We start from the raw sequence: 134,657 nt of genomic DNA on the forward strand, positions 1-134,657 counted from the left end.
GTTGTTATTGTTAACAAACTATAGAGTCAAAATTCCGATAAATAAGAACTGAAAGTGTTAATGATTCTTCAGATTTTTTAGGGGCTGCACCAGTTGTGCGATGTGCTTAAGCATGATGATGGATTTCCACGTGTCAAGATACCTGGTTGGCCAAAAAAGACCCCACAAATATTTGAGAGGCTGGATTCACCATCCTTATGTTGCACCTTGTCACTAAATCTCTCCCACCCATGTCAATCTCATGGGCATTTTACTCTCCTAATAATAATTCAATAAATATTTGGCTGGAATTTCTCTCCTATGTATGTGCAAAACAATTTCACTAAGGCAACTCTGCTAGTTTTGTAACACTTAAGACAAAAGTATGATTTCTTAGAAATAAAATATTACTAAGGACTGACTTTGTGAATATAATGCTTTCAGATTTTTTTAAAAAAAATTCAAGGAAGACATGTCCATACATGTTCTATTGTATAAATACAAATTTACAAAAGTTTAATGTTGCAAATACCCAAGACATCTAATTATCAGGCTAAAATCATTGGTTTAACTTTTAAAAAATAGTAAATTCAAATTTTATTCACAGCAACTATTTGTGTTCACAGAAATGAGAACAGGCCAAAATACAGAAATACCAGTTGTACCTACATTTTCAACAGTTATCATAAAAATGTTTATATTGTAACACAACAATTGAAGGTTGTATTTATATTCAGGTAAATTACACAGTATATATATATTCTACCATTCACAATTTAAACTCTGCAAGTAATGATTTAGATTGGAAGAATCATTTTCGGGATCTATAAACCAGTTCCGAATTACACACAAAAACTCAAATGTAAAAAAGAGTTTACTGAAACATATACACAGGTTATATGTTACCATCTACTCCTAACATTGAAGCATTTGGCATTTTAACCTGCATGTTTAAAATTCACCGGACTTTTCTCTCCCCAATATTCCTAGGAAAAATCAAGGAGTCAAAAATCTTGGGTCAACTGAACCATCTAAGATTACTCCTTGCATTTCAAAGATTGATGGCTTTTCCTTCAGACGTACTGGATTTTAATGTTAACTCTGCCCTTCTGCATGTTATCATCATATCCTACTTGTGCATCATACAAGAAACTAATGTTTTAATTAAACTCATCAAAGTACAATAGGTGATTTTTGATCAAATGTACTGTCATTTGTCAGCAAAATCATGACTTCTTTCTTTCTTCAGCAAAGCACATTGCGTGGAAATATAAAAATACAATATACTTGTTTTCCTGCAGCTTGTGGACAGATACGGAAATGAATGACGGAGAAGCTATTAAGTGTGGAGTGTGTAAAATAGTCATGTTTTACCACAGTTTAACACCAATCATCTACACTTAAATCTGTCCATAACTTCAGAAGTTGACGAAACATGTTGATATTACAATTGTATAAAAAGGCATGTAGTTGAATCTTGCTAAATGAATGTACTGGCTTGTGAGGTTCTGCTTACATTAAGTTCTCTGAATGACACAAGATGGGCTTGGTACATTGGAACTTTATTCCTCACACAATCCTTTGGCCAGAGTTCACTGAATATCTATATCGCTGTACAAATTAGCATTCTGTTTTTTAAAATTAACTGCACTCACATTTAAATTTCATACCGAGCTGCAGTAAATTTCTCTGGCATTACATCATCTTTTGGCAATGAGGTTAGACAGGCTGCTTCAAATGTGTTTGTTAACACTGGGATCTGGCCTGACAGCTATGAAATGAAACTTTTAAATGTCACATCTTTTATTGGTACATATTAAAAATATGATTTAAGTCCTAGTTTGTGGCTCGAGGTGGACAAAATTTTAAAAATTGCTGTAAACCGGTGACTTCTGAACATAAGTGAGCTCAAATCTCCAGCCCATTTCTTGCAAGGTTTGAGCAGCATCAGCTGAAGAGTTAAGTGTCAACTGCATTACCTCAAATATATAGAACCTTTTCCTCCCTTTAAGTTACAGCATTACTCTAAATGACTGCGAACTTATGGCTGTGAATCCACCTTTGACCATGAATAATATGAACCTGGGACACATCTTCCACAATAAGCATTATCCACAAGTTCTTTGCATTTCCCTCCAAAAGAGGTAAATTAACACATCTAGACGAACAGTCATTTCTGGTTCCAACGCAGCCTCAGAATACACAGCTTGGCTCTCCACAGTTCTCAGCTGATAGTGTGGCAGTTTGAGAACCAGCTTTACAAAGGCCATGTTTGCGGTTTCACGATGCTGCACATTTCCTTAGTCTGATTTGTCCTTCCTCTTCCCACGAAAAGGTACTTTACTTGTTACGGTAGAGCCGATAGCAGACACCCCGCCTGCTACTGCAGACACTCCGCCCTTGACCAGCCCCACGCCCAGTGATGGCACAGCAGTCACAGCCGTTTTGGTGACCTCGTAACTTTTGCCTCCAAGCCAGGCCACACCACCCACGGTAGCCCCGACAGCTCCTTTGGTCACACTGTAGACTCCACCAGTGACTCGCGAAAACATACTAGGTTGTGGCATTGGATGATCTTTTGCAGAATCTAAAAAATAGTTAGGAAAAGCAAAATCATTAATGGTTGGGGTGTTTTTTTTACCATTTTCCAAGCTTCATCTAAAATGCAAGAGGTATGTGATGGTAAATTTGAGATTCCAAAGTAAACTTTTACTTAGAACTAGAATAGAGAGCAATAGTTTTGATTATTAGTTGGAATGTCTCTTAGTATGTTTATTTAAAGGATTATAAGATTTTTCTTAAAACACCCAAGCGAAGTATAGTTAGATCGTGGACATCTCAAATGGGGTGCCCTCTGGTAGTAGCCTTTGCTCAACATGGTAAAATATTATATTAAAATAGTGTATTCTGTAACTTATCCTGCCTTCTAAATGTTGTAAATGCTTTTGCAAAGTGGCTGTAGTTACAAACCTATAAATTTCTACAAATCAGAGTGGCTGGAGTGGGGGAAAAAAATCTCAACAAAGCATTAGCAGAAAATATCAAATTGTACAGCTATGCCAAGGAAGTCATGATTTGTGTGCACGAGCTATCATGATTCATTTTCTCAGGGTGCAGAATTAAATGCAGGTTGCAATATGCTGCTATCATTGCAAGTTGACATTTTCAATGTTATGGGAAAATGAAATGCGCAAGAAACTAAACTTAGATTCCACTTTAGATTTAATCATATTTAATACAAACATTATTACAAAATCTTGGGCTTCTGTGAAAGCATGGATATGATTAAGAATATGGTGCTGGCTGTAAGATGCAAAGCAATTATAGGACTCGCTGAAGTCAAAATCACTGCTCCTAATTGGGTTTCTTTGCATACCAAATGCAATATGTAGCGACAGTGTATTTTAGCAAAACAACATGAGGCAATGACAGCTAACTGCAGCTGAATTTGACTATTCTTAGGTTTATATGAAATCCCAATTAAAATTGAATGAAAGCAAAACTGTGCGCTACAAAACATCTAATATAATTACAGCACAATTGTTCATCAAAACAGCCATTTGTTCAGCTTCACCATTCCTACAAACACCTTTAGATAAATGTAAACTGCCTGGCTGATCACAATGAATCCACACATATTGTTTGGGTGAGATGTTAAACTGAGATCCAGTCTGCCGGTTTAGGTATGCTTTCAGATTCTGTGGCACTACCATAAAACTTATACAAGTCGTATCAGTGTGGAACACAACTTTTAATACGTCTCAAACAAAGTCTGATTTGCAGGGAAACTGTATAAATTGTAGAAAATCTGATTTAATCAATAATCTACACTGCGCATGGGTAATTTAACGCAGTGCACATGCAATAATTCAGCACTGAAGACAGTAAGTGCCATGTGGTGAATGGGACTCGGGTGAATGTACAACTTAGGTGATGATACGATTTAAAAAGAGAAGACTTATGCAAGTTTTACTCCATTTTGAACAGCCCAGAGTTCTCCTAGTACAGTCACTCTAATACTCGTATTATGGGTAATATTTGTTCTCATTTTCTGATATTTAAGTTCATTTGCGTGAGAGACAAAAAATTAAATCCAGAGTGCCATTTTTATTCCACTCTTGGCTTTTGTATTTCCAGCCTCTCCATCCATTCTGCAGTTACATTTGTTTCATTCTCTCAATGTCTTTCAAATGTTAATCTTCTCAAACCATGAAAAGGATACTTAGGAACTTTAAAAAGGTGTCTGTCCAGTAGCTTAATAATACTTTCATTTGATACGGTGCCTCGTACATTAGGAGGACATCAGAAAGCACTACACAAGATATATTGCAAGCTCCATTGACTGTGTCTTGCAAGTAAACTAAAGGCCTCCTTCTATGCAAAGAATTTCCACATACCATTTTCTATCTTTTGTCTTCATTGTTTATCTACATATTCAGCTTTTTTTTTTAATCTTTATGAGCTGTGGACTCCAAGGCATTGAACACATTAATTGTAGTTAAAAAGAAATGTTGTTTAATGTTAAGTGCTTGTCAACCTTTAATTTTGCAAATACAATTATAATGGGATAATAGTGAAAGGAATATTGTAAGAAACTGCCTAAATAAATTTATCAACTAAAAAAGCTAGAAATTATTTTAGACTATTTTAATAGAATTTTCCCTAACTGATGTTGAAGTAATAATACAGATATTAATAGGGGAAAATACTTTTTTTTTAAAAAAACTGTTTAATCCCAAAATACAGGAAATGTAAACTAAAAACAAATGTATTAATAATATAGTTCATGGATTTTTTTCCCCTTCCAAAGCAAAGCTGAGCCCTTTTTTATTTGAGCACAATCCTATTATGTGGGTGGCTGGTCAAGTCTAGAGGGAAACCAATTCATAATTTAAAATCACAGTAAAAGAAGTGTTCTGTAGAGATTTAAATTCGCAAATGGAATGTCATGCAGCTACCTTTGTGCGTCACATGAAATATTTATCAAGAAAGTCCGATCTACATCGCTTGTATGGGGGATTATGTCTAGTCATGTGCAATTTCTAGAATATAAATTGTAGGAATGAATATTGTACATCATGTTCATTGCATAGTTTTTGCGCATTCAGGCATTTGTTCCAAATTGCGTACTAGTTGTGTGATTTGCAGGCCGATCGCTCAAAAGAGCAGAAGTTTCTGCTGAATCAGCCACCTTCAAACAGTAATTCTGATCACTGATCGGCACAAGCACTCAGGGCTGGGAGATTTTATATAGGATTATTCCACGTCAAATCAAGCATCAATTAATTATTTCTACATTCCTATCTCAGATAAAATAGCTTCCTCAGACAAAATTAAGCAAATTCTGATGGGTGGAAAGATCAAATCTTGGCAAGTCCATTTATTCCAAAAAATTTTAAACACTTGTTAATCTCCAGTTTAAAAATAGATTACGATATCTCCAATACATGGTTGTCTGTTATCAAACAGTTTCATTATCAGAAGAGGAGGTTTAAAAATGTAATAACTCACTTTAGAAACTGAACTACCTCCAACATTTAGGTTCTAGTGTTGGCGATAGATTTAAATACACAATCCTGAATGAACAACAAACCACCCCACTCACTCTTGGTGGCAGAATTATACACTGTCAGGTTATGGCAAAGAGCTGCTGAGATAAATAATAGTGAGCTTATGTATTCACAGTTTCAGTGAATTCATAAGCCACTAAAGTGAAAACAGAGTTAGCCATACTTTCAGACCCTCACTTTTCATCATTGACAATTTTGTGTATACCAGATAGTGATCATCGTTACTGATATTGCTCGCTGCTTTCCAATTATTCTTGATATAACCAATTTTGAGCCAACCCTTTTCAATCTAATAAAGCAATCTCAACTACAATTATGTAGCGCTGGTTGGCAAAGGCATTCCTAAAGTCCAAACATTCACTGACTTATCCTTATCCACCAGATCTGTTTCTCCTCGTAAAATAAAATTAGTACAGAATAGCTGAAGGCAGCAGCAACATGACCAGAATGTATTTAGAGTGTGTCGTCTTAACTGCTGTTCCACCATCATTCATCCATCAAGACTGGCTTTAATGTTCAGAGTTTTATGGGTATAGCACATTTACTGGAAAATTCTTAACATGCTCTCTCAGCCTTCATGCCTCACTCCACTTTTCTCACCAATAGCTGACCCAAGGAGTCCTTCTTGCCCAATATCTCATATCCCCAAAACTGTTTCTCTTCTGAATTTAAAATATCAAGCACACAGTTTTGTGAAATTCAATATGTGTGGCACGTTTCAACAGAACAATTTTACCAAGATAAATACCAATTATTTTCATTTTCAATGCCAAACATGCAAGCCCATACTCCATGAATTTAGACAATTTAAAATAAAAGCTTCCTTCTTCTTCGTCTTCTTCTTCTACCCATACTGAAACAATTCCAGCATTCAGTAACTAGGTTAAGGTTGCCAACTGCAGAATAATCACAACATCCATTAAGCGGTTTTATTTGCTGTACGCCCAAAATTCAACATGTTCAGAATTGAATGGCAAAATTTAGTCCAACAGTGTCACCATGTGGACAAACTTATATTTACTAAACATTCGTGAAAGAATGCTCACCTGTTTCTATAGCACTTGGAATGAAATTAAGCTCCAAGGAATCATTCATTTTAGGAATGGGCTCCACAATATTAAAGCAATGTGTGTCTGGTTTCTTAACCTGCATTCAAGGTAGGAGAATCTGCATCATTCTTACCCCATTATCGAATACATCAGTTAGCAACTTGATTACTTTCTTCTTGAAAAATGTCCACACATTCTGTATTGCTATATCCAGTGGCACTTAATTCCAAAAGTTGAACAATTTATTTTTGTGTCATTTACAGTTTCTGAGCTTAGAAAATACAATCTTTTACTCTCTTGTTTTTGTCCAAACTACATGTCTAAACTAAAGCCTTTTACATTTTTAAAGGATATGAATTACACAGTTCCCCCAAATCTGTAGGGGCAATATTTCATTGGCTCTAAACTAGCTCCTCTATTAATGGGTTGCCAAGATATAGAAGATCGAGGTTTGTTTCATAGATGCAACCAGTTCAACCTCTCGTATTTAAAAAAAGGAAAGGCTTTTGATGAACAAGTATTTTTTCAGCACCTCCCAGTGCAATATCAAATGCAAGGATTATTATTATTATTATTAATATTATTATTATTATGTGCCTGGACAAGGACAATGCACTGTGACTCTCTAAGGATTAAATTATATCCTTCTTGTTGGAACATCCAAAGATCAGTTCCAATGATCAAAAAAACTTGCACACCTCAGTTAAAAGGAAGTTAGTGTAATGAACAGCAACAATCCCAGGAATCCAGTAATGTCCACTAAATTGTGTCTGAAAATAAAGTTACATTTCCATTTACAACTACCTTTTTGAATACTTGCTTTGGGAGCATAGTCGAGAAAGCATCTGGAAACAAGTCTTTTGATATCCTCAGTCAGATGTTATTAGAAATTACTACAATTCGGGGTCTGTGCTATTAGAAAATCAATCCCCATTTCATCAATTATACTGTTACTGTTTGCAACAGTGAGTTTATTGATTGTCCACAGTTCTTCCAAAATTAGATTGTGTGAAACAAATTGGGGTTGATTTATTTCAGATCTGTGTGCTGTTAAGTCTAAAACAAACCTAAATGGATTTTGCTTTAGAACTTATAGCGGCTAAAATATCTTTGTATTGATTGTTGATACTTTGCTTTTGTTGGAACAATAAATATCATGGAAGCGGATTTCAAGTATAAAATCTGGAACACTATATTAGGTCTACAATGGAATCTCTGGGTCTCACAATTTCAACTGATCGTTTTAGATGTGTTACCTTTGGGGCAGTCCTCCTCATCCATCAATTATCAATTAAACAGGACACCATTCAAATAAAGGATATATTTTTGAATTATTTAACATAGATGTTATAGGGCAGACAAGAGGGTAATTCTACACACACACAAATCAGACTTCAAAATAGTAAGCTCTCTCACTCCAGCATGTCAATTGCACTGGACCAGCTTCTTTCCCCATACCTTATAGGAGGTACAGAACCCTCTGCACTTTTCCCAGCAAGTCGATTCACTGAGCAGTTTTGGCAGGATTAAGATCCTGTAAGTGACATCACTTTGGATGACAGACTCTTCCCACACCCATGTAAATTATCATAGATAAATACAATTTGTCCTTCTACTTCACAGAGTCCCAGATACAAATACTGTTTAAACACCTATTAGAAACTGTCATTTTTCCCAGGAAAGGATAAAGTAAATTGCATTATAGCTGCCAATTCTATGCTGAATCCTGTAATCCTCAATATGTTTCCTAGTTGATATTTATCCAGCTTCTTTTTGACACCATTTTTAATGGCAAATCTTGGGAAAGAGTCCAAAGTTCACAGTGAAGAGCACCACCATGGTCAAATACAGTAAGAAAGAAGATAAGTTAATGTAGCGCTTAGGTACATTCCCCAAGGAGCCTGTTCTCCATATTCACATAATGGGAAACTATTCTTCTGCTCTGTGGTTTCAAATGAGTGCTGTTCAATTTTGAATTTAATAATAAAATAATAATCCTTGCATTTGATCCTTGCCTTATCACATCTTCGAGACATCTCAAAGCGCTTCACAAAATATACTGTAAAGTGAATTGACTGTATATTTTGTGGGCAAAACACGGCAGCTAATAGGGCACATCAGCGTCCTACAAACTGTCATGGATTGAGTGACCAAATCATTATTTTTTTTAAGGATTATTATCCCTGGAAAAGCGATCCGCCAATCGACTAATAATTGGGTTCCTATTTACTGCTAGGTAAACAGAGGTGTGTGGAGTAAGGAATACTGGCCAACATTTCACCCTGCCGGGAATAGGAACCCAGGTCTCTCGCTTGCGAGGCTGGTGCTCTAACCACTGAGCTGCAGGACTATATAACTGGAATGTTAACAGCGTCAGGTCTTTCAGTTGGATAAGAGAGGTACGGAGGGCACTCATTTTTGATATTAATTCTTTGTACCGTGACAGGTCCATATGATGACGGATAATTGGAAACATTGAGATTAAACTTATCTCCTGTGCTCAAATTATAAATCAAAAGAACTGCCTAGAAGGTAGTCTTAAAGCATAATTACAAAATTATCGAAATGATATCTGAAGTCTCATTAAAAATAGAGGTATGTGGCAAATATGACACAGTGAGGGAAGCCTACATTCACAATTGATATACACCAAATGTTGAAGGCTGAAATAAATGCTACAGATACTGCTGTACACATGTTCCTCTCATTGTTGAGCACCAGTGTTTTAATGGCTTCATTTCCATACTTAGTGTGTGACACCCACTTTAACCCAACATGTTAATTGACTGTAATTAATCAATAGAAACCTTGTAAGTATAACACTCTCTGGGCGTTTCACAAAGTAAATGTTTAATACTTTAAAAAAACACTAAAGAATTAGTGTAATGTTGTTTGCATGGCATATTTTCTTGATGAATTTGCTTATTGCACCTATCAAAATGTGTGTACGTTTGCTGCATAGGCTCTTTGTAAACAGTACTTACCTTCTGGTGGTTCTTCCCTGAGGTACGAAGGCACTTTAGTTTGATCGTTGTTCGTTTGATCCATCCTTTTCTATTAGAAAAGGTAAAATTAGAAAACCTAGAAATGCCGTCTTCAATTTGTACAACCTGAACTCTTGCATGATCAATGATTATCCACAACATTTTTAAACATCATAAAGTAAGTGAAATAGATCTGTTGCACAATGATGTTCTGAATTGCTTCTTGCATGGCAAGATAAGCACTCGCCTTATCTTGGCCTGCACAGAGAATTCACAAGCCTGTAACAAACCATTAGGATTTTCTTTGCTACCCTTTCCACCGCCTACTCAGGGTTTTTAAGTAGGAATCATAATTAGATCATGTCTGTCCTGTCAAAATTTTTACTAGTATACTGTATCTAGAACAACCACTAAACTACACAGCATTAAACCTTTTCCATAACAAAAATGCCTGTGTTAAAATCCAATAAGTTGTGCATTTTTAATTAAAAGAACATTTTGTAACAGATTTATATGGTTGTAGAAGTATCATGCATTCAAACTCATTCCAACATACACCTACAATAAAATAATTTTGAACATACACTATATCATCTGCTGAAACGTAAATCTGCTTACTGCCCTGGTTATAATGCTAGAAGGTGGAGGGAGATTTTTGTACAATGTACAATACATTTTTTTCATGTATTTCACAGAAGGGAACCAATGCTTCTCAGAACAGACATGAATGTCACAAGACCTGATAGGTAACGTGAAAATGATTACTTTCTGTCACCAGTAAGTGTCCTGAGTAATGGGACTGGACAATCTTAATCCACAGCTGAGTAAATATGAAAGAATCTGCACAAAATAGTCCCTAATACAACACTACACTGGGAATCTTACTCAAGTGAGGCAGAAAAGATGACAAATATGGGAATATTCTGAGAATACTTCTTTGAATGTTAAGTTAATGGAGGATTTCAGGGAAACTCATCAAATTGTATTCAAATGTCGTTGTAATTCTAACATTACATTTATTTAATCTATTATTTAAACGTACATATTTTCAAATGAAATAAAGAATTATGAACTTGCTGGGAAAGCTTTATTTCATCTTTACCAGAATGTTTTATACTATTCACAACAGAATTAAACATGAATCACAACAACAGCAACAACTTGGACTTATAGCGCCCTCCATGCCGGACGGCATCTCAGAGTGCTTCACAGTAACGGATCCCGGGGCCAAGCCAGGGGGAGAGGGAGGAAGGTGACCAAAGGCGCGGTTGAAAAGAAAGGTCTTTAGGCGAGACCTGAAAATAGGAAGAGAGAGGGCGAGGCGAAGAGAGAGAGGAAGGGAGTTCTAGAGCTCAGGACTTAGTGGCTTATTTTGGCTTATTTTCACCCACAAAATATACAGTCAATTCACTTTACAGTATATTCTGTGAAGCGCTTTGAGGCATCTCGAAGACGTGATAAGGCGCTATATCAAATGCAATGATTATTAGTTATTATTCTTCCAGCCTTATGTTCCCACCTTATGTTCCTCCCATTTCAGCAAAAACCTGTTTTGTTGCCTGTATAAGTCAGGTGTCCTGGCATCTCTCTTCCTGCACATCAAGTCAAGCTGTCGATAACCCTTTGTGTAACGAAATACTTTGATGTCTTTGCTTAAATTGCCCTCAACAACTCAAAATCAATGCCCCTCTTTTCCTGCTGCCTTGGTGCATGTGAAAGTATTAGGCATGTGTGAAAGTATACTCTCTAAGATAACCTGAGGCATTATTTTCAAGGCCAGTTTACCGTGTTATTTCTCATAGTTCAGCTCTTTAAATCTAGGGCTCAGCTTAAGATCCCCTCTCAACAGTCTCATGTACACAGAGAAAAGATCCCACCTGTCCAATCTTGACAGCTGGATCTCTTCATCCCTAGTAAAAATTATTTTAAATCAGCCAAGATCTTCTTGGACGCTACAACATTCTTCCCGTGAGCAGAAATGCGCTCAATACTCCAAATGTAGTCCAACCAAGGTTTTATATAAACGTAAAATCATTCCCAACTTTTGTACTCTTGCAAATCACTCATGGCCAGTACATGGTCTCCGTTCGTCAACTTTAGAAGTCTATGCACATGTGCTACATTCCTTTCAATCCAACAAACAGATCTAGTGAATACGATTTTCTGATGAGATTGCTACATCATTTCAGTAAAACATTTTTCACTGCAGCTAGCCAGCCACAAACAGCTATACTTACTGAGTCCATGAAACACTGAAGAATAACATCAAGCTTTCAGCAATGCAAATATTGTAGATCCTCACATACAAAACACATTCACTGCACTTTACAGTATATTCTGTGAAACACTTTGGGATGTTTCTCCCAGTGTGAAAGGCACGACACCAAATGTAAGGATTATCATAATTTTATGAGTGCATGTACCTTTCATTTTTTTAAGTAATTGAATCTACAAATTAATTCCTGAACTCTGCAGCCCGTGTCCTCTCCCGCACCAAACTCCTCGACCCCATCTCCTCCATTCTCGCCCGACTCCATTGGCTCCCTATCCTTCAGAGGATCCAGTTCAAGATCCTGGCCCTCACCTACAAAGCCCTCCGTGGCCTCACCCCACCCTACCTCTGCAACCTCCTAACCCCCTACCGACCCGCCTGCTCCCTCCTCTCAGCCGGCTCCAGACTGCTCCACATCCCCCGACTCACCCACCCCACCATTGGCAGGAGAGCCTTCAGCCACTCTGCCCCCAACCTCTGGAATTCCATCCCCCAATCACTCCACCTCGCCTCCTCCTTAGCCTCCTTCAAGTTCCGCCTCAAAACCCTCCCCTTCGACCATACCATCGTTCACCCCCTTCCCCTCCCCCCCTTCTCCCGCCTTGACGCCAGCTCGGGTCTGAAATGCTGCACACTGTCCAGCGTTTTGGGACATCCTCCCGACGTGAAAGGCATTAAAACGAACGTAATCTTGTTGTTGTTGGTGTTGTTGTTCTTCACAATTATACGGTACATAAGACCATAAGACATAGGAGCAGGAGTAGGTCATTCGACCCCTCGAGCCTGCCCCGCCATTTAATAAGATCATGGCTGATCTTCTAACCTAACTCCATTTACCCGCCCTATGCCTATATCCCTTAATCCCTCTATCCTTTAGAAATCTATCAACCTCAGTCTTGAATATGTTCAAGGACTGAGCATCCACAGCCTTCTGGGGTAGAGAATTCCTCAAGTTCACTATCCTCTGAGCGAAGAAATGTTTCCTCAACTCAGTTTGAAAAGGCTGATCCTTAATTTTGAGACTATGACCCCTAATTTTATATTCTCCAACCAGGGGAAACAGTCTCACGGCATCTACCCTGTCAAGACCCTTATAGATTTCTATAAGATCACCTCTAATCCTTCTATATTCTGGAGAATATAGGCCTAGTTTACTCAACCTATCCTCATAGGTCAACCCCTTCATCCCAGAAACCAATTTAGTGAATCTACTCTGCACCCCCTCTAAGCCGAGTATGTCCTTTCTTAAATAAGGAGACGAAAACTGCACAATATTCTAGGTGTCCTCTCACCAAAGCCTCATACAACTGCAGCAAGAATTCCCTACTCTTGTACTCTAACCCTTTTGCAATGAACGCCAACATGGCATTAGCCTTTCTAGTTGCTTGCTATACCTGTATACTAACTTTCTGTGACTGGTGTACAAGGATACCCAAATCCCTCTGAACACTAACACAACCTAATCTCTCCCCCTCTAGAAAATAATCCGCTTTACATAGTAATTTGAGGAATGGTACTTTTCATGGATTAAACAGGCTTCTGAGACACTTCAACTGAATTTTTTTTTAGCTCTTTTAGCATTACTGTATTCCAGATATGCAAAATCTATTGAAGCTTTTTTTGAAAACACAAATAAAATGTTTATTTTCGTGAATGCTTTCAACTAGCAAAAGTGGTATCTGAATAAAGAAAAATTACTAACATTTTGAGTCGGGATTATCCTACATGACATATACATATATATATATATATATATATATATTTAATGTTATGCTCATGCAAATTTTAAATAGCAAACAATACATGTTTACTTTTTTTTGTTACTCTTCTTGTTATTGTAAATGAGCCATTTGGATGGAAGGGAAAAGTGAAATGGGGCCAAAAACAGTGGCACAGCACTGAAATAATTTTTTCCAGAATATTATTCCTCGAGGGCACAGTATGACAGATTGAATACGTCAATGTGCAACTAAGAAACTTGACATTAGATATTAAGTAATCTTGCCCAATCCGTAGCTTCATGGGAACTCCTTGTCTGTCTCAATGCATTGTAAACAAAATTAAACTACTGTACTCTATTTGAACAGTAAATGTGTATGAATACCTATCACCCACAACCCCTTTCATTCTTAGAAAATGCTAATTATCAACAGGCCCTGAATGTCATGTGACGGTAGGATATGGATTTAAAACAGTACAGAAAAACAATTTTAAAGATTGCACTAAGAAGAATTTTTGCTCAGAGAGTAATAAAGTTTGTAGCAGACCACCAGTTGAGATATAGTACTAACAAAGGAACATTACAAATCTTCAAATGAAGCTGATTGGTATACTGGGTAAGATGGAGGGTAATAAAGGAATGAGCTCTGGTGAGCCAAATGTGGTAATCTGGACTTTACTTACGACTTAAGCTGTACACCTTTAAGGTGGCAAAACAATCACATTCTCCATCACGATTGCTACACACCTCAATGAGCACAATTTTCTCACAACAACAATTTGCATTTATATAGTGCCCCTCATGCAGGGTAACGTCCCTGAGCGCTTGACAGTGGCAGAGCATAAGGCCGAGCCGGGGGGAGGAGGAGATGACCGTGGGCATGGTCGAATAGGAAGGTCTTTAGGCCGACCTGAAAATGGGGAAAGAAGGGGCAAGGCGGAGGGCTAGAGTAAGAGTGTTCCAGAGTTTCAGGGCATAGTGGCTGAAAGTGAGTCCAGCAACGGTAAAACGAAGGGCACAGAGGACATGCAGAAGGCCAGAGCCAGTCAAGCAGAGGCCATGGGTTGGGGGCTAAGCAGGTCGGAGAGGTAGGGAGGTGCCACAAAATGACATGGTCCTGTTCAGCACTGTTATCATTTACCATTGAGCACAATGTTCTCACAAAATGTTATATTCTGTGCAGTTCAGATATCACTTAAGAAAATCCCTGGTGAAATGATCATGTATTTGCATATGTACAGCTAATGAGCTAACTTCAGCACCACAAAACACACACGTACAGTAATTATTCTGCCTTCTAGTCTCGTACACTTCAACACTTAACAAACTGTAGTAACTTTCCAGTCAGCAGAAGTCAGAAGCAGAAGTCAAGAGCAGAATTTAGATGGGTTTTTGTTCATACATTTTTTAAAATGTTGGTGCCAATAATGGGACAATGAACTCTATTTAAGAGAATCAGTCCCTGCAATACACATTCCAGGTACCATTAAGTGGAAGTAGTAACATAATGAACATATCTCTTCTACAGCACAGGTCTCCTGAGATTAATGTATAAAGCTCATTTTGCAGAGGAAAAGAAACCAATGTGTGATCTCATCTCTGAGAGTCTCAGCCTGACAATTCGTAAATCTCATCACAGGAAAAAAACACTATTCATATTCTGCGTGCCACAGGACAGGTAATTGAATACAGCTCACCTCAAGGTTTAATTAGATACTGAAAAGCAAAAAATAAGCGCTAAATCAATTTTCTACCATTTTGTTCATTGGGGAAACACCCATATTTTGTGCTACTATGTTAGGACTCATAAATGTCCACAAAGTAATGGAGCAATGGGAGTTACTAAGTGATGGCTGGGAGTAAAGGAAATAAGTCATATCAAATCACTCTCACACTAAGAGTGAGCCTGATCAAGAATAGCAGTGGCAGCAACCAAGGACAATGTCTCTTATCCATACTATAAGCTGGAAAATTGCCCAAACACAAAATATTCTTTCATATAAAACTTTACCATTCCATCTATCTTCCAAAAACTGACAAGATCTCCTTTCGCTATCTTTCATTAATAGGGCAAAATATTAGATGCAATAAACTGCTCCTGTCCTGTTCTGTTCGACCCTGAGCTGTCCTTTCTTCCTCATATCCGCGCCACAACTGGCACCGCCTTCCATCACCTCCGAAACATCGCCGGACTACGGCACTACCTCACCCCTCACACTGCTGAAACCCTGGTCCACGCCTTTATCACCTCGCCGGCCGTCCCGGCACCTCCCTCCACACTGCAGGTCATTCACAACTCTGCAGCTCGTGTACTGTCCCGCACCAGACACCGCGACCACATCACTCCCACCCTCGCCCTCGCTCGCCTCCACTGGCTTCCCATCCCCCAGAGGATCGAATTCAAGATCCTCATCCTCGCCTACAAGGCCATTCACGGCCTTGCTCCCTCCTATCTCTCCGACCTACTATCCCCCTACCTACCTGCCCGTACCCTCCGTTCCTCTGGCTCCGGTCTGCTCCACATCCCCGCCCCCGCCCCAACCGCCCTACCATCGGTGGCCGGGCCTTCAGCCTCACAGCCCCGAGGCTCTGGAACTCCATCCCCAGTGCCTTCGCCGCTTCCTCCCTTTCCTCCTTCAAGGCCGGTCTCAAGACCTTTCTCTTTGACCTTCAGCCTTCAGCTCCCCTCTCGACTCTCTACCCCCTCCTCGCTCCCTCCCTTCCCTCCCCTGACCATTTCCCTCCTGCTCGGGTCCGGACCCAACTGTCCAGCGCCTTGGGATGTCCTCCCGACGTGGAAGGCGCTCTATAAATGAAATCTTGTTGTTGTTGTTGCTCAATACTATTATTCAAATAACCCACTTTCATCTGTATTTGAATGTTTTTCTCTAATCCAACTAAAATATTTAGTTTTGATCAATTTAATCTTTTTTCACCCACAAGACTTATTTTTAAATGTGAGAGGAAAACAAGGCCACAATGAGGGGCTTACCCAGATTGATGCCATGTGCAAATCAGTACAATAATCTATTTTAAAGGAACTCTTGTTTTAAGAGGAGTTTCATAGAACATTTGCCACCCACACATGCAGTGTACAAACATCTGAATTGGTTGAAACTACTCACACAGCAGAGGAAAAGGGGCTTCGAGCAGAGCAGTTGGATACCATCATCTTACTCTCCAATAGGTAATTTCACGATTAGATTATTGGCATATTCAGACTTGGAATCTTATTTTAGACAAGGAGGGAATGGGGGTGGGCAGAGTTATTTGAGAACTACTGAGTGTGCCCCTGACAATGTTCCTCCTAAGGAGTTCCTGAACCATAGTGGATGGCATCCAACAGAAACTAGGCTCTCCTTCCTGCAAGAGGAATATCAGCAAATAACCAAGAGGTGCAATTCTCTGTTTACCTAGTAGGTTGTTAGTCAATTGGCAGATCATTTTTTCGGGGGTAATAATCCCTCAAAATAAATAAATAAAATGTGGTCACTCAATCCACGACTCCACCAATGTTTGTGAGACACTGCTGCGAGCAATTAATTGGCTGCTGGTTTCGCCCACAAAATACACAAGTCAATCCACTTTACAATATATTCTATGAAGCGTTTTGGGACGTCTCAACGAGGTGATGAGGGGCTATATCAAAGGCAAGGCTTGTTATTATACCATTCAGCCCAAATAGTTTCATCTGTAAAATCCACCCCTCAAACATTTGTAATTGCAAATTGTGATTTTTTTAAAAAAAAGAAGTAAATTATACAGCAAATACTGAGTTTATTCATTATGCTTATTGATTTAACCAGATCTGGAAGACTGGTACGAATAATAAAGAATACTGTTATTCAGAATACTGCATAACTAAATAATGTAATTGGTAAATACTCTTAACAGTCACAAACAATTGCAAGTAGTGACTCAGAACTTTGCTGAATTATGGTCTGTAAACTATGTAAGCTCGGATCGTTGTGTCGCAAGTCTGGCAATGAAACCCAATGCAGGACGAAAAGTGTGGGGTTGAGCCTGAAAACACCCAACTAAGAGCTGAGCTGATGGTTTTCCACACGAATAAGCAGGTTAGCCTTCTCCTGGGGGGGACGAGTAGGCAAAGGGGGGGGGGGGAATCGTGAGCACTGAGATAAAACGTTGCTGGTCTCCATGCACGAACTGCACAGCGGTTGGATTCGGGGAGCACTAAAAGAGTGGAGAGAGGTTATCACTTGGCGTTGCCACGACGTGGCAGACTTTGCTGCTCACTCTGACTTCCACGTTGTAAGGAGAATCGCTCAACTATTACACAAAGGGGAGTCTGAAGCCTCCAGAGAGCAGCAGATCTGCAGGTCCCCTCCAGCCCAGCCACTGACCTCCAGTCCAGATGCTGCTCCCCCACCCCCCCCACCCCACACCCCACACCCCAACAAAGTCCACCCAACACCTTCAACCTTGAAAAAAAAATTAAAAAAAACCTCTCCAAACTGCATATAAATAACCTCGTGGTATTTTTTTTAAAAAGAAGGGCTTTAAAATAATCTCTCTCTCTCTCTCACTCTCACACACACACACACACACACAAAGGGTTGAAATGTGGCTGAAATCTGTTGCATTTTGTTTTAAAACCAACACCCCCTCCCTAACCCACCCCCCCCCAATTGAAATGCTGTAAAACCAGAAATAAGTTATTGGAAGCACAGACGGGACAGAAAGTTCCCTGCTCACCTCTTGCTCAGTTTGTCTTGGGTGACTTGTCTGTCTGTCTGCAGAGGCTCTGAGGCTGGGTTGGCTGCTGTGACTGTTCCCTGGGCTGGAGTGTGGGTGTGTAAAAAAAAAAGGAGATGCTTTAGTTCTTACTACTGCAGCCAGTTTCTTACCCTCCTCTCCTCTTGCTGTATACGTGGCATCCCACGACTCCAGCTTCCAGCTCTGCACATAACACACACACACACACACACATAGGACCAAGCAAGGAAGTGACGCCCAGTCAGCTCTTTGCTAATCAGATTGCCAGACCCAACATTTTACTCTCAAAGACAAGTTCTGCCAACTGTACAGCCAGGCCAGATGTCCAAACCGTTGCAAGGAATCCAAGTGTGTCGTCCCCCCCCCCCGAAAAAAAACCACACACACACACAACACAAAAAAAATTGCCTTTCACGTTTTTTTCTAGTGATACGTCTCGCATCACTTTTACACTTTTTTTTTCGTGAGCGACTGTGAAGGTGCAGCACCGCGAAAGAGCTTTCACTTCAATGTCCAAAGAATCATAGAATCGTGGATTTATATATAGCGCGCGGAAGGAGACCGCTTCGACCATCGTGTCTTTGAAAAGAGCTATCCAAATCAATCCCACTCCCCCACTCGCTCCCCATAGTTTTGCAAACTTGTCCTCCCCAGAAGATTTACCTTCTTACCCAACCCCATCTCCATTATTTCAGATTTCTATGACAAATGTTGGCATCCCAACAGGGGACATTATATATAAGATATATATATATATATAATGTATAGTTTTATGGGTTTCAAGAATTGAAAAGTATTTTTGTCCATTCGAATATATAAAGATGTGTTTATTTTCAGAGTGAGCAAACAATGACAACTTTACATTAAGCTGTTGCTTTAATGTGCATTGTCCCACAGAACTAAACAAATATAAATCAGGATTAATATGCCCCAAATCACTGAGAAATCACTAAGGTAGCCAAAATAATAATAATAATTCTTACATTTCATGTCTTCGAGGCGTCTCAAAGCGCTTGACAGAATGTACTGTAAAGTGAATTGACTGTATATTTGTGGGCAAAATGCGGCAGCCAATTCCGCACAGCAGTGTCCCACAAACAGTCGTGGATTGAATGACCACATTATTGTTTTTTTTGAAGGATTATTATCCCCAGAAAAACGATCTACCAATCAACTAACAACCGAGTTCCTACTTACTGCTAGGTAAACAGAGCTGCGGAGTAAGGAAACTTGCCCAACATATTACCCTGCCGGCAATCGAACCCAGGTCTCTCGCTGCAAGGCGAGTGCTCTAACCACTGAGCTACAGGACTCCAAAATGAGCAATGGAAAAGCATATACTGGTGAAGAAGGGAGTAACAATGACTCCCTTGATTTTAGTTATTTTCATCTATATTCTCATGGTTTCCCCATCACATATAAAGCAGCTAATGGAAAGGGTGCATTTATATATCATTTAAAACCACTCCAATAATCTTATGGATATTAAGTGCATCTAGTTTATATACTGTAACAGTGGCCTCAACTGTAACATGGCAAAACAAGGCCCCCAAGGTACTGGTTAAGAAACCGGCAGTAGTTAAAAAGTGAATGGCCCTAAAAACTCACTGTTACATCATTGCATTAATATTCCAACAGTCAGTCATCTGTGGCTAATCAGGTGGATGCTTATAGGGCTATAAGGGAACTCCAGATTTAACAAGAGTTGTGATGTCTTAATCAGTTGGTCAAGAAAACCTTGGAAAAAATACACCAATAGTTTGTGATATTCACTCACATGACTGACTGGAGAATCTGACAAAGAAAATGAACACTCAATTCCATTGCAGCACTGTATGTGTGTGCCTGGGACTTGTAGTCCTGGTTCCTCTGGGTGAACTATGTGGGGCCTGCCTTTGGCCAACACTGAAGGCAAGGATATCCTGGAAGGAGTGATGAATTATTTTATTTTTTTATATGTAGCTTTATTATTGTAAATCAAGTATTGTTTCAGTGTCATAGTAGGTTAGATGAACATAAACATAAATTGTTAGCTGTCAGGTACAGAAGAAGTCTCACTATAATTCCAGACAGTCGAATGATTAAAGGTTTTCTGAGTGCAATCGCTTTTGACAGAGGATTATTGAATAATGACTTATGTTTGCATGGTGTTCATCTCCTTATGCACTTGACTAAGTGTGTATATATGAGGCGTCAGCCTGGGGATTTGTAGAGTAGGACTTTTACTAAAATCGATGCGCATCTGAACTTGTAATTATTAAAATAAAGGTGCAATGTATTTGGTAAGGTTTATAGTATACGCCTGACTCCTCCTCTGGAGTAGAACCTTGCGGATTTGAATATTTAAGAGAAAATGCCTGTTAACCCATAAACGGTTTAATCACTCTCTTTGTAGAGGTATTGTGTTTCAACGTATTTAGCGGTTAAATTATGAGATGGGTCCCTCAAGGGAATAGTTTACAATTAAAAAACATAGGTACATCTTCAAATCCTACCTCTTTGTACATGCCCATGACCCCTTCTGATCCCCACTCTCCCTGGCTTGGCCCTGTAAAGCTCTCGGAGATATTTCCCTACATAATGGGGCTGTATAAATGCTAGTTGTTGTCGTTTTGCTAACCTATAATTCTAGCAGGTTCCACTTTAATGTTTCAGACTGATTTCTACAAGTTTGCCATTGACAAGACTTTGTTAAGACTGCATTGTTTAAAAAGTTGCACAATTTTGATTACTGAACAGAATTACCTTGGGACTGAAGATAAAGCAGACGAGTTGTTAACTTTACAGTTGAGGCCGCAGCAGCATGCTTAACTTTGTTTTATTCTAGTCGTCAGATTATCCACGCACCGATGATATCATCGCTTCCCGTTTGAGAATTTTAGCAAAGGCCATAATTTGCTCAGCTGTCATGTCCCCCAAAAAGAATTGGATGAATATCTTCAGCAGCTAGGGCTTCATCAATTTGAACTGTCTGCCAAAGACAAATTGATGTTAAAATAACTTTGCAGAAATGTATTGAGAAAATCTTGACTCATCAGTGGGTAAAGCCCAGATGGATTCTCAGTATATATTAAAGTAGAATGTTCAAAGCAAAGATAAAATTCCAAGTAATCTTCAGACACTAAAATGCAGGCTGATTCATTTCAAAAGTAACATTTTTTTCTGCCTGCGGCAAAGGATGCTGGTTGGCCAGTCAAATCATGTTTTAAAATCATGTTGTAAAAAAATATTTAAATGTTGTCAAACATACAAGGGATGGGTCATAAAAAGTCTGGCTTGGTTGCTGTGTATGAATACAAATTAGGATCTAGGGAGATTTGTGTGAACAAAAGATGTTTACTCTTTCCTATGTTATTAAGAACAAAGTCCTAAATTGAACAATTGGTGCTAATTTCTGAGTTCTGCACCTCAAAAGAGTTAATAAGCTATTGTGATTTTATTTACCTATCTTATCTTTTGAAATTTACATTTTTAAAACTTGCAGACATAAACTTAGCAGCTCCTTTGTTTTCTCTTAGAGCTACAATGCCTTGATTGACCGATTTTAATCCTTTAATAGATTTTTAACCTGTCTTAAGGCCTAAAACCCATGACAAGGACTCTGAGATCAAATCATTTGGCCTAGGCCAAGAGTACCTGCAAAAATTAACCCACTGAGATTTTACAGAATGTTTTAGCTAACCTCTACACATAGTATTATAGATTACCATATCAAATTGACCAGATCTAATATTTGCCAATTTTCTTTCGGATTGAAGATTGTTCCAAAGAATTGATATAACACACCGAGTTAAGTGTTTGATTTTAACTTTTCTTTCAGGACCTATCTGCCATTTCAAGGAGTCAGTCTGGTGCAGTTGGTAGCATGCTCGTCCGAGTCAGAAGATGTGACTCAAACTCACATCATCTAAACTGACTGTGCAGTGCTGGAGAGTGTGCTTCGTAGTTGGAAGTCCATCCATCAAATGAGACATTAAACTTAGGTCCGTCTGCCTGTTAAGATGGACGCTAAAGATCCCATGGCACTATTCTAAAAGCAAATGGAGGTTCTCTCAGTGCCCTGGCCAACAACAACAACAAAATTACATTTGTACAGTGCCTTTCACGTTCCAAGACATCCCCCAAATAAAATTGTTTTTTCACTCCGTGGTTGTTTGTGGTCCATTGCTGTGCGCAAATTGGCTGCCGCATCCATCCAGTCACTACACTTACAGTAAACCCTGTGAAGCTCTTTGAGATTCCTCGACGACATGATAAGGGCTATACCAAATGGAAGGATTACTATTATAATTATTATTATAATAAACTCCGTTAAGTTCCACCACTGTCAAACGCTGTGAGACATTGCATGGTGTGAAGGGCGTTAGATAAATACAAGTTTATATCCAACAAGTTGGGGAGGACAAATTTGAGGGCTGTGGGGAGAAAGCGGAGGAGTGGGATTGATTTGGGGCAGCTCTTTCAAAAAGCCGCCACCGGCACGATGGGTCGGAATGGCCTCCTTCGGCGCTGTATAATCCTATGATCCTGAGTTGCTATTTGTGAGGTGGGGGAGTGAGGGGGGGGGGGAGTGAGGGGGAGTGAGATGGGGGGGAGTGAGGTGGGGGGAGTGGGGGGAGGAGTGAGAGTGGGGGGAGAGTGAGGGGGGGAGTGAGGAGAGGGGAGAGTGAGGGGGGAGTGAGAAGGGGGGAGTGGGGGGGAGTGAGAGGGGGGGGAAGGGGGGGGAGGGGGGGGGGGGGGGGTGGGGGGGGGAGTGAGGGGGGGAGGGAGGGGGGGAGTGAGGGGGGGAGTGAGAGGGGGAGAGTGAGGAGGGAGTGAGGGGGGAGTGAGGGGGGGAGTGAGGGGGGGAGTGAGGGGGAGTGAGGGGGAGAGGGGGAGTGAGAGGGGGAGTGAGAGGGGGGGAGTGAGGGGGGGGAGTGAGGGGGGAGTGAAGGGGGGAGTGAGGGGGGGGGGAGTGAGGGGGGGGAGTGAGAGAGGGGGAGTGAGGGGGGGAGTGAGGACGGGGAGTGAGGGGGGGGGAGTGAGAGGGGGGAGTGAGGGGGGGGAGTGGGGGGGGGAGTGAGAAGGGGGAGTGAGAAGGGGGGGAGTGAGAGGGGGGGAGTGAGAAGGGGGGGAGTGAGGGGGGGGAGTGAGGTGGGGGGAGTGAGGGGGGGAGTGAGGGGGGGAGTGAGAAGGGGGGGAGTGAGGGGGGGGGAGTGAGTGGGGGGAGTGAGAGGGGGGAGTGAGGGGTGGGGGGGAGTGAGTGGGGGGAGTGAGAGGGGGGGAGTGAGGGGGGGATGAGGGGGGGAGTGAGGGGAGGGGGAGTGGAGGGGGGAGTGAGAAGGAGGGGGGAGTGTGGGGGGGGAGTGAGAAGGGGGGGAGTGAGAGGGGGGGGGAGTGAGAAGGGGGGGAGTGAGAAGGGGGGGAGTGAGAGGGGGGGGGAGTGAGAAGGGGGGGAGTGAGAGGGGGAGTGAGGAGGGGGGAGTGAGAGGGGGGGGGTGAGAAGGGGGGAGTGAGGGGGGGGAGTGAGGTGGGGGGAGTGAGGGGGGGAGTGAGGGGGGGGGAGTGAGAGGGGGAGTGAGGGGGGGGGGGAGTGAGTGGGGGGAGTGAGAAGGGGGGGAGTGAGGGGGGGGGGAGTGAGGGGGGAGTGAGGGGGAGTGAGGGGGGAGTGAGGGGGGGAGTGGGGGAGGGGGGAGTGGAGGGGGGAGTGAGAAGGGGGGAGTGGGGGGGGGAGTGAGAGGGGGGGAGTGAGAGGGGGGGGAGTGAGAAGGGGGGGAGTGAGAAGGGGGGGGAGTGAGAGGGGGGGGAGTGAGAAGGGGGGGAGTGAGAGGGGGGGGAGTGAGAAGGGGGGAGTGAGAAGGGGGGGAGTGAGGGGGGAGTGAGAGGGGGGAGTGAGAAGGGGGGAGTGAGGGGGGGGGTAGAAGGGGGGGGAGTGAGGGGGGAGTGAGAAGGGGGGGAGTGAGGGGGGGAGTGAGAGGGGGGAGTGAGAAGGGGGGGAGTGAGAAGGGGGGGAGTGAGAAGGGGGGGAGTGAGAGGGGGGGGAGTGAGGTGGGGGGGAGTGAGGGGGGGAAACGTTTAAGCCGATGCACCGGGCGGAGCATCGCATGAAGCGCTTGGAGACGTCTCAACGACGGTCAACTGTGAGGAGGAGGAAGAGGAAGAGGAGGATGAAGATGAGGAGGAGGAGGAGGAGGATGATGATGATGTGACGTTACCTCAGTGCGGGCCCCATTTCAACCCCCCCCCACGTGGCTGTTGTTGTCACGTGCCGAACAAGCGGCTGACGAGGGGCAGCAGCAGCCGCCCGCCGCCGCTTGGGCCGTTTCCATGGAGACCCCCTCTCTCCCTCTCCTCTCCCCCCCCCTCTTGTGGTCTCGCGTCACTTCCTGCGTAGCTCCCGCCCCGCCCCGCGCCGCCCCGGCCCCGGCCCGGCGCGCGGCCAGTGGGCGGGGCGTCTCCGAGCGGCACCTGTCCATCAACCCGCCACTGCCCGCACCGGCTGCAAAAGGGAGAGGGGGCGGAGTCACTGCAATTGTTTCCATTTGCTCTGCGGATACATCACACACAGTGAGTGACACACACACAGACAGTGACACACACACACAGTGACACACAGAGACACAGACAGTGACACACACACACACACAGTGACACACACACATGGACACACATAGAGACACACAGTGAGTGACACACACACAGTGACACACAGAGAGACACACAGTGAGTGACACACACACAGACAGTGACACACACACACAGTGACACACAGTGACACATACACACAGTGACACACAGAGACACAGACAGTGACACACACACACAGTGACACACACACATGGACACACATAGAGACACACAGTGAGTGACACACACACAGTGACACACAGAGACACAGACAGTGACACACACACACACACACAGTGACACACAGAGACACAGACAGTGACACACAGAGACACAGACAGTGACACACAGTGACACACACACATGGACACACATAGAGACACAGACACACACACACACACACAGTGACACACATAGAGACACAGACAGTGACACAGACAGTGAGTGACACACAGAGACACAGTGACACACATAGAGACACACAGACACACACACACAGACACACACACAGTGACACACACAGACAGTGACACACATAGAGACACACACAGTGACACACAGACACACACACACAGTGACACAGACACACACAGACCAGGCAAAAGGGGTGAGCAGTCAACTATCTCTCTCTCTCTCTCTCTCTCTGGTCCATCACCAGAACTTGTTGCACAACTCGCACACGACTGTTTTTTTCTCTCAAATCGAGTGAGTTTCTTATTTTTTATTTATTCCTCACTCTTTTTTTTTTAAAAAATTAATGTCATTTAATTTTTTATTTAAAATGTCTATGTTTATCACCACTCCCCTCCCCACCCCCCAAAAAAATGGGTTGTTGTGATGATAATAATAATTAATAATAATTGTTATTAATAATAATAATAATAAGGGATAATGCTGCAAAATCTGGAGAGAGAGAGAGAGAGAGAGAGAGAGAAAAAACCCACACATTTCAACTTAAATCTGGCAAAATGTTGGATTTATTTATATAATGTTGTTACTGCCAGAGTTTTGGGGTTTAATTGCTATGTCTGCAAGTTTCCCCACACACCCATTTAACTTTTTTTCTTAACTTAAAAGTTCTTTTAGACGTTTCTTTCAATTGTAACTTTAATTTGCAAAAGTTTCTCCCTCCCCCACGCCCAACATTTGGTCATGAGAAATATTTATTTCAATTCATATAATCTATTTCATTGTGATATGAAGTTCCAGTAGAAATTGTGTGGGAATTGCAATGTATGAGTGAACTGCAACTGATAGATTGTACTTAATAGAGTGAATTCTTAAAACAGATGATACATTTCAATTCCTTTGGTAAGTGACTGTGTGTGTGTGTATTTATATGGGTCTGTATAACCTTTCTGCATTGATGACCAGACTTGTGTGTATGTATGTGTGAGTGAGGGAGATCTCTGATTGCACTCACTGACTGTGCAAGTTGAGTTGTATTTGGCTGAGATATTTTGAACAGTCCCCTAATAGGAACTTCTGATATAACCATCACAGAGGAGTAGGACTATTGACTGAGAATCAGCTGATTTATTGTACACCTTAGACTAGAGAGGGAAACTGCATTCTCTTAACTATAACTTAGACTGGAACATAATGCTGTTCCCCACTCCCTTCCCTACTTAATTCTCTTTAACCCCTGTATTCAGAACAGAAGTTTGAGAAGATATTGAGACCTTAAATCATTCTCTTTCTCCCCCTCCACTCTAATTCATTGAGATAGAATTACATCCAACCATGTGAGTGTGGTTCATGATAGTGTTTGTCTCTTTTTTTCAGAGCAACTTGCAGCCATTCATGCATTTCACAGATGAGTAAAGATGCCCATATCTGGGAAAGATTAAGAGTTACATTTCTGGTTTGTCAGAGCAAGGTTCTTTGTGGTTATTAACACACCTGTGAACGTATGGATTGGCACTTGTTAGACTAAACACGTTCTCTGAAGAATGGTAGCAAATGCACATTGTGGAGATTGAGAGATTAACAGGTTTGTTAAAGACAGCTGGTTTGCAGTTTGCACAAACTAGACCAATTGACTCTTAGATAAGTGTGGCAGATGCAATATGACCATTGAATATGTTTGATATTTAAAGACATAGCCTGAATGCATTCATTATATGTTATTGCAAATTTGGCACAAAAATCTGTTTACTGCCGTGGTAAAAGGAGGCTGTAGTGATCACCAGTCTGAAGAGGTTTATAATAATAATAATAATTTATGATGTTAACTTGGCATAATGGCATAAATGTTTGCTTTTGATCAATGCAAACTCAATAAAAATGCAGGCCCAAGACCTTTTGATGGGTTTTGGTATGAGTATATAATCAAAGGGTCAAATGTTAGAATTGTGCGTAAACTTGTGCATAAAGTTGAAACTAAAGTGGTGTATTTTTTAAACGAACTAAATCTCCGTGCTCAATTTAAGATGAGTAAATTCCTTATCGTTCGGTTCCATTATCAAAACAATTTTTGCCTATTGCAGGAGACAGATGGAACATGTTTTTGGCCCTGTATTAGGTGCACATTGAGTTCTCACAGTGGCACAAGTGCCTTGCGGGAGAAATAATAATATAATAATCCTTGCATTTGATTTAGCGCCTTATCACCTCTTCGAGACGTGTTAAAGATTGATTCTGCTGTGTAAGGAGGGAGGAGAGTTGCTCATTGGAAATTCAGAATAGAATTTCCAAGCTTTTCCTTCTCTATAAAGACTTTAATATCTCACCTACATTGTCAAGACTAGGATGTTGCAAATACAGACTTATGTCCTAGTATTACATGTATGGCTATGTTTCACTCACCATATATACAGTCAATTCACTTTACAGTATATTCTGTGAAGCCGTTTGAGAGTCTAGAAGATATAATAAGGCGCTATATCAAAGGCAAGGGTTATTATTTGTTGGAGTACAGACACAGTGCTTTTTCCTCAACACAGCTGACTGAGGATCCATTCTAATTAGATCATATCAACAGAAGTTTCCAATCTTCCTTTATTATATCTTGTTCCTCAAATAATTGTTTCTCTTGTTGATTCTAAACTGTCTACTAACCCTCAAGTTATTAATGAGCTTTGATAATAATAATAATCCTTGCATTTGAATAGCACTTGTCACGCCTTCTCGACGTCTCAAAGCGCTTCACAGAATATATTGTAAAGTGAATTGACTATTAATGCAAATTTCAATCAATTGCATAGCTGTTCTCTTAACTTTTTTTTTAAAAGTCAACATTGTATCCCTTTACAACCAGTTATTTAACAATACATGAACCTGATTATTATGGTTCTTTGAACAATATGACCTATATCCTATGTGTAGTGAGGGTGTGGTTAGTTCCTGGACCAGTACTTTCCTGATAAACCAAACTTTTTACATTGTTGTATACAATAAATAGAATTTATGTCCCTAACTTGAAGGCAAGACATGCTGACCTGCAAGAAGAATTTGAATAAATTCAGTGTTCTTTGACTAACACATGTTTTTGAAAGTCATTGAACCAAATTGATCAAATACAATGCATGTGCCCACATTTAGATATACTGAAGCAAACAGTGCTGCCTCTTTGCTTGTATGGTGCTTAGAAGCGAGTAACCTTTTTAAAAACAAATGGAAACAGTATTCAAGAATACAGAGATAGGTAGCGATTGAAATGTAATGAATATCTCAAGGACGCAATGTCCGTTGATGGATGTGTGGCTTTTTAACAACATAGAAATCTAAAGTTGCAATTCCTTACCGTGTACCATAAATGATAAGCTTGAGGCATATTTTCTTATGCTACAGGGAGCTGAGAAGTGATTGCCAGGACTAGAAGAAATTGGAAGAATGCGTGTGTTGTACCGTTTTCTTGAGTTCAGCAATTCATGTTGGGCTATCAATCCATAGGTACTGGAAACGCTTGATGGAAGTGGCCATTCGTTAAAACTAAAGTGTTCTTGACGGTGAACTCAACCACCATACCTTGTAAGCTGTTCCAGCAGTTAATTGCCCTCCGGGTAAAGAAACTTTTCCTGTTGTGCTGAACTTGCGCTTTGCAACCCTAAACTGGTGTCCTCTTCTGCGGTTTAAAGTCAATTGCAGAATCACAGCCTTCCTAATCTGTATATCTCAATCTACAGTAGAGCACCTGTACTCATGGCAATTATTGGAGATTTGGAGATACAGAACTGTGCCTTGAATAGCTATTTATCTTGGTTCTTGAGCAATTTTCAAAGAATAAGACAGTATTGGCATAGCCTGATTGTTATGCCACTGTATTTTCCTCTCATGTATTGTATTTAAGCGACACATTGTGTAAAATTGATGCTTGATTATTACTCCCTGAGCATTGTTTGGGATAGTTGTAGTTCAATTGAATCAATTGTCATTTACTGCACATTTTTATTTTCTTATGTAGTGCTTGAATTCAACACTAGAGGATGCTCTTAGCAAGTACTGTAATATTTGACCCTTATCTGTTTTATTGTTCAGACTGAACTAAGCTTATTTACATAAGTAAGGAACTACTGAAGTTAGAAACTGGGAAACAAACTAAATGCCTTCAAATACTATAATCTATTTTTAAATTACTGTCTCCTTTACTATTGGAGCTATCCCCTTTGTGTTTTAAATTTGCTTCACCACAAAACATAAACTGCGAAACTACAGCAACAATGAAATATTATACCATTTATTCAAATAATTTGCAAAACTACCATAGACACGTGGGGTAAAATAAACCGACTTGACCCAGTGAACCAAATATCCGCTTGTATTGATTGATTCCATTTGCTCAGAGATTAACCAGTAGAGAATGCTTGTTTAGATTTGCCTTTCTACACAAATCTTTTCCCAGTACAGAACGACCAAACTAGATTTTTCAGTTTGAAAAAGCCGATACAATAATGATTTATTTGTGAGTAAAACTGAACGCCCTCTACAAGCGATTAATGTCTTATTCGGCGAAAAAAAAATGTGCAATCTTTTGTAAAAGTTCAAAGGCTGAGAATAACTAGAAGCTCATTGAAGCAGATCATTTTGTTTGAAATTACAGATGAATCCTGGTCAATACAAAGCGATGTCCTGTTTGGATCAGGACCTCTATGTAATAGGAGTGAGTGACAAAGGAGGCACTGGAATCCAAAGCCTTGATCAGAATGTTGTTGGTCACAGATACAGTATACACATTTAGCTCGATTCCTCCGAGTATTCATCCTTGTGTTAAACTGCTGGCTCAATGGTATGGCTGAACAAATGGCAGGCCACTTTGGACTCTGCAAGTACTTGAGTTAAAAGGATTAAAGTCTGTCGTCTGAGTTGAGGGTAGAGGTCTCACCAAAGCCTAGTCACTGAAGGCAGGCTGTGAATTGAAGACTTGGTGTAATTAGATTACTGTAACGAGAATGAGAGGCTCTGTCTTGGTGGTCCGAAATGTCATAGGCCACTGGGGAATTGTGTTTGTTGGATTTCAGACCGTTTGAATGAATGCAGAGCGAAAATCTGAAAATCCTTTTAATCCAGTTCAATTCCTTGGGGATTTATTTGTCATTAAACAACAATCAAGGGATTGTGGGGGCATCAAACAGTATAATTGCACACAACATATTTTTTTCACATATATCCGTCACGAACCAGATATCTTTAAACCTAACGGAGCAAATGTTGCTTTAAGTTCAGCTGTCCTGAATCACCGCGGTCAAAATAACATTGCTGCAACTTATCGTCTCTCCGACCACCTCCTTTCTCGTTTTGTGGGTTTTTATATCCTGGAAAGGTCATGTGTTCTGTGCTGTTGCTATGCTGCAGAACTGTGAAAGCTTAAACTGTGCGTGGCCCATGCTAAACTAATTTGAGTCAATTTGTCTACATCATTTTAACAATTGTTCAGTGCATTTTGAACCACATATACAAAGTTGCATTGTAAAAACCTACAGAGCAGATGCTGACTGCTCATTCCACTGTGGCCGAGCTGTTGCTAGTCATTCACCATGGTTTCTGTCCTCCCTCGTGGCAATGTTAGCTTTTCTACTGCGGAGTTATATCTGTACCTAGGTGGTGGCAGTCGTCTTGTAGGAAAAAAAGACACAATTTTGCAGAAAACTTTGCAGCAGTCTTAAATCAGCATGACTTTTTATGTAACTCGAGTGAAAGCTAACCGTCGCATTTCAAGATAACTGGAAGTGCAATACGAATTATCTAATATTGTAGCCTCACGGCTGTAAGTAGAAAGTGTAGAATCAGGAACGCCCCCTTATACTCCTCTTTCTGATGCCATGCACATTATTTTAGACCCCAACCAAATGTATGTAAAGTTCGTGTAATGGTTCATTTTTAGACGAATGAACCAACTTTTTACTTTCCAACTACTCCTCTTCCTTTCGTAGCGGTTCTTTTTAACTCGACTATGGTTTCCCAGGTGCCATCCAAAACCTAGTCCAAGTAACTATTATTGGTGTATGAGCTTCGAAACAGTGTCAGTTGGCAGTTTTGACCAGGCTGAGCTGGCTCCAATGGAGCTAACGTACCTGGCAAAGCAATACTGGAATCCACTCAGTGCTCCGAGGCAGACTCGGTCATCCAGTTCCAGAGCCAGGCAGGTTCTCAAGACACTGTTGCCATACCAGTTAGCTTTGCAAATTGGCACGACTTGAAGGGGCAGATCACTCACTGTAAGCCAAGCCACCAATAGTTAGGGTTTCTGCATACGTCGGACACGAGATACGAGTTTACAAAGATAATTTAGCCAACGATTTTAATGAATATTAATCTGCGTCTTACATTATTGCATATAATGCAATGTTGAACCGGCATGAAATTGTGCAGAAGAATGGTTAGTAGTGTTTAACTTTCTAATTGTTTTTTTTAAAAAAAACTTGGTTGTTGATGTTAGGGGGAAGAAAAATCTACCGGTATTCTGCAAAGTTTAAAAGAAAGTTCAGTTCTTATCCTTCCACAGAGTTAACAGCTCTGTATTTTCCTTGTAACTGCTTTACAAAGACTATCACAATTTGCATTTGGAAGGATTTGTTCTGGTAGTGTTTATTGCTCTCTTTTTGGCTCTTTGTTGTTCAAACATTATTCACCCCAGATGGGCCTTTTTTTTCTTGTTTAATTGGATGGGATTGCTTTCCAGTCTTTATTGTTGGGTTCAGTGAGGGTATTAGGGATGGACATGAAACCAGGATCCTGCGGGTTTAACCCCTGGATTCCAATTTTAAATGTTTAACAGGAGAAATTCTGCATGAGTCTAGAATTACTTTTCTGTAGCATTTTTGAGTGCTCAGAATTTGACAAATTCTTTAAATACAACCTTCATTTGAATTTTTTTAGAAAAGTGCTTTAGAAATCCAACTTCAAAGTGAAGATGGCATTCAACAATTTGTCGAATTCTGGACAATCTAATTAAATTTCTCCCATACATGTGTTTTGGGGATATCTGATTCAAACAATTCATCTGCATTTTCCGTTACTTTAACCCAGGAAAGAAGTGCCTGGATAATTGAGATGATCTCGGTCTGGCCTCTATGTCGTCTGGGTAGTGTAAGTCTTAGCAATGCACCCAAGATATAATTAAGATGTTATACCAGAATGTCTGATAAGATGAAGATTTGTGGCCTTGCATAGGTCATCATAATTTGGAATTGAACAACGTTTTCAGATGCTTGCTTTGCCTCTTCCTGCAATGTACTTTTTTTCAATATGGCCACACTTTCTAACTAGGAATGCTAATCTATTGATCGTCTGAAAGGCACAGCAAGGGAATCCGCAAATGAAGCAGAGGTTAGTTGTGACCTGACCTAACCTACTGATATTGAACTGCACAGCACTTGTATTTGGAAATGTAGGTGGCCCGAAGACCAGCTCCTCCTCGGCTTTCTACCAGTGGAGGGCTCTCTTTGCAAAATGTTCCTGTGCGTTAAAATATTCTACAGCATTAAAGCAGGCAAGCACTGTGATTGTGTCACAATGTTAACAAAAATGCTGCTTCAAATGGGTGGGTGGTAGGAGGAAACTAGTTTTCACAGCCATTCATGACTTGTGGTTTAGATTAAGAACTGATGTGGACTTACAGTGGAGGAGGCATGCAGACCAAATTTTAAGATGGCCTTATTTCAGCTGAGACATTTTGACATGAAGGATACAGAAAAGGGCACAAAATTAATAGTGCACAAAGAATTGGGTCCTGAAGTTACCCAAGGAGAGGCTTCAAAAGCTTGAATTGTTCACAGTGTAGAACAGGAGGCTTGTGAAGATCATATTTAAGTAGTCGAGATCCTGAAGGGTTTAGTTAAACTGAATTCTAAATTGGCCACAAACTCTACAAGGGAGACCGATGCTCGCGGGAAAGGAGTGTGAACAGTTCAGATGTAATTGCTACATGATAGGGGTGACTGGATGGAATGGACTACTTTGAGGCAGATTGTCGACGAATTCGACAAAGACGGAATTGGATAGCCACTCCTCCTAGCTGCATGTTCTCTAAACCAGCATTTATTGCAATAAAATAGCCTGACTCTCAAACTACTATTGATAGAGGTAATGTTAGTCAATGTTTTGTTGATACAAATTAGAATTCAGAGCCTAGTGGACCTCACTGGCCCATAAACCTTGACCAATAAACCCTTCAGGCTGGTTCTGCTAAGTAATCCTGCCAACTGAGGAACTAACCTATAAAACAGTGTAAAAAGGAGTTGCATAGGTAGCAATAACTGCTGTTTTCCTAAATTATAGGCTATCCTTGCATATGTATGCAACCATTTCAATGCCCACCGATATCTAAATATAGATAGTGATTTAACAAACGAGCCAAAAGTGAACGCCAACAGTTTGTTTTCATAATCCGAAGAAGTACTATTACTATTTCTGATGGCTGATTACTTGTAATGCTCAATTATTAAACTAAGCACTAATTCGTGTGGTACTTCAACACATCCTGAAGAGAGGGAAATGATCATGCTGCTGGCTTGTATAGTTTTTATGCAGTTAGATTTTTATTCCGTCTCTTCATAATGTATGGTTGACACGAACAAAATACTTTGGACATCAGAAGCACCCATTTTACCAGATTTAAGATGCATAAAACGAGATTAAAACGCCGGTTAATTATTTTGGTTACTGATGCTAGAGTTAATGCAGTTCAGGCTTTGTGGCAATTTCCAAACATTTTCTGGAGGTTCTTTGTTGCCGTTCTTGGCTGCTGTATCTTTTATTCTGTGGCTAATTTTGCTCATTTCTCTTGTAAGCTGTCTAGAAGCAGAGAAAGGCTTTGGGTCTGGTAATGCCCCTCAGTCTGCCTTTATTGAATTCCACCTCCACTTTTCAAATGGAAGCATAATTTATCTTAGTTTTTTAGAACGGCAATGGATGCCTTCAAGGGACCGCTCCTTTCTTTCCCAGCTGCATTTGTTGACATGCAGTCAATCTGTATTTTTTTCCTCCCACTCTCTCTCCTCTTCCCTCCCTCCCCCCACCTCCTCTTCTCTCCCGCAAGAGGCAATAAAGCATCTACAGCTGTGGTCTTTTATTAGCATAGCCATTCTGAATAAAAATAGTCGGGAGACTAAATATATTACCCCCATTACCTTTGTCAAAAGGTGACAGTTTTAAAACAATTTAGCTTTTCACACGGAAAGCAAATTGAACAGCGAAAAGCACTATAATTTAATTATAAATACTTTTAAATAGGAGTCAGTTGTTTTTTTCAAAGAAAATCTGAAATGCAGTAGAAAAGTTTTGAGCCGTGGAAAACGCCCTTTTTGGTAAAGAAAAAGAAAGTAACGTTTTAAATTTAATGTGGTTAAAACTTTTGAGAAAAGTCCAGGAATCTCTCATGAGTTACTGTATTTATGTCTCACTGGGTTTGCTTTGTCTTAACTGGAAGGTTTTATGGATTAAGGCAGACACATGGGGTGATGTGATGTGACTGGACAATTGTACTGAACTCTTCAGTAAATTTTGGTTAACATACCACGTGATACTTGATTTGTACAGAAGTGTTTTTATTAAAGACATTGGCACTACCAGTTTCATTTTGAATGTGGATTTTTGTTCAGATTAGGTTTATCCATAAATAGTTTCTTTCCCCCGCCCCCCCCTCCCCTCAATACAGTACCACCAAAAATAATCTTTTTTTCTTGAATGTTTTTTTTCTTCAAATACTGTGGACAAAATGTTTATCTGGTACAAAGGTCAATCCACTTTCCAGGATATCCTGTTAAGCGTTTTGAGACGTCTCGATGACATGATCAGGCGCTATATCAAATGCATCAATTATTAAACTCAATCCAAATTCACTTCTGGCTGCCTGAACGTCACTATATGTCCCAAAGAATATTTGGTCAACTCTTTCTCGTCTTTCTAATCTTCAGCATAGTTCCCAACGAAATATTGCAGTCATCTTGCAGTTATTTTTGAAGGAGTTGGTGAACATGTTCTTTTAGCTTTGTGCTCTACCATGTAATTAGAATTTCAGCTATATATCTTAGTCTCTCATCATTTTACAATAATCTCAATAAATTTTTCAGTGAAACCATGGTTCTCTTCATAAGTTAGAATTCTGTTCTGTTTTTCTGAAACTTCTCCAATCATTATTTTCAAATGGCATCCTGTAAGCTGGAAACGGATGAAAAATAATTATACCCAAATGCTTTAAATAGATCTGTTACAAATAGCATTTGAGATGTATTTTTGCATGCATCTCCATTAACATTTTCATTGGATTGGCACAGACCTTCTTGAATGCTAACAACAAATCGTATATTACAAGAGATACTCTGAAATAGGCAGCTTTCTGTTTCCAAGCAATTTGTAGTTAAGTACATGTTAAGTCACCTCCTTCAACTTTTTCCTTGTGGAATTTTTGTCAAGGTCTGAAAATACAAATGAAAGAGTTTTTGCCCACTAGTTCAGTTACCTCCTCAATTTCGGTCAATCTATGTGTTGTATTTGTTTGCCACACTGAAAGTGAATCTTCTAGATTTACATTTAATGATTCACAGAAACAAGAATAATTAGAAAATGCGAAATTAATATTGCTATCTAGTAGATTATCATTGTTTAAGCTTCCTACATATATAATAATCCTTGCATTTGATATAGCGCCTTATGAAGTCTCAAAGCACTTCACAGAATATACTGTAAAGTGAATTGACTGTGTTTTGTGGGCGAAAGGTGGCAGCCAAATATATTATGTAAAATGACAATAAACATTTTCTCCCTTTTTAGGATTAAGATTACAATCATCAGAACAGATTTAAAGATATTCTGAAACAGTTTCTATATGAGTTCAACAGGCATCTCCTCTTTATCGGCCAAGCGAAAGGGAGAAGGCGTCGGAATGGGAGCTGATCTTGGGAAGAGCCAGAGTAGCAGCCAAGGCACTAGCATTGGCAAAGAAGAGTATAGGCGAATACCAACAGATCGGGCTGACCTGATCTTAGCAAAGAACATCAGTCAGCTAGCAGTCAATGAAAAACCAACTGCAATTAGGTACTGTATTCTAATTAACCTTTTAAGTTTTGATCATTGGAGCCTCACCCCTATTTTAGTCTGAAAATTCAGCTCATTGCAGGGGGTAATAATTCCTTCAAAATAAATGTTAAAAAATTTTTTTTGGTAACTCAATCCATGACTGTTTGTGGGACGCTGCTGTGTGCAAATGGCTGCAGCGTTTTGCCCACAAAATATAGTCAATTCCCTTTACAACACATCCTGTGAAGCACTTTGAGACGTCTCGAAGACCTGATAAGGCACTAAAGCAAATGCAAGGATTATTATTATTATTATTATTTCTTTATCACATTTTTTGTAGCAAAGGAAACTCTAGGAAGACCACCCTAGTTCCTCCAAAGTGTCTCCAGGATGCTAAAGCATCGAATGCTCGAGGCAAGCTAACAAAACTCCAGGATGTTGCTGCGCTAATCAGGAATCGTCATTGCAGAAACATTGTTGTGATGGCGGGAGCAGGTATAAGCACTGCCAGTGGAATCCCAGATTTCAGGTGAATAAGGAATAAAGTACACAATATTTTATCTATAGAAAGTATAGGTTTACAGACCAGTTTCAATGGTCCTGATAGTCCTTTAAAGCAAATAATAATTAAAACCTTTGTTTTAAATTTGTGGCACAAGCTAATAAAATTTATAAAAGAAAACTGAGTTGTATTGCTGTGTCTAGTCTTGATTATTTATTCCCCATGTTACAGCTACTTTCGTACAGTAGATGCTGGAATTTTTAATTACCGCAAATCACTCTTAGTGCAGTTATTTTTAATAGTGTTTCATTCAGTCATTCCTATCACTTTTGAGGCTCAGTCCAAATCAGTATTTCAATCAGGAGGAGAAGGTTCACTTGGGTAGTCAAACTGATTAATGATTTACTTGTTAAAGATATGTGAAGTCTGGCCTGTGAATGTTTGAACTGTTAAACACGCTTGTTAAAATGCAGATTTTATTGTGAGCTCTATGTCAAGTACCACAGTAGGGGCCCCAAATTCTCCAGGCAAAGCGATGAAACTTTTTACCATGTTTTTTTTCCTCTCTCACCCAAAACAGGACGCCAGGCACAGGCTTGTATGATAACTTAGAGGAGTACAATGTTCCCTATCCTGAGGCGATATTTGATGAGAGCTACTTTGTTCATAATCCACTCCCATTCTTCTCTCTGGCTAAGAAACTGTACACTGAAAATTACAAACCTAACTACATCCACTACTTTCTGCGAATGCTACATGAAAAGGGACTCTTGCTGAGATTATACACACAGAATATTGATGGATTGGAAAGAAGTAAGAAGCCTTTTATTTGTTAAGAAATTATTTTTAATTGTATACACAAATTGTTGGTAAGTAATTTTCTCCAAATTCAATTGTTTGCTTGCGTACTTGGGCATAAATAAATGATCGTTATTTATTTTTCCAAAGTATGAAAATTATTTTTTTTAAAAATATAACAAATTTCAAAAGGGAACTTTGTTTATAGAGAAAAAAAATTCTGTACTAATCAACCAGTGAAACCAAAATGGGGGCAATTTTTACTTCCTCAGAAAATCCCTCAGATGCATTTATTTATATAGCGTTCCTTGCGCATAGTAGCATCCCAGAGAGCTTGACAGTGGGAGGGGGGGGCACAACGCCAAGCAGGGGGGAGGTGACCGTAGGCACAGTTGAAGATAAAGGTCTTCGGGCACGACCTGCAGATGAGGGAGGAAGGGGGCAAGGTGGAGGGATAGAGGAAGAGTGTTCCAGAGTTTCGGGGTGTAATGGCTCAAAACGTAGCCACCGCTGGAGAAGTAACTTTGCAGAGGTAATCTTTCAGGCTCAGTCAATGAACCAACGAACCCTTACTTATTCGAGGCCACTTTGGTTCAAGTCCCCTGAATGGTTGCTGAAGACAGGTTTGACTGGACTCTTGGTTGAGAAAACTGGAACATTAAACATCAGCAAGACCTGAACGTTATCGAATCATTTTAGTCTTACCCAAAGCGAATCCCTAGGGTAGTTTAACTGCAGGGACTTCAGCCATTGACCCTTTATGAAAAGAATTTATTTAAACTTCAGGGTTGTTTTATTTTAGCATCCTAAGTGATTCAGAACTGAAAGGCAGTGGAAGTAACTATAATCAACCTGGACATTTTCTTACAGTGGCTGGGATCCCTTCAATAAAAATGGTCGAAGCTCATGGCACATTTTTAACTGCATCTTGTTCTTCCTGTCGTTCCCCCTATCCAGCAAGTAAAGCAAAGGTAAAAGCAGAGACATTGAAGCTAATGTATTGTATCGTGGGCTGTGGTGGAAATTGCATTTTTATCAATTCAGTTACAAAAAAGGTAGCAGCCAGGAGCACAAATACATGCAGAGAGTTTCTACTTTCCAGCCTGGGACTGTGCGAGATAGGATGAAGAGTGTGCAGATTATTTGTGGTGCATTAATTTAAATTGCTGCAATTATTTTAAGTCCCCTGTTAAATTTAATTTGCAATGAGATGTCACTCCCCAACTATAGCTGTTGAAAGTTAATTGTGCATCATTTGTAGGACATGTATAAGCAAATTGTGGGGTTCAAGGATGTGGATTCAAACCCTAAATCAGGCCTTTAGTTCCGAGCTCAGGATGACATTCCAGTGCAAAACTGGGGAAAATACTGCATTGTCAGAAGTCAAAACTGGGAAAAAATTGCATTTGTCCGTTGGATTAAAATGTTAAACCAAGGTCCTGCCTGTTTAGTTAGATGGTAAAGATCCCATGACAGTACTTGAAAGAGGATGACTGTTATTAGTTGGCAAAACCATTATTTTCCCCCTTCAGTGTGGGTGGAAGAGACTAAATCTTACCCCTTTAATATGGAGCAAATTTGTCAGTCTTCTAGATTCATTAGAAACTAGAAAAATTCTCTCGCGGGTGTGAAAATTAGCCACTGGGACAGAATGCAAGACTAACTGTCAATCACTGAGTAGTATGGTTCTGTTGACTCCCTAGTATAGGGGAAAGAAAAGTTGTATTGTCTTGTCATGAGTTGTGGGTGGGGAGGAGACTATTAATCTTTCTGCATTATATTCTACCCCCTCCTCGCTCCCTCCCTTCCCTCCCCCTGACCATTTCCCCCCTGCTCGGGTCCTGACCCAACTGTCCAGCGCCTTGGGACGTCCTCCCGACGTGAAAGGCGCTCTATAAATGAAATCTTGTTGTTGTTGTTGTATTTTGTATTAAAAATGTAAATGAAAACGTAACTGGTTATCTGTAGTAATTAACATGACTGAATTGAATAGCTCTAGCTCAAATACCCATATGTGCATGTATCAAACCAAATGACATGCTTGGTTGACCCATCAGCTGTAATATTCTCTGTTCTAGGCTGAAATTTTAAGTGACAAAATACCAAAATGCAAACGCTGCACTGGGATTGTGAAACCAGATATTGTATTTTTTGGTGAAGATCTTCCTAAAAGATTCCACTCATTGTACAGAAAGGATTTTTACAAGAGTGACCTACTTATTGTAATGGGAACATCTCTGGAGGTAAACGTTCTCGTCACCATAATGTTTATTCTAACGTTATAATTAAACTTTGTCGAAAGTACTCCAGAAAGTGGAAGTGCAATACTAATGCAATTAGAACTGGAAAGGATTATGATTGTTGAGTGGATATCTAATAATCTAATTTTAGCTGTTTTTTTCTGGGGGCTGCAGATTGAACCCTTTGCTGGGATTGTGAATTCAGTTCAACCTAATGTTCCTCGACTTCTCCTCAACCGGGATCCCGTTGGCCCATTTCAGGGAAAGTGTTTGAAGAAAACTGATGTCCGAGCACTTGGTGATCTGACTAAGAGTATCCAGTTGTTTGTGGACATGGTCGGGTGGAAGAATGACCTGGATGAACTAATCCAGGTATGGGTCAGCTATTGAGAATTGCTCAGTATATTGCCCTTGTAACCTTACTCTGTTATTGATCACTTTCCTTCCCACTCCAGGTTTCCCTCCCAAATATCCCTGAAAAAGGTTTGTGGGGTTTATATTTTTTTAACGTATCTGGATTTGCTAAGTTTTTCAGATGGTCATCATGGAAAGAATAACTCCTTTTTTTTGTGTGGGGATTAAGTACAGATTGAGTACAACACTAAGATCTGCAATTGGTCTTGTACTTAGAATAAGGATTTTTTTTAGGATGGCAAATTAATGAGGTCAGTTGCCGGAGTGCAGAAAATATTAGCCACCATTGCAAGATATACCTGATAGATTTGCTACCATTGAGAGGTTTGGGTACAACCACTATGATTTAATCAATCTAAATACTTTACAATTTCACTTGTGTTTTATACAGCAGGAAAGAGCACTTTCTTTAAAGGACCAAGTAAGCCTGGAATCCAACACTGAAATAGACTCTGACACTTTGAAGATGTCGCCTTCTGGCAATGAGGTACCAGTCTGTAGCTGAGTTTGCTCTATCAGCAGAAAACAGTACCCAGTAAAACAGCAACAAACATGAGAGCAGCAAGGACGAGAGCTCATCTGCATCATTAATCCAAACTAAGGAATTAGCTGAATTGTGTGTAAAGGTTTTAGAATGACGTGCAATATTTCAATAAAAGCAGTTAATTCTTAAATGACAATCGTTCAACTGCATATTCTGAATAAAAGCAAAGAACAATTCTTCAATAGATTGTGTGTCTGGAGATTAATGTACATCATAACCATATTGGTTCAGTGTAATTTATAAATTATATGTTGAATGTATGTCCAATAGTTTTAGGCTGGTTTTATTTCTGAATGGTAAAATCTTTGCACATTTTAAGATATGTATTTTTATTACTTAAGTATGGAAACTGGATACTAATTAATCTGTATGGACAGATTAAAATCTGTCCCAGTCTGTTCAGCATTAATGCCTAAAATCTGAGGTTTGAATCTAATATGTCAATTAGTTGAGACTGTAGTATTTTATCATTTGTCATGATTTATGTATTAACTTAATAAACTTGTTAATTCAATGTTCCTAAATGAATACTTTTTGTATAATGTTCTGAACAGTCATTGCTGAGTGATTAACTACCTCATTATAAAAAGGTTCATGATGTGCTGATCAGCTTGGGTTTGGCCTTAACAGTGACTTCCTCTAGTTAAGTGCTGGTGATCAATAACCAAAGTACCCACTGAGCCTACGCAAGCTACATTTATGTACAGTGGTCACTTCAAAAATAGGTAGTGACTTATGATAATTGCCCCATACCTTAAGTTCTTTTCAAAACTATAGAATGGGTGGGAATCATCTGCAGTCAATAGAATGCACTAGCCTGGAAAAAGCCAGTCCAGCCGATCGAGCCTAATTCAGTTTCTAAAATACTCCTGTCCCCCAAACAGCTACACATTTATCAAATTGTATTAACTTGGCACCATTCCTCCTTGGCTAACTTCATATTGGAACTCAGTGAGCAGAGCAAGATCTTTAATTGATGAACTGTGGAACCAAGAACATTTTGCAGCTGCTGTTACCCAATAGTTAAGATTTTATGTTCACCAAAACAATATTTTCTTCATGCAACAGAAAAAAAAATCCAATTAAACATCAATGAACAGCAGCTAGCAACTTTCATTCATTATTACATTTTACAAACATCGATTTTCTTTGTTTTACAATTAGAATATACACTTGCTGGATAGGATTTGAATAGCACCGATTATGAGTTTGGTGCTATTCACTGAAAAAAAATCCATGTTTAGGTGGGATTCATGGAACTCTGGTTTGGAATATTCAAGCATGGTGAACATAATATAATAATCCTTGCATTTGATATAGCGCTTTTCGACATCTCAAAGCGCTTCACAGAAGACTGTAAAGCGAATTGACCATATATTGTGGGCAAAACGCAGCAGCCAATTGCGCACAGCATTGTCCCACAAACAGTCGTGTATTGAAAATGACCAATTTATTATTGTTTTTGTTTTTTTGGAGGGATTATTATTAGAGTGTGGAGTACGGAAACTAAGTGAAAACGTCGAAATGAACTCAATCCAACCAGGATCAAGTGGTTAATTTTTGATTTTTATAGATATTTTTTAGTTGTCAATATTCAACATACCATCATAACTCTTCAAAGGATAAACAGTGGATCCAAAAAAATCAGTACCTACTAGGATTTGTTTCAACCTATCTGGATATCTTTTCTTTTATAAAAAAAATCAATTTCCTAGAATCTAGATGCAACAGTTGCAAATGACTTGGAATAAAACAAGTCACCGCGCTCATCGATTAAAATTGTGGCCATTGAGTAAGTGCTATTCCCTTTCTATAACTACTTAACCATTCAATTTAGCCAGGAATGTATGGCAAAATCTCTTATTTTAAACAATACACTGGATCTGAAAATGCAGGAATAGCTTGCCATTTGACTTACTGACAATCAAAATATTCATCTGAAATATAAAAACTAAAGTGCTTATTAAATTGAACAGCAACAGTAATTTGATCATTTCAAATCAAAAATGATAAATTTACAAAAAACAAGGCTTTAAGTTACCTTTGTATTCTAGTTACAGATTACTACAATCAATTTGAACTTTAATAATCTAGATCAAGGCTTTTTGGTATCTGAACATGCAATCTGTGATAAAGATTTAAATACAAAACTGGCAATGATTCTTTACACAGAGAGGCACCTTCTGAGGAGTTGTTAAATTCTCTTAGGAATCTCATGGTTATTGTAGTTCTAAGCACATTCACTGAACTAGAGCAAAAAAAGCTTCAATACAACTTTAATTATATCAGTCACCTGGGACAAATTGACCAATTGCCCAGTCAGCACATTGCTCCTAATGACAAAGCACCACTGACAATTTGCTGTAAACTGTAAATTGCAAGAAGCAGTGCCAGTTCCTGGACACAATGCACAGGAAGTGATGTTCAAGGTATTTTCCTGACAGTAGCTTGGCCAGTTTTCCAGTACAATATAGGAAACCAGTTAGTTGGTGCCAGAAACTGGATGTACTGCACATTAGGGTCTGGTTCACAGGGACACCGCACTATGGGTGAAACTGAACTATATTGGGGTAAGTTATAACTGGGTCACTGTGTATGGGGCAAGGGGATATGTCAAAAGAAACTTCTAGAATGACTCTAGAAACTTCTAGATTGTCGAGTTTTTTTTTAAAAAAGGAAAAAATTATGTCAATACCAAATTGAATTTGGGGGGATTGAAACAAATTACTAAGAGAAAGTTTTACGAACCATGAAGTTGTGCCCATCTGTGTGATAAAAGCACCAAAGCTGCCTACACTCTGGCTAAAAACACAATCTTGTTCACCACATTCCCTTGCTAACACTTGTGTTTACCAACTCAAAGCTGAGACCTTAGCTCCTTTGTATAATCTACAATTTTAACTCCCATTTACTATTCCTCAGTGTGCTTCAACCACAAATACAGAATTGAACCTCTACTTCAGCACTGACGTTTTCTCCCTTTGGGTAAGAAATACATTAACAGTAAATTTAGAATTGAATGCATAATGGCTTGGAACCAGATTGAGACGTGCTAATATTCGTTTCACATAGAACCTATACAGACAGATGCACAAGAGATGTGCTTTTTCTCCATTTGTCTCGTTGTGATTCAAAGCTAAGTTACAAAGGTGAAAGCCCAGTCCATCACCCAACTGGTCCCTTACCTTAGCTTTCAATATGTAATTCAATTCAAATTATTTAATTTCCCCAGACAGATAGTACCTAGCCTTTGTTCGGTGCTTTCTCCACTTTGTACAGATCAAGCTCACAAACCAATTGATAATATGCATTAATATGCTGCTCTCTGTACAGATTTTGAAATTAAATTTCATCAAATTCTAACCCTGTTGTTCACCTTCCTTTTCATAAAGCAGTTTGCTTCAGAAAAGGTTGCTTTTGTACAAGGTAAATGCTGTGGTAAACTTGTGAAAGCAAAACTACATTAATGGCAATGTATACCAATACTCTCACAATTAATAAGGTCATTATGTGAAACATTACTTTGCCAGCTGAAGAATTGGATTCTGTATTAATCTTGGGATTGGTTTCATCATGCTGATAAAATTAAATGTACTAGGGGAAGCAGCTGAAGTTTCTATAATATCACAACAAAAAGGCTGCAGTATAAATTCTGAAACACAGCACAGTTTCCCAGGGGTCTAAACATAGTTTGCAAATCCTAGAGAACTTTCTGTTCTGCACTTAAAGGGAAACATCCCATAATGTATTATCTGCCTATCCTCCTACCCCACCAAGCTCTGGTTTCAGTTGCTTCAGGATAATTTGAGAATACCTAAACCATTAATTTCAGATTTTCAGCAATTTTTTCAAGTGACAGCATAAAGTACCACAAAGTGGGATTGTGAGGAGGTCAATACAAAAATTAGAAAATGCAAGCCCTCATTTTTTTTGCATAGCTAACAAACTAGTGTACTAATATCTTCATTTCAAGCTGGAAATGTTTTGGTGAATACACCTTGTAGTGGTACAACAGAAAAGAAGGGTATGGTTGCTATAGGTTCCTGAAGATGTTCAGTTGGAAGACGAGGCATTTTAGTCTGAATCTGAAGAGGAATTGTGATCGCTGGTGTAGTCATTAACTGCTTCTTCCAGGGGACCCATTGTGCCATCTGGCTTTACTCTCATTGGCTTAATTATCTGCTCCCTGAAAAATAAGACAAAGAATTTTCCATTAAAGTAAGACTAAAACAGCAGCTCTCAGTTTACTACTTAGTAAAAGCTTCAGACTGAATCATGGTTTGCTCTTTCCTTGGCTTCTTTTCAAAGAATCCCACTAAATGCACTAAGCCAATTAAAGGCTAATAGCAAAGTCAAATCCTAACGAACCCAGAACCGGATGCAGGGACATTGTTTCATACAATACCTTTCTCTTTCCTCTATACCTTTGCTTTTACAGAATTGCAGCCATAGTGTTTCCTACCCTTGTACATGCAAGCAATCCTATTAAATCTGTTATGGCAAGTATGTTTATTTCATTTGAGTAAATAAAGCTATCATCCTCCAAAATGCACTCTGTCAACCCTAGTGCTTTTCAAGCACTTGTTTGCTCAGTCTTCTGGTTAGCTCTGTCTCCCGCTGTCATTGTTTGGAAGAGTTTAATTATAAAATTGTCAGTCAATCTAATCTCTTCAAAGAGTTTTTTCTGCTTCTTCAAAACTAATCCAATTACATCTACCTTGTGATCTGCTGTGATGTAAAAATGATTGCCCAATCAAAAGAATTAGGTACGTTTTACACATCAATCAACTTCAACTTATATTATTTCAGTGATAAATCTTAAAACAAGATAACAGGACTATTTACAGGCTAAGTAAATAATCATCAATTTGCTGAAACTCATATTCACACTCGTATTGCATTTCATACACTCTACACTTAAAAAGCACTAATCATTCATTCTCTTCCCTAAACACTTCCACAAATAATACACCAAACATAATAGATCCAGGAGGTTCTGAATTCAATGGATAATATAATTCAATAACTTAGATTGGACTGCAGCATGAACCCTTACAATTGTTTCTGGATTTACAGACATATTAGAAGAAACTATCTTTAAGACAGATGCTGCAGTCAATCATATGCTGGCTAATGTTAAGGAGGGATCGCAGGCAGGAAGGAAGGAAATTTAATACAGAAAAGTGAGGATTATTTGAGAGAGGATGGTGGTGGGGCATAGCATGGTTAGGAGATTTTTTTAAAAAAATTGTCAAAGTTCTGTTATTTTACTCAAGAGAAACAGATCCGTTTAAGAGTGCCCGTTTTTGTAATATAAGAGACATTTACTTCTTTAAGGCCGGCTCATAAAATGTTGCTGCTCTTGGCATCTGAATAGGAGAACGAGTTATTTGTGGATTACATAGAACTCATTTTCCTTTTTTATTTTTAATGTATTTTCTTAACATTTCACTTGTAGTGTGTTCTTCATGTAGTAATAATAATAATAATCCTTGCATTCGATATAGCGCTTTTCACGTCGGGAGGACGTCCCAAAGCGCTTCACAAAACACACTGTAAAGTGAATTGACTGTATATTTGTGGGCGAACGCGGCAGCCAATTGCGCACAGCAATGTCCCACAAACAGTCGTAGATTGAAAACCATGTGCCAATATACAGAATATAATGTCAGCCTGAAGCCTAACATGTACAGACTTAAGAAACCATGACAAAACTGCACAAAATGAAGATCTATATTTTGTTGCTTCAGAGCTGCCAGCCATCTCTTTCCAATTTGATTTGTGCTTGGAATTATGCATGTTAAATAAAATCTCATCTCGAAGTGCTCCTTCGATGAAAAAGGCCTGAATTAAGGAGTTGGCAGCTTGCATTCCTGACTGCAGCTGCAGGTCTCCCAAGAGCTCTTCATAATTCACCAACACAGGTTTCAGCTTCATGCGGTCATTTAGCCTAATGGTGACTGAGTCACTCCATTCAAAAGGACTTGCTTTTCTGACCTGCTGTGTGTGTATGTGGGTATTGACACCTGGAATTAATTACTCTCTGCCCCCACCAACTTGAATTAGGAGCCTCACCCTTGGGTAAAATGATTCAGCTTCGGAAAATTGTATTCATCTTTTTCGAATGGAGTAGCACATCATATTTCAGATCTTTTCATGAGGCATCGTTTTGAAGAAAGAAAAAACTCAAAGCAGCACTTTAACGATCGGTTAATTAATTCAGTGGATTCTAATGAGAGCAGTCAGCATTAGGGCAGGGTCTGCTGCATTCATAATGCTTTAACTTTTGTTCAGTTTCCTGCCTACACTAGGCTTAAATAATTGGCTCACATTAATTTGCAGAGATTCTTGGCTGGTGGAAATGGTTGGTAAGGTAAATGTTTGTTAGCTTAACGTGTCAAGAGGTACTACATTACCTGATCTTTTTAAACACTAAACAATTAAAAGCAGAAGAATAAGCAGTTTATATTGAGTAGTAAATATTTAAATAGAGAAGAATAAGCAGTTTACATTTGAGTAGTTTTTCTTTTTATATTTACAGCTTGACTTTCACACATTTAACAGATTCTTAATTCAGTGATCCCTCTACCCTACTATACAACCGCAAAAACATTTTACTTTAGAGAATCTTTCCAATCAACGCTCTTGAGAAAGATAGCAGCCAACTTATAAACACCGATTAAGATAATTTCAATGTAAATTTACATGGTGTTATTTTACATAAATGGCGAGTTTGATTTTTTTACTGATTATCTGCAGTCTTGTTACATAATTAAGATATTTTAGCAGTTTGGTATTATTTTAAATTAACATAAGCCTACAAACAAGAACTTGCAATTTATATAGCGCCCTTCATACAGGCTAGCAATAATTGAATTGACATTCACTAAAGCAAAATCACTGAGTGCACCCACTTGGATTTAAATGAATTCATTATTTACTAAGGGGATTCAAAAGACATACACAACATAAGTCGAAATAACAAACAAGAAGAAAAGTCTGGGATGATATTAGCAAGTCATATTCTTGAGACAGTAATAATGAAATCTGGTGATTTCAGGACAGGTCAATAATCACAACATTAATGTATTTGTTACCTGGAAAGCTTGTCAAACATATTGACAAGTTTCATTGCTTCGTATTCTTTCTGTTCCTCTGTCATTCCATCCATTGGATTGGGCATTGGCTCTTCAACACGTCCCGTGATTGGGTTAATACTGAAAATGAAAAAAAAGCCATCTATCCACAAACTGCACACTCCACTCAGAAATACACAAACTTAGATTACATGAAAATGGCTCCAAATAAACATGAAATGCCAAAATGTTTAACCTGAAACAATTATAACTAAAGGAATGACCACAGTTGTCATAGCTCTCATAACTCTTACCTTTCCTAACACTCAAATAGGTTAGGATTTCAATTTTATTTAAAACTTAAAAAAATTTTTTGTAATTCTATAACAAAAAAAATTGACTATTACCATCTCACAACTTCTATGAATTGACTAACAGAGACATGGGGCTTAACAATGTAAACAACAAACTAGCTATTCTTTGAAAGTTGATCTCTGCAATAAAACATATACATAACACAGCTCCCTTCGCCTTCAGAAAAATATTTTAATAATTAATCTATTTGGAAACTAGATACAGCACTTACAAAGATTTTACACTTTTGTACTCTTCAGTATCAGTGTCTTCATCATCAGAGTATTGACCTTCTCCTCTCCCTCCTGCCAGCAAGCCATGGGCAGCAAGCAGCCCTGCAGCATTGCCATAACCTGTGTACTTTAACAAGCTGTCAACTAAAACAGGGAAGCATCTGTCAGCAGGTTACAAGTCTTACTGGAAAGCATTTTCAGGTACTTCTTGGAAAATGGATGCACACAAGAGATATGAGTAAGCAACGTTTAAATCGTGTTTATCTATTGGCAGTGAAGTCACTGGTTACAAAACAATGACATTAATGAGTGTGCATTATTAACAATCTAAAGTTTATTTGTAGTCCCCCACAGTTACACTATAGTTAAATTATTGATATCCAAAATATCTGGTGTTTTCCGCCAACACTTGCCAGCTAGCGACACCGAACCGGTGGGTACGGTCGAAGAGGAAGGTCTTCAGGCGCGACCTGAAGATGTGGAAGAAAGGAGCAAGGCGGAGGAATAGAGGAAGAGTGTTCCAGATTCCAAACTATGGAATAAGCACTGCATTAGTCTGGTGAAAGTGCAGGGAGAACCATGCTAGGTTTCAACTGCTACACCGATACTCACCATTCTCTTTGCATAACACAAAAAGGAACTCTGCTGCTGTATGCTTCACTCCAGTATCAATGTTGGTCATAAGACGTACTAACTTATTTCGAACTGTAGTGCCAACTTCAGGTCTATTTGTTACATCTTTTAAAGGAGGCAGCACCTGTTAATAAAAAAAACCACCAACTCAAACATACGACTCTTTCACCAACAAATATGAGATGAGTACCCAATTCATCTGAATTTGGGGAGGAATTTGACCATAAGAGGGATATAAGCTAAACTAACCTGAAGAAAAACTGCACTTTTCTTTGAACTAGTGTCTACCTGAATCATTAAGCTGATGGAACCTAAGTTAATTTTCACCTCCCACTAGTCATCTGGCTTTCCAAAGCCCTGCCAGAACCAGTTAACTGTTTGCAAATTGGTTCACAGGCACAGTGGACGGTGGGTGTGGGGGTATAAAATTAAAAAAATAGGTTAAAGAAACACTGCTTTCATTTTGATGTTGACTGAAGTCCTTACCCTTGAACGGATGTACTTCCTCATATCTGCGTGACATCTGGAACATTCTGTCATCAGGCTTAAAACTGGAGTCACCCCTTCTCTTAAATTGGAACTCTAAAAAATTCAAAAAGATGTGAATGAGCACATAGAGATCACAAGTTGAAGATGAACTTATTCATTTCACTGTATCTCGTCACTTTTAGTACAACATTCAGGACAGCCACTAGCCAATTTCTTCTCCTTATGCCACTTGCTGAAAATGATGTAGTCACTCAAATAGAAAACAACCGTTTATTTCACAAAACTAAAGCTGTAGCTGAGGGAATAGAATGCAAAAGCGGCATTAACAAATTCAGCAAAGTTTGCTTACGTAACCCTCCAACCAACTATGAAAAACAACCTGAATCTCTTCAATAATTATACAACATTTGGGACGTCCTCCCGACGTGAAAAGCGCTATATCAAATGCAAGGATTATTATTATTATTATTAACATAATTGTGAAATTCGGGTACAGTACAAAGTACTTGTGAATACTTGTGATGCTAATCTCCGTCTACAATGAAGCAACATTAAGTGGAGTAACACATTACATCAAACTCGTCCCAGTATGTAAAAATAAGACAATAGCAAGCTTCCAATTTGTCTCTCTCTGCAGCAATGAGATATTAATTAGAAATCACAGTAGACAAACTCCATAACCAGCAACAAACCACCAGTTCTCAGAAGAAAACTCTCAGATGCAATATTGTATTTTAACAAGACAACAACAACAAAGTACATTTGTATAGCGCCTTTCACGTTGGGAGGATTCCCCAAATGCTGAATAACATATGTGAAAACGCCAGACTCTGCCTACTGGAAGTAGAAATTAACCCCACAAATTACTACTGTGATTCAAAAGATTGGCTGTTAAACATTTTGTAAATTTGTAGAGTGAAAGTTTGGTTAGCCCTAGATTACTTGTTAAGGATCACTTCATCCATTGGGCCTGAACTCAAACTCAATTGCCCTTCCTCCCACTGTACAAGTTTGACATTGAGCTGCACTGAATGTATAAATAAATAAGCTTATTTTTTCTCCTTTCAAAAAAATTAAATGAATGCAGCAGGTAAAGAGCTTACCCGGTCTATTCTCTTTTCCATGAAACCTAACAAAACTTCAACGGCATCCATTTTCTTCCCATTGTAACTGACTATTCCATTTTGTATGTTGGGGCTGAAGAGGACATCCTGGCATGTCACTGGAATGTTGTTCAAAAGATTGATTGTGTGGCTAAAGAAAGAGAGATGAAATAAGTGTATGCGGCTCATTGAAACATCGATCCAAGAAGACTTAAAACAGACATTTATAGTTCATGTATTATCCAAACAAGTTTGCATATTCATGCAGCTCATCATAGGAAAATGTGAGGAAAAGAACATCAACAAACTACTGTAGCTTTGTACACTTCAAAGTTTTTTGCTGTGACTTCATCACACAAACTTATATTAAAAGAATTACCCACAAAAAATCTTCAGTACAAACTTAGCTCCTCCCACCTATATATAACATTTTACCAGACGATTTTGAAATCGGGTTTTACTAATATTTCCTGAATATTAATTTACCCCATGATACTGCTACAATTCTCTTTCATAGCAATCATCTCAACTCCAAAGAGCAAATTAAATTTACAGTAGTGTCTAGTTTAAACTCAACAGAAGAGATAAACATCTTCTTGGGCTTAAACTAAGGATCTCCTGTAATATTCCTATATTGAATAGCTATTTGGGAAAGAAAATCAAGTGACCTGTAGATAGAGCAATGTATAAACTGGTGTGGCAAACTTGAATCCCACACTGACAACGGAGTCGATTTCCGAGATTAGGAATTACGATTACCCAGTTGCTTAGGGAATAATCTGTAGAAACTAATAAACTATCTACAATTGGGAACACTTGTTGCACAATTCATATGCAGTATATGTGTATATATATGTGTGTATATATATATTATATATACATACAAAATATATATAGGGAATGGTAAAATTATTACAAAATAAAATCCAGACAACATTGGGGACATGTCACACATGCCTAACTTATGTTTGGCATTAAAATAAAAAAATACAAACCACAATATTTGCTGGACATTTGCTGATATTGAGATATTAAGAGTATGTTCAGCTCTGGGTTGCAGAAATGTGAAAAGATATTCTCAATATTAATTTAGAAATTGTTCTTAACAGACAGCTGTACTACATGGCAGCCGTTGTATAGAATTTTTGCATAATTCCACTAGAGCCATGCCTTCCAGCACCTGCTGTGGAAAGGCCATAACCTCTTAATACTTCATACATTTTCAGATCTTTTAAATTACTGGTGTCAGTTCCTGAGGCTGGCTCCTTACATAAGGCAAGCTCGGTGCGTTTCAGTTTTCTAATATGTGAGGTCCCTTCTCATACACCAGCATGTAAAAGATTTTCTAACACCTTTAAACTTAATTTTATGGATCACTGTGTTTCCGTGATGCTATTCAGAATAGGATGCCCGACTTTCTGATCTCTTGTCACTCCACTGACAATTTTATTTGGAGCAGAAGAGGGTATGAAATTCCTCAGCTTCCAGCAAGTCTGCCACCATACACAGGTCTACACAAAGCCATTAGCATTCTTTCCTTGGGGGGTAGAAATACACAGTGGTGCAGAGCATATATTAGACCCGATTACATCCCGCAGAGCTCATTAATCATCCAGGGATGACACTCACCCCCTCAGCTCTCAGCCCCCTCCTGATTGATGCACTGAATGAAGTGCTGAACTCTTCCCAGTCACTTCTCATAACCCATCCACAGAGTGCACACACAGACACAAATCAGTTGGCACATTCAACTCAGTGGCAACTCACAACCTTTCAGCATTACAAGACAGAAGATGGATGAAGTGCAGATCTCTTTAGCCCTCTACAGATTACACCTTTATAAGCCAATTAAATGTGGTCTTAAATGCATTTCTAATTAGAGCAGAAATAGTACCCATGCTAATCAATTGGATATCAGTGAGGTTGACGTGGAATGGGTTTGATATTAAAATGCAGATACTAGAAGGCTGGTGTCTAGTAACCAAGTGATTTCAGATTTGTTTTACTCTAACCTGTGAAATTCTTCTGTTCTGTCTTCAGCTTGTGTCTTTGCCAATAAACAATGGCATAGAATGGCAGTAAGATGGCGGTGTTGGTGAGCTGCATCCTGTACAAGAGAAAATACATCTTTATTTCATAGAAATTTCCATTACAGTAACTTCTCATTATAATGCTCCTATTTACCACCTGGCGTCACCCATGGCTAGCTCATTAACAGCAAAGTCATATACTTCATCCTGGCATGCATCTCACCTTCATGATAATATGAAATAATTATATTTTCTCCCACATTCACTTGCAGTCATAAAAAGAGATGAACAGACTAGAAGAGGTGTGCAGTGTTAACTCTCCTCTTCCCTCCACCTATCTGGCTCGACCACACAACAATAGTGAATCAGATCACAGCTCAGAGTAAGGAGAGGGTAAAACAAACCAGGTTCTACTTCACTACCATAAACACACAACTTTTATATCACTTGTGAAGAACTATGTGACTAATTGGCTCCGCTCCATCAGTTGGACAGAGTGTCCAAATCAAAGAATCACACATTAAAAAAAATCTGAAATATTTAAAAATGCATGTACAAGATAAATCCTGTTTTGTTAACCTAATTGTTCCATTACAGGTCAAGTAACTATTTGTGCTGCACACGCTACTTTGGCATTCGCTTGAAAGTTTTTACATAGAACAACAACAAAGAGCCTTTCGTATCAGAAGGATGGCCCAAGGCACTGGGCAGTGAAAGGTTTGCGCCCGAGCTGGGGGTTTGAGTCAAGAGGAGTGGAATGTGGCCATTTAGTCCAACTCGTCTGTGGCAATGTTTAGACTCCTCGTGAGCCTCGATCCTTCCCAATCCCCTCATCCCATTCCCCTCTACTCTCTTCTCTGACATGCACATCATAATCTGGCTTTGATTATGTTCTTGCAACTTGTACAATCATTTTATTCCAACACCTCATTAAAGTGCAATATTTGCAGCTTGTTTATCATCATGTGAATGAAAATGGCCACTAAGTAACATTCAAGACATGCAACCTCTATACAAGACAGTGAGTAGAAAGACCTAAAGACCCCAGCTTTATGTAATTACAGCATGGAATGGGAATATTTTGCATTCTCCAGCACAAACAACCATAATTATAGATAATAAAATAAAACAAGCTCCATACATTTTTCCCATTAGAGCTTTACCTCTAATACAGCATATAATAATCCTCATATTTGATACAGCGAATTATCACGTCATTAAGAAATCTCACTAACTGGCACTTTGTAGGATTTTACTGGGAAGTGCAGTGACTATGTAATTGGAGGCCAATGTAAGATGTTGCTCTTTCCCTGTACCTTTTAATTCTTCTTCAAATGTTTATCCAGTTACATTTTAATTATTTTGTGGTGTGAGACACAAACAGAACTGAAAGTATTCTGAGTATAATCAAATATATTTTTTGAAGTTCCTGCTCCCTTTGTCTGTTCCAGAGAGATTGACATCAGGAGGAATCACGATTTGCTTCGTACTCCGTTAATGAATAGGTATGGCAGTTACGTAATAATTACACTGAATTATGAAGGGATGGAAAGAGTGGACTATGATTTACTCCAATTACTCCATAAACCACAAGCACAATCAGCAGGTGGTTTGCAATAGTCATTTGAACCTTTAGTCTACTCCCTGGTGTAATTTTTGCTCTTAAAAGTTCAAGAAAACAATTACCCAAATGGCACTGAGTTGTGCCAGCATCTACTATTGACATTAGTACAGAATACAGAAAGTCATCTGGCACTTTTCTTTACACGAAAACTGGTTACAGTATCTTCTTACTGTGCACCAAATCACTGGGAGCAGGGATTCTTCCCACTCAGCTCCTATTAACTCTGCAAGCCAAAGCCCGCTCACTGGAACTCCATTCCCAAATCCCTCCCCCCACCCATCTTTGGTAGGTAAGCCTCAAAACACTTCGTTGGCCTCAGTTTCGGTCATTCTTATCCTCGTCACCTCTGGCCTATTAAGTGCATTGGGATATCCACCTGATATGAAAGGCACTATGTATGTGTAAATTTTATTGTATTGTAATTAGAAAGGAAATTAGAGTACACTACATTATGAGAAATAAGTAGGGGTATTTTGTTATGCAGGGCTGGACCACTATTTTACCTGTAGCTCTACTTAGCAAAACGCAGATCTAATATTTTGAATAACATTCCTTTAATCCAAGCCACCTGTACCCAACCCATCAAGCGCTAAAATAAATACGAGTCACTCACTTCATCGACTTCTTGTCGGTTGCAGTCATAGGTGACGTTAAAAAGCGTTTTCAGTGACTCCATAGCAAAATCCATCTGCTCTTGAGTCAACGGAGTATCACTTTGATCAGTGGCCACCACATACTTATCCGACCATCTGATATTCAGTGTGTTCTCAAGGACATCTATCAACAGCGGCAGTCCTCGCAATTCTTCCATTAGCTTAGCTCTGAGATCCATCCGCAGGGCAGACAGCAGGAAAAGGAGACGTACGTCAAAGAACTTAATCTCTTGAGCCATGTTTTTGTCTCTGTGCATCTTTAAACGCTCACAAGCTCCAGCGGCAACCTTAAATTCCACACAAAGTTGCTGCGCCGTCTCACTGTTGAACACGATGTTACACAGACATTTTAAAGCCTCAATAATGACAGCAAAGTCTGACATCTCCTGCACGGGGGTTTGGGTGTATTCTAATCCAGCCAATTTTAGTAGAGTAAGCATGGCTGGCTTGGTAGTTACAGGAGCCAAAATCTTCTTATCCCTCGACAGGATACGGATGGTTTCCAAACAAGTGGCTTGACAAGAAGGCCCCAAATTCGTCTGCAGCATTTTCAGTGTTTCGTCACATAGTTTCTGTGAAATGCAAAACGGCAGGTGGACATTTAATAATCATCATCAAAGGTGTAAATTTGGCAATTCTTCAGCAATACACATTAGGAAAACAATTAATGTGTAAAGTGAATTTTCTTCCATGTCAGTTGGTCACCATACCCTAACCACTCCCTCTGCTCCGCAAACTAGGGCCTGCTGAACATTTCCCATCCCTTCCACCTCACTATTGGTTGCTAAACTTCAAGGTACTATAACTCTGCTCTGGATTCTCCCCCAAAACTCCTAAATTACATAGCCTCAAATATCTTCTAAAATCTACAGGGTTAAGATTTTGATTCAGTTGAAACATTTTGCACATTCAACTGCAAATAAGTAGGTCAAATAGCCCCATTTATTCTTTCTTTCAAACTCACATGCAGAAAACATTATTCTATTTGTAAACTTTCCTAGCAATTCAGTCGAGAGCTTTGAAATCAGTGGCACTAATGACACAAATGATAAGAGATGGGAGCACGGTCGGTCACTTGCACAGCTAAGTCAGCAAGATACATTCCTCTGGGAGTATGCAGGTATTCCTTTCCAGACACAGAGAAATTTCCATGCACAAGTGGCATACACATGTGGAACACTCAGTCAGGTTTGGGTACCTCGAAGCTTAGTAATAGGTTTCTGCATATGTCAGACACCTCGCTGACCAAAAACTCACTTGACGTAACGCAATATAAACCACACCAAAGCAACAGGGGATTTGGAGGTCACAGTAAACTAAGGAGACAGGGTTCTGCCCTGCTGGCCACCAAGAGGCCCAGTTGAGCTACCACTATCCTGTCAGCTTGTCTTTTCGCTCAAGCGCAACTCTGCCTAGCTAAACATCCTCTAAGCCACTGGTGTGCAACAAGGGAACAAAAGAAGGTACAAAGAAGAGCTAAAGTAAGATAAAAGAACCTTGGAAATGCATTGAATGAAGCCTACATTTGTACAAGACTTGCATGTTCACAACCACTAGCTGACAATTTTTTTCCCCCAAAAAATCTATAAATGACACGAATGGCTAAAAGTATCAACTTAGGTATCCCAGCAACAAGTCAGAGGCCTTTCTCGAGGCTGCTGCCTGCACTTGTGTTCCTGACCCACAGCAGTCCTCACCACCTGGAGAGTTTATGCTCGACTAACTTAACCCTCATTGTCAACATTTCATTGAGAAGATAGGATTTTAGTGTTATTTGAAGCAAGAGGGGAAAACATACCCCGAGGACAAGTGCTAACAACAACAAAATGACATTTGTATAGCGCCTTTCACGTGGGGAGGACGTCCCAACTTCACACGCTAAAGCACGACACATAAAGTAAATGTAATACGCCGAGCGCGCAGATTTTCAAAGTGAATTCAAATATTGTACTGAATGAAGGATTTCCTCCCATCAAAAGAAATATCGGAAAAATATCACATACAAGTGTAGAACAGTTATCCGTATGAACAGAACAGTTTAAGTTGTGAGCACACTTCAAAATTTAAAGTTGACTAACTAATTTAAAGTTAAATTTGACACAAATCTGTACACGACAGAGAAAATGTCTCTCACAAGACAGAACACGTCTTGAAGGGTGGGAGACAGTGATTATTATTATAATTACAGTAAATTATAATAATAAGCCTTGCATTTGATTTAGCAGCTTTTTGCGTCGTTAAAATGCCTCAAAGCACTTCACAGAACTGTATTTTGTAGGCGAACAGGGAAGTCAGTTTGTACTCAACAGTGTATCGCAAACAGTCATGAAGTAAATAACATACTTCATGGGGAACTCTTGGCATGGCATAGGGAGAAACTCCCTTCTCTTTTTGTACTGTCATAGGATCTTTAATGTACTTTAAAACAGGCACATGAGACCTTTGGTTTAATATCTCTTTAAAGCACAGCACCTCCAACAAAGCAACCCTTCTCCAGATCTGCAGTGGAGTGTCTGCCTAGACTATAAGCATAGGGCCTTGAACCCATAACCATCTGACTCAGAGGCAAGAGAACTACCAACTGGTTTTGTGATACCTTATGTCCATTCAGACTTAACTAACCCTTTACAGGAAATGTTTACAATGCCAATGTAAGTATAGAACATGTCAAACTCAATGTTTTTAAATCTGCTGATCATATAGCAGACTGCAAGATCTGCAAATAGCTTGATACTTATACGTCATGTGCCTTGGATTTTTTTTAAAAAATTTGCCAAACTTAGATCATGACCATTTTCTTACCTTTCTCTTTTCTTCCTCCATTAGATCAAATGTGAACGTTCGACTATTCTGTTAAGTAACAAACACAATACGCGTTTCAATATTAGATTAAAGATTGTATACATTGAAGAATGTTAGAACAGTATTACTTTGACCATTTTCCTTATTTGTCCATTTGTATTTCACACCAAGTCATCCTAACAGAGAAAAATGACGTGACACTAATGTTCCTTGCAGTTGATACCCTTCACATTGGGAGGACATCTCAAAGGGATTCACAGGATTTGCAATAGTCACTGTGTATTTTGTAGGCAAACACAGTAGCAAATTTGCACACAGCAATGTCCCACAAGCAGCACAAAAGTGAAAAAATTATTTTATTTGGGAGACATTCGGCCAGAACAACAGGAGGAACAGCTTTTCGAATAGAATCCAACTCCCAGCTCAGTTGCAAAACCCTCAACTGTCCAGCACCTTGGCATAATTCCAATGTGAAGAGTGCTTTATAAATACAATTTGTTGATGTTCTCAAAGACGTGATAAGGCACTACATCAAATGCAAGGATTATTATTATTGTTACAACTTGGACTTGCATAGTGATTTTCACGGAGGTAAATATCTTGATGTGCTTTACTTACTTTACCTTACAGGGTGGGATAGTAAGCAAACTGCTCCAAACTTCCTCAAATTCAACAATATAAACTGACTGATTCCGGCATCCTTTTATTATAGGGGACTATTTATTTAATATAAATTCTTCATTGTCTGAACTAGTACATATAACAAAATATATAATATATAAATAATACTAAACCATACTAGACTTAGAAAACATAGTTAAAAGAAAATATTAAAGCACATCTTATGTAAGAGTGTTTGGTTATGGAACAGTTAATATCAGTAATTTTTTTAAAAAAATAAAGCACTTTGGAGGTACAGACATACCAACCTTTGTTTAAGACAGAACTAATCTGGACCAAGTTTGTCATATCAATACTTTCAAGAGAGGATGCATGTTAATGTTATATATAACATTTTACTGTTATCAAACTGATTTATAACTAAAATGCTTGCTGAAGTCTTTAATATGACTGTACAGACTCAAACTAGAATTGACACTAATTTTAAATGAAACCAATTTTTGATCAGATCACAATCCTATGACTAATTCACCCCATAGAATACGACTGAAAAGATAAGGCCTGTTGAGATGTTCAGTTTATATTTTCCACCACTAACCGTCTCCTCTGTCCACCTTCCCATACCTCGCCCATCCTCTCCTCAAATGCCAACTGTGAGGAGATCTGGACTTCCTCGAATCTAAAATCGAGGGGATACGTTCAGCCTCCTCAGCCCCATCTACAGCCACCCCCACATCACCTCTCCCTCATGACCCAGCCCACACCTATTCCCCCTTTCTCCTTAGACCCTATCTCTCCCTCCTCCTTCACCACGACTGTCTGCAAACTCAAACTCACCAACTGCTCCCTCGATTCCATCCCCACCTCTCTCCTCATCTCCCATCTCCACCTTCTGCCACCCCCCCTCCTGTCTGATGTCATCAACCTCTCCCTGTCCACCGGTTCAGTTCTCACCCCACTAAAAACGGCCGTCATTACTCCCATCCTGAAAAAACCTTCCCTGGATCCATCCCTCCTCTCCAGCTACCGCTCCATCTCTAACCTCCCATTCCTCTCCAAGGTCCTGGGACGAGACGTCGCGTCCCAGCTCCGCTCCTTTCTCTCTCGCCATTCCCTCTTTGAACCCCTCCAATCCGGCTTCCACGCTTCCCACAGCACGGAAACAGCCCTGGTTAAAGTCACTAATGACATTCTGAACATCTGTGATATCAGGGCTCCCTCTGCTTCCTTGTCCTCCTCGACCTCTCTGTCGCCACTGTCAACCACTCCATCCTCATACACCGCCTCTCCGCTTTACTCAATCTTCACGGATCTGCCCTTGCCTGGTTCGATTCCTAACTCTCTCACCTTCTCCACTTTGTTGCCTCTAACAGTTTCTCCTCCAGCCCCACACTGTCACATCTGGCGTCCCCCAGGGCTCTGTCCTTGGCTCTCTCCTCTTTAATATCTACATGCTCCCCCCTTGGTGACATCATCCACAGACATGGGGTCAACTTCCACATGTATGCGGATGACACCCAATTCTTATCTTTCTGCCTCCACCCTCAACTCCAGGCCCACTGCTGTCCTGACAGACTGTCTGTCGGACATCAAGTCCTGGATGAGGGCAAATTTCCTACAGTTGAATGTGAACAAGACTGAGGCCCTCCTGATTGGCTCACGTCAGCGCCTCTGCACCTCAGGCTCTGGCAGCATCAACCTCCATGGTTGCACACTACAACTCACCAAACCAGTCAGGAACCGAGGTGTCTTGTTCGACCCTCAACTGTCTTTTCTCCCCCACATTCAAGCCATTCCCTCACTTCCGTAACATCGCCCGACTCCGCCACTGCCTCACCCCTCAGGCCGCTGAAGCTCTTGTTCATGCCTTAATCACCTCCAGGCTCGACTATGCAAACGCCCTGCTTGTCAGCCTTCCCAACTCCTCCCTCCACAGGCTATAGACAATCCAGATCTCTGCAGCCCGTGTCCTCTCCCGCACCAAACTCCGTGACACCATCTCCCCCACTCTCGCCCACTTCCATAGGCTCCCTATCCTTCAGAGGATCCAGTTCAAGATCCTGGTCCTCACATACAAAGCCCTCCATAGCCTCGCCCCACCCAACCTTTGCAACCTCCTAACCCCCTAAGCCCGTTCCCTCCGCTCAGATGGCTCTGGCCTGCTCCACGTCCCCTGACCCACCCATCCCCCCCTGGCAGGAGAGCTGAAATGCTGTACTCGGTCCAACGCCTTGGGACTTCCTCCCAACGTGAAAGGCGCTACACAAATGTAATCTTGTTGTTGTGTATAACTCTTACAGAAATCATAGTTGAATAACATTAATGTATTGATCCAAAATATGAATATTGGTGAACTTGACACGTTTAACAATAAGAAAGGAAATTACAAAAATATTCATCTTGATTTTTTTGCGGGGAATTGCATATTTTTTCTTGAAAAATCAGACAGGATTGTTTCGGATTTTTTGGGGGGTGATGGGTGGGGGGGTTGGAAACAACAAATCGACAAAGTTGAAATGCTACACAGAGCGCGTTGAGATGTTTCAACAACGTTAATCTTCTATGTCAAATGCAAGGATTCTTATTCTTAGTATAAGCTGATAACAGGTTTGAAGGCTCTCTGAACTGAACTGATCAGGGCTCTTACACACCGGCTGCACAAGCAGTCAGTACATAAATATGAAAATGTATATATATCTATATATATTTATATAAAGCAAATATTAAATATATACTATACATTTAATAATATAACTTTAAGAATTTGCTAGGCGAAGGAAGACTGGGAAAGTCCATCCAGTTTGCCTTACATCACACGACATGTCGTGTCCCAAATTACAGCATATATTTCCCCCACAAACATAGTCAGGTCGCTTTAAAAACGCTTGACATATTCTGTGAAGCCATTTGAGACGTCTCAAAGACGTGGCAAGGATTAATATTATTATATATTGTGCAGTCCTGTAGCTCTGTGGTTAGAGCACTCGCTTCACAAGCCACAGACCTGGGTTCTATTCCTGGCGGGGCAAAATGTTGAGCAAGTTTCCTTACTCGACACACCTCTGTTTACCCAGCAGTAAGCAGGAACCCGGCTGGTAGTTGATTGGCGGATCGCTTTTCCGGGGATAATAAAACCCTTTTAAAAAATATAATGAACTGGGTCACATCAATCCACGGCTGTTTGCGCAGTTAGCTGCCGCGTGCCGCCCACAAACTATACAGTCAGATTCACTTCGCCGTGTGTCCCGCGAAGCGCTTTGAGACGTCCGGAAGACGTGGTGACAAATAACAACCCTCGCATCGCCTTACGAGCGCTTTTCACGGCGAATACGCCTCGAAGCGCGTGCATCGAATGCGAGGACTATTATTATTATCTGTGGAGTCCTGTAGCTCAGTGGTTAGAGCACTCGCTTTGCAAGTGAGAGACCTGAGTTCAATTCCAGGCAGAGGGCGAAACCTTGGGCAAGTTTCCTTACTCCACACAGAGCCTAATAATAATCCCTCCAAAACCAAAACAATAATAAATTGGTCATTTTCAATCTACGACTGTTTGTGGGACATCGCTGTGCGCAATTGGCTGCCGCGTTCGCCCACAAATATACAGTCAATTCACTTTACAGTGTGTTCTGTGAAGCGCTTTGGGACGTCCTCCCGACGTGAAAAGCGCTATATCAAATGCGAGGATTATTATTATTATTATTATCGTTGTTGTATACTGTAACCCTGAGATATTATTTCCGAGTCCCTGCGCACACCCGCACCAAATAAACAAACAGATGGATAGAGAGATCAGATACATCTGCACAGCCCCAAACGGGTTCAATGTTGACAGCCTGAGGCCCCGTGACCTCTGACCTGACCAGACACCGACCGACGGAGGAATGAAGGATCAATGGGGGCTCCGCGGGGTCGGGTGACGGCGGGGCCTGGTCTGGTCTGGTCTGGTCAGGCCCCGGCACCGGCCCCGGCGGGGACTTTAGTCGCTTTACCTTCTTGTTGAACTGCTGCAGCGCTTCCTCCGTCTCCCGCTCACCGCCGCCGCCGCCGCCGCCCAGCGCCGCCACAGCCCCGTCCACGTCCATCGCCAAGGCCGACCGCGCCACCCGACCCAACCCTGACCTCGCGACACCCACCGACACCAACCGTCACCTCCTCGCCGTGACTCACCGGCACAGCGCCCCCACCGCGCCCCCCCCCCCGCGCACAGCCGTCACTTCCGGCCGCCTCTACCGCCCCGCCCACACCCCGCTCCACCGCCCCGCCCATACCACTACAGCCCCGCCCACACCCTCTCCACAGCCCCGCCCACACCTCCACCGCCCCGCCCACACCCCGCTCCACCGCCCCGCCCATACCACTACAGCCCCGCCCACACCCTCTCCACAGCCCCGCCCACACCTCCACCGCCCCGCCCACCCCGCTCCACCGCCCCGCCCACACCCTCCACAGCCCCTCCCATACCACTACAGCCCCTCCCACACCCTCTCCACAGCCCCTCCCATACCACTACAGCCCCGCCCACACCCCTCGACAGCCCCGCCCACCCCCTCCACAGCCCCTCCCATCCACAGCCCCGCCCACACCCTCCACAGCCCCTCCACACCCCTCCACAGCCCCTCCCATACCACTACAGCCCCGCCCACACCCCCTCCACAGTCCCGCCCACACCTCCACAGCCCCGCCCACAACCCCACCACAGCCCCGCCCACACTCGCACAAACCCACCCACAACCCCTCCACAGCCCCGCCCACTTCTCCACAGCCCCTCCCACACCCCCTCGACAGCCCCGCCCACATATCCTCCACAGCCCCGCCCACAACCCTCCACAGCCCCGCCCGTACCCCTTCCACAGCCCCGCCCACATATCCTCCACAGCCCCGCCCACATATCCGACACAGCCCCGCCCACATATCCGACACAGCCCCGCCCGCACCCCCTCCGCAGCCCCGTCCACATATCCTCCACAGCCCCGCCCACATATCCTCCACAGCCCCGCCCACATATCGTCCGCAGCCCCGCCCACTATCCTCCACAGCCCCGCCCACATATCCTCCACAGCCCCACCCACATATCCTCCACAGCCCCGCCCATATATCCTCCGCAGCCCCGCCCAGACCAATGCAGACTCCCCCACACCAGCACAACTACGACTATTGTGCAAACCACTTCGAATTAGAGAATTATACAGCGCGGAAGGAGGCCATTCGGCGCATCGTGTCTGTGCCGGCTCTTCGAAAAGAGTTTTCCAAATCAATCCCCCGTGCTCTCTCCCCACAGCCCTGCAAACTTGTCCTTCACAAGTAATTAACTTAACATTGATTCACAATCTGATTGCTTTTGCGGAATGAAGCTCATGGTATTGAACTCCTAAATGCCAAATCCTTGTCTTCTGAAAAGATTGTCAAAAGAAAGAATGATCCCACTCGGCCACAGCTCTCTCTCCCTTTTCCAGGAATCGATGGTATGCGTCAATCTTCTTTCTTGAAGTGAGAATGGGAGAGACACGTGCACAAAGATAAATGAAGAGAAAGGAGCTACTGGTATCGCCAGAGCAAAGGCATTACAAAGGCTTTGCAACTGAATCGGGGGAACAAACACTGTTTCTCCTCCTTCCCACACAAGCTGACCACAGGATATTCTGTAGCAACGTGGCATTTGGGATCTTTAATTATGTCCTTCATGGTGTCAACCTGGCTCAGTTCGCAGCGGAGGTTCTCGCCTTTGAGTCAGAAGGTTGTGGGTTCAAGCCCCACGTTGGGACTTTGAGCTTATTGTCATCGACACTCATGCAATGCTTGGGAGAGCCTTGCACTGTCAGAGGTGCTGTCCTTCTGATGAAGCATTAAACTGTCGGCCTGTTCAGATGGACGTTAAAGATCCCATGCCACTATTTGAAAAGAGAAGATCGGCGCTTCCGCTGTCTTGGCCAACAATCCCGCAGATAAAATTGGTCATTCAGTTCATGGCTGTTGTGGGACAGTGCAGTGCGCACATTGGTTACCTTGTTTGCCTACAAACAAACAGTCACTGCACTTTACAGCAAATATCTTTGCGGTGTTTTAATGCCATGATAAGGCAATATATCAAATAGTATTACCCTTTCTTTAAACTGTATTTCTGAACCACTTTGGTGTGAAAGCAACTTAATCTAGTGAGTAGTTGAGCCGGATAATTCAGAAAAATCCCATCTTTGTTCACCAAACTATTGTAATTTTTACCATTTATAGTTAAAATTAAAATTATGCTCTTTTAAAAATACTCATGCAATGTTTATTATTCCACAAGCTGCCACATCCACACACTGACTTACTTAAATACCCTGCATGCTGAGGATAAGATAGACGACAACTGAGAAGAGAAAAATATAGAAATCACTGAAGCTGGAAAGAGACAGGAGGATTTTGCATTCCATTCAATGCCTGCTTGTAATAATGAAGAATGATGACAAGTTGCGGGGCAATGCAAATAATTAGTTTAATCCCAGTCATCAAAATAAACATTCCTGTGTCTTTTATATTGTAATAGGGAATACTGAGCTGCCAAAATACGTGGCTTTACTTCATATATTAATCAGCTTTCTTGCCCGCTTCTGCAGCTGAAGAATACGAGAATGCTTAGTGCAACCACACAGAAACAATGGAGGATTCAAGTTATCTTATAAACAGAGAGAGAGGATTTTACTGAAAAGTGTAGTGACTGTGTATTTGTAGGTGAACACAGCAGCCAGTTTAGGCACAGTATTGTCCCACTGCCGAAAACTGTGGTTGAAGCAAAAAACATCAATGTATTTAAGAGCAAACTTGATACATACATGAGGAAAAAGGGAATATAGGGATATAAGAGAGGGGAACAGGCCAGGTGGAGGCTGGTGTTGAGATTAAATACTGGCAGGGACTATTTGGGCCGAATGACCTGTTTCTATACTGTATTATTTTATACAATTCTATGTAATTCAACAAGGAATGTCATTCCTGAAGAAAATCTCTCATATTGATGGACAGTGTACATTGATCTTGTCCACAACTAATTGTTTCAATTACAGTATATTATATGTAACATAATTATAGAACAGGTATCACTGTGACTGACAATAGGCATTGCTGGGAATCAGACATTCATTGTTTACGGCTTCAATCAAGAAAGCCGGTAATAAAAGACTTTTGAGAAGATCGTCCAAAAATGCCAATCGTTCACATCGCACATTTAAGTGACTGGAGTGGCAAGTACAGCTGACATAAAGTATTATAGATTAACGACCACTGTGGGGCAGAGCAGCTTAAAGAAAAGACTGGTTTCTTGTTGTAGGATTCCATTTTGTATTTTTTTTTAAATGTTTTTGAGGAATACGCAGTGAAATAAAGGCCTGCTGTCTTTCTTGATATGTCTCTGCGGTGATTTCCTGGGCCATACAAAGAAAACATAGATCAGTGAATCACTCCCACAGCTTGACCTACTTGTTGAGCGTAGAAATGGTCGCTCCCTCACATTTTACTGAAATGTTTCTGCTACATCTTGTGTTTTGTATTGCTTGCTTTTAGAATAACAGCACACGAGTTGTCCCAGATAATGGAAAAGAAATCTTCACGGCTACATATCTCTGGGAGGCTGTTATGCTAAAAGGCAGTTCTCTAAAAAGTAATCACAAGCGAGAAAATTGTTTTCATCTTTGCCTGTTAATTGATTATCTCCAAACACAGTGAATTTCTTATTAAACAAGACACACTGAATTTCTTATTCTGGAAAATCCCTTTCAGCTTTAAATAATAAACAATTTAGAATATTGTATTCAGCAACTCCACATTTTTGGGAGTGTCTTGGGATGTCCTCCCGACTTGAAAGGCCCATCCACCAGTTATGTTATTTAAAATGACTTTGGATCATTGTTTGAGCAGCGCATGACTCAACCTGAAAGGACAGTATTTGATGCTGACACGAGCTGCTAGTTGTGAAATTCAAACTTTGAGACCGAACAGCTCCGAGTGTGTTTTGTGCGACGCAAGACTTTTCATTAACTTCAAACTTAAATCCGTCCAGAATTATTTCACGTTTTAAATGTAACTTCAATCCCTATTTCCAATCAGAATTCATGGGATTAGTGAGCGTTACATGTTGTTGAGCATCGTTAAAGTTCGACAAATCTGATTCAGGGGCTGCTTTATTGGATTAAACCGGTTGATAATTCGACAGCCACCTCATTTTAAGAGTTAATTTGGAAAGAAAATGTTGGATTAGTGCAGATGTGAAGGGGGGAGGGTAGACTGAGTTGCAACTCTGATTAGAAATGTGACTATTTACTTTAGCCAGAACATACTGTGTGCTTTTCCCATGTGCAGTTGTTTTATCCCAACGCTTCGAGCAGTGTCTGGCTGTGAGTTTCATGGATTTGCGGGTCAGTCATAACAGAAATACAGAGTCTTGTGTCAAAGGTCAAAGTGTCGGAGAGCATTGACCCTAACAGCAAGAAGAACTTGCCAAGAGATTGAATTCATTCTACCTAATACACCTTTCATTGAACATTCCCTGCTGGGCTTTTTTTAGTCTTTGCAAATAAACTTCCTCGAGTTTGAATGATGTTTGAAAATAATGATGTTCACGGCGCATTAAGAGTATTCTGTCCACAAACCACTAAATGTAAAATTCTACCCCAGGTTCATGAAATAAATACTCCTTGCACAGAGCATTCATTTTATTGCAGATTACCAAGACTACAATCCTCTTGTAAAGAGATTCGTTCTCATTGTTTGCCCAACACTGCCAAACCCTTATTCATAATTTCTTCCTCATTAGACTAAACTTCTAAAATGCCCTCCTCACTGGCCTCCCCTACTCCACCATCTGCAAGCTCCAACTCACCCAAAAGTTCACTGCCCGCATTCTTACTCACACAAAACTTTGTGCCTTGCTAGGCTCCACCGTTGTCTCCTGCACCACCTTCAATATCCTTACACTGACCTACAAATCCCTTTATGCCCTCACATAATAATAATAATAATAATAATAATCCTTGCATTTGATATAGCACTTTTCACGTCGGGAGGACGTCCCAAAGCGCTTCACAGAACACACTGTAAAGTGAATTGACTGTATATTTGTGGGCGAACGCGGCAGCCAATTGTGCACAGCAATGTCCCACAAACAGTCGTAGATTGAAGATGACCAATTTATTATTGTTTTTGGAGGGATTATTATTAGGCTCTGTGTGGAGTAAGGAAACTTGCCCAAGGTTTCGCCCTCTGCCTGGAATTGAACTCAAGTCTCTCACTTGCAAAACGAGTGCTCTAACCACTGAGCTACAGGACTCCATATCAAATGAATGCATTATTTATTACTATCTACTTTCAAAAACTAGTTAACAAGTTACCTCTATGCCTAAAGTTACCACGAACAAAGGTTTGAATTTGGAATCGGGTGACTAAATTTCCCTTTCTACTGTCATTCCGCTTCACACTAAAACTAAATAATTCTTTTAAGGGTAAAAAAAAAGCCATTTAAAATGTTGCTTTATTGACACAAGAATCCAGATTACCTTTACTATTGGTAACCTGTAATATCCACTGTTCAGCTTCCATCATCTGCCACCACCAGATAACATACTGTACTTCATCATGTGATTTGGAGTACTTGAACATCTCAGTTTAAACCCATCCCTCGAACCCGCAATCCTCTCCCCAACTATTTATTTTCAACCTGCTTTTAATTGACTCAATCTCACATGCTCCAACAACACTGCAACTCTCAGACTGAATACCCAATGTGCTACATCTTATTTTTCAATTAGATTTAAACTCATTGACAATAGAAGCAATGATAAGCTTATATAAATAGCTCCATTGCTAGTTTTAATTGAATGCTATTGAAAATATCTTTGTGGCTACAAGTAATCTTAGTTCAAGTGTGCTTACAGATGGATATTGTTTGCACATCTTTTGTTACACAGTGGATCAGAATGTAAAATGCATAGTTCAAAAAATAACATGAAATGATCTGACAGTGGTGCAGACACATAAACCTTGCTATAAGGTAACTGACATAATGAATGCTTTCATATTTGTAAATTTCTGTATTATGTTGTTAATCACTTATAAAATGTAGACTCACCTTTGAGTTGATCCCAAGTGTTCAGAATTACCATTGACCAAACTATCTGTTATGTGCTTTGTTAAAAGGTTTCCATAATTGGATCCAACAGGCTTTTATTTAATCCTGTCTTTATGCTTTTTATTAATCAGATATCAAGAATAAATTTGTTTCAAAGGTTTTGAATGATATATAGGAGTTTTTTTTAGGCCTAAGTCCTATACAGAATAAAATGAATCTCACATTTTCGATCCTGACAATATAAAGATTTAATGATTCATCAGTTAGGTTAGTTTCCTCGCAGTATTGTTCAGTTCCTCATTCTTATTTATTCAGACATATTGTGCAATGTCAGACACACTGTATTACTGTCCAATGTTTGAATATCTAATTTATGTTTACAGATTTATTTATTTTGTTCACTCATAGAGTAGTATTTCATAATTATAAAGAAGCAAGATTATACATAACACAGTCTTTTTAAAAGAAATTGTAGTTTTACTATTTTAAGGTTTTTGATTTCCTTAACGATTTCCTCAATTGAGCTATAATTCGATTTCGCCAGTTAGCTTACATGTTAGCACAAACGTAAGCAGCACATTGGGTATATTAGGTAAGATTGAATTTAAGGAGAGCTTTTCTACTAATATTAAACATCACTTCCTCTCACTCAGTATTTCATAAAACCAGATGTGGTGTCCTTTTGATAGATTTTAAGGCAATTTTCTGTTTGTGTGTAGACATGAGATTGTATATGTGAAGAAACAAGGAATGTTACAAAATTGACATGTTGCCCAATGACATGTTGGGGAATTACATATTTATTCTTTATTATTATTAATAATAATCCTTGCATTTGATACAGTGACTTTTACATCTCAAAGCCCTTCACAGGATTTAGTGTAAAGCTTAGTGACTGGGCATTTTGTAGTCGAACACAACAACCTATTTGTAAACATCAGTGTTCCACAAACAACCAAGAAGTGCAGAACCAATTTGATTAGGAAGATTATTATCCAGAACACCAGGAGAAATGTCTTTCCTCTTTTCGAACAGTGCCATGGAATCTTTAATGTCAACCGACAGGATCTCGGTTTAACGTCTCATCCAATTTAGACCCAATCACTTTAAATAATTCTATCTCAGTGCTGTATACACTGTCTACACTGAAACGTTGAAAGAATAACCATTACATCAACAAAAGTCAAGGCTAGATATTTTTTTAAAAATTTATTTGTATTTTGAAATGTATTGCCTTCATATATCTTGCACTTCTGTACAAATATCACCATGTACTTCAGATTTATCCACAGCCATAGTTACCACACAGGGTGCTATCAGTGCTTTTATTTACAAGTCTAAAGTTTCTTGTGTTATTCTTTCAGTCATTCGCCTTACCCATAGGGTAATATGTCCATATACATTGCTGAGTGCATTTTGTAATTGCAAAACAGTACAGAAATAAACTATGTTAATCAACTAGAACAACAACAGCAGACATACACTAAGGACAAATAAGAGGAAAATTATTTCTACAGAGCAGTTCATCAATAATACAATTGAAAATTAGATAAACATTTCACACGTACACAATATAGTTTCTAAGGCACAGCTTTAAGTATCGTAAGGGTTTCTGTGGGAACACACAAACACTAATAGTTATACAAAGGTCCACAGTTTAGAATCTTCTCGCTATTCAGTACAGCATGATTGAGTCAGAGTCTAAAAACTCGAGGCAAAATGCCATTAGATGCTGGTGGTCTGCAAGATCCAAAGGTAGGTGCACCAAAATACAAACAACCTTGTTTTCAACAAGGCCTATCGGGCATTAAACAAAACTGAGGTCTGCAACCCATTGTTAAGCCAACTTTAAAGACAGTAAGGGAAGCAATAATGCCCTAAATATCACTGGAACCGAGGTACTGATGTTTATTGGCAGTTGACAGAGAGACAGGGAGTGGGGCACACTTCCTGAATGCAGTAAACATCACTTCCTATCATTCAGTATTTCCTTAAAACCTCTGCTATAAATTTAAGATCACACGCTGCAAAGGGTATTTCCCAAGGAGGATACAAAAAGAATGCGATACGTTTTAAAGGGAGAGATGGAGATCCTATGTATACAGTGTGTCTGCCACCTGACGCAGTTGAAGCAGTGCAACTGCGGATTAACAAGAAGGAAACATTCTGTTTTCTCCAAGACATCATTTCTGATTCAATCACAGATAATCCATCCTCAATGTTGACAATAAAGGACAAAATTGGTGTCTCTTCCAGGCCTTTATAGTGATCCAGGGGGAAAAAAAAAATTCTGTTTTCTATACGCATTGCGTTCAGTGCCTATCAGTGTTCAGCCATGATTTATTCTGCATTCCTTTTTGATTATTTTCCAGTCACAGTGTCAGCAAATTGATTATTTAGCCCATCCCGTGGTTGCTTCGCCATTGATGTAAGCAAAACCAGGAAAATGCTGCACGTGTTCATATTCCGCACTCCGTCGGCTGGTCAGCGGGGTGTACATCTCACTAGAGTTCCCGTAGCGTGCCGAGTGCATGCTCGGAGTGCCGTAGCAGCTGTTTGCGGTCGGGACATCGGGCCAGCGTGGGGTGACTGGAGTCGGGTGCAGTCGTGGGGTACTGCTCATCAAGCAGGGCTCCATCCGCGATGTCTGGCTGTTAAAAGGATACTGCGAAACACGAAACGAAACGTCAATCATAAAGAGATTTTCGGAAAATACAGTCAAATGAGTACTGCAACAACAACAACAACTTGCATTTATATAGCGCCCCTCACGCAGGGTAACCCCCAGAGCGCTGACTGCACTCAGGAGTCATCGTAGATTATAAGCTCTAATCCTCTGAGTGGGTTTCAGTTTCCAAACCTTCTGACCCAGAGATGAAAGTGCTCCCAAGAGAGCCGAACTGGCCCAAGGTTAGATTGTCGATGTGAAAATATACTCCCGTACCCTGATCGCTTTAACCTGGTAAGCAGAATATTCACAAAACACATTGCCAATTATGTGGGTTTCACATAAATTGCATCCAAATTACGAATTCCATTCAATGCTTTTTGTTTGAGCTCGCCAGACTCAATAACGGACTGTAAACAGTAATATCAGATGATTTTTTCAAAAACAACAACAAGTTGCATTTACGTAGCACCTTTCACGTGGGTTAGCAACCCGGAGCACTTTACAAATCGTTAACAACATGAGGGATTGTTATTCCAGTAATAAAGGTGCTTTTGCAGATGTGTCTGGAGGGTGGTTCTGTAATTGTATTTACTCCAAAACATTAATGCGTGAATATTGTGCTTTTCAGTGTTCCAAACTGTGTTCCACACTGTTCCAAAGAGCCATATAAAAATGACAACATGTTCTACTTATAGACAATTCTCCCTAACATTGGATAAAGCTGACTTCCCCAAGTTATGGCAGCTGTCTTAATTTACATTACTAATTTTTCACATGGAATTTTGAGTCCACGGTATCAGATACAGAAACAGAGTTTGATATTGAACTAGTGAATCCGTTTCAGGCTATTCTGTTTATATTTGGCATAGTTTCCACGTCAGAAAAATAAAAAGCAGCCCACGTTTTATTTCTATCCGGAATAGCAAAATTGAAGTCAGGGAGAATTGACCCTAACTAAGAATCCTGTAAATTCAGTCATATTCAGACTTAACACTGACAACTTTGTTGCAGCACAACAGCTGACTGCATGTGGACCATTGCTGGCCCTTCATTTCTTTTTTATGCACTGCAGAGATCACTGAAAAACCATTTCATAAACACCCCGCACCCTTTCTCCATTATCAAATCAGCTGATGAAGCATCTATTGAGCCCCACTGAAGTGTCCAGAGTACAGCCATCTGTGCGGATGTCTGTCTGGGCTGCCACAATCAGCCTTCACACACTGTATCCGGTTTCATGAAGAGTTCTTGAGCACATTGGATGCAAACACTGAGTCCTACTGATCTCCACCAAACACAAAGGCAATGTTTGTTGGAGGACCCTTAACAGGAAATTACCATTATAAGGGTCAACTCATAATGTAGACAAAAAATTCTGACTCTCTTTCTGTCCAACGTTCATTTCACTAAACACAAGTAACCAATGCTGCATGCAAACTACTGTTAGTAATAGGGAATGGTTTAAGAGATTTATACACGAAGAAAATACCAAAGGGAGATTATTTCGGCTATGAGCGGTGCAATGTAAATCACCTCTCTCGGCAGCAGACTGCAATTCTCCAAAGCTGAGCTTCAAGAGAAAGGAAGAAAGTCCTCATTCAGATTTGCCAGGCTGCTCATTATGCAGAGTGTGAATGATGGCTCTGTTTAAGCAGCAAAACATTTGCCTTCTGAGTGCAGCTCTAGGTTCACAGAGGCTGAGGCCGTTCTTTCACAGAGAAAAATGAACTCAGTTGGCTAAATCCAGATTTAACCGTTTCTCTCTTAATCCTGTACACATCAGACAGAACACCCCTCTGATAAGAACAGCAGTGTTTCTGCAACCACCTGCCAAATAAAGCAGGCTTTACAATCTGATTTTTTTTTAAGCTTCGGCTTTTGAAACTTGATGCCAGTTTTGCAGCATGCACAATGAAAAAATTGGTAAGAAACAAAGTAAAAAGTGCCTGGATGATGTTTTTTTTCCCTTGAACTGGAGATATTAACAGTTTATTTTTAATTAGCCTGACTCCAGGTAACAAAGTTACTCACCCAGCTTGCTTGGTTTGACGAGGTTAATATTATTTGGTTTAGTTGTTAACTTTAGTTATAATAATAATAATAATAATCCTTGCATTTGATATAGCGCTTTTCACGTCGGGAGGACGTCCCAAAGCGCTTCACAGAACACACTGTAAAGTGAATTGACTGTATATTTGTGGGCGAACGCGGCAGCCAATTGCGCACAGCGATGTCCCACAAACAGTCGTAGATTGAAGTGACCAATTTATATTGTTTTTGGTTTTGGAGGGATTAGTATTAGGCTCTGTGTGGAGTAAGGAAACTTGCCCAAGGTTTCGCCCTCTGCCTGGAATTGAACTCAGGTCTCTTGCTTGCAAAGCAAGTGCTCTAACCATTGAGCTACAGGACTCCGTCAGAAGGACAGAGAAAACCACAATAAACTAATGGAAAGGAGCAGCGTGAGTGCAGAAGCAGAGTGTCAAGGTAATATTATTATTATTATTATAAAACAACTGTAGTGAGCATGGTCTATTTGCATTATCCTTCAGTGGATGATAAAGGGATTTCTTACTTGGAAAAGGCCATGAGAAGCTGAAATAGTGGGACTCTGTACAGGTAGATCAGGTAGTTTCCTTACTCCACACAGAGCCTAATAAATGCAACATACAATACTGATGGAGCATCATTAAAGACTTAATATGTGCTTTAATGATAATATAAGGATAGACGACAAATCTGATGGACAAAGTCACAACATTAGGCAGACACTGGGTGTGTTTGTTCATTATTACTTAGAAGTATATGTTAGAATAGTTTAGGAATGCCCCATGATGTCTCGAAGAACAGCATCCTTCATTATGTACATTCTTGGTTATGCAAAAAAAACTTTCAGAGATCAAATGATCTTATTTTTTAAATTTAGACGTTGTACCAATTGTGAAATAACCAATATTTGGTAGACAATAGAATTAGTGTTTCTTGTATACACCTATAGTACTTAGAGAAGCAGGTAACTATAAAGCACTGATTGTCACTTTGAGAACATTATCAAACACTGGGGAGGTTCAGACAGAAAACAAACAATTGTAGTCTCCATATTCCAAAAGGGTGACAGAGCCATAAATGTCAACCACAAACCTTTTATCCCAATGTCAACAATTAAAAAACTATTTAAATAAATCATCAGAATCAAATGGAAGAGGCCCAGAATCAAATGGAAGAGCTCCCTTCCATTGACAGTGGACAATGGAAGTAGATTTCCAAAATAAATTACTACATGAAAGACTCCTTTACAAATTTATGTGAGTCGGAATCTATGGTAGGATATGGATGTGGTTTAGAAATGGGCCAAAGTGAAGGAAGCAGAGGCTAATTGCAAAGAGAGCAGCAACACATGGAGCGCAGGTTATTTGCAATACTTGCTGAATTCCTGATCTCCTGTGGGGATCTGTCAAACTGAGGCTCATCCTCACAGAATGGGAAGGACAATAATACTTACTCCCACACACCTCATAGCGGCACTAATAGAGGGCTGGGAACAGGCTGTCAGCTCAATTTCAATCAAAATACACTCAGAAGAAAACAGAGCTAATTCATGCCCTCGAAAATAAAGCAATAGATTGATTTTTTAAAACAAGAAATAAATTGCACTTATAATACACCTTATACGTATAAAAAGTTTCAAACCACTTTACAGTAATTATTGCCAACCTGTAGGAAAACAGGAGAGATAATTTGCATACAACAAAATCCCACAACTAGCAAAGAGGCAAATGATTAATTAGCCTGAGGGATTGTTGACCAGGAAGTTGGGAGAAACTCCCTTTTCTTTTTAACCCATGCCCAGGGATTTTTAATGCCCACCTGAAAAGCACACAGAACCTTGATTTAATGTCTCATCCATCGGCACTCATGACAATACAACTCTCCCCCAGTACTGCACTGAAAGACATTTTAATTTATGAGCTCAAATCATGACATGTGCCTTAATCCCACAACATTTTGACATGGAGGCAAGAGTGCTACCAATTGCATCAGACTTCAAGATGACACCATGAATAAGAGTACAACCACAAATAATTATATCCTTCTCAGTTATCCATGGTTTATTTACAGGACCAACTCATTCCACTTCCATTTCATTCCTGCTATGCAATAAATAAAGTTTTCATTGTATATTTATGGGGACGGCCAGGACTAAATATGTCAGTGTCTTCTTAAGTGCCTTTTTAGCAGCATTTAGTTGTTTTCTGCAAGTTTCTGCCATTATAGGCACTTAATGCCGGACTTCCGATTTTTACCAGACTGTCACAGAATTGGCATTTTTTGCATTATTCAGCAATCTTTATTTCATGTGACACTGATCATTTCTGCCCACTTCTGTGCAGATAAACTGGTTCTATTGATCTTTGTCTTTCAGAGTTCATTTCTTTAGGTTGGTCATAAAATGAACACGTGCATACATATGTACATACAACAATGGCAACAACAACTTGCACTTATATAATGCCCTTCACGTGGGGTAGCATCCTGGAGCGCTTTACATTAACAAATATACCGCGATGGGTTCATCACCAAGGTGCAGCATTTGTGAGATCTGTTAAAATAAGCCAAAATGCATAATAACAGTTGTTCAGAAATGACTAACCTGTGAGGTACTCCTGTGATATGCAGGGTAAGGAATTGGAGCAGTAAGGCTACTGTCATGTGGAAGGGCTGGGTATTGACTCTGAATGGGATGTGGAGGCTGATTGCTGTAACTACCATAGTTATACCCTCCTGAATATCTGCAAAATATAAATTATTACAATTGTGTTTAATTGCATTTGTCAAAACAAGGTTTCTTTACATAAATTATTGCACACAAACAAAGGAAACAATTGGTTCAAAATGTTCAAGATGTTTTGACTTGCAAAGCATAATTTTGTCATGCAAAACTCCCTAATGCTCCATAAAACCTCTTCATTTTGACACTCAGCAGTTTTAGCAGTGAGACTATTCATTGGGACTCACCCCACGAGTGGCCAAATGTAAGGTGTGGTAGAAGATCTCAGATTCAATCTCAGGTGTAATCTATTCTAAATTGGTTCTTATCAAATGGAGTGAGTATGTCAGTATCTCTGGCTAGGACTGCGAAAGAACTGGTCAGAATACCCACTACCCATCATAATGCCATGGGCCTTCTTGGACAGTGAATGTCATCTCCCTGAATACTTCTTTAAGTTTATAATCTGCGCTCTGAGATGTTTTGGTGTTGTTACAGTCACAATGCTAACCAACCGTCCATGTACGAATCTATTTAAGATGAAATTAATTGAACCTACAAATAAACATTTGCTTGAATAAAGTTAAAGTTTCCTTAAAACTTCAATAATAAAACTTTGCTGCATAACAATGACAACATGATATTCATGTCCAAAACTTTTTTTTTGAAAAATGCAAGCATACAGGTGCAATAGCAGGAGGAATATAATGCAACAACAACAATAACCTGCATTTATATAATGCCCTTCACTCCGGATAGCATCTCAGAGCGCTTTACACAGAATCTTGGGTGTAATTCCAAGACAAAACAGACAAAATCGCACGTTCTATCAGATCACAATTCCAATTCACTAACAGCACCATTTGACAGTGTTTAAAACGAACGGACAAGTTCACACATAATACCAATTCCAATTAATTGATAACACTATTGGGCGGTGAATAAAACAAATGAACACATGGAGCCCAAAATACACATTGAACTCAAAGCAATAAGATCAGAGGAAAACCAGTGATGGACCTACCCGTGATCCTCTCTGTGCGGGTAGATAGGCATTCTGTGAGTGGAGGAGGAGGAGGGGGAAACATGAGTGCTTCTCATGCACGGCAGCTGCTGAGGGCTGTCAGGAGCTGTAGAGCCAGCAGTTGTAACAGTATAGGTCAGAGACCATGTGTATGACTGAATAGCTGCTGTCAAAAAAGCACAGATTGCAAATAATGATCAACTGTGATGGACGTTTATGATAGTCGTAATTAGAATAGTTATAAATGGGATTTTTTGAGACTGAGAAAACCTGAAGGAATACCTTTTATATTAAAAAAATAATCTGTGCTGGTGAATTTTAGCAATTTGTTTGGTACCACTAAATTTCCAAGAGAGCTGCTAGAAAAACCTACCTGTTTCACTTCTTAAAGGGTGTTGGGCTTTATGTAGGGTTATGAATGAACAGTACATGGAGTAAAACTCTGCATAAATCTGTACAAATCATATAATTGCCAAAGTCGTACATCTGCCCAAGTCCCGTTGAATTTCCTATTATTAATAAGTTTCAGATAACTCATACTTTGCATAAGTCATATTTAATGTATGGTCCCAACTGACTCAGCTATGTATAATACTGTATAATGCAGAGTCCTGTAGCTCAGTGGTTAGAGCACTCGTCTCACAAGTGAGAGACCTGGGTTTGATTCCTGGCAGGGAAAAATGTTGGGCAAGTTTCCTTACTCCACACGTCTCTGTTTATCTAACAGTAAGTAGGATCCCGGATGTTAGTCGATTGGCGGATCGCTTTTCCGGGATAATAATCCCTCAAAAAAAAAACAATAATAATTTGGTCACTAAATCCACGACTGTTTGTGGGACACTGCTGTGTGCAATTGGCTGCCTCATTTCTCGTACAAAAAAAATACAGTCAATTCACTTTACAGTATATTCTGTGAAGCGCTTTGAGGCGTCTAGAAGAAGTGAAAAGCACTATATCAAATGCAAGGATTATTATTATTAATGCAGGGGGATTTTGCTATTTTATAAATATATCCCGAGTAATGGAGAATATTTTTGGTGTAGGTCTGCTATAATGCTAGGATAAACCCTTCTTTCTATCTGCAGTGCCGAAGGAGCAATGATAAAAATTTACTGGCATGGCTTTCCAACTTTCCCAACATGTTTGCTCTACAGGACATCATTTGCAAAACACATCACGTGATTATTCGGGTTCCTGACTGTTCCAAGCTCTTCCCCTGTTTTAGTCCAATAATCAATGTGGGCAACAAGGCAGATAATTTGGTGCTGATATGGAGAAAGGGGAATAAAAGATACAAGTGTGAACAACAAATCACTAATGTCAAAAGAAACTTCTACTAGGAATGTCTGGGAAAGGGAGGAGGGAGGGGAGAAGAGATCCTCTCCTTTGCAGTAAATTTACTCAACCTTGGTGGCAGCATGTATTATTCTCCAAGAATAATAGGTAAACTAAAGTTACCATTTTACTTCCTATCTCAGCATGCTGTATTCGAAGATACTGTTTCATAAAGGCTGAATCAATTTCTGCGTTCAACTTCAAGGAAGGCCATTTCTTGCAAGCTATTTAATACTAAAGTGACTCCATTATAATAGTTAGCTATTATCACCGCTTTGACAGCTTTAAAGGCACCATAAAGCAATGCAGAGGTAAACTGGTGGTAAAGTGAAAAGTAAATCTGTAACCACAGACTGGCTAAGGCGGACTTTATCCAGTCTTTCACAGCACAGAAAGATCAATGCTTGCTGAGTAAGCTGAATATCAATCATCAGAACCTGAAAGCCTAACGTCACCATACAATTCACCCCTGACAGCACATGAGGGACTGTCTAAGACTGAATGACCCCCTGAAACAGGATGTCAAATCAGAAACACAAAGGTGAACACGTAGCTTTGTGGAAAACATTCTGAATACTGTGGGCCTCCCTCCACAAATTCACATAACACAGCACCCATGCAATCCTCGTACACTCAAAGTGAGCCCCAAATACAAGCAGAAGAATTTGATAGAAGAAAATGCATTCATAGAGTTCTTGTGTCTGTAAGAGTAAGGGTATCAGACCTCTCCATTTCTTCTCAAAGTTACATTTACAAATTAGAATGGTGAGGTTATTTATTCCAATCTTTAGGGATACTGAATCACCTCGGTTATCATTTTAAATATGAGCCTGGGATATCTTTACCAGACTCACTCAATCATCCTTGATTTTGGCTGCAGACCTGTTAGTCTTAGGCAAGCTCAAAGCAAGGATTATGCACAAAACCCCCCGATCAAATGTCATCATGATGTTTAGCTCCAATGACGCGATTAACAATAATCAACTCTTCCCATTCCCAAGGGCATGGCTTCATGACCTCGCATGTGATAAAGAGTTCCGCCTACCTTTAACAAGCAGGGTAACAAAGGGTGGCTAAGAAGAGAGTAGTAAATCAGTGAGTAGCTAAATCTGCCATTAATATTTGGGATGAGCTAACAATGCAAAGGACTAATTTCGTTTAAATGCCTCTATCAACATTGCCTGCGTGACAAATACGTTTTGTGCTGTGGTATATAATATAGGAAAGGAATCTACAGCCATATACAGCAAATAGCAGTAACGATACCCACATTTGAACATAATCAAATTCTAAAAACAGCAATAATCGTTCATGAGATGGTCAACTGTTTACAGAATATCCTAAACCTCAAACCTTATAATGAAGCTTTTCTTTTCACCCAAAGGCAAGCGTTATTATATAAAAAATGAATGTCCCCTTCTGTATTCTATATCTGAGAGGCTAGGCAGCTGCTTTCTGTGCTTTTTCTAATGCCACTCAAGCCTGAACCAATCACTCGGAACTATACAGAGACATTTGTCTGTGTGCCTCATTTGAAGCAACAGACTTCTGCTCTGCTTCTCCCAAATCACTGCCATTGGAAGTAAACTGAATTGACCTGGAGACATACATCGGTATGCACCATCTTACATTTTGGAAGAGTTCCATCTTTATTGTGGATGAGTTATCGACATATAAGTATTCAATGTAAAGCTTGTTTTCATTGAAGTTGTTGGAATGTTTGAAGTATTACGCAATGATGACAAATCAATATTATAATGAGTGACACCTTTTCTACATATTACGTTTGTTGTACATTATTCCCCAATTATGACAGACCTCCTTCCTTCCTCTTTCTCTCGGGTTAGAGTAATGTGCTGCATGTGACATGCTCACCTGTGGTTGGTACTGCAGGATATTCAGGTGACTGGCTACTCACGGGTGACGCTGGCTGGATTTCCACAGTGACAGACTTGGCAGGAGAGAAAGGCACTGGAGACGTTGATGGAGGAGTGGGATCAGACAAAACTATTTCTTCCCTTCTTTCTGCTGAGGAATGAGATGAAACAGATTGAACATTGGCCAGTAATTGATCAGTATCATGCCATTTCTGATGGAAACATTATTACTTTTATTGACTCTTTGCTGTACTGCACTACAATACAATACAAAATTTCATCTGTAAAGCACTGATCACCGTTCATTTACTACAAATGAGGAGGCATAAACTTGATCTCCAGTAGCAAGTCTTAAATAATAATAAAAAAAATAATCCTTGCATTTGATATAGCGCTGTTCACGTCTTCTAGACGTCTCAAAGCGCTTCACAGAATATACTGTAAAGGAATTGACTGTATATTTTGTGGGCGAAACACGGCAGCCAATTGCGCACAGCAGTGACCCACAAACAGTTGTGAATTTAGTGACCAATTTCTTACCATTTTTAAAAAATGTTTGGAAGGAATTATTACCCCCTGGAAAGCGACCCGCCAACTGACTAACAAACAGGGTTCCTACTTACTGCTCGATAAGCAGAGGCGTGTGGAGTAAGGAAACTTGCCCAACATTTCACCCTGCCCGGGAATCAAACCCAGGTCTCTGGCTTGCGAGGCGAGTGCTCTAACCACTGAGCTACAGGGAGTTTAAGAGAAACTTCTTTATGCAGAGAGTGATGAGAATGTGGAACGAGCTGTCAGACACTGTGGGTGAAGCAAAAGGCATGAACCACTTTTAACAGGAAACGTGATACACACATAAGGGAGAAGGAGAGAAGTAAAAACACCAGACGTGCTATTTGGGCCGAAAGGCCTGTTTTCGTGCTGTAACCTATTTAATTTTTTTTTAAAAAAACTAGCATTTTTGTTAAGCTCCCCTTGTATAACATGAACATCTCAAAGAGCTTCACAAAATGAGGTTAAATGGAATTGAGGCGAATTTTGCTGTGGAATTAAAAGCAGGAGCTAAATTGTTCCAGCAACCTAATGCCTCAGAAGTCAGCCTTTGTTTCAGAGATGAAGAAACACATTATAATGTTAATATGCTTTAGACAATTCATACTAGTTTTAGGCCACACTATGAATAATCGTTAAATGATATAATAATTATAAAAGTTATATACTATATTTCCGACCTGCGTTGCCCTCTCCCTTCATTGCTCTCATGAGTTCATTGGCCCTTTCTTGGCAGTGAAGAGACTCCAGCAGGTAAAGTACATAGTCATCAAATGTCAGATGAATAAGGTGGAAGGAACCTGCAATAGAATAAAAGAAATGTATTGAAATTGCATCACAAATGCATCTTCATTTAATGATACGAAGAGAACCTTTGATGAAATAATTTGCAGAATGGGAGAAGAAATCCCAATAGCATTTTCTAAATATGCAGGCTTGAGATTTGAACTTTCAGAAAATTGACCCATAACCTTTTAATAATCTTTAGTCTTGTTCTTAAAGGCGTTAGTCTTTCCTGAACAGTTGGAGGACATTCTATCATTACCTAAACATATCTAAACAACCTGGAAAACCCAAACATTCTGATTCAGTCTCTAGGCCTTTCGCGGAAGAGAAGAATGTGCTGTATCTTCCAGAAGAGACGGCTATCTCTGGTCTCTGGAAGCAGTACTGTTTCTGATGGTAATGTAAGACAGATGTCTATTTTGGCTGTTTAGATTTTCAGGCCACATACTAAGGTCAGAAAAATGACATTTCGTTCGTTTGGCCTGTGGAAGTCCAATAAACAGAAGCAAAAAGAAAAACAACTTGCATTTATATACAGTAGCTTCCCTCATGGAACACTTCAAATACAACCAATTACGAACTGTGGCTTAAAAGTAACAGGACATAAGCAGGTTCGTGCATTCACAGTTACTCTGTAATTCCAGCAAGGGTGGAACCTTCCTGCAATATATACGAAGCAGACTCCCCAGTGCTGAGACCTTGAGGCAATAAAAGAACCACATTGTGAAGAGTTTCTGCAATATAAATAGGCTGTGGTTCTGGGTAAAGGAAACAGAACGGATTTATTTTCATTAAAATCCGTGTCTGTTAAGACTGAAAATTATATTAAAACAATAATTGTCAATCAAAATACAGATTTTTTTCAATGCAGACAGTAGCAACGGATAGAACAGCTTGAAACAAAGATTCCCATCCAGACAGTACCAAAGAATTGGATTTGAAAGAGACTTCATGCTATTAAGTTGCATGGATAATACAATCTACATATTATGATGTCCTCCCATTGCAGCAATGGACAATAAACACCAGTGGCCATTCACAAAGAAGAGAGTGGTACACACATATCATAAAACACTAATATATACAGATTCAGGAAAGCTGTCTATTGTTAATTAGCCATTTTCTTAAAGAGGAAGCTTTATCAAAACACTGCCACCAACTGTGCCTTTGATATGCATAGACAGGGGGGGCAGGACTTTGTTGAAAAGGTGTCTCTTTCAGCTTTTCTAACCTACTAAACATTTTTAAAAATGTACTTTCTTTCCACACCATCTGCACAAATACCTATCCTGTTTTCTGTACCTTTATGTTATTGTTTAAACCAGAAGAAAAGCTTAGCGACACAAATGCAAACCAAGCGATAAATATGCAGCACAAAGCAAAAATCGTCAAGGAATGTCAAACATGCCAATAGGTCCAGAACCAAATACTGTAAATGACAACATACCAAAACTCGGTGCACTGTGCAAAGTCATGTCCCGAATGACTCTTGTTCCAAAGCATGACCACATCAACAAGAATTGCCGTGCTACTTTTTTCAGACAACCAGGTTTTTTGGTTGCTACCTATAAAAGAAACATTAAACCAGTGATTAGCAGATGAAGAATACTTTGCGTGTTCATAATATATCTCACATCAAACCACTCGTTTGGACAGAATTACCTTTATATGGGAGGGATAGATCCTGCCTTTGCTCCATGAATGAAAAATATGCCATATTTGGGGATTTGGAGAAATTCAGACTTAATGCAGACAAATTGTAATCATTATTACAATAATAATTGATAGACATGACAACAGACTTGACAAGTAATCTTGAAATTTGGTTGGACAACTATATATTAATACCAACTCTGCTCTTCTTTTAAAACAAATTACTACAACAGTTAATTGAATACATCATAAGATTAACGATTCTAGTTTTAATCATATGCAAATAATCACCTGTATTGTACTAACAATAAATTAGACTAATCCTACTTAAAAGTTGCTGTAGAACATCTCAAAGTATTTTAAAGGGATGATGTGGAAATTAAAAACAAAAATCCAATTTCCTTTCTTCTTATGTTGTCCTTAGCCAAGAACATATGCTAGACATATTTTGAAGATCCTATTTATAAAACGTTTTAATGTTAACCTCATTAAGAACAGAATTCAAATGGAACTGACAACTACAGGCATCAAAATATTGTGCTATCCCTGGAAATATGCTGGTATGAATCTTCAGAATATGTAGCCGCACAGACACTTCTCATATGTCCTGGATTGGGCATATTCACTGCTTAATTTCATTACTAAATAGTTTTACCTCAGTTCTACAGGATGACAAAAAGTTATGATTACTACCCTATTATCTAAAACAAAATCATAATTTCTTTAGCACTTATTAGTCATTGTAATGGTATCATGACTTTTTAGTCACCCTGTACATTCAGAACTTGCAGACACTTAGCACAGATAGTATGTTCAGCTGCACTACACAAAAAAAACCTTTGGCAATAGTCATTTTCTGTTGGCAGACTTCCTCAGAGCAGTACTTGAAGAATTGGGATGTGTGTTGTTGTTTTGTGTATTGCCAGCGCTGGGAAATTCCTGTCCTCTGAGCTACGTTCCTGCCTTGCAGAATAAGGAGAACTAATTGCCTAATTGTAGATAGGACCTGTAGCTTTTAAATTCTCAATTGTTTGGTTGAACAGCCATGTGATTTACATGGAAAAAGACCTTATACGTGAAACTGGTTGACAAAATCAGGTTCAATTTTAGTTCCTTATCTCTCAGCTAGATTGGTCTCGCTGGAATAATGCTATAGTGTACGTAAATGGACAAAACTGTGTGCAGATCCAGCCAGCTGGAACGGAGATGCAGCAAGTGGGCTTTTTATCCCTTAATATCCTCAACTCATTTAACGAAAAACGTTGTAAACTTCTTTTTGTAATCTCAGTGATTTCGCTTTTAAAGGCAATTTGGAAGGCACTACTGAACAGCTAACAAATGAAGATGAAATGTCTCATACGTTGATAGCACTACATAAACAAAACTCAAAGCCAATGAGAAGATAGATTTTATACCTCCTACATTTATATTGCACAACGGTTAGCTTCAGCTTCGTTCTACACTTTGGATTGGATTCTTTATGGAATGCCAAAAGGCAAATTTTTTTTGCGGGGTCAACCCGGGTGTCTGACACATGCAGAAACCCATCACCATCCAAACGAAACTGAGAATTCCATGCTTCCCACCTACGCATGGAAATTCCAAGGATAGATTGTTGGAATGCAATATAAAAAAAGCAGCGCTTATTTTGAAATAAAATTTGTACTGAGTAAAAGGCTTTTCATCTATCTATTGTCGGATTATGAATGAAGAAAACTCGCAAAACAATACAAAAGCAAGGAAGTAATGTTGAACTTGTACAAGTCCTTAATTAGGCCTCAGTTTGGAGTATTATGTGAAGTCCTTACTAGTCCACTATAGGAAGAATATAAAAGCAACAGAAAAGGTGCAGTGTGAATTCATTCGGATGTTGCAGAGTAGAGAATGTTAATGGGAGACCTGATAAAGAACTCCAAGATTATGAAGCGTTAAGACAAGACAAATAATAGAATATTTATACAATTTGGTGACTTAGTAATAAGAGAGCATAATTTCAGATCATCGCAAAACAAATGAAAGAAAGGAGTTAGAAAAGCAATCCAGAGAGTAGTTGGAATGGGAAATTATTTGCACAAGTTGTTGAGGCAAAGACCATAACTTCTTTTAAAAGGAAATTAGACTGATGCTTGTCAAGGAGGAACATTAAAGGTTATAGGGAGCAAGCAAAAGAGTGGGATTAGATTAGGTAACTCATGCGGAAAGAAAAAAAACAACAGGGAAGACTTGATGGGCCAAATTGCCTCTAACGTTCTATAATTCTATGAACACAAATTCTGTTACCAACCTTGACAACACATCTGTCCACCATGGAATCCAACCATTCAATGTAGGACTCAATGGGTGACTGCTCTTCCAAGAGATGATCAAATTCCTGATACACTACGAAGACAAAAAATGGTGCAAGATAAAAGAGTTGGCCCTGGTGATAACAATGACACAGAAACATTGCTTTCAATCACATGGATGGCCGGGCAAAACACAAGCTGAGTGAGCGATCACATCTCACCTACAGACACAAGATTTTTAAATTCCATAATGCTTGGGTCTTAATACTTATTAGTGATATGATCTAGAAAACATGCCCACAATTAAATAATTTATATAACTATACTTGACTGACTACTCTCCAGAATAATACACATGCCATCATTTTTAGATTGGGGAAGGGGTGTGGGGCACGTAGGATATCCTACGTTACCTATGAATGAATAATTATTTCACAAGTTTAAAAACATCATGGTTTATGAACACTGAGGCATGAATGAAATAAAATTAGGAAATAAATCTCTTCATGCAATGAAGAGGGCAATGTTCCTGGAGATCAGGGTACAGAGAGCCAAGAGATCAGCATGAAGGATCCAGAAGAGCAGCGTGGAGAGAGGAGATCAGCCACTAACATAACAAACACTTTCAGTATTTTTTAATTAAATTCCTTTTGCAATTCCCACAAATCAGACCAAAATGAGCTGCCATTATGGGAGCAAGGAGAATATTTTCTGTGGATGATTATTGTTCCATATTGTATTAACTTTTACATATCACAAAGTCCATGTGATCTTAGTACATTTTCATCAGCTAGTAAGAGAGGAGTGGTGAAGGCCAATGTGTATAAACACTGGCACAGATTAGATGGGCTGAGTGGCCGATTTCTGCTAATGGCTTCATCTGATCTGGCCTTTCGCATGTAGTAAGTTTGTTGGATTTAGAATAAATTTAACAATATACAATAAGCATTTCATCCTTGGTCCATATGGAGACATTGCTGAGCTACAGTTCAGTGGTGGTATGTTTGGCCCTTACATTTTATGATGAGTTTCCTGTGCTCCTCCCTTGAATCCTCCATGGTGTATAGTGTTTGTTTGGTGATGCTGTGCAAATCCACGTTTCTCCAGTCTTCCAGCATTTGAAAGGTTATATCAGCACTGTGGATTACTGTCCTGGACGCCTGCAAGATAGAATGTCAAATGTTTTCATTTGGAAACACAAATGCCTCTAAGGCCCTCCTCCCTTATTCTTCCATGCTTAATAACTGCTCTTCCTCTTGCCATGATCTCTATTAACTAAAACATGGGCACTTACTTGACAGAGGTGATTTAAAGAGGTTTGCCGTCGGAGAACCTGTGAAAATCTTCTGGCCACTGCAAAATAAACCCAGAAAAACTTCTGTCAACTCTGGTCAAATGAAAAACTGACCCAAGCGTAGAATTCCAGCATTTAAATGACTTCCAATACACCATCATAGACGTCCTCATCTAACCACAAAAGGTTAACCCGATTATCAACTTTCTTAATGCAGGGTAAATGTGGCCAGCCTGCTGTCATATTTCGTCCCATAAAAGTAAATTTTAAAAGTCCAATTTTGACTCTGTAAAAACTTTTCTTTAACCTTTTGCTGTTGTTCAGTTTGCTCCTTGTTGTGGTGAATGATTAGGTGAGGACGGAGATGAATAAATACTCCACAGGATTCAATGATCTCTGAGCTACTGGGGGGAGGAAATGTTGTCAGTGAAGGAAAAGAGTGTTTGCTTGATTGACTTTGGACTTAAGACAGTCTTTATGTAGAATGGTGCCTCAGGGGAGAGTGCACGGGGTGAAACCCATGATAGGGTAGATTTTGTCTGGACTGTGGAAGGAGTGGGTCTGATGCGATAATTCTCTGCTTCAAATGTTCTTACACCATTTGAGAATACTTTAATGGATGTAAATCATGGTATAAGCATGTCTGCACAAACGCTTGTATGAATGAATGAGGGCATCTGCATACTCCACATCTGTATAATATGCATCTTTTTTCATTTAACAGTTGTATAAGGAGGAATATGATGTTGAATTTAGGTGAAGCTTTGCAATAACAAAATTCCATTGCTACTATATATCATAGAATCATAGAATTATACAGCACAAGAGGAGGCCATTCAGCAAATATGTATATGATATGCATTGCTTATATTGATCCAGAACTTACACTCAAATTTAATATTTCTTAAATTTTCAGGAAGTTCATGAAGTGCAACTTTTAGCCACTCGTCCAGCTGTTTGGCAAACTTTCGGATCACCTGAGTCAAACTGAAAATAAGAGAGAAAGAGACAGAGTCCAATATATTATTCAATGAGCCGTAAAGCATACTCTCTTATGTGCATACCAAGCTTTTTAATTGTGGTACCATTTAACCATAATAATATTGTACAAACACTTTGGTGTTTTAAACCTTAGCTACTAATGGTTTATTAGACGTTGACCAACATTTCAATGGATTTCAAATGTGTCCCACAGTCTCTTCGCTTTGCTCCCTCCCTTGACTCCTTCAAGACACATCTCAAGACACTCCTCCTTGGTCACCCTCCAACCCCTATCCTCCCTGACCTCCACCCTCCTGATCCCAAGCCCCAACTCGGGTCCAACTCCCTGACTGCCCAGTGCCTGATGTGAAAGGCGCTTTACAAATGAAATTTGTTGTCGTATTTTGGGTGAAAATTTTGCAAATAATAAAATCTTTTCTGCTTGGATATATTTGTGTCATTTTAGAGACATTGACTGACTAAAAGGTAATCTGCCCATTTAAACAAATCAGGTATTGTAGGGCTGTGCATAAATTAGAGCACTGTTACTCTGGCTTACAGGGTGGCAGCAAAGTGGGTTCCTTGCTCTTGTAATTCCTTGGATGAGTTCCTGACCTCAGTCAAAACATTAGGGGATGGAGTCAAGTGGAGGTGAGACACTCCTCCTGCTCTTACACACCTCCTTGTGGCCAGTTCAAGATTAACATTGGCAAAGGTCTAGGACCACATTAACTGCACTCTTGGTTGGAGTAAGATTACCAGACAGCGATATCATTGGTAAGTAACGCGGGTTTAGCTGGTCAGATAATCAAGACTCACTGAGTTGGACGAAATAAACATGTGGCGCGGGGGAGGGGGAGTAAGTAAATTGTATTTATTCCATGTTATTTATTGTTCATATACCAATTTTCTCCAAAGAGGTACAAATAATGCAAATCAATATTTTGTTGAATGGTAATTATTTGATTACTTATTAACACACAATACATTCCAGCTCGAAAGCCAACGTGTACTTATCTTCCGTTTGGAACAAATGTATTTTATAACTAATAAAGAATTGTAGGGTGGTCCAACATAAAAAGATGGACTCTGTTTACTAAAAAGTAATTAAAAGTCTCTACGGGTTAAACTAGCATAACACTCTCAGTAAAAGAATTAACATAAGGTACCTGGCTTAGCAGCTACCATGATAACACATAAATCCACCCATTGCGACCAGGGTTAGAGTTCAAATCTTAATTGACATTTAAACTCAGATAGATCAGGGTTATGTAATACTCTGTCTTGGGGTGGAATAAAATATGGTGATGGAGCAGGGGAGAAATCAGTAAATGGTCCAGTGTAACTTGACGGTAGAGCAAGAGAGCACAGGCTCAGGGTTGATTCAAAGGATGACTTCAAGACAGACATCAGGAAATATTTATTTGCACAGAGGATAACTAACAACTGGAACAGGTTACTAGGAATGGGTGATTGAGGCCAGGACACAAGGCTGATCATCTGAGCCTCTCTTGTGATCTAACGTTTCTACCACAAAGATTACATTCATGGTTACACGTAGGAAAAGCTGAAATAGTTCTGCCTCAGGTTTCCAATGATTCCCCTTTATTTGCAAATTGGCACTACACCAACCTGTCTGGTAATGCCTGTAACACTGTTGGCATAAGGACTCCAGAAATTGCTTTGTACAATATTGAATCACAAACACCGACTATGTTCACCACCGTTGAAGAGCCCAAGACAGGCAGCATGTGGGGAGGCATCCCTTGCCAAAAGTGAAGCAGAAAACTTTGCACCTGTTTCAAATGAGAAAAGAGTAACTTGAAAATATGATTTTTAACAGAGAAATCATTTTTGCATTTGATATAGTGCCTTATCACGTCATCAAGACGTCTCGAAGCGCTTCACAGAATATATTGTAGACTGTGTTTTTTGTGGGAGAAACGTGGCAGCCAATTTTTACACAGAGAGGTGTTAGGGTCTGGAATGCACTACCTGAAAGAGTGATGGAAACCAATTCAATAACAACTTTCAAAAGGGAATTGGATAGGTACTTGAAAAGGAAAAAATTGCAAGGTTACGGGGAAAGAGCGGGGGAGTAAGAGTGATTGGGTATCTCTTCCAAAGAGCCGGCACAGGCACAGGCACAACGGGCGGAATGGCCTCCTTCTGTGCTGTAACATTCTGTGATTCTATGATTAGTAGAAACAGTGTCCTACAAACAGTCGTAGATTGAGTGATCCAATTTTTTTTGAGGGATTATTCCCCCCCAGAAAGCAATCCACCAAGTGTCTAACATCCGGGTTCCTACTTGCTGCTCGGCAAACAGAAATATTAAGGATGAATCTATTTTCATGGGAAGCGCTTACCTCATCAAAATTTGCTCTTATCACTGTATCGAGAATCCTCTGACAGTGAGTTCTGTACATCATAATGAAGGTGGAAACCTATAAAAAGAGAGGAAGGGAATTATTCGTAACTTCTAAACTGCGACTGTATTACGTTATAATGTTTTATTTTCTATCTACCTCAGTGGATTTAAAGAGAGTAACATGAATTATTTCATGACTATCCATTTGTCTTTTAATATATCATGACTACCTCAAAATCAAATAAAGAAAAATAAAGAAACTTTAGTTCATCAACATTCAATTGCTCTATTAACATATAAGTATGAACATCAGGACTTCTAGTTATAATGCAAGTATTTAATAATGTACATAAATTATCTAGAGGACAGCCAGCTGAATTTTGTAATTTAACAATAAATAAATCCCAAAATGAGATCTGTAACTGCAAAGAGCGAATGAGTTAATGTTACACAAAATAAAGAATTTGGTGTGAATTCTAGATGGAGTAAAGTCTATTGTATTTTACCATTTATCCAAAACAACCTGGAATTACACAAACATCCGTAATTCACCCTGGCCAACTTTTATAATCTATCACAATCTATCACAAGAATGTCAAACAAAAGAAAATCACTGAAATAAAATAATGCGTTTAGTCTTTACATTAATAGTAGAGCTGGTCTTAAAATTCGATTTTTGTACACACTATATTTGGAAAGCATATATAGATTTTTAATGTATATATTTGCATGAAGCTGTGGAAGGTAATGATTCAGTCAGGCATTGTGAGTTTGTTTACCTTCTCCTCTGGCAGGCTGGCTGGCAGATTTAAATCTTTGACATTTGGAAACTCTGGCAATAGTGTACCCAGCTTGGATCTTGGTGAATACGCCACTGTCTGTTTAGTGACTTCTTTCTTTCCTGTTTCATTTACCCAGGCTGCGCCTTTCTTAGAGTACATCACATCATAATACTGAGAGGTTTCCTTCACTGCGATTCCATAGTAATGATATCTGATAATGAGGGATGAATTGTATCATAAGGTTCAGAATTAGAAAACAAATTTTGTAAATTCAGAAGAAACGAAACAACTACATTTAGATCACATACATATGACCTGCATGTTTAATTATGTAACACATAGAACATTACAGTATGGAAACAGGCCTTTCAGCCCAACTAATTGATAAATTATCATTTATACTCCACATGAGCCTCCACTTAATCTCCTTTCCCATCTCCCATTGTTCCCTTCTCTAATATGTTCGCATTAAGTTGCCACTTGTGTGTGTATAAGGAATATTGTTTCGCCCACAAAATATACAGTCAATTCACTTTACAGTATATTCTGTGATGCTCTTTGACACGTCTTGAAGACGTGATCAGTCGCTATATCAAATGCAAGGATTATTATTATCTTGAGTATAAGTGCACTTAAATATAATGTGAATTTGAACACTGAATCCAGCAACACAAAGCTCACCAACACCACAGGTCCTGTTACGTATACGTGTAAATCTCTAATAATTGGTACTTACCAATACACTCAAAATCAGCTGTACTTTACATATTCTTGCTTATTAAGTGTTTGACTTTATGGCATCTATTTTCTTGATCTCCAGCAAGAAAATATATAACCATAAATTGTCACATGTGCTGTTATTGCTAAGCATCAATCTTAACGTGTCAGCTTTCCATGAAAATAGATAGTCATTCAGATAACGGGCACAATTACACATTCAAGGATTTCCACATTCAGACACAAAGGGAATATCATAGCCAGCAGAGTGATGTGATAAATTTCTCTACAAATGAAGCTGAGCAGATAGCTGACAAATGACAGGGTCACAGATAGGTGATATAGTCAGCATCACAAACAGAGATATTTATCACATCACACATCTGGTTATGGCATATTCCACTTAAACACACATTGGAGGTTTTGGAACAGGTGCCAAATGAATTTTACTGAGCATTTCCATCGAGTTTCTAATCCATGAAAATCACTTGTTACTATTGTGTAGTATCATCTTTGTAAAAGCACCTCTATTAACTTGGGGAAATGAAACTGGACAGTCCACCATATAAAATGATGGATAAAATCCCACACTACCTTGCTTCAATTGCTGAGTTTATTTTCTCTAAAAGTGTTTTTGCTTTGATGCTTTAAAACATCATTTTTTTATTGCTTAATAAAATGAGAACACCCTAAAAATGAAAACTTCTGCCATAAGAAAGTACTGGTGAAACAAACCAACGCTGTAAATAAAAGTATGTTTCCCAATTTCTCTTCTCTTTGAGTTTGATACTGTTTACAGCATTAGAAATAAAAAAAGTAAAAGTTAAATGGAAAGGTTACTTACTTTGACTGCCCCCTTGTTCCTAGTCTTCTCGTAGTTAGTTGGGGAAATTGCTGTCTAATTATCTGAATGAAAATAAAAACGTCAGGAAGATTTGCTGGTGCTTTCATTCGTATGTGTTAAACACCCAGAGTGTTAAATAAAACACTTGCAACGCTTGATGATCAATTTGAGAAACTATATTCTCCCAAAGATAAATAAAAAGCACCTTAGAAATATGTAGTATTCTTTTTCTGAAGCAAACACCAATGTGGTGATGACTGAATTGGTTTTTACAACGCTCACAAATTGTCTTTCTGTTGTTTATTGCAAATTCGAGAAAACTGCACTTGTACAAATAAGAGGTTTTTTTCCTCCAAAATTGCAAAAAAAAAAATCACGAGACGTCTAGAAATAAGGCTTTTTGGATAACACATCGTCGGGAGGGGGGGAGGGGGGGAGGGAATTGCTCATTTGTATTTTTTCCCCTACAAAAGTCACCTTGTTTAAAGAGTACTGTGTTTTTACGTAAATTTATGTAAATGTTGGTGGTGTAACAAAGGACTCGGAATCATATGGTGCAAAAAAAAAGGAGAAGCCTAATAGAAGGCAAATCCAATAAAAAAAAATCATTGGGTGTCAGGGAAGCAGAATCTCTCTTGTGTGTGTGTGTGTGTGTTTGTGTGTTTGTGTGTGTGTTTTTTTAAAAAGTTATTTTTTGGGGGGGCTGGATACCCCCCCCCCCCCCCCACACACACACACACACAAATATTTGCTGCTGGTGAGAATGAGCTTTGCTGAGAGCCTGGCAGGGAGACTGCTTTTAATTTCTCACTGAAAGTTTCAGCAAACAGACTGCAGTGCAGGGAGGTGGGGGCAGTGGCTGGAGCTTTCCTGGGCTGTGTGATAAATGAGCAGACAGGGAGACAGGGCAGTGTGGGTTTTTTTTTGTGTGAATGCAGTGGAGCTTGGCTAAAGGACACCCCTGCTGTTGCAGCTACTGATCTAACATTCCGGAACATCACTGCCTTCCACATTTTCTTTAATTGCACATTAATCCCCCCCCCCCACCCCTATCCTTTAAGATCCTCATGTACGTCTTAGTGAACTTCACAGGACTGTGGGAAAACAGGGACTTGGAGTGGCCAGCCCTCTACAGACAAAGAAGTTTACTTTCATGTCTAAGTTTTTCCTAAACACTAGGTAACAGTCTTTCTCCACTCCCTCCCCACTCCCCCAACTCTCTCTCTCTCTCTCTCTCTCTCTCTCACTCACTCCATCTTATCTTCCTGGATTCTAAATGAAGATAAAATCTTATAACACACCTCTGCAGCTGCAAATAAACCCCAATATCCCATCCCTTTTCGGACTGTGAAATTTTTTGAATTGAAAAGAAAGGTATTTCTGGTGTTTTGAACAGTGGGTGTGTGGCTGTGGGTTATCAGGCACTGAGATATATATATATATATATAGAGAGAGAGAGAGAGAGAGAGATGGCTGCCTTGTGAGTTATTGGGAAATTGTTGGGTCCCCAACATTGACTGCTCCTGGGACAAAGCCTCTGGACTGTTACTGTACATTGCTGTTCCCAGGCCACAGCTCTTTGGGCGGATGGGATATGCTGTACTTTTAAAGACTGCAGTCATACTTCCTGAGGTTCAAACACGGTTCAAGGTTGGCACTGTACATTCCACCTGCCAGTCCTCCCAAACAGAGTAAAACTCGCCTAAGTCTGATCCGTATAAATCGTACAATCGCTGCCCTAAGTCATACATCTGCCCAAGACCTGGTCAACAGTTCATATTCTATGCAAGTTTGACATAACTCATACTTGGCATAAGTCAGATTAAATGTATGGTCCCTGATACGACTTATGTAACATTAGAAGCATTTCACTCTCACATTGCCCCCATTATTTTCTTTCCATGGCTGTAGAAAATATGTTACTCGTGGGCAAAGATGAGTACTCCTCTTAAATAAGTGATATTTAACTATTCAAACTTTGGAGACCGAGCCCATTTTTTTTGCTAGTTTAGGCTTGTTTTTGAGAGGGGGGGGGGGGGGGGGGGAGAGAACAAAATATGAAAATCAAAGCAATAAAAAAAACCTTAATAGATTTTCTTCTTGACAACTGAGCTGGAAGGCTGTTCTCTAAACAAGAGGATGTACTGATGTGTGCAGTACATATGATGAACATACATCAAGGCATTGGGATGGAACTGTTTTCATAACTTGCTATTGATATCACTTATTTATGACTAAACAAAACCGAAGGAACAGTGTCCTTTTGCTGCTGCTGACAACATTTGACCTTTTTTAATTTTTTTTTACTCCCTTCAGACACCTGCAATATATATATATATATATATATACACACATAGAGATACAGATAGAGATATAATCATTGGGATATCCGATTAATAGCATTTTTTTAAAAAAAAAAAGTTGCCTTCTTTTTACCTTCTGAGCAATTTTGAAGGAGGATTTAGGGGATTTTTTTAAAAAAAAACTGGGAAAGAAACCCACTTATTGAGACCTACGCGACACAACAAATACATCTGCTCTTCTGCAAGTCGGTAAAGGGGTACCTCTGGCCCCAGTGTCTCTCTCACCTTGCCAAAGCTCGCTGCATTGACTGGTTGTGTATCATTCTTCTCACAGAAATCCAGGTAATGCATGTACAGGGCACTTCGAGGGATACAGACCCCTTCAGCGATTTCATAATTCTCTTCGAGCCTGAAATGGGTTCAACGTTAGAGGATTTGGCTTTGATTCCATGCAATTTGCCCCATAGAGTACATCAAATTTGCCCCATAGAGTACATCAAATTTGCCCCATAGAGTACATCATCACACAAACACACACACACCACACACACCACACAACGAAAATATTCCTTGTACCCTCATACCATCAACGACAAGTACTGTGTTTCACTAAACAACTCAAGGACATGTCGAATGGGGTTTCTTTGAAGGGTAGTGACAGGTGTCGGTGGTGTTGGTTGAGAAAGCTCATCACAGTAATTATTATTTTTAGACCCAGTGTAGTGAGTCTCTTAATAATCCCAAATTCTTAAATACAGTGTTTGATTTTGGGTTCTCTTAAGATTTATTTTGATAGAATTCCGGAGATGAAACTGAAATGAACAATTTGCCCAATTCCACACACTCTGAAGTGTTACGTTAAAAGAGTGAATCCAAACCCTGGGAGGATTTTTACCTAATATTTGCTAATGGGAATATCATTTACCTTAAACAAGGACGGAACACGACGAAAAAAAAACAACTCATTTCTGTCAACTTCTGGTGCAGAAGGAAAAAAAAAGGATCTCAATATTTTTATTGCGCTAAATCCACAAAATAACTCGTCCTTATTTCAAAGTCCTGAACAAAACTCCTTTACCTAAAACTTCCCTTCATAGTCGACGAAGGTAGAGGAAATTCCTCCCATGTTATCTCTTTGCTTGGACATTAATGCAGCAGGAAAACATGATCTCATCTAACTCTGTGTTTTGTTGCACACAAGAAATGGATAAGATTTGTCCCCAAAAGTTGTTCCAATGAACAGCTCTATTTTGCTGAGTGAACTCTGCAGTGTATCGTAGGGCACATTCAGTCAAGTCAACTAAATGCACAGAAAAAATCCGACGTGAGATGATCTGCAATGTTCTAATACAACGAATACGGACCTTTGCTCAGTTATTAGTCAAACATATACAAGTGGAATATCTACCGCTAATAATACAACAAACTTTATTGGGTGTAATTTCAGAGGTACACTCCTACTGAAAACAGTTCCATCTAATCGTACCTGGGAAGCGTATAACATCTGAGATGACGTTATATTCTCGCGTTCTCATTTCTTGTGCTCTGGTGCTGTGTTCTCGAGATGTTTAGTTCTTCGACAACAAGTTACTGAGTTATTGAGAAACAGTCTGAATTATTCAACTAAACTTACCATTGCAGAGTAGCCGGTGTCGAGTGTGGTTTGGAAGCTCTGTTGTTTTCTTTTTCTTCGTCTATTAACAAAGATATACATATATATACACACATATATATAAAAAAAACACGTTGCAAAAGTGGACTCAAATTACACGTCCAATGCATTGAAACCCGGAGTTCTTCCATGAACAACAAAAACTGCTCAAATGGTTGTGGGTGTAAATCGTCCGAAAAAAAAAATACCATTTAATTATGACTATTAATGAGATTTAGAGTCAGATTCACGGGTTGTTGGTCACGTCGACTTGTCCTGAGGCCAATTCCTGATCACTGGAACCAAATATCTATCAGGGGTTCTCTCTACTGCTGTACATGTACAGGAGATACTCACGTTCATCGCTATTTGACACGTTTCCCAGGGATGTGTGGCTTGTAAACCGTTTGCTTTCACTCTCATTAAGGCACCTTTCAATCCAGCTCTCTGTAAAGCAAACACTGCCGACGTTATATTCATATGCAATATTATTTAGATTACATATAAGAAATAACTCGCTCATTTCACCTCTTGAAACAAATAGGCATCAAGGCGTTTGGGAAGATATTTCTTTATAACTCGATAGACCTGTTGCTATTCGAGCAGGAGAAGGAAACCAATATTAATCCACGTTGCAATAAGTGAAGTCTCCATAAAAAGGTTCCGAATGTTATGCATCGGTTGGTCTTTCTCACTTGTAATTCCCCCCCGTAAATCGGATCAATGTGCATTTCCCCAACTTCTGGGGCAAGTTCCACACAAACAGTTATATCTGCTTTAGATAATCCGGATCAAATTGCTAGTAAATAGGGGGAGGAATGATGTTATAGTACTTCAAGGTGTTAAGCCATTTAAAGCCAATGGGTTCCACAGAACCATTGCAAATGGTTTTGCAATGGTTCTGTGGAACCCATTGGCTATAAATGCTGTAGACCTTTGCTCACAGATCTGATCTGCACCTGTGGTCACTGGCGGTGGTCACTGATGGGATTTCTTGGAAGAACTTCCCACGCGGGTAACATTATTGTACATTTTTCCCTCCAGCGTTCATCACCATCAAGTCTCCTGTTTTGTGGTGTAGAGTTGATCGACGGGGTGGACGCTAAATATTGCCTCGTTTCAGAGTTTATAATAATAATAATAATAATATAGTTTGGGTGGAGAGGAAGAGTAGCTTTGCTTTGGATGCGAATGAGGACTGACAGAAACATAGGTGTTTTGCAGTTGGGAGTAACATAAACTGTAAGGTGTTTAAGGGTTGCATTTATCCAGCTTTAGAGTCAGGGATTAGCAACTTTAGTCCATCTTCTTGGCGAGTTCTGCCAAGACATTACCCACAGCTTCCACCAACAGCCCAGAGCCTCCAGCCACAGGGTGTTCTGCCCCCAACAAAATCACACAGTGGTCAGTCAGGTCAGGTGTGAGGAACATGGTAAGGAGAATGCCACGTAACTCTAACTCAGCAGTGAGATTAGCTGCTGCCACTAATAAAGTGTGCTGATAATGTGCTTTTTCCAACTGAACTTCCAAGGACTGCATCAAATCCTATTACAGTGAAGAGAGGGAGAGAGAGAGAGAGAGTGGGGGGAGAGGGGGTGGGGGGAGGATGGTCCAGAGGAACTGTCCATTGGGGGGGTGGGATGGGTTGTGTGTGTGTTTGGGCAGTTCAGGGAGAGGCAGAGGGAATGTGTGCTGGAGTTCACCAGAGTTTCCATTGACCTGCTCTATTCCTCGCCTCTTTATTCCGAGCTGTGGGACTTCTCCATTGTTCCAGGCTTTGACCTCCAAACACACACACACACACACACACATACACACATGCTCATTTTCATCCTGCTCTTTGCCAAAGACTGAGGGGCTTTGTGTTCCCCCTTTCTATAAGAGAATGCAGAACGCAAACTAATAATATTTGGCTTTTTTTTTCCACCCCACCACCAAAAAAAAAAAAAAAATCTGTTTCCTCCACAGCCCAAATGGTAACCAAGGCATCCTTGGCTGGACATAGTAGCCATTGGCAACCTGGCTCTGGATACGTCGAGATACTTTTCGACTTCCCAGTGGCACATTTTGGTGGAGATTTAATTCACAGATCACAAGCTATAAAAGGACTTGAAACGCTGAAATGATCACTCGTAGGCCATTTCCATTTGCTGGTTAACTTCTTTCCCTCTGGCCTCTCTGCTTGGGACAATGGGATCCTGAACCTTGGAAATAACTGACCAAAAAAAAAAAAAAACACCTTCAAAAGACTTGCAAGGAGTTAAAGTAAACTTTACTTTGTAAACGATACTCAACAACAGAGAGAGAGAAAAAAAAACGATAAGTAACATTCAGGTTGCAGCTTCAGGGCAACAAGGGAAGCTCATGAATTCTTAATGTTATATATATATATATATATAGTATATATGGGGTGATATTTTAGCCAATGCAAATATAGGAGTACTTCATACTGCTGCAAGTTATCGTTTAATTTTGGGAGGTTTTTACTGCTGTGTCCTGTGCACAGTTGTTCCTCTATAAAAATAGATTTATGTTTATGTGATGTAATTTGAAAAAAAATGCAACATACGTTTTGAAACGAACCTAACCTCACAATAAGTTAATACATACAGCCCAAACTATCAAAAACAAACGCCTCATTTGGTTTTGAACGATATGTTCTAATACATTCATTCATTTATGTCTTTGAAAGATCTCTCGAGTCCCATTAGTTTTTGACATGAATAAGGCGCTGTAATATTTTGAAACTGGGCATTTGCAGCGGGGGGGAAGGGTGGGGGGGAGCAAAATTGAGTATAAAATAAACTTTCCTGAAATTAATGAGCAATTATATAAAAAAAAACACTTGTTGTGATAGTAGCGCCTTATCACGTCGTTGAGAAGTCTAAAAGCCCTTCAAGGAATATACCGCAAAGTGAATTGACTGTATTTTGTGGACCAAATGCAGTCTCTCTTTAGGGTAACTTTACAGTGTCACTTTTATTGGGAATGTTTTACAGTGGTGGGGAGTTGACCATCTAACAGGGGGAGCGGTGGCTATAGACACAGTGAATGTGATGGGTTTTAAGGGAAGATTTAAAGATTTAAAGATTTAAAGACAAGTCGGAGGGATAGAGGGGATGGAGCAGAAACTGGAGATATAACTAGAGGTTTATTTGCTGGATCTGAAGGTAGCAATTGTGTTGCTGCTCTGGTTTGGAGCAATGTTTTACTGGTGTCTGAATCCCTGCTTAACATTTTGCCTAAAGACAAGGATCACTGGGATTTAAAGAGTATGTATTTCAGGATTGTTATTGAAGATGTGAATAACAGGGAACATGCGAGTAAATGGGAGTATTGCATTCTGTTAGGGGGCACTGTATTTTTTATTCGTGTATCACATAAATACGCAGAACGAAGGTTAAAATGAACGCGAGGTCGACTTTACAGCCTTGAACACAAAACGAGGTGACAAATCGAACCGATAGGAAAAAAAATAGTAACCTATAAAATCCCATTACACAACGTCTTAAATAAGCCACACAGTCAACCCACGTTCAGTGATGAATTATGTTCACCGGATTTTAAAAAAAGACTAAGGCATTGAGAGCATCCCTTCTCACCAGCAGGTTAGGGGTCAGGTTTTATTGAATAATCCTCCAAAAAAGAAAGTCACGTAGAGAAAAATCACTCGCCCCCACACAAGCCCGAATATCCGAAGAGATCCCCACGGTCCAGGTTAAACTTTATCAACTCTCATCTTGGCATAAATTATCGAGACCTTTGAAGAACACGTCGGAATTACCGACTCTGTGCAGCAAACACAACAACAGTATTTTGAGTTTGCTTTGCTAACTTGAAAATGCAAACGTTCATAAGCGACCTCGCCCGACGAATTTGAGGGTAGTTTAACAATTTCTAATGGTAATTCTAATTATTATTAGACCTAATCATTTTAATTTTAAACCACACACACACCCCCCCCACCCCCAAACGTTTGCTAAAGTTGCACTCTGGCAACGGTGACTTGAAGTCATTCGGATTAAAGGGAGGATTTGTTTAACTGCTGTTCATAATGTTTCTGAAGCAACAGCTAACATTAGGATAATTATTTGTTCTGCACATTTACGCAAAGACTGGGCTCATGTCGTGACTTGCAGACGAAATATATCATCAAACTTTGCTGCCAGTTTAACCTGAATTGGCAACAGAGAACGTACTCAACCGACCGTTAGTGAAATGTTCTGCGTTTCATTTCAGGGACATTTGTCACCAAACATAGGAACTTCTCTGACAATATTACACTCCACTAAAACACGTAAGAGAGTCGCTTACACTGTGAATCAGTCACCTTCTGCTATTTTGATACCTTGTGTTATTGGTGTGAACTAGTTAACTGATTGCTACCTGGATATCATATATAATATATATATATATATGATATCCAGGTAGCAATCAATAATATATATATACACACAGTAACATGTTTACGCTATTAATCTAAATAGGTTAATATCTGTAAGGTACAATATATTGGAGTCGGATCTTGCACAAACCCCAGGGCTTCTCTATTGCAAACTGGTCACCAGCTTTATTATTTCACATTCATTTCTTGCAGACAAATCCTCCTCACCGGGAAGATTTAGCGCATATGCATATATAGTCCATATATATATATCAAATGCAAGGATTATTATTATTATTATTATACTTACCAAAATAGGTACAGCCACAGTAAATTGGTTTAGCATTCAATATACTCTCTTACTTTTGAACGAGAGGTGGTGGAATGATTAATTTCTAACACATTACCCCCCGAGCAGCTACAACGACAACTAACAACACTGGTTATAAGTGCAACAGGTTGTACAAAAACTCTTACTTGATGCTTTTTTCCCCCCTTATTGGGGTTGTTTCCAGTTCACTTGACATCAATAACGTCTGTACTTAAATAACTATCACACACATATGTAATGTATCTGCCCTTGAAGTCTGGCTCGAAAACCGAAAATCCAAACATATTTAGTGCACTTGAAATCCGCATTTTAATTATAGTCCTCACAATTGATCCTTTACGATGTTGTTGGAATCTACACTTCAAAGGATAACATTCTATTTTTTATTACAAGAAATAATCAAATACAAGTTTAGTCTCATTTATATTTCATCCAAACGACACAGAAACGGATACTTTTACCATTTTTGTTTGCTCCTTAACACCAGGTAAAGTGCTTTGTTACCAAACCAACAGAGAATGGCTTCAAGTACATGTTCAGCAGTTACGTATAATTAACGTAACACAAAATGCCACATTTGGCATTGCTGAATGATTATTACTAACAAAACTGCACTGGTTAACACATAACAGGTTGAGCAGCAATCGAGCTCCAGCCTGGATTATCTGACCCATCACAAGCAACGCAGAGCAATATCTTTACAGCAAACCTAAACCAACAGCTGAGAGAGAGAGAGGAGAGGGGGAAAAAAAATAGTCCTAAATTGCAATTCGTTGCATTTGCAAACTTACTTCTCCTGGATATCAGGTTAGAGAGCCCCCCACCCCCCCCCACCCCCCAGCCCCCACCCCACCACTGGCCAGACCTTCTTTAGAGTAAAAACCACGACTTAATCTATTGAATCCCTATTGAATTCTACAGACAGCCTTTTATTTTAATTCTTCACAAAGTTCTCCCCCCCACCCCCCCACCCCCCCGTTCCCAAAGAAACACCAACCTGTGGAATCCATGTCTGGGTCTTCCAACAGCCCACAATGCATACTCTTCCCATGGACACTACAGCCAAACCCTGGGGTGGAGATAGTGTGAGCCTCTGTGTGTGTGTGTGTGTGTGTGATGGGTACCCTGTGTAATCCAACAGAGACAGACCCCGTCAAAATGTTTGCTGATGTTTCATGGGAAAAAAAACCATCATTTTATAGGAGCCCTGATGTGAGAAATGTCATTGATAGGCCCGACAGTGTGATGAATGGCAGCTTGTCAGAGGTCCATGTGGCCAGGCGCTCTGTGAAGCCCATTGTGATGGTATTTTGAATAAGAAAGGCCAAAAAAAGGGAGGCTTAGATACACGCAAGCCTCACATTTTGTCCTCCCCCCTTCCATTATACCATTAGAAACGTTTCCCCCCCCCCCCCTCTTATTTAAACTCCCAGAGCTGCCCTTGCCTGCTCATTATGGGGTCTTAATGAAAATTGGCTCAGCTTTGAATACAGTTTACTGCTAATCGCATTTATTGCCAATCCAGATCACTATTTCTCTCTCTCTCTCTCCCCCACTCCCACCCCTTTGCTCTCTCTCTCTCTCTCTCTTTCTCCAAGAAGGAGGATATGCAACTTTTCCTTCTCGATTTGTTCCAGTCAGTCTGACTTTTTTATTTTAATTTTAATGTTATTATAATATATATATATAGATAGATATAGATATGCATAAATAATAAAAAAAGGGAAAATACTTTTTGGTGCAGTGCTAAAACAGACACTAAAGTCTGCAAACTTTTAACAACTGCTTGTCTGGGGACAAAATGGTTGCATTGTCTTGGAAGGGAATGGGGGGGTGGGGGGGGAGAAAAAAAGCACTTTGAAATAGAAAGTGTCAAATGGTCGCTGTGTGTTCAGTTTGGGTGCCCAAGTGAAAGAGAAGCTTGCGATGTTTGCGAAAGGGGAAGCCAGTGATTAGAATATGAATGAAGCTTGTGGAGAAAAAGGGATTAATGGCTGAATTACTTTCACCATGGACAGCACCACTTTTCCATTGGGGAAGAACATGAAACTCACTCTTACTGCATTTAGCCAAATAACAACCCCCCCCCCCCCCCTCCACCCCCACCCCAATGATATTTTAATACAGTGTGTGCATATGTGTGTATATTTAAAATATATGAAATTATTGGATTAGGGTGGAGATCTTAGTGCTTGGAGCTGCAAACAACTTGTGGTCATGCTTGGCCCTGATCAAAACAGCTGTATAGCTAACCCTAACATTAGGATAGAGTTCCACTTAAAACCACTATCACCTCTTTAATTGTCCTGTTATTATTTCAAATCTCTGCTTTGAAAAGATAACAACAGGAAATTGTGCTTATCCTCCCCACTGAAATGCTTGAAGTCTGCTGAGGTTTAGTCCTGGCAAAACAGTAACCAACCTGCCTTCTTCAAGATCTCCTTGCCATCCTCGTTTTATGTCTGACTTAGTTCACTCTTGCTTTCTTAGCAATCATTTTTATTGTTTAAAAATACGATTATTTTTTTTCCCTCTGGGCCTCAAAGGGTTAATTAACAGTGCAATCTCAAGTAATTGTTATTTCTCTTTTCCTTCACGTTGCCAAAGCGAATATATATATATTATTGCAAGACAAATAATTAATAATAAATAAGGCAATAAACACACTTTATGTCAGATTTAAGCAGAGGGGAGGAAACCTTATGGATAGAATGAGAACAGACAAGTGAAGGATAGCACTATATACAGTGCGAATGTGCTCATTATTGCTGCAGATCCTAAGAAGGGAGGAAAGAAGGGAAAGAGAAAAAGAGAGGGAGCAGAGAGTGAGAGGGAGGGAGGGGGAGAGAGGGAGAGAAAAGGAGAGAGGAGAGAGAGAGAGGGAGAGAGTGAGGGGGGGGGAGAGGAAAGAAGAAAGAGAGAGAAAGAGAGGGAGAGGAAGGAAGGAAGAAAGAGAAAGAGAGGGAGAGGAAGGAAGGAAGAAAGAGAAAGAGAGGGAGAGGAAGGAAGGAAGGAAGGAAGAAAGAGAGAGAAAGAGAGGGAGAGGAAGGAAGGAAGGAAGAAAGAGAGAGAAAGAGAGGGAGAGGAAGGAAGGAAGGAAGGAAGAAAGAGAGAGAAAGAGAGGGAGAGGAAGGAAGAAAGAGAGAGAGGGAGGGAGAGAGAGGGCAGGAGATGGGTCCTGGTGACTGGACACCTCTTAGTTCTGCATTATTATCAGTTTCATTCTAATTGGATTGCTAATGTGCTGCTGATCCCACAGCTCAAACAGCTCATTAAGATGTGATTAGTATTGACAGGCGAGATCTGCACTCAGCATTTAACACCGGTCATCCACACAGCACCATTGGGCACAATTATCCCCAAACTAAACCCCTCAAAGAAATAACATTCATAAAAAAAAATGATGTGATATCAATGTTACAGTAGTGCTGGTTGTTGCTAACTCCCTTTGAAGACTTATGTGCAATTCAGAGCACAGCAGCTACTTATTTATGCTGAACCAGACTTCTTTTTTTTGGGTGAAGACAAAAATACAGCAACATGAATAGGCGAGAATTATCTGTTGGTGAATTGTGACTCGCACAGATGGTTGGAGATTTGTCTTCAAGGTGGATTTCAGCGGAAAAGCAACAGGTGCATAAGTCAAACACTCTTGCAATGTAAAGTGCTAACTATTGTGCCAATCGAGAGATTGAGAGTATTATTATTATTATTATTGACAAGATCATGGAAAGCCCTGGATTTTGGCTACCAACGTTCCGATATTACAGTCTGTGCTTCTGTATTGTAGTGTCAATTATTATTTTTTAAGTGTTATTTATTGTGAAGTACGTGATTAAATAATAATTAAATAATAAATAATAACGACACACAATGCATAACCCCTTAGTTGGTCGGCAGTCTTGACTTTCAGCTCTCAATTGGAATGAGCAAGAGAATAATGAAAAAGACCTGGGAAGATTTATGTCCAAATCGAAACAGATTGAACATTTATAACAGAGATGTATTTGAAATGCTAACAATATGGTATCTAAGCGTTTGTACGGTGGGGAAAGGGGGAGAGTTAAACAGTTATTTCTCTTCCACTGGGTTTCAGACTTCAGGTTACACACAACTGTTGAGCCCTATCTCTGTCAATTTCAGGCCAGGAATCAGATTCCTGATACAGTATATTTACACAACTCAGCAAACCTCAACTGGCTTGAAAAGATACAGGTACTTTTATACATATATAATATGTAGCATTTGTTGAAAGACACTATAGAAAAAAATTGCATTGAGTTACCAAAACATCATCAGGAGTCACTTACCACATCAACCATTTTTTTTAACGTACACTGATTCAAAACGTTTTGTACTTATTTCAGTTTGAAAGACAGTGAAAGGAGACCAAAGGCATATGAAGACCCTTAGCTGCTGTAATCTATTATTATTATTAATCTATTTCACCCACAAAATACACAGTCAATTCACATTACAGTATATTCTGTGAAGCCCTTGGAGAAGTCTCAATGACGAGATAAGGCGCTATATTAAATACAAGGATTATTATTATTATTATTATTATCTCTCCTGTGACACTGCCACTAGGGTTAGAACAGAGATAGAAAATTTGGGAACGATCATGTTATTAAAAAATGATTTTCATCACCAACTCACTCAGTGCTAACCTGTTCCTAATATGAGTTGTTACTTTGTCCTTTTGTCATTTCTGTGTAATTTTGTCCATCAGTGCAAATTTTCATCTCCAGTTGAGCTGACATGAAAGACTATCATCACAGAGTACTGTACAGTGCCTTATAAACCTCCAATTCTAAATACCCCCCACATTCTCGTACAAGAAAGTCAGCTTTGATGAAGTCATTTTCAGTGAAGTGCAGAACACCAACATTATAAATTTGTCAGAATCAGACTTGAACGAACAGAATAATATTCTAAGGTAATAAACTGAAGTATGATCAATTTCTTTGATTTCTTTGAGAACGTGTATTTATTAAATTCAAGCCGTTTGTTTTGATCGTTTCAATTATGGACAAGATATTTGACATCATATATTATATCTTACAATTTTATTTCTGGAAGCAGAAAGTGTCGGTTCTTTTAAGAACAAATTAGACAGTAAATCAAAGAAATTAATAATAATAAATAAGAATATATAAAGCGGATTGGCAAGTTATACCACATTGTGTTGATTCAATGCCGTTTCCACATGGACTTGATCTTATATTAGTCCCATTCACATAGTAACCTGGCCTGATTACAGTTGGTGAAAAGCTAACTTAAAAAATTAATAAAATAAATTTAAGTCCTGGTACTGTCAAATAAGCTGCACTAATGCTTTTTTTTTACACTGATAGAAAGAAAAGCAATACTGGCAGTAATGCCTTAGAGAACACATAATCCATCTCCACAATTACATACCATCATATTTCTTGACGTATCTCCAAAAGTATTTGTCTAAAGCCATATTCACTAGATATTATATTGTTGTCTTCAGGAAGAAAAAAAAATACATCAATTCCAGTGTGAACTATCCTGTATCTCTGTTTGTGGTTCTTCATGCACTGCAATTAAATATTGTGGTAGGAGCTATTTAAGTAGAGTGTGTACATGATATTTTTACCATGAACACCTGAATAGGAAGATGATTGGAGAAGCTTACAAAACCAATTTTTTGGATGAAAGCTCAATGACATCAGATCATAAACCATTTGTGGCTCAGGTGTAGTATTCAAGCCTCTGGATCAAAAAGATTAGTCCAGTCTGATACTCCAGTGCAGTGTTGGTGGAGTGCTGTATGAGAGATACTGTCGTTTGGATTAGATGTTAAATGTGAGATGGATTTTAAAGATCCCAGGATACTATCCAAAGAGAAGGGAGTTTATCCCCAGATTCTGGCAACAAATCCTCCAGATCAATTGTTTTTCACTTTGTGATTGTTTGCGTAAATGACTGCTGCATTAACAGAACAAATGACTACACTTGATAGTAAATTATCTACAAACCACTTGAGACAATTTGACGTAAGACACTAGAAAAATTCTGAGTTACAACTTGAATCTGCTGCCTATTTGACAAGGGAGAGGCAATTAAGACCACTCTCATCAATTATTTCTTTAATGTAAGTATTACCCTTCACTAACCTACAGTGCACTTATCAAATGTGTATACTTACCATCTAACCTATTTTAAGGATCTGTAAGACTTAAGTCTAAATGATGGTTCAGCCTTAAAAGATTTCAGACCAGGAGATAGAAGGGAATTGATGTTGCTCTTGGTTACAGATATCACCTTGATTTTGGGAGCAATTGATTCATAACACCATTATTTATATCATAAAGCAGCAGCTATGAATCAATTTGGGCTCTGCTTACAATATGTCTCTTCAAAGTTGTTGGATAATTTGTACAGAAAGCTCAAAAACTCTTTTATTGCTATGAGTCAGTTATGTGATGTTACCTTTAACATGTTTGTATTTTATATTATGATTAGACAGAAATTCTAATTTACATTTAACGTATATTGTCTGCAGATTAATTAATCTATTTCTGGGATAATGCTCCCAGGGCAGTTAATTTACTGTGGCAACAGTACAGTAGGATCTCTGTGCATAATTACTTTGAATGCAATGATTACTTTTATTGCATATTCTTGTATTTGAAGCCGTTAGAAACATTTTTCCATTCCACTTAATACCTTTTTAGAGTCATTTGTTTCTGTATCTTCAGAACAGAACAGCAAAAGAGAATTTTTCAGAATCTATTAAAATGGAACTTCAGAATACCATTCATTATCACACCTAGGTCAAGTGAACGTAATTTGCTGCTCAATACTGCTGACACCCCCAAAAATATTTTAAATCTCAAAAGTTTGCAAGTTGCTGAAGTCAGACAAGTTACCAGTTATTAGATTACCCGTATTCAGCGTTTTTCACATACACGTTAGATCTTTTTTTAAAAATAAGCTTACTTTTATTCTAGTTTTCATAGAATATACAACAAAAAGCAGCACTCCAGTAGAAATGTACAAGAAAAACAAAATAATCCTCTTCTTTGAAAAGAGCCGTTTTGACCTTGATTTTCAATGTACAGTTTCCTAGCCGTGAACCACTAAAGAATAATTTTGACTCGTTCTGGTAACATTTGTTGATCCTGAGCTTCTTTTCTTGTTTGACAGTGAAAGTAATATCAATGAACAAACAAGGCCTTGTATGAACTGGTTTTGTTTGCTTGGTCAAACAGAGATGGTCAGACATCATTTATAACGGCAACTCAAGTCATTGCTGTTGGGTTATATTAGTTCATTAAACACAACTAAAGTATGCTTCCCTCTCTTGCCAACTTGAGCTCAAATGGAAATATTAAGGACCGACTGTGTTTTAAAAAGTGAAATTTGAAAATTTCAGCCTCTCTCCAGAGTGATGATATTCTTTAGACCAGAAGTATTCCAGTTGAATCTGTGCCATCTCCGTAATTCTGTGTCTTTCTTGTTCGCTATTGCTCTCTTTTGCGATTCATTCATTGTATTTGGACAGTTTCAGTCTGGGCACAATGTTCATAGACTGAAGCTCTTGGAAGAGCAGTTTACATGCATATGGAATACGCAATGAAGAGACATGGCACGATGACTTGCAGTAATGGCACCTAAACAGACAAAAAGATCTCACATTATATTTAAAAACTTAAGGTGAGGTTAAGTTAAGTTTTTTTATACCTTATAGTAATTAAATTTTACACTTCTGAAGTACAATACAGTATAATCCTGATCATTCACTCTGCACATTGCAGGTGGAGATAGATCGGTACTTAGCCTCAACCATATTCTGGGAACATGGGTAGTTAGTTCTAGTTTTCAGAAAAATAATTTACATAAACTTGTCTTAAGGCTTCCAGATGACAGGAAAGTTCAATTCTGTATTTATATTATCAAATTCAAGGACAACATTAAATCTGCTTCAAATATTTAACTTTATTTTTGAAACGCATTCACCGGTCACATTTTCCCTCCAAAATACGACTTCGCTGATACTCACCATCCAGAGTAACCCAGCAGCCCGCACTGTCCACAAACATCCACCTCGAATGCATCGCTGGAGATCATTAACCTTTCCAAAAGTAACATGCTTGCTCCATAGCCAATCAGGCAATCCCGTTCCATCTCACCAAGACGTAAGCCACCATCACGAGATCGACCTTCTGTTGGTTGTCTACAAATACACAAGTCATTATATGAAGCAAATATCTCATTTTAGAAGAGGAGTTTATCTCTTCGATCAGTCTGAATCTAAAAGCACTTTCAAGGTGTGTGTACTGAATATTGTTATCTGCACAGGAGACTCAGCATGATTTTGGAATCAATTTACAGCCATCGGTCTTGCATTGTCCTATATTTAAATCAACAGCCAGTTAATGAAATAAAACAAAACAATGTAGAAAGAATGCCACCTTTGAGGAACAACAATATTTCAGAATAATCTATTTTAAAACAGTTAAAACCGATTTGTTTCGGTAAATATTGTGTAAAGTTCCACACTAACACCTAATTTTGCCCCACAATAAGTAATAAACAATTTTTGAATTTTTGAAGTTAATGCAAGACATTATTTTTTGAAACCTTCTTAAACCAGTCTTTACTCAAAGTGCTAAATAAACACACTAACCTATCGTTTCAGACCTTTTATTTAATTTCGACAAATACTAGAATAAATTAAATTCTTGTAACTTTTGGACTATTATTTCCCACCAGGCCACAATGAGATTGTAATACAAGTAACCAGTGGATGTTACCAACACCTTAAACAATCCATACAACAACTTGCATTTATTTGGACCCTTTACATACATGGGATAATATCTTGGGAGTTATAATAATAATCCTTGCATTTGATATAGTATTATTGCATTTGATATAGTATTTATTATTGATTATCGCATCTTCGAGACGTCACAAAGCGCTTCACAGAATACACTGTAAAGTAATTTGACTGTATATTTTGAGGGCGAGTTACAGGGTAACGTCTTGGGAGTGCTTCAATAAAGTGTGGTTATTTATTGAATGTTTTACCATCTAACACCTCCTACCTGGTAAGAACAGCTCGGGGACCTCGAGCTCTTGCATGCATCTTATCCAGCACCATGTGCTTCAGCTTCTGGTAATACACAGGACCAAAGTAGATATACGCTTCCAAAGGTTCGCTTTTTTAAAAACAAAGAACAATGTTTTTTTTAACAAAATGATTGATTTAATTTTGATACGTTTGTTCTACAATGGAATCATTTGGACCCCTCTTCATTTTTAATTAAAAAAAACACATTTTAACCCTACTTCTTTTCTTTCCATGCACATCCAAAAAATATAATTCACATCGATAAACTTAAATTCTTCTAAAACACCATATCTCAAGGACACCAGGGAAAATTTCCAACAATCGGAGTGTATTATATAGGATGTTGAGTGTATTTACCATTCTTACCCTGTAATTCCAGAAGTCACATAATCCTTGCCCAGATAGTTATAGCCATGACGTATTAAATCCTCACACACATCCTTCACTTTACTCCCTCCAAAGGCGGTGCCATAGTGGAACCTGCCATCCAGAACCCCTGCCTTTCCTGCCAGTAGCTCAATCAACTTCCCAACCTATGGAGATAAGAAAATAACACACAACATGTCAATGGATATTTAAATTCTACAGCTCAAAGTTAATCATTCCTATTAATTAAAGTCAAGCTCTAGTCTACTATATATTTCACAAAAATAAACATGTTCACTGNTTTTTTTTACAGCCAGACTTTAGAAACACACAAACTTTAAGAAGCATATGTAAACCATGATTAATTACGTCCAATGGTTTGCAATGCAGTGAGGGTTTATCTTATTCTGCTTTTTAAGTCTTCTATGGACATTCTTAAAGCTGAGGGATGTTACCAGTATTTCTAAACAATTGCAGTAAACCATTTCTGCCCACAGAGGAAAGAGTAGAGGGATTTGAGTCTCACCGTCATTCGGGACGGATAACCATGTGGGTTCATGATGATATCAGGACAAATTCCACTATCACAGAAAGGCATGTCTTCCTGAGGTACAATCAAACCACAGACACCTATAAGACAGACATTAAATCAGAACTTTTTTATTATTTAAATTCCTATAATTTGCTGCAAGTTATAGCCTTACACAGGTAATGATATCAGTAAGGTGAATAAAAACACTCTCTAAACCTAACCCATCAATGGTTAGAACCTACCTGAAAACATATTGACCAGGCATTTTGTAGTATTACATTACAGAATCTAATTTTTGTAAGTGACATAGAATTGAGTATAGAAAAAGTCTTCCTGTACAGAACAGTTTAAGGGATTGGCCCATTTTTGTAACTGGTTGAGTCCTGGCTCCCTCAGAAAATAATTGTGAGTTATGGATACAAAGCTCATAAAATCAGCTGCCACAGCGAGGAACAGATTCAGGAGTTCTGTCAAGTTAAGGTACCTTTCAACATAAATTACACTTTATGGGAGGGAAAAGGCCAGTTAAGCAAGGGCAGCATATTCTGCAGCAATAGGAAAGTTCCACCATCGAACTTGAAGGTTATCATATGGTTGTACATTCTCATGATGTGAAGCAAACACAAACAGCAGCTTAAATGGGTTAAAATGCAATGTAAAAACAAGGCTATACAGTTGAATAACCACAATATCAGATGTAACAGGTGATCAGATATAGCAAATCTTCATGGAAGTAATATTGTGTATGATAAATATGTACTAAAGGACAACGCTGAATAATAGCAGACTGTGGAAAATGGTGATGGTTCAGACCACAGAGAGCCACTGTGTGTTGTTTGTTTTGTGTGAAAGAGAATGATAAAAGATGCATGAAATTGACACAGAAAGGAAAGAAAACAGAAAGAACGGAGGGTGCTCCATCATAGGCAGCTTGTTGCCTTTGCTGCGCTGTATAACAATGGGATCTACACATTCAACCCCAGATCCAACACAGCTGTGTATTTCATTAGATGAAGAGACTGGTGACAAAAGTAAATAATTAACTTATTGTAGTCTAGAGAAGACGCTGACAGAACTAACCATATCCAATGGATTTTAATAAGATTTCCCCGACTTAATTGCATTTTTGGTTAGATATATGGTATTAATTAAACAGCAGGCAATAAAATGTTTAAAATTCTAAAAAAAAGAGTGTTCTACTAATTCATATATTAGATTTATCCTTCAATGGATATTCAATTTTTATATACAATAACTTTGTTCAAACATTTCATATACAACAACTCCTGCATGTTAAATCCAATGACAGGCAACAATAATCCCAGAGTAAATCTAGTTACAGCATCTTTATATACCAATATCTATGCAAACCAAACGTATTCAAGCAGTTAGGCAAAATTCTGTCTGTCCCCTAGATTTGAGGTCAATTTTAACCTTCCCAGTCTGTAAATATTGTGATCTATACCACCATTTCAATATCACCTGTTGTACATAGGATTTTCCCAAGAAATCGTTACTGTTTTTCACACACGACAAATAAATTAGCCTAAATTGGAGAGCCTGAATACTAATTAATACATTAGAAAGATTAAAATGCTCTAGGGAGCAGCTATTATAAAACAATTAGCTCAAAGACTTTAGAAGGTACACACTGGAAAATGAGCTAAAGCTGCTTTTTTTTTACAATGTAGTTCGCATTCATTGTTTCGCTACTGGATGGTATTTGTGCTAGGCAATTGCCTGTCGTAAAATAGTAATGAAACTGTTTTGAATAATTAAGTAGAAGGTCATAGGGTTACCGGCTCAGTATTTGTATCTGAAAACACCCTTGCAGGGGTAATTCAATGCGGGTTCCAGCTTTTACGGGTTATTTAAAAAAAGAACTAGTGGAAGTTAACGAAAGTTAAAACACCCCCTGCAGTGCAACGTGACAAAGCCCATGTCATATTACACATTTCAGATCCCTGACTGTCCAGCGCCTTGGGACGTCCTCCTGATGTGAAAGGCGCTATACAAATGTAATTTTGTATTGGTATCTGTTATTTTTTTCAGCGCTCAATTAAAGTGGCAAAACAATGGTAAGTGAACCAAATGTAAAACAAGTAAAATTAGCCACAGTAATAGGCTATAGTTTAAGACTTGCTTATTTCTTGCATAGAGATACCCCTTACCTTGATGGCACCATTTTGTCATGTGTTTACACATCCATTTTGTAAAAACAATTAATATTTGACCATCTTTAAATACAAAATAAAATCTGTGCCCTCTCTACAGTAACTACAAGCTTTATTACGAAGTCAAAAGTCATACATTTTCCTGGTAGCATGCAACTTATTTACAAGGGAGCATCGCAATATATCTTGACTCGCTCCTTCCCTCGTTCAAGGACTATCTTAAGACATACCTCTTGGACCGCACTTTTGGTCCTCTTTCCTTCCCTCATCTCCTTTGGCTCCCACCCCTAGCTTAGGTGACCAGCCATCAGTGTCAAGCGCTGTCCTCCCAATGTGAAAGGTGTTATATAAAAAGGCCAAATGGAGCCCTAAAATTCTTAAACATTATGAACTGGTTTTAACCCAAACACACCCATGTGTTGAAGTTACCTTTCTGGCCATGTCGGCTGCTGAATTTGTCACCAATCTCTGGACGTCTTGTCTGCCTCAGTAATATTTTGATTAAGAATGCATCCTCCGAGTTTGAGGAGATCATCACCTTCTCAATATAGGAGTCTGTTGCTCCTTTGTAGCTGTTAATGTAAACAGAATTGGAGGTTGTGAATTCTAGACATATACTGCAATATAATTATGATAATTATAAATCATGGGAGACATTTGCTTCATTCTGGTTTACCAGTTGCAACATTGAACAAAAGGCGCCATACAAATGTAACTTCTTCTTCTTGTTTGGGTAGATAATAATAATATTATTAGATGAGCATCTAAGTATACAATTAATTTGAGTACTCAGCTATGACTCTATTCAGTCACGTGATCTTGACTCAGGGCAAATTTATGAATTCCATCAAATTATTTTTACTCAAATACCCTGCCAAGTGGAAAAGCCTTTGTGCATAAATAAGTTGCTAAAGATTAAATAATAAATTCCATCCAGAACTGATTCAATGTCAAGTATTCATAGCCATGCTTCAGACTTCTGGGGAAAAATATACTGGCTTCAGACTATCAGGTTTTTATTCTGATTGTATTTGTTGAAGGATAATCATGATAACTCAGAATCTAGATCAACTGGTGTTTCAACATACGTGATTGGGACATCTCGAAACTGAGGTTGTTGAGATTGAGCTGTTCCCTCCAAGGGAGTCTGTGTAACTGTTGGCATTGATTTGTTCACCAGCACTTGCCGGTTTTCCACTTTCTCACCTAAAATAAAAAGGCAGTGGAGGAATGTAAACAGCTTCTCAAATCATTTAATTTGTGTTCCTCAATATTAAAGATAATCTTCCAAAAATACACATTTGCAGAAATAACAACTGCAATAATGAATGAATTAAAGTGATTCCGATAAACGAAAAGAGAAAATGTTAATTTTCCGGACAACAATATATCAAATTAACCAAAGAGACTCCAAACGGAGAGCAATATTGCAGGGCAGAAACATCCATTAAAATACCATTTAATACATTTCTATAGATCTTTACTGTAATTACAATGGAACTTTACTTTTTCTCCATTTTAACTGATCTTTCGTTACTTGACTGGGGAAGCAGTTACATGGCACTAACAGCACTCTAGTACCTTGCCCAAATGACCATCCTTAACCTCCAGGAAGGACATCATAACAAACTTGATTCTGTTCTCACATGATATCCACAAATATATATGTCTGTAGTTATAAGAACATAAGAAATGCTAGACGAAAAAAGATCAAGGTCCATCTAGTTTGCCTTCCACCATCCTAGCGGTCACATGCACTATGTCCCGATCTACCTATGTACTATGTCCCATAAGATAGTTAGAACTCAATGAACATTGCCTCTTCTCACCTGGTGAGGAAATACCATCAGCATCCAAAATTTCATGTCGCCAAATTGGCTTCCGTGTAGCTGCATCCAGCATTGGACCCATCACTTTATCAAATGTTTGGTTGGTGTAGCGTTTCAACGTGCACTTTGCATTTTTATACACTAGACACCTTCCAAAACCTTTAGAGAAAACAAATTGTGATTGCTATCACAGCCACGCTTGCCTCAAGTTGTTTCCAAATATATATATATAAAACAATTATATATATATACACACACACACATATGCAAGAGAGACCAAATTAATACAGTATCAGGAAATTAAATACACAATAAACCTCTAAGCTTGGGAGGCAGCTTTGGTTGCAAGGTTGAACTGTAAAAGAACAAGGGAGAGCATATCTGTGCGAGGTGGACTAACATTCCTCTTCTTTTATTTATCCTGCATATTCAAATTAAACTGGGATATTATAGGAGGGATTGTCTAGCTAAGGAATACATGATTGCGCAGCAATATAAAGTCAATAGACTGAATACAAAATTCACAAGTCCAGCTCATTCTCAGGTCTACATTTAGTTATCAAAGTCTGATTGTACCATTTAGGATCATTTCCACTTTTGAAAAAAAAAGAAAATTCTTGCAATATGTGGGCAGTCTTGCTGCCATAAAGACTCATTGCAAGGACTTCGATATATGGTTTATGATACTGTGAAGTGTCTATTTCCAGCTGTCATTGGTGTGTGTTGTGATGATAGCAAGTAGAATAATGTAGTTGGGTCTGGTTTACAGTGAGCAAATGGCGATTGAACGACTGCCATTATTGTCTGGTTGATGGGCGAGTGAACAAGTGCGCTGGGATTTGGGTCATGAGCCACGAGTTGTCAAAAAGCATTGCCAACTTAAAAACATACAGTGGATTAGACTCCATATGAAGGTACAAAAAGAAGTGCAGGAAATGCGCTTCCAAATTGAGACTGAATATTTTTTTAAAAAGTTTCAAAATTCAGCATAATCTTACAATTGAACACAACAATCTTAAGGCTAAGACTATGATAAATGTTGGGAATTTCATGTCCCATGATTTTGACATAACATAATAACTTGAAGAAATTGCATTGGTCCCACCAAGGAAATCACAGATTTGTCATACCATATTGTATTCTGCAATAATCTTGGTTCAACAAGGGGATAGCTAACCTTGTCAACATATAATAATAATATAATAATAATCCTTGCATTTGATATAGCGCTTTTCACGTCGGGAGGACGTCCCAAAGCGCTTCACAGAACACACTGTAAAGTGAATTGACTGTATATTTGTGGGCGAACGCGGCAGCCAATTGCGCACAGCAATGTCCCACAAACAGTCATAGATTGAAAATGACCAATTTATTATTGTTTTGGGTTTTGGAGGGATTATTATTAGGCTCTGTGTGGAGTAAGGAAACTTGCCCAAGGTTTCGCCCTCTGCCTGGAATTGAACTCAGGTCTCTCACTTGCAAAGCGAGTGCTCTAACCACTGAGCTACAGGACTCCAAGCATATAAAAAGCAGTTCTAGGTAACATTGATGGGGAAAGTTTCCCACCTGTATTAATTAACATTGTGTTGAACAAAGGCCAAATAATTATATGAGATCAGTTAAATACAGGGTGACCAAAAAGTCGTGATACCATTATAATGTCCAATGAGTCTTTTAAATAAATTATGATTTTTTTTAAATAGGGTAGTTATCACAACTTTATGGCCACCCTGTAGATGTTTTGTGAAGATTCTGCTTATTACAAAATACAAAAGTTGACATTTTAGCTTACTTTACCTCTGTCCAAAGAAGCCTTATTTAGGACAAGAGCATCTTCAATATCGTAACCACTATAGCTCATTACTGCAATCGTAGCATTTTGTCCAGCTGGCAGCTTTTCAAATTCAATCAGTTCAATGGATTTGGTTTTCACCATGGGTTTTTGTGGATATGCAAGCAGGTACATGAGGGTGTCAATTCGATTGCGCTGATTGTAACCAATTGTGCCTGAAAAGAATAACAGCAAATCTAGTATTCCTTACAGAACTTACCAAATTTACATTTGGACCAACAAACTGTAACGCCTCAAAAATAACATTACCGTATTTAATTCTTACCACTATACATGTACGGTGTACAAACAAGAACTGTCAGAAGAAACTACAACTACAAGCCGTTTTTATAGTACCTTTCACAGAGGAGAAAGTTTCATGAAGCAGTTTACGTAGAAGAAAGTGGCCAAAGGTGAAGAGAGAGATAGAATATAAAGGTGACAATGTAGATACGTTTCAGTATTACAGCCATGAATATTCACTTCAACTTCGAAAATTATAAGTATAAAAAGCTCGTGTTTTATGCAAAAAGATCAACTGAGAACAGTTTACTTTTAAGAAATACAATATCCTATAATGTATGCTTTTCAACAACTAGTTGAGATTGTACATAGTGCAAAAGGAGGTTAATGTAAGGTTAATTACAATTATTTTATAAGAAGCACAAAGCTCAAATGGAATTCAGATGATGGATATCTGGTTCACTGTACAGTTATGACCCTTTAGTGAAGGGTTTTTTCTCAATTTATTTACAGTAATGTTTTAAAACTTCAAATCATCTTACGGGGAAAGCTAACTCAAACACTATCATGTACCACATTAGTTAAGTTTAACACTTGCAGCAGTGTCAGGAGTTAAATGTAACTAACATTTTTTCACAAGAGCTTTATGTTTTAATGATGGCATTAATCATAGGATGCACACTAAGCCTTATCACATTTACACCCAGATTTTGACAGTCGCCTCCTATTTTTAACGTCAGAAGCGACGTCAGAGAGCGGTCGGTATCCAAGGAGCTAATTGTACAAGCTCAGAGTCTGAGCAGCTGAATACACCAGTCACAGAAAAACAATGAATTGCAAATGACACTCCAAAACAAAAACACAAAAAGTTTCACACACAACAACTACAAAAGGACTCTGCATATATATTGATCTGCTGTTCTGTATGCACTGATCCTACTTATCTGTGTGTGGCAACAAATTGTTCACTTTGAAAATGATGTCAAACGGGCACAAACACAGAAAGCAATTAGGAGAAACCTTTACCACTGGTTTGGCAGAGATGACCCCACTACTGACCCCACTACCGAATTAGACAACTATTAAAGGGACATTGTGGGAGAAACTATTTATGGAAAAAATATATGTGCAGGATTATGAATCTGGACTTTGATGAGTAAACTCATCCTTTCACACTCCAAATGCTGAATAATTTTTAAAACTACCCCTAACACATTACACTGTACCTTTTCTATGACTTGAATTTCGTTTGGTAAATGTATAGCTAGAAAATGATTTATTTTTAAACTTATCGACTAAATAGGGGTACAAATTAAATGATAAGAGTTTTTTTATTTTAATGTAACAAAATATATAAGGATATGCTGACTCCACACATGCATTATGTTCATTGATATGCACATGCTCAGTCAAACTACATCACCAAATACATTTTGAATACATGGCACCATTCACACATTACACAATAAAGGTCAAACAAAGAATCTAGCATCTTAAGAATGTTTTTTTAGGGTTTAATGCACAAAATGTTCCAACTACTTTCCTGTTTTTCCTGGGTCTGTTTGGAAATTAAATACAATTTAAGGACTGTGTTTGTTCAATTAGCTGAAAGCGAGTCATCTAAAATGCCACTATCCTGATCCCTACTTTTAATCAGTGATACACACTGATGCCAGAGCACATGTTATAATGAGCGCATGTGTGGATACTATTCAAGACACAAGGTTTTCTTGCAGTAAATAAAAAAATCTACTATTCCCCCAAAATAATTTGAAATGATAACCTTTTAATTATTTTTATGGATCATTTCCTCCCCTTCCCAAATGCTGAAAGCTTACAGGCAATAAACTCCAACAGAAGACAATCTGAGGAGGAAAATCACTTACAGGAATTGTACGCCTGTAGAAGTTGGGAAAAGCTTTTCTTCCTTTTATCACTGGTAACTTGGAAGCTAGCAGGGTTCATTCATTATTGGATACAGAACTGCAGAAAGGATTTGGCATCCTGCATAAAAGTCTCTCCCCCACATAAAGTACATCAAGTAAAGGGAAATAACTATTATACATGAGGATACAAGACAGGGTAATTCACACATCGCTTATTTTAGATAAGTAACGGTTATACTCAGTCTCCCAAGGGAAAATAAAATAAAACTCAGCGAATTTTTGGACGTGACATTTAATTTTTTTTTACAAAACAGAGTTTTTGTACCCTGGAAAGCTACAGCTAACTGTTCTAGTGCCATGGCAGAGTTTACTGATTTGGGTTGTGGGAGCTATGCCAGAATCTACTCGCTTGCTGGCCTTCCTCCTCGATTAACTATAAAAAACACAAACATGAATAAAGCTACTCAAAAGATCTGGGAGTTTAATTGTTGCAATATGAACTGCTAAAATAAATGTTAAAAATAACCCTGTAAATAAAATGAACAATTTACAGCTATGTAAATAAAAGTAAATCTTACCCATGGCCTGTTTTCCCATAGCGCACTGATATGTGTTTCTTGGAGACTGATTATGGTGGGGGTACGGAATCAGACCAGCGCAAACTCCCAGTAATGTAAACGGCTCAATCTCCAAGTGGGTCGTATCTCTGAAGTAATGAAGTAGAATAAATCGCAGATGTTTAAAAAGTTTGTGAAAAAGATATATTTTTACAAATATCACCCATAAGTGTCTGAAATACGTTGCAATGCCTGTCTTTGCTTAATTATGTCTAGTTGGATGGAATTAAAATAGCTTCGTAAATTGTAATGATTGTGAAGTATTTTAAATTTATAAAATGGCCCAGAAAGGATTATCAAACAATTATAATCATGTACTATTTTCAGAATAGGCTTAGGTTATACAGCACCAGTCAGTTATGTGGAACAAAAGCTGCAGCAAATTCTTGATAAAAATCATGCAATGAGAAAAATCCTCTTGGATGGTTTATTTGACCGTGAGTTACAGCCTTGGCTGTCTGCCTTCTTCTAAATATTAGAAATGAGCAGAATTCCTAGGCAGCCGTGTCTGCAATCCCGTGTATGCTGTCTTTTTGATGCACAAACATGATTACATTCTATTTATGTAGATCAGTTATGTATGCACTTACATGTTGATCATATCCTCATAAAGTGCAATATAGCAGTCATTTTCCTCATTGACGTCGAGGTATTCCACAAGACCTTCATGAAGAAAATCTTCAAAGGACCTGTAAGTAAATCCCCCCAAAAATTCTCCAATATTACATTTGAACATCATGGAGTGGACTTCAAAGCCATTAATAAGTCCACAAGAAATAAGTGGAAGTTGTGTGTGCTGAAAACAAGCAATCTGCAGTAAGTGGGAGAATGCTGAGTACAACATTCAGAGAGAGTGTGTGGATGGGGTTAAATAATGAATACCAGAAAATCACTGATGAAGAAAATGAATAAAGAACCAGAGAGAACAGGATCCAGAGTTTTTGATGGAAAAGAGACAGAAGATGAACCACCAATGAAAACTCAGATAGAATGATTTGCAACAAACACTAGGAAGCAAAAAGCATAATTTTGTTGGAAGACCATAAGAGGACAACTTGTTTAAATCCTGTCGAAAGATTTGGAGATAACAAGAGTACAGTAGCAGAGTTCAATAGGTTCATAATACAACGAAGAAGGTAGTCAGTGAAGCAACGCATTTTGTTTAGTAGATTCACTGTAAAAGAAGTCCCGAACATATGTTCATATTTGCTTTTTAAGTGAAATGAGCGCAATAAAAGATGGCTTTTTCTATAGCACATTTTTAAAACACAGTCAGTTTTATATTACCTGTAGCCTTGAGTGAGCTCTTCTATGTGCTTGTTTCTGACAGCTGAGTTTCCATTCTTCACTATGATATAAGGCCTGAAAACAATCCAATATATTTTTTAAATTAACAAAATCTCAAAATGGTTGAATTATCTATTGTAATCAATGCTGCTTCACTTCTCTTATTTCCCAGAACAACAATCTGGGAGAATAATGGAAACACACTGAAGCTCTCAGCTAAATAAGAAAGATTAATTTGGTCAAAATGCTTAAGATTTCTAAAAAGCAAATCAATATAATATCCAGAACTATTGCCAGGAGAATGCTATACACGTTGACAATGCACACAATTTGTATTTTATCTATTCTTTCATAAGTTATTTTGGAGTTTAGTTACTTGTATGACTTTGAACTGATTTATAGGCATTTCTACTTGAAATATTTTTGAGCTAGATTTAAATTCTAAACAAGTCAACGCAGAGCGACTTTGAATGGAATCAGTAAATGGGTTACATCATCACATTGAGCTTAGTTTCGCCCACAAAATATACAGTCAATTCACTTTACAGTATATTCTATGAAGCACTTTGAGACGTCTCGAAGAGGTGATAAGGAGCTATATCAAATGCAAGGATTATTATAGTACCTGCAAAGTCTACCTCCATCAGAAGAAATATAAACACAGCGATCAGTCAGATTTGTAGAGATTGATACAAACTCATTGATGTATCCTGCTCGCCTCATCAGACGAAATGTTTTTACCAATTTCTGATGGTGACGAATTACGCCCAAGATATTACCTGAATTAGACAGAAATAAGCAGATTACAGACATTCAATGTTTCCAAAACATTTAATAATGACATTTATTACGGTGTTCCTCAAATGATGACTGCGAACCAATCTTCACACAAAAATAAATCAATCGATGAGCAGATGCTTGACTCTAAAGAGATTGACTCTAAAATAGATTATGCTTATGTATACATAAAACCTTAAAACAAAGAACAAGCAAATGTTTCTTACCGTTCAGAAATACAATGAACACATTTGGATATGAAAGTTCTTCACCGCACAGCAGATTTACATCTTCTACTCCCAGATTAAAGGCTAGTTTAATAATGGGCCCATCCTCCATATCTGTGGTGATATGCGTCATAAGTGCCAGGTTTTTCACTAGACCGCAAGCCTAAAGAGAGAGAGAAGAAAACACACCAACGTTAAAGTATGAAAAATCTCGACGTGTTAATGAAATAAATACCGAACAAAAGCAATACTCGAGTGTAGTTGGAATGTAGCATTGCACGTTAATACAACATTCTGAACACTCAATGTAGTGATACAGAACAAATGGATAGTTGGTACAAGCAGCACGGCTCAAGACCTGGTCTTTATTTCAGTTTGGTAAATGGAGCCAATCTGAGCCCACCCTTATGAGAAGAATCAGATGTGACCCACAATCATGGATATGAATAACATTGATGGCAATAACACATTGCGGTCAGCAAATAACCCTTCCTAACCCCTCCCACACTCTAGCTCGGGTTCCCAATCCGCTGTGTGAGTGATTTGAGACATTGGCCTGACATGAAAACCATTGCAAATCGCTGTTCTTGTTGGTGGTCAGATGACCTGGGGCAGCAGATCTCTGAGATGTCTACCCACGTTTCCAAGTGGGTATATCATGAACCTCTTCTGATGCAAAATGATGCTGATGTAAAATGTTTTCTAATCAACTGACGAGCAGCTCAAAGAATATCACTTTGATGGTACTACAACAAATCTGTGCTTTATCAGCCGGGAAGCATGGTTTGGTAGGAGTGACAATGGAAAAAAAACAGTTCAAATATTAGTAGTCAATTGAATTCTCCTAAAATGATACAGAACTTTGCAACATTAAAAACTATAAAGATACTTACTTCTCCCTCAGGAGTGTCTGAAGGGCAGAGCATTCCCCACTGAGATGGTTGCAAGGATCTGGGACCACTCACTTTCCTAGTCTTTTCAAACTGAGAGGAGATTCTGGTCATCATACCCAAAGCAGCTATGTAGGACAAACGGGACAATACTTGAGTCACACCTTGGCGATCCATCTTGAATCTTTTAAGAGACCAGTTTCCCTGAAATCAAAAAAACAGTAACAACATTTTGACGAGATAGGAACACTGAAATATCTCAGAGAACAAAGCTAAAGGAATATTCCGGGATGAGTCATCAAGAATTTGACTAAATCCTGAGCCAGAAACTACAGTGGAGATGGTGGCAGGTGAGCCAGAGAATGAGTTGTGCTGTGAATAATGATGTGGCACTTTCTATCTTTAACATGGACAGAAAATGTAAATAAATTTTTACCAAATTTACCTTTTTTGTGTCTAATTATTCTACTAATGTTGACAACAAACTGCCCGCACACCCCCAAAACGATTTAATTGCATTAAATAGTTTTACCAAGCAACAGAAAATACTTCCTTCAGCCAATGTTCAGTGTTGTTATCAGTTTAACCATTCACTTCACTAAATGAAACATCATATTTGTTCCCTTCAAGCGCATCTTTCTAAAATATGGTGTCATTTCAAAGTGAACTACACTTGTTCAATATCGATTCTTTGCACAATCCACTTTTTAGCCAAGAGTTCAAATGGCGAGTCCAATTGTAAAGTTACGGACAAAGTTCAGCAATAAAAATAAAATGAAGCCCAAAACAAAATGCGGACTGTAGAAACAGAAGTACTTACAGTTGAGATGGCATTCACCATGCCATTGGTGATTTGGTCCTGTCGCATGTGCTTGACTACATCAAACTGCGCTGCTCTCTGCTTGGGGATGATCTGGTCTGCAATCTTCTTCAGCTCTGAATTGAACTTTTTGAACAAGTCTTCAAAGAGAAGTGAAAGCAGCTGTGGAAAGAGAGTGGTTAGAGTGGACGAGAGGTTAGGGTTAAATAAATGAAGATAATATTCATATCAGGTTACACTGCAAGGCCCCTTTGGTCCAATAAAGATGTATATTCAATTAAATAATTTGCAAACAGTTTGTCAATGGTATTTACATACATGAAACATTTCACATATTTAATGTAGAAATTAAGCTTCCTGAATATACCTTTACTAATTATCTTAATGTCAGAGAATTCTAATTAAGCACTTTGAGATTGCTGTTAGCTTTAAAGTCTTCTAAGTGCCAAATTCTCCTTTCACACAAGCTAGTTGTGAAATTAAAAGACATTAGGCAGATTTAATTACATTATCAGAGCTGGTGGGATTAGGCAATCTCTCAAGTCAATGCCTTATTCTTTTGTCATTGGGGAAATCCCTTGCTTTCCAGGATGCCAGATTTTGGTAGCGTTCCATATCTCACACCAACAAAGCAAGCAGCATTAGAGAACAAAACTGACGACTAATAATGGGGAAACGCAGAGGAAATAATGAACACATTAAAAAATATAGAAAATTAAGGTTAAAGATTAAGCTGAAAAATTGGCAGGTTTTACAAACAGCTCCACTGGCTCGAGTCCTAACAAATCTCTAGTGGTATATGGTTTAAGAGAAAACTATGGGACTAAACTGGCTGTTAGCTGCTGTGCTCTTATCTACAAGGCGAAGCAGATTCAGCTTTACTCTCTCCCATGTGGTGTGGAATTAAAAAAACATTGTTTCCAGAAATTTTGAACACAGTTCGCTTTGTTTTTGTACATTCTCTGTATAGAAGCTATCCTTGCCCCTCCAGGAGCATTCGGCACGTTTTAATTATCTTAATTTTCTCAATTACATGGCGATATGTAATTTAACTTTAAAAAAATACAGAAACCCAAGTGCGGGGAGGGAAAGAGATAAACTGGTTGGTCATTAGAATATTTTGCTAAAATTCTTATTTATTTAATAAGAAGTACAAATCCAATTATAAATTCCATCAAAGTTGATGAGGTTTGCCAGACAGAATGTCAGTGAGGGAAGGGACTGGCGAGTATTTTGGAGGATGGTGTGCAGTAAAGGTATTTAATAATTGGGTTGTTTGGATTTGCAGTGTTAAAAGACCATTTAGGGATTTGGCTTTAGAATAGTCACCATGTGGGTAGTACTGTAGAGCCATCAGCATTGTGGGAATATAAAGAAAATAATAGTGCACTTCAGGGACTACATATTTAATCTAATCAATTGCCCAATTAAAATGATTAACTGTCCATTTACTAGAACACCAATTTTACAAGTCCAAGTCCAAATTCCTATAGTATAAACTGAGAAAGGCTTTAAACATTTTCAAGACTATTTTAATATTTTCTAACTGAACATAGATTGCTTTCCAGTAAAAGGAATATCTATGTCCCAAAATTTCTGAGCACCTCAGTATTTATATGTAGCATTTGTTTCTGCATTCAACCCGTATTTAATGTAGATTCTGAACTAGACCCTTAATTAAAATATAACTAGAAGATACTAAACCCATTTTGTAGAAAAGATCTGGTTGGAACACGCACAAACATGTGAACTATAGTATCTAGTAAAATGATTGATGATTTGTAGAAACCAGGTTTGGCAGATATGAATATAAATTCTATGACTCTCTAAATGGAATGTTTGGCAGAGAAAGCTTGCATCTTTTGCGTAAGTAACGAATAACATTTCTGTTATAATAATCATACAATTAGAACTGCTAGCTGAAAATGAATCCAGAAACATTGCTTTTTGCAAACAACAACAAAATTACATTTGTATAGTGGAAAACGTTCTGAGAGTGTGAAATGCACTATTCTGGAAGGCCATAGATTGCAGAATCAGTTCAGGTTTGGGAGATACGTAAGCACTTGGGAAGAAATGGTATTAATAGATGTAGAGAGAAAGATATAAAAGCTGATAAAATTTTTGATAAAATGGTAGAGCAGGCTCAATGGCCCGAATAGCCTACTCCTGTTGCCAGAGCTGTATTCAAACTGTTTAATAATTATTTTCTCAATGAGAGCAACTACTATCAACTAAATTTTCTATCTCACAGGTCACTGCAAGGCACAGCTTTTTTCTTGACCGTAAAAAAACAAGCTAGTGCTCCGATTCATGAAGCACCTTCATACAAATGGGGAAAGGGTGGAAGAAAACTAAATGGATATGTGTCATTTGATGTTGGCGAGTCCTGGCCAGACTGGCAGAAATGTCAGTAAGAATGACAACGCCTCCTCGCCTCTCATGATTGCTCACCAGCAGTTCTTGGAGAATGCAACACAAAGCAACAAAGCAATGTTTCCCTTTCGAATATTGAACGAATGGTTGTACATTTCCAGGATTTGTGTTTCTTATTTCACAACAATCATTTTTCAGCATACTTGGTTATATTATGAAACAATATTACTACTCAGCTAGTTTTCTTTTGAATCTGTTTTCCCCTTTTCTCTCCTGAAACCACGAGATAGTTTTCCACGGGTGCGAGTCATACTTTACTATCTGACTCAAGTGGCCATTCTTTATGTGTGAGCCTGAGCAACGAGTCATTTCATTGAACCAAGGGATTACAGGCAAACTCTATTCTGTTCTCACCCAGGGTCATTGGAGAGTAATCAGGAATGGGAACCCTAGACCATTTTTCCCTTGACTAGTCTAACATCAATGATCTGCTATTGCTGCCTGGTTGAGATCAGTTTTACCCAGCGGAGATCAGGGATTGAACGGACACTATTCTAGTCTGCATCGCTGAATTTCGTACAGAGACGTGGCTTTACCAAATGATTCAGCTGGGAGCATATTCAGTTTATCTTTGAATATAGTAATATAAGAGAATTTTATCAGAGCAGTAAGACATAGGGTTTGGAATATACAATTGCCCCATACTGCCTGTCCAGGTAGATGTTAAAGTTCCCATGGTACCATTCAAAAATATGAATAAAGTGAAGGGAGTTTATCCCGGTGTCCTGGCCAACAATCGCCCCAAAATAATTGATCACTCACTCCATGGCTATTTGTGGGACATTGGTGTGCGCCAATTGGCTTCAGTGTTTGCCCACAAAATGCATCGAATCACACCACGTTATGGTATATATCCAGTGAAGTGCTCTGAGACGTCTCAATAATGTAATAACAACAACAAGAGTACATAATAAGACTCTATACCAAATTGAAGGATATGGTGCTGCAGGTTCCTAACCTCATCCCTGTAATCAAGAAGATGTACCATGTGTCTCCTTACAAAGAAGGATCTTTGAAAGGCAAATAACAAGTCATTGTTGTCAAGAGCTGCACGCAATGGTAGGCGGCACAGAAACAAACTTTTTAAGAGCAAAACCACCCCTTTAAAAAGATAAAAATACACCTTTATCAATAGAGTAGTTGGGAATAAAACAAAGCTCACCTGTCCAGCAAGTTCCAGACGTTTATTTCCATAATAATCTCGGTCATCTACTTTGTTGTCTCCTTGAGCTAGAATTACCCTGCGAACCATAACAGCTGTGTAGATGCACTTTGCACAAAAGTTGAATTCTTTGACCTATGATAAATAGGTAGACATTTGGACATCCTTTTCGATACATGAAGTGAATCTGTATAGATATATCTTGTAGCAGTCATGAGTAACAATAACACAACCATCAGTTTACAAAAGGAAACTTTTCTGTACTCTCTTCAGCCTGCATACATTTATACAAATTGTGAAATTCTGTAGTAAATGCATGACTTTAGGCTAAACTTTATAAAATCCCTAATATGTCAATTCAAATAGTTCAAATTCAAACTGAGCAGACCCCACAAAAATTCCCCTGGTAAATGGGGTATCAACCCCATTTGAAAGTCGTACAAATCATTGAAAGTTGTACAAATTTAAAAAGAAATTAGTGATATGATTTTGTGGGACTTAAACAAAAGTAAAATTAAAAATGTTTTAAAACAACAGGTTACATTTGTATAGCATCTCGCACATCGGGAGGATGTCCTAATGTGTTAGTTTTAGAACATAATACTAGTTAACCTTATTATGAGAATCAGAATAACTGATAACAACAACTTGAACAACAACAGCTTGGATTTATATAACGCCCTTGGGTAATGGGTAAACTTGTTGCACAATTTGTTTACTTAAATACACGTTTAATGCTTACAGGCACATGAGTAAGAACAGTTGATGCTAGCAGTTCCCGTGCTTCTTCCATCTTGGTTTTCTTCGGTCCTCCCCACATTCGTTGCCTTCGTACTTTGTTTCCAATATACTTTAATGCCTATGATTCGATATGAATAATGCTAATGAAAGCCACAATTTCACAATAGCAGCGCTCGATTAACTGACATGAAAAATTGGTCCCCTTTACAGTACTCCCAATTTCTATCAGGCTTCATTCAGAAGGTTAAGTCCTTCACAATATTCCCCTCTATGTATTTAAATCAAAACTCAGCTCACTCTCTGCTTTTCTTTGATTGGACTTCAAGGTTATATGGTTCTTTTTTGCCAACAATCTTAAAACTCAAACTTTCTGAATCACCAGGCCACTTTTTCTAGTCCTCCCCCACTCTATTCAAACTTTCTAGTGTTCTGTACTATGGAGCTTAGCCATTCAGCTTTATTTTAAAAAAGAGTTAGCTTTTGCAAGTGTAAATCTCATCAGTGGGTTAAACACACATTTTAAGATTAAACTTTCACAGGTCACTGAGCCTGCAGCACTTTTTATTTATTAAGGGCATGGCAACTATCTTGTTCTTTCTTTTGGCAACTGTTTATAGCCTGATATGTGGGGAAACAACTAAACGTATATTTCTATGAAAGCACACCTGCATCTGTGTGAAAATCTGAGCTTTCTGACACTCCTCTAAACTAGGCCCAAACGCAGACATCACATGGTCCTCTGTGCCAATCATCTGTACAATCTCCTGGTCACTCTCGACTCCCATCGCCTACAATAGAAAAGACAGACAAGAGCAATATTAGCATTTCCTGTCAGCACAGTAACATTTGCTTATGCTAATACAGTATTGTTTGCTGCATCCATTCAGAATATAGACTGGGGTTTCTCTCAGACTTTGTGCCATCTGGTTTTGGCAAGCAACTCCGATTAGCCTTGACACTTGTTCCTTTAATATATATACAATTTAGAGCTCAATTGATTAATGAATAACTGGATATACCATTTGCAAAATACAGTGCTTTGGAAACTACATTTTCAGATCTGACTTGTACATCTATCTATTTGTACACACATTCACTTGTTGATCTCAAAATACAGGCAATCCACTTTACAATATGTTCTGTGAAGAGTTTTGAGACATCTGAATGACATAAGACGCTGTATCAAATGCAAGGATTATTATTATTTTAATTTATATTTTAAAACAAAGATGTACATCATTTATATGTTTCCTTGGACTGATGAAATTCAGGTTAGGAGCTTATAGTCATATACTGTATAATGCAGTAGTTAATGCATAGTTCAGTACATTTAAGCGATATTACTCACTGGTAGAATAGTCATTCCCCAGCAGGGAATTAGGTTAGGGATGGGTGTCGGGACTTAAAAACCTGTGTGATTTACGTGCTGTGTGGTCTCACTGCGGTGATCTGGCAAGCAATAAAGGCTTGAGACCTGTCAAGTGAAGCTCCTCACTACTGTAGATTACTCTAATGGATGGAAAAATGGACATCATATGCCTCACTGAAATTGCACGTTCATACAGCAGATTCCGATGGCAGTGATCACTAAGTTATTTAGAGCCCAGTACATCATACCCTCCTGGATGAAGGAACTTGTATTGTTCTAAATGTCTGTCTCCTGCAGAGAGAAATAATTCAAACGAACTAACAAAAAAAAGCTGTTTCATTGCACTACAAAACATTAGACCGTGCTGTTGCAAGTTTGCAATTTTATTTTACCAAAGCTTTAGTTCCAGTCAAATGAGAAAATACTTCATTTACATTTTCTCACTGCATTAGTTTTGTGGGATAAAATGTCTAGTGCAATGCATTCAAGCTAACAGGTTACATGGCATGACATGGGACTGATATCTCCCACAGTTAAATGCAAAGCTGAAAGCAAAGAAGAATGAAATACACACAAATGGTGGGCACTGCCTTTTGAACAGTTCTTTGCAATGTTAAGTAAAAACTATTTCACAACTTCTTGATTTGATTTCTATTTAGCAATAATCAGAGCACCCCTTTGAAGCCAAGAAAATGCTAAACTGGTTTACTGGAGTACTCACACAAACTACCCTCGCCTAATGCCAGCCAGCAGAGCAGTCCACTGATTACCAGATGGCGCTGAAACACTTTTTCTAATGCCATATCTGGATCAAAGCCACATTAATACAAACCGAAAAAAAAATACCACACAAGTTAAGCTTTTATACTTCCAGCATCAAAGTAAAATTTAGGATTGTCGCATAAAATGTTAGCAATTTGGGCAGATGGATATTTATCGAATTTCAATATCATTATAAAGTATCAATCTAAAATTCTAAAATAATAACCAGACATGTATGTAAAGTAAGATTTCTTATTAGATCTGTTCATTTAAAAATCCAATAAACTATTTATATAAAACAGTAAAAGGTTCACAGAAATTCTAAGACTTTTCTTTAGTGAGTGGGTGGGGGGGGGGGAGAAAGAGCAAAGCATTCAATAAAGGTAACAGATACGGTGCAGAATTGGTAACAGCACTCAAATGTCAAATATTATGGAGTAAAGTAGGAAAAGGTCATTGAGAAAGGGACTATTAAGGTTAGAAGTGTAAAAATGTTAATGCGTCCATTCTGAACAGAGCATATAAAAAAGGTATCGTCTGTAAGGTATCAAGTCAGCTGTTTTCCGATCAAAAGTTCATTTATTTCTATATAACAGAAAAAAAGAGCAACTGGAAATACAGCTTTTGCCACATTGGTGGTAATAATGTTCCTAAAATATCCACATGAGGGCTATTCACAACTCTGCCCTCTCCTGGTAATTGGCTGTAACAACAGAATTTAAAATCATTCTTACAATGTCAATTCTGTGGAATCGCTGTTCGGATTCCAATTTCTCACACGTTTCCTCTCCTGAAAGCAATGACGACCTGTTTTCAGAGGTACAGACAGATACCCAGCCGAGGTAGTCACTGTTCATGCAGGAAACCCAAGTGAAGCCAGTCTTGCCCTCGCCTGGCATTTACACAGAATAATCAGGCCATCGAGAGATCTCAGAGTTTCACTCTAAAGCAGGGTGACTGTATATAATCTTGTGGCCGAATGTGGCAGCCTTATATTTGATATAGCACCTTTCACTCTGAGTGCGTCATTCAAAGCACTTTACAGGATTTTACTGTAAAGTACAAGCAAACTTAAGGGCTAGTGTAAAATTTTGTTGCTGTAAAAGAAATTCTGTTAGAATGCACTTTGACAATTAAAAGTGGTTTAATTTACTTCCAGAACATTGGTATTTATCTCCATCACAGGGTGTTAAGCTGAAGTGAATCTAGTAATATTGTTGATTTTACTTTAAAATAATTATAATTCCAATGGCAAACCTATTAAAATAAATTCTACTGAATAACTCTATATATCCTTTCTTCTACGCAGAATTTTTTTTAAAAATCTGTCGAGGAGGGAGAAAAAGCACAACTCCATTTATTATCTCGATGAAATACCTTAAATATTATTGCAATGGGAATGTCTTCTGACAGAGTATTGTGGCGCAGGTAAAACCTTCCTTGTTTCACAGCGATGTTGGTTCTACTTTTTTTCTCGTGGGTAGAGCTGCAAAATGATCAAAATTGCATAAGTTGACTGTTTCTAATATTAAAAAGATAAGATTATCGATCAATATGATGCATTAAATAGAAAGAAAGTATCTAAAACACATCTAATTTTGAATATTACGAATTGTAAGAAAAATTTAAATGAATTTATAATGGCACACTGCTTCATTTTGTACAATATCTCAACATTTAAATAAAAACTTCTCACTTTTATGGGCTACTTGCTGAGTACATTACCTTGTCACAGAAGCACCAACAGTTCCTTTTCTATCTACCTCTACGATTATTCTGTTTTTCGATAACTGTTCTTGAATGAGAATAACCTTTTCTACACCCTTAACAATGAAATAGCCACCTGCAAAACACAAGTTAAGTCTTAAGTAAAACATTACTAGATGTTAAAGGCAAGAGGTTTAAAAATAAAAAAGCTCATGTGGGACGAGAGATTAGAATAAAAAAGGCAAAAGTATGTCACATAATACAAGAACTAGTCTTTTTTGTATTAATGCAGTGACAGAATTTTCTTGCAAAGTAGTGCATTAACAGGTGCAGACTTGATTATGTTTCTATTCGTAGGTAAACAAGAGGATATTGTTTGCTGAAACTGAAAGCAAATATCAACTGTACACAGACAATAAACGTGAATCATCAATCTACAAACCACTTAAGATAAAATAACCTGTGACACAAGGATCACCATTAATTACCTGGATCCAAAGGACATTCATTTAGTTTTGCAAACTCTGCAGCAGTCTTTCCTGTAAGTACGCAGTTAGAACTACGTAACATTATAGGCATCCTAGAAGGAGAAAATGTAAACAGCTGTTCTTACAAAGTAGCAATGGAATTCAAAATACACAGAAACATTTTGTAGATTACCCAACAAAGCCTGTTGTATTTGTTTTTCTTTCCTCTCCTTCAGACCTTGTATAACACACAGTATTCCCCATTTGAACAAGTGAACAGCTAACTTTCTCCCAGGCCTTAACCAAGCCAATTCTTGACTAAACCACCAGATGGCATGTACCAGCAGCAGTGCTAAACTCCCTCCAATTTCCCCACCCTTCCCAGTTCAAGTTGCAACTGTCCTACTTTTAAAACGTGCGGTTGACGATTGCTCCAAATAATGAATCCACCAAATGTAAAACATTGCTTTAAAAACCAAAAATGAAAAAGAAAGTCTGAAGACTCATCGTTTAATTTACAATGAAGATGGCAATGTCAGAAATTTCAGTCATTTAACCCTGTATAGCAAACTCAAAACAATTTAAGATCATCAGCCAGCTTTAGTTATATTCCACAGCACTATATACAAATCACACTATGATTTTATATCTGTGAGTAAGGAGTTTTTTGTCAAAGTGGAAAGAAAGAACATGGGAGCAGAAGGTCAAATCTTGTTTCTCAATTTCTCGTCCTCTTCACGTTAATGAGGAATTGTCTGCAAACAGTTACATTCAATCTTCAAACCACAGAATTTCCACCTTCACCTTACGGCAGCTCAGATCAGCATCTTCGCCGCTGACTCTCAAGTTGCCCGATAGGAGGCAGAAGGAAGAAGCCAGCGAGTAAACCTTTGATGATTTCTGATATTTTCTTAATTATGGTCTCTTTCATTTGAATTTATAAATAAAAACAAAATCCAGATAGTTACCGGCCAATAGGTAGTGCATTTCGAATTATTCTCTGGCTTCCTCTCGTATATTCAATGTCTACAGTGATTGGCGCAGAGTAGGTCATATCTCTCAGACGACACTGAAGAACAGGCAAGAAATAAATACATTGCAGGGTATATTTTAGTTACACATGAGCATTGCAGCATATATAGAAAAGGGCAACTAGACTGATAATTTGTATGAAGCAAGAGACTATAAGTTATGAAAGGCTCTGTTCATACTAAAGAAAAGAAGACTTAGGGAAGACCCTATTTAGTAATCAAGATCCTAAAGAATATAAATAAATTGAAGCTTAATAATAGATTCAACACTAGGGCCAAAAATCCGGAAGAACAGGGCATGAACACAAGCTCAGAAAAGGGAAGGTGAACAGACAGTTTGGGAATAAATATTTTGCACGGAGAATGGCAATTATGTAGAACAGACTACACAGGAAGGTTGTGAAGACAGATATTGCCAGCAAATTCAAAATAAAATAACAGTTATTTCTGAAAATTTCAATGGGGAGAGGGAAAAGAAGGGTGATTTATATAACGTCTCTCAAGTCAGGAAGACAGCAAAACAACAGTAAAGGAGAATTATTTTTCCTTTGGGACTGACCAGGTGACAAGGTGAGAAACTCGCAGAATTCCTATAGTTATAACTACACAGCAAAGATTCTCACTATACATTACCTCATGTGGAGCTACTGGTCTTGTTACATTAAAACTTTCTTCAACATCAGGAACACCAACGTATATATTGAGGTATCTATAACAAACATTTATTTTCATTAAAATAACCAGGTTGTTGCAAATTATGATATTATTATCTATTGTAAACAAAACAATTAAAAACCCCTATCTAACATAAATGAAGTAAAAAATCTTTCTTAATCCTAAAATAAGTATTTTTACACGAGACAAAATAACTACGACCATAAATAAAAACATCAAACTACTTTTGACAGTAATAAATTATTTTTAAACAATCTCTACTGTCTTTAGAAAACAATGTATTGGACTTACTTTAAGTACCACATTGGGTCAGCATCGCTGGTGACCTTTTCATTCGCTTTCATAATTTTCTTTATCTAAAGGGAAAAGTTAAAGTTATTTTTGAACAATCTGAGAAGGTTGGGATGGAAAAAGAAGATTTAAAATTTTGACGTAAATTTTACTCCAGATTCCTACCTCTACATTTATGAAATAATTGAATGAGTCAATGTGCTGTTTTACAAGGCCTTTGACCTGCAAAGAATAGG

The 134,657-nt window shown here is 39.0% G+C and overlaps 5 protein-coding genes across 10 annotated transcripts in view; 1 reads left to right on the forward strand and 4 right to left on the reverse strand.

Moving 5' to 3' along the window:
• Positions 1–545: 545 nt before the first annotated feature.
• tmem263 (transmembrane protein 263) lies at positions 546–24,558 on the reverse strand. 2 transcript variants are annotated; one of them, XM_042335879.1, is made up of 5 exons: positions 24,506–24,558; positions 21,057–21,282; positions 18,291–18,375; positions 9,583–9,652; positions 546–2,566 (listed from the first exon to the last, which is right to left on the reverse strand). In XM_042335879.1, the coding sequence occupies exons 4-5, from the start codon at positions 9,644–9,646 to the stop codon at positions 2,280–2,282; spliced, it is 351 nt and encodes a 116-aa protein (XP_042191813.1). In that variant the 5' UTR covers positions 9,647–9,652; positions 18,291–18,375; positions 21,057–21,282; positions 24,506–24,558; the 3' UTR covers positions 546–2,279. The 2 variants fall into 2 exon arrangements, with proteins under 2 accessions (XP_042191813.1, XP_007893614.2); XM_007895423.2 differs by lacking the exons at positions 18,291–18,375; positions 21,057–21,282; positions 24,506–24,558 and adding an exon at positions 18,443–18,550.
• A 238-nt stretch (positions 24,559–24,796) lies between these two features.
• si:dkey-103i16.6 (SIRT1 domain-containing protein) lies at positions 24,797–40,985 on the forward strand. Of its 3 annotated transcripts, XM_042335100.1 has the most exons (9): positions 25,508–25,524; positions 26,703–26,781; positions 36,129–36,392; positions 36,715–36,903; positions 37,457–37,689; positions 38,545–38,645; positions 39,753–39,917; positions 40,089–40,286; positions 40,720–40,985. In XM_042335100.1, exons 3-9 carry the CDS (start codon positions 36,184–36,186, stop codon positions 40,831–40,833), a joined length of 1,209 nt encoding a protein of 402 aa, XP_042191034.1. In that variant the 5' UTR covers positions 25,508–25,524; positions 26,703–26,781; positions 36,129–36,183; the 3' UTR covers positions 40,834–40,985. The 3 variants fall into 3 exon arrangements, with proteins under 3 accessions (XP_007893608.1, XP_042191035.1, XP_042191034.1); XM_007895417.2 differs by lacking the exons at positions 25,508–25,524; positions 26,703–26,781 and adding an exon at positions 24,797–24,857; XM_042335101.1 differs by lacking the exons at positions 25,508–25,524; positions 26,703–26,781 and adding an exon at positions 24,797–24,857 and having other exon boundaries at positions 40,723–40,985.
• Positions 40,986–41,827: 842 nt separating this feature from the next.
• Positions 41,828–62,683, reverse strand: ric8b (RIC8 guanine nucleotide exchange factor B). Its single transcript, XM_007895415.2, has 10 exons — positions 62,480–62,683; positions 57,870–57,917; positions 55,028–55,639; positions 52,773–52,867; positions 50,761–50,911; positions 49,655–49,750; positions 49,148–49,292; positions 48,535–48,679; positions 47,970–48,089; positions 41,828–45,058 (listed from the first exon to the last, which is right to left on the reverse strand). The coding sequence occupies exons 1-10, from the start codon at positions 62,570–62,572 to the stop codon at positions 44,947–44,949; spliced, it is 1,617 nt and encodes a 538-aa protein (XP_007893606.1). The 5' UTR covers positions 62,573–62,683; the 3' UTR covers positions 41,828–44,946.
• Positions 62,684–69,631: 6,948 nt separating this feature from the next.
• On the reverse strand, positions 69,632–102,358 carry rfx4 (regulatory factor X, 4). Of its 3 annotated transcripts, none has more exons than XM_007895414.2 (18): positions 102,193–102,358; positions 96,838–96,927; positions 96,463–96,523; positions 95,115–95,238; positions 92,527–92,588; positions 90,963–91,176; positions 90,182–90,259; positions 89,445–89,608; positions 87,718–87,818; positions 86,832–86,890; positions 86,553–86,697; positions 85,537–85,631; positions 83,047–83,164; positions 81,494–81,613; positions 80,260–80,409; positions 77,050–77,215; positions 75,909–76,047; positions 69,632–71,254 (listed from the first exon to the last, which is right to left on the reverse strand). In XM_007895414.2, exons 1-18 carry the CDS (start codon positions 102,233–102,235, stop codon positions 70,982–70,984), a joined length of 2,202 nt encoding a protein of 733 aa, XP_007893605.1. In that variant the 5' UTR covers positions 102,236–102,358; the 3' UTR covers positions 69,632–70,981. The 3 variants fall into 3 exon arrangements, with proteins under 3 accessions (XP_007893605.1, XP_042191296.1, XP_007893604.1); XM_042335362.1 differs by having other exon boundaries at positions 77,050–77,212; positions 80,260–80,412; XM_007895413.2 differs by having other exon boundaries at positions 80,260–80,412.
• Positions 102,359–108,143: 5,785 nt separating this feature from the next.
• Positions 108,144–134,657, reverse strand: part of polr3b (polymerase (RNA) III (DNA directed) polypeptide B) — a 30,036-nt gene continuing 3,522 nt past the window's right edge. The window contains exons 3-28 of the mRNA XM_042335596.1: positions 134,587–134,643; positions 134,422–134,486; positions 134,089–134,164; positions 133,393–133,493; positions 132,446–132,537; positions 131,976–132,093; positions 131,628–131,736; positions 128,785–128,907; positions 128,121–128,237; positions 127,379–127,513; positions 123,781–123,942; positions 122,964–123,164; positions 122,071–122,233; positions 121,692–121,845; positions 121,067–121,141; positions 120,370–120,468; positions 119,741–119,868; positions 117,000–117,209; positions 115,203–115,361; positions 114,462–114,579; positions 113,803–113,945; positions 111,194–111,297; positions 110,668–110,834; positions 110,276–110,389; positions 109,228–109,401; positions 108,144–108,838 (exon numbers count right to left, since the gene is read on the reverse strand). Coding sequence (XP_042191530.1) covers positions 108,709–108,838; positions 109,228–109,401; positions 110,276–110,389; positions 110,668–110,834; positions 111,194–111,297; positions 113,803–113,945; positions 114,462–114,579; positions 115,203–115,361; positions 117,000–117,209; positions 119,741–119,868; positions 120,370–120,468; positions 121,067–121,141; positions 121,692–121,845; positions 122,071–122,233; positions 122,964–123,164; positions 123,781–123,942; positions 127,379–127,513; positions 128,121–128,237; positions 128,785–128,907; positions 131,628–131,736; positions 131,976–132,093; positions 132,446–132,537; positions 133,393–133,493; positions 134,089–134,164; positions 134,422–134,486; positions 134,587–134,643 — 3,294 coding nt within the window. The 3' untranslated portion in view covers positions 108,144–108,708. The remainder of the gene's footprint in view (positions 108,839–109,227; positions 109,402–110,275; positions 110,390–110,667; positions 110,835–111,193; positions 111,298–113,802; positions 113,946–114,461; positions 114,580–115,202; positions 115,362–116,999; positions 117,210–119,740; positions 119,869–120,369; positions 120,469–121,066; positions 121,142–121,691; positions 121,846–122,070; positions 122,234–122,963; positions 123,165–123,780; positions 123,943–127,378; positions 127,514–128,120; positions 128,238–128,784; positions 128,908–131,627; positions 131,737–131,975; positions 132,094–132,445; positions 132,538–133,392; positions 133,494–134,088; positions 134,165–134,421; positions 134,487–134,586; positions 134,644–134,657) is intronic.

This window comes from Callorhinchus milii, unplaced genomic scaffold, assembly GCF_018977255.1.
Source record: "Callorhinchus milii isolate IMCB2004 unplaced genomic scaffold, IMCB_Cmil_1.0 Scaffold5, whole genome shotgun sequence".
NCBI lineage: Eukaryota > Metazoa > Chordata > Chondrichthyes > Chimaeriformes > Callorhinchidae > Callorhinchus > Callorhinchus milii.

What these genes read in the sequence shown, in the direction of transcription:
- tmem263 (XM_007895423.2), bottom strand. Translation starts at nt 18,502, where the DNA reads ATGTGCAGAGCTGGAAGCTGGAGTCGTGGGATGCCACGTATACAGCAA. An exon ending in TACAGCAAGAGGAGAGGAGG is followed by an intron (nt 9,653 to 18,442) that starts GTAAGAAACTGG and finishes CTTTTCTAATAG; the next exon opens with AAAAGGATGGATCAAACGAA. An exon ending in CAGGGAAGAACCACCAGAAG is followed by an intron (nt 2,567 to 9,582) that starts GTAAGTACTGTT and finishes ACTATTTTTTAG; the next exon opens with ATTCTGCAAAAGATCATCCA.
- si:dkey-103i16.6 (XM_007895417.2), top strand. Translation starts at nt 36,184, where the DNA reads ATGAGTTCAACAGGCATCTCCTCTTTATCGGCCAAGCGAAAGGGAGAA. An exon ending in TATTGATGGATTGGAAAGAA is followed by an intron (nt 37,690 to 38,544) that starts GTAAGAAGCCTT and finishes ATTTTCTTACAG; the next exon opens with TGGCTGGGATCCCTTCAATA. An exon ending in TAATGGGAACATCTCTGGAG is followed by an intron (nt 39,918 to 40,088) that starts GTAAACGTTCTC and finishes TGGGGGCTGCAG; the next exon opens with ATTGAACCCTTTGCTGGGAT.
- ric8b (XM_007895415.2), bottom strand. Translation starts at nt 62,572, where the DNA reads ATGGACGTGGACGGGGCTGTGGCGGCGCTGGGCGGCGGCGGCGGCGGC. An exon ending in TGGAGGAAGAAAAGAGAAAG is followed by an intron (nt 55,640 to 57,869) that starts GTAAGAAAATGG and finishes TGCATTTCACAG; the next exon opens with AAACTATGTGACGAAACACT. An exon ending in TACAAAAGTGTAAAATCTTT is followed by an intron (nt 48,090 to 48,534) that starts GTAAGTGCTGTA and finishes TTTCATTTTCAG; the next exon opens with TATTAACCCAATCACGGGAC.
- rfx4 (XM_007895413.2), bottom strand. Translation starts at nt 102,235, where the DNA reads ATGCATTGTGGGCTGTTGGAAGACCCAGACATGGATTCCACAG. An exon ending in TGGACAGATGTGTTGTCAAG is followed by an intron (nt 83,165 to 85,536) that starts GTTGGTAACAGA and finishes TTTCTTTTATAG; the next exon opens with GTAGCAACCAAAAAACCTGG. An exon ending in TCCTGCAGTACCAACCACAG is followed by an intron (nt 77,216 to 80,259) that starts GTGAGCATGTCA and finishes CTTTTTTGACAG; the next exon opens with CAGCTATTCAGTCATACACA.